The sequence below is a fragment of the Cryptomeria japonica genome, chromosome 7 (genome assembly GCF_030272615.1).
Source record: "Cryptomeria japonica chromosome 7, Sugi_1.0, whole genome shotgun sequence".
Lineage (NCBI taxonomy): Eukaryota > Viridiplantae > Streptophyta > Pinopsida > Cupressales > Cupressaceae > Cryptomeria > Cryptomeria japonica.
The window spans coordinates 708,226,021-708,370,199 of record NC_081411.1 but is presented as its reverse complement, the minus strand read 5'-3'; the positions used below and the strand labels follow the sequence as shown (position 1 = coordinate 708,370,199).

The following is a 144,179-nucleotide window of genomic DNA, read 5'->3' as shown; positions in this document are numbered from 1 at the left end:
GAGGACCAGGTTCTGATACCAATTCTACCAAAAAATAGGATTACCAAGGTAGAGGATCGGGGCAAGAAGAACATAGAATCAGAAGATCAATTGACCTAGTTCCTAATGTTTACCATCAAGGGCATGGTTTTTGACATTCTTTTCATGAAGCCTCAACTTCGGTGGGCACTTCTGGAAACAATAAAAAATATTTCAATTAATATTGAAGACATACCTAATGAGGTCATCAAACAAGCATGCGACGATATGGATAGCTCCTTGACCTTTAGCACATCCACCCTCTTTGACACATCCATTCTCTTAATTGATAGGTTCCCCTTTGATATCTTGAACTCATTGACCTTGATACATTCACCACTCCCTGGGGCACTTTTTGTTATCAAGTCATATCCTTTGGTCTCAAGAATGTAGGCGCCACATATCAACATGCCATTAAAATAATATTCCAGTATCTTATGCATAAAATACTGGAGGATTACATAGATGGAATTTTAGGCATTTGAATAAAAAACTAGAGTGGAATACCCAACTATTCTTGAACAAATCTTTGAACGTCTGGCTAAGTATAGGTTGTGCCTCAAACCCAAAAAGTGTATGTTTTGATTTACATCAGGTAAACTCCTAGGCTTCATAGTTTCCAGGAAATGCCTCCACCTAAAACATTAAAGAATCTCCATAGTCTCCAAGGAAAGCTACAATCTATTAGACGCTTCATTCTCAACTTGTAGATAAATGTCAGCCATTCACACATCTTCTTAGAAAAGGTAAAAGTTTTAAATGTGATACTCAATGTCAGTGAGAATTTGATAAGATAAAATAATATCTAGCTCATTCTCCAGTGTTAATGCTGCCAATTCCAGGATTACCATTCCTTTTGTATATTTCAGTTACTCCAGTTGTAGTGAGAACACTCCTTGCCCAACATGATTATCAAGGAAAAGAATGTGTCATTTACTATATCAGTCAAACCCTGGTGGGATATGAGCTCAATTAATCCCCTATAGAAAAGCATTTCTAGTTGTCTTTTGTTCACAAAAACTCCAACATTAAATCATAAGTAATAGAATTAAGCTCATTTGTAAGATTGATCCTTTGAAGTACCTATTATCAAAGATAACCCTTACTAGTTGTATGGATAAATGTGTCATGCTTCTCAGTGAATTTGATATTCAATATGTGGACAAAAAATCCATCAAAGGATAGGTAATTGCAAATCAACTGGTAGAAACACCTCTAATGGATACTCGTTCATTAATTATAAAATTTCTAGATGAATATGTTTGTACAATCATAATCATTCAAGTTATCTTTCTCATGTACCATTTATATTGCTAAAAGTGAAGTTCTCATCATTGGTCTCAAAACAACTATTCAATGGAATATTGTAGATATTCTTGTCTATGACGATTCACAATTGGTTGTCAAATAGGTGAATGATATTTACCAAACTAAGGATGACAAGATCTTTCCATACAAAAGAATGGCTGATGATCTTATGAAAAAATTTCAAAACATTACCTTTGATCAGATCCCCATGGCACAAAATAAGGTAGCTGATACGATGACCACTATTGGTTCACTACTTGCAATTGAGTTAGATAGTCTTAAATATAAATTCCTAGTTGAACAACTTCTCCAGCTAGCTTCTGAAACATTACATACAGATATGGAGTGCAACATTATCAGTCCCCAATCACCCTAGTACAATGATAATTATGCCTAACTTAAAGATTGTGTACCCTTCCACCCAACATATCCCAAAATGATCGCCAAAACCTCATTCGTCAATGTGCCTGATTTATAGTTATAGGAGATAATCTATATCATCATGGCTATCATGACATCCTCGCTAGATGTCTAGATTTGAATGAGGCTAATCTTGGGATGAAAGAAGTGCATGCTAGATCTTGTGGTGCTCATATGAGTGGATACATTCTTGCTAAAAATATATTGAGAGTGGGATACTACTGGCCCATAATGGAGCATGATTGTTGTGAATTTGTTAAGAGTGTGTGCCCTGTCAACAACACGAAAACCTAATCCATGTTCGAGCATAGGATCTACAATTGACTACAAACCCATGACCTTTTTCTACATAGGGCCTTGATCTTATTGGTAAGATTCATCCTCCTTCAGATGGACATAAGTTCATCATTGTAGCTACAAATTATTTTACCAAGTGGGTTGAAGCTATACTCCTCACTCTTACTACTGGTGTCTAAGTGTCCAAATTTATCCTTTATCACATCCTTTGCCTCTATGGAGTTCCCTCTGCACCAACATGACTGCTAATGGAACCCCTTCTAAGAGCCAACACATTCATGATATTTGTTCCATATTTCATATCCAACACGATTGGTCCACCCCATATTATCCACAAGGAAATGAATAGGATGAGGAAACCAATAAAACCTTGTTAAGTATCCTCCAAAAGGAAGTGAATGAAACCGATTGTGATTGGCATCTCCATCTCAATCCCACTCTTTGGGCATATTGCACTAGAATTCAAACTCCCAGTAGAGCCACTCCATACTCCCTTGTCTATGGTGCATAAGTAGTCTTATCATTTGAGGTGAAGTTACCATCCTTGCTCGTATCCTTGAGGGATTTTGTTTGTGATGAAGATTATAGGGTAGAGAGGCTAGATTTGCTAGATCTCCTTGATGAACAGTGTTAAAAAGCATATGATCACTTACATATATATCAAACCATGCTAAAAAATAAATATCAAAAGAAAGTGCATCCTCTCGAATTCGAGGTTGGTGATCTAGTGGTTTGAGAAAATTGATGGAATCAGTAGGATAGAGATAAGAAAGGAAAAATTTAAGTTAATTGGTTTGACCCATATGTAATCACAACAAAATATGGTTTAGGGGCTTATCATCTATCCACTCTAGAAGGGGAGCCTCTCAATGATCCCCTAAATATCTTGTATTTGAAGAAATTTTATACCTAATTTGTGGTAGTGTACCATTCTAAATTTCCTCTCAAAAAACCAAAAAATTTGAAAAATGTCAAAAAATTCAAAACAAATTGAAAAAATAAAAAATCCCAAAAAAATGGAAAAAGGAAAAACAATAAAAAAAGAAAATAGTAAAGAAAAATAAAATTATCCTATGGTGAAAATAACCTCTGGTGGTGCCTTAGGCATGTATATATGGTGAAACTCAGGAAACAGGCACAACATATAAGGAAAATTCCATTATCCTTTAGCTTCTCCTTTTTGCCTTATGCTAACGCGGTATATTTTGTTACTCACCTTCATGAATCACATCTATTCATATGGCCTTGCTTGTCCTTTTCTAAGCTTCCATGTGATTGTCTCTTAGTTATAGCTTTTTTGCACATAGGAGTCATGTTGGCTTTTGTACATAGTGTCAATCATGTCCTTTAAGTCTTCTAGTTAGTTATTTATAGGAGTGCCTTGTATATAGGGTTGTTCACTACATATATTCATGTTTGTCAGGTTCTCAATATCATATCCTATTCACTAGTTCCTCAACAATTATCATTAATAATATTTGTCACCATGATCATATTGGGTTTTCCTTTTATCGATGAGTTTCATTGAGCCCTCATCCAGTCACCATCCTGCGCAAGATGTATCCTTCCTCTAGTTAGACAATATCAAATCCCCATCTGCTAGTCCTCCTCTTGGCAAAAGATATTTGAGGCAATTTTTTTGGCTTTGATTCTTTTTTATTTTTGTTCATCAATTTGAGCACCTTTGTCTTGTTTCCTCTTGGTCTCCATGATCCTTTATATCATGCCCTTCTAGGAATAATAAAACTAAGGGTGTGATCTTGATGGTTTTTGTTTTTCTTGGTGTGTTTTTTTTTTATGTGTCTCTTGTTATACCCTCATGAGGTCCCAGTTATCTCATGTTACACTGGGACATATCTTTTCCTTGTGGTTTTTCTATCATCATTTCTTAGAAAGTTTTTTATAACTCCATGTGGTGCTATACCAACCTTTTTGTGTTTGTTTGTTGTGTCAGTACATGCATTGGTTATGAAATCACCTTGGTTCCTCATACCCTGGTGCAACATATACAATGTTAAATCAAAATAAGTTTTTATTGCATGCTAACCCATTTTCAAGGGTGCTCACACTCCATGATCATTTCATGCATATCATTCATCACATTTGCATTCACTGTTCTTTCCCATCTATTTTCTTCTTTTGGGGCATCTCTAACCCATCCTCCATCTGTCGTCAGTTCAACTCGGGGCATTTTCTCGCTCTGTATTCTTTGAGTCGCTGGTGTCTTATTGTCTTTTCATGATGCTATTTGCAGTGCCACTACATAGAGGGGCAAAATGTAGACATCTAAATTTGATTAATTTATTTAATTGAATTTAGCTATCCCTAATGCCTTTAATTAAATAATTATGCATTATTTCATTAATTGGTGCTCCCTCTTTCTATCTAATTAATTTTCTTAATTATGCTATAGTCTTCCTTTAATTAATTATTTACCAATCATAAATTATTTAATTAATTAAATCCAAAAGCAACATAGAACCATCATGCAGTATCCAAGCAAATGATCATGTGCCTAATACAAAGATAACCACCAAGATCAATGTCAAAGGTCCAACCAAAAAAATAGGAACATAGAAATGACAAAATGATCTAACCATCTCCTCCAAAGAGATAAGATGCTACATATGAACATATCAAATAACTATACCATGCGAAAAATTCTAGACTAGTATCTAGAGTGTATCATGCCATAATAGAAACCATCGCATCAAACAAGGATAACATGTCAAATGAAAGCATAAACCAAACATCAAACAAGGACTCCTTGAGCCCTCCAAGATGTCAAAATCCTCAAATATCATAAAGATCACCATCTCCTATCAGTGTGCCTGCAAATGTGAAAGACCTTTCTATAGCAACAGGATCTAAGGACTGGTCTAACATTTTCATACAAAGAAGATCATCAACCATCCAATGGTGAATACACATCACTACCATAAGCTTCTACTAAACCATGATACCAATCTCTCCATATCATCATGATAACCATATCTTAAATGAAGATCATCCAGGTCTACACACATACAACTAAAATGTCAATAAGATCAAGTAAACCAAGATCTTCAAGACAAGAAGATACAAAATTTCCAACAAACAAATAGGAATCAATCCTACATCACCATAAAAAGATCCCACTAAAAGTGTAACTAAGATATCCATGACATCATGATAAAACTATCCTCTACATGAGAATCAAACAAAGTGCTCACATAAAAAAACAACTCAATAATGCATATCATGAGTTCTCAAAAGCCAAAGTAACCATGATCCTCAAACAAGAAGATACACCACCATAACCAATCAAGAATCTAATCAAATTATCATCAATCATCAAAGAACCTACAAATCCAGTCATGTCATGGAAAAGTCCTTAAACACAAATATATCAATAATGTCAAATATAGGTATAAAATAACATTGCAAGGACATTATAATTCCCATAAAACACTCAAACCATTTACATGATATGTGATGACAAAAAAATGCAACTCATAGGGCTTCATGAATACAACTCCCGACAATGCCACATTCACTCCAATCTTGAAAATATACATAGAATCTTGAGGAGATACAGAAAACATATAAGGAATGCAATAACAATTCAATAGCCTATTAAAACTCCACAAGATCACAAAGAAAATAAAGGAAATAGAGATTCAAAAAGGGAAAATGGAGAATATGCATTCCCAGCAACACACACCATTTCCATATTTTTACCATACTCTTATACAATATCAATACTTATAAATTTTTCCTCCAAGGAAAGAATGAAATCTATAAAGATCAAGTCACTTCCAGCAACACTCTTCCAACAAACACAAAGTAGACAATCTTTCCAACTAAATTACAAAGAGAGAAAATTGAGTTCCAACCTGGAAATCACAACCAAGGCAAGAATCAAACTGATGAAGAGCAATCCAAAAATATAGCGACTCGAATCTAAAATCTTCAATCCAACTTCCAAAAATCCAATCCAAAATTCAATAAAAATTCAAAGCTTCAATCCAAAATCTTATTGAGATTCCAACTTTGGCAGCACACGGAAAAATCAACTAAATAGAAAATTAAAATCAAACTATAGAAATCCACTGGCCAATCAGAAAATTCAATAAAACTATATATTATACCTACCATGCGTAAATACACAGTAGCTAATATAAAACTATATTATTTACTTACCCTCATAGAAAAAAACCAATAAGAATAGAGGTAGGTAAACTTTATATTATAACCAATTATGAAAATAATAATAAAATAGTAATTTAAACATAAATGTGATAATAACAAATCAAATCCCAATAATAAATAAATAAGTAAAATATTAATAAATAGAAACATAATAAAATATAAAATCAAATCAACAACAAAATCATAAACAATAAATAATTAACAAATTAATTAAATAATAAATAAATAACTATTAAATAAATAAATAGATAATAAAGAATCAATTAAACAATAAATCATCAAAACCATTTTAGTTAAATAAATAGAACATACTAAAATAAAATAAAATAAACATTGGAAACAAATAAATAAATAATACCAACTAATAAATAAAAATAAATAATAAATCATCAAATAATATTAATACCTTAATCTAACCACTGAATAAACTATAAAATAAAATCAATTATTAATTTAATTTTAAAACAATCATACGCACAAGATCACGTGACAAGGGTCCCAACAACCACAATGTGTCACAAGACAACTCTAACATGACTCAACTGACAAGGTGACAACTTAAACCTAGAGTGTGCAAGGGAAGCACATGCCATCTCCAACAACTTGCTATTGGGATAAGACACACTTAAATTTGTGAGACCAGGTGGAGTTGATGTCCAGTACCTACAAACCTACAACCATCACGAAACATAATACAACACATATACAATATATGTATACATCTTAAATGATTAGGCAAGTGATAGAGAATCACAACGTCATATCATGCTTGCAATGAGTGGTATGACATCATCTCTAATCATGAAGACACTAGAAGACAATCACAAACATCGCAGTATCAACTCAATCATCCTAATCATGGAATAGGGTTAGCATAACCTCATAAGAAATATAATTGTATGCGGGAAAAGTGGGTCGATAGAACTCAATATGTGAAAATATTGCTAAATAACCAGTCCACACACACACACAGGACTTCTTGATGCAAGCTATGGAGTAACAAAATATTACTCAACTTCCCAAGGTGGGTCCCATGGTTCTCTATCTCACAATGTCCCTCAAACCAATGTTTTTGCTCTCAGATTACTGAGTAAAATGATTTAGGGATGGCAAATGCAAGAACGAGGGATTCTTTGATAGATTTTAGAATGAGATGGATTCTAAACTATGCATGATTTTAAAATGCAATAAACTAGATGATAAGATGACAAGGTTAGTATGAATACTATCCTAACATGATATATTAGTCTATGATTGAGCTAAAATGATAAAGAAAGTATTCTAAACATACATATTTAGACTAATTCCTGATTTAAAAGAGAGACTAAAATGATGAGCATATATGAAATGAAAGCTTAAATGTATTTGAGCATAAGTATGATACTACAAATTTGGAGGATTGATTTTCATATGGAGGAATGAGAGCTCTATTTATAGCAAGAATAGGGAAATGGATGGTCAAGATTGAATGGTTTAATCAAGGGTTGAGTTTTGAAAGTTGGGGATCCATGTTTGTAATTGGCACCAATGAAATGGTGACAAGTGTCAACATAGGGTTGGGTTGAGAGAAGGGGTTGGAGGCATTAAATGCCTGAGAAGACCTCATGGTTATCTAGAGGGTAAGGGTCAAGCTTAAGTTAGGATTACCCATTGGATTAAGAGTTAATCCAAGGATAAACCTTTGTGCAAATGATTAAGAGATAATCATGGTCAAAGCATTAAAGGCCTGATGAGACCCTTGGGTTGGATGAAGGTTGAGTCAAAACAAATGTTTTAACCATGTAAGTGGGTTTGAGTTAACCATTAATGGTTATTGGAGACTTTGGGGGATTAAGTGGTTGAAGGTTGAAAGCCTTAAATGGTTATCAAAGACTTTGAGGAATTAAGTGGTTGAAGGTTGAAAGCCTTTAATAGTTATCAAAGACTTTGAGGGTTTGAGAAGTGACCTCCTCTTTCTTAGGAATGTGACAAAGTTTAGAGGAGAGGTTAGGTTAATTAGAAGCGTTTAGAAGATTCTAGAAGGGATTAGAAAGGGGTTTGGGATTTTGCAAGTGGATGGAGGGATAATAGGATTTAATTGAAATAAAGTATTTTAATTCAATTTGGTTGCAATTTTTGGAGAAATTAAATAAATTAGATTTATTCAATTTAGGATAACTATTTAATTAAATTTGAATTTAATTAAAAGTGGATAGGGGGGTTTTAATTGAATAAAATGATTTATTCATTAAATGGGTATAGTGAATTTAATTTAAATAAATTGAGTAATTTACTTAATTAAATAGAAGAATGTGGGTAATTTAATTAAATTGGATTTAATTAAATAGAGAAATGAACATAAAATATTCATTTAGGAATATGGTCATTTTTATACGTCTACATTTTGCCCCTCTTTGAAGTGACATGTGTGCACATGTTATTTCAAAGAAAATGATGTGTTTTATCATGATTTATGATCAAATGCAATTTTTGTGCCGCTCTTTTGATTTGCCAGTCGTGCCCCGGATTTGATTTGATGTGTGATGCCCCAGATTTGATATTTGATGGTGATGCCCCCTCGGGAGATGAATCAATATTTTAATTTTTTTATTTATTTAATTTGATGAGTTGCGTATGATGTGTATGATTTCGTGCATGTGTAATGTGGGGAAATTGATTTATCTCCTGATAAGTTACAAATGTTATGGTATAGGGGAGACCGCGACCATATTACAGGTCCATTTGGCTAACCCTAATTTCATTTTCCTCCTATAAAAGGGGAAAAGGGCTTGAATTAGATTCATTTGTGCTTTGTTGACTTTGGAGAAAGAGAATTTGGTCTACAGAGAAAATGCCTATTCCGTACCATAGACACCGTTTCGAGCACGTTCGGAGGTACCGGAGACCTGCCGCGTATGGACCACTAGTAAGTCAACATTTTTGACCCTCTTTTGATTTTTTATTTGGTCATTTTTAGTCGTTTTTTGATTTTCAAAGTTCGGATTTAACGGTTTAGCGCGTCTTGGGCATAGATTAGTGCATACGAAGTTTAGAGTAGCACATCAAGTTGAATATTAGGGGTCGCATCCGAAATAGATAGGATAGCGCATTAAAGAAATAGGTTAGCGCATATAGGTAGAATAGCGCATGGAAACTGTCGAGTAGCACGTTAGGTCAACAAGTTAGCATGTAGGGTAGACCTAGCGCATAGGGGTCGCAGGGGTTTGCATAGGTAAGGGGGTTTAGCGCGTAGGGTTAACCTAGCGCATAGGGTCGAACGGGTAGCGCCTAGGAAGTGTGGATTAGCGTGTAGAGTCAGTCTAGCGCATAGGGTAGGTTAGGTGGCGCATGGGGGGAAAGTTTTAGCACGTAGGAAAAACAACCTAGTGCGTGGGGTAGTTTTAGCGCAGCGGGAGTCTGTTTTAGCACATCTAGAAAAATTTTGCGAGATGAGCCGATTTGTAAAATTTTTGCGTCGTGCTGTCATGATTTTATGGATTTGTCCAATATGAGTGTCTATATAACTTGTTTTGATTTGCGATATTCCAAGTTATGTATAGATATTAATGTGTTGTTTTGATCAAAATATGATTTATTTGCGTGTTCTGTTTCAAGTGCAATGTGTGAAGCCTGAGTTGTGTTACAAGCTGATATGGGTTGGAAACTTGAGTTGTTTTACAAGCTGATATGGGTGGGAAACTTGAGTTCTTTTACAAGTTTATGTGATTGTGGAGACTTGAGTTGTGTTACAAGTTTTGATATGGTTTTTGATAACTTGAGTTGTTTTACAAGTTGATATGAAATGATAGGATTTTGAACTTGATGTAAATGAGCAAATTGTTTCATGTTGTTGATGTGAGTTTAATTTTGATATCTTTGTTTTGATGTGGAAACTGATATTGGATTTGTTTTGTTTGTTTGACAGGAGCGATTGGGTGTGGTCCAGTCACGGGAGAGATTTCCAAGGTCGTGGACATTGATACCGCGGTTGTCGCAGGCTGATCTCGATATTATCGAGAGATGTGGGTTGACTTCCCTCTTAGATATGCCTCGGTTCACTGTGAACCGGGGGCTATTAACAGCACTTGCGGAGAGGTGGCACAGTGATACAAACACCTTCCATTTTGCGACTGGAGAGATGACAATCACACCAGAAGATTGTTATAAGATCCTGCGCATCCCTGTAGTAGGGGCACTACTAGCATATGAGCAGTCGGAGGAGGGTGGGATCGAGGCACTGCATCACATTTTTCAGGATGATACGGTCTGTGGCTATGAGATCCCATGGCAGGAGTTTCTAGACCTGGATTACGCACCACTGCCATCCGTACTAGCAGGGTTTATTTGTGGATTCCTTTGTCCTGATCCCAGGTCAAAGGGATTTTCTGTGGGATGGGGGCTGGTGTTGGAGGAGATGGTCACACAGGGTCAGAGATTTGCATGGGGGTCAGCTATGCTAGCCCATCTATACAGGGGTTTGCATGAGGTAGTATACCTTGGTTACGGCAGTTTGTCAGCTGGCGTGAATTTATTACAGGTATGGTGCTGGGAGCATATTCCAGTGGTGAGGCCACTAGCAGACAGGGATAGGCCCGTAGGATGTGCATATGCCTATGGATACAAGGGTTTAGTTGTCCAACATAAGTTGGGCAAACTAGAGCATTGGAGGAGAGTGTTGGATGACATAGATATGGTCACCTGGTAACCATATACAAGATGTGAGGCGTGGGCAGAGGATGGGTTGGAGATGCCCTTTGTATTTATGACTAGATATCTGATCAGGAGGACCCTGTTCATTATTGAGAGGTTTGTGGTGACCCAAGTTTTGAGGCAGTTTGGTCACCAGTAGGGTATATCACAAGGAGCTTGCCTGTATGCACGGCGGTGGCAGATTGGGGGCCAACCATTGATAGTGGAGTGGCGGTGGAAGAGTTTGTGGGGTTAGCAAGGCAGATATGGGATTATGCCCCTGAGATTCAGGATGCGGGCATGACGGATGAGTTTGCTCGATTGTTTGTTGTGCGGGCAATGGCCAGGATATCTGATCCTGAGGAGATGAGGCCAGCCTTTGATTCGGATCAGGAGGAGGGAGACAGGGGAGACAACAGAGATGATGGGGAGGATGGAGGAGGAGGACGAGGGAGGCGGGGAGATAGAGGGAGGAGAGGGGATAGAGGTGTGGATAGAGCGGTGAGACAGGCGAGGATAGATAGGGGGAGAGGTGGATTGGCTATCGGAGTTGGTGGAGAGGGGAGAGTGGGGGAGGTACTAGCTGTGATGGGGGGTGATGATGAGCCTAGGTGACCAGCTCAGAGGAGGAGGACAGATGTACTCCCACCTCTAGCACCGAGGACAGGCCGAGTGGGAGGGGTTCCTCCAGCACAGGTACCGCTACAGGTTCGGATTCCGGGTCACATTGAGGATGCTCAGATCCAGACCCTACAGGTGACTGTTCAGCAGCTGCAGGCACAGATTTTGACCTATCAGTGGCAGATTTCTCAATTGACCATTGAGTGGGACACTGAGATAGAGCGGAGGGGATGAGCGGAGGAGGTGGTGTCAAGCATGTTGAGAGCAATGGTGGGTGGTCCGATGAGAGACACCCTGAGAGAGCTGGCGTTGAGAGCCCAGGAGGCAGAGTATTATAGGCGGCACTATGAGGCTGTAGTACCCAGGGATCGCCGAGTATAGAGTTTTGTACAGTCGAGATCTAGTCGATCTCGAGATACTGGGTCATTATCTAAGAGCCGAGGTGTCACGGGGCCACCAAGACAGGACCCTCCTGGAGATCCAAGAGCAGGGACATCTGGAGCAAGACCATCTTTGTCAGGGGATAGTCATACTTGAGAGACATGGTCTCCGTTGTATGTTTGGATCATTGTTATTCTTTGTACTGAACACAGTGTTTTGACACATTTTGTACATTTGGATCATTTTTGAGATATATATATCTATGGCACCATTTTTGTTGATCATGTGGGGTGTTTATATGGATGCATTTATTTGGGTTATTTTGTTTATGTGATGCAATGCTTTAAATAGATGATATAATGTATGATGCAGGATGTATGTTTTTATGTGCTATGAGATGTATCTTGAAAATGAGATGTATGATTGGATATGCGGTGTGATGTATCTTAAAATGACATAGATGATTTGATTTGAAACTAAATGTAAAATGATATGCAATGATGTTAAAATGATATGCAAACATGTTAAATGATATGCAATGATGTTAAAATGATATGCAATGATTTTAAATGATATGCAATAATGTTAAAATGATATGCAATGATGTTAAAATGATATGAAAACATGTTTAAATGATATGCAACTAATGTTTTTGGAGCGTCCCTCATTCTGTATTTGCCATCTGATATAGCCATTAGTTTGCTTTCTTTGAAGATATCATCATTGAGCATTGATTTATTTAGGATATGTTGAAAATTTATACAAGCATAATGGTATAATTGAACCATAATGACCTGAGAAAAATTTACATGATATTTGATTTTGCAAGATAGCACAAGCATCAAGGTATAATTGAACCAGGACGACCTGAGTGCGCATTGCGTAAACAAACAAGATTAGATCATTTGTATGCGTGAAGTGGAATCAGGGCTTCAGTGATATTCGAGGTATCACATCTTGAGGCAAGTATTCACACAGTACAAGTGATCGCCTCCCAGACAGAAGACTAAGAAAATATTGGAAGTTCCCCTTAATCTCTAGCTTTGAAGCATTTCATGAGATAAGAAAGAAAATCCAAATTTGAAAAAGTTCAAAATGCAAAAATAGTCAAGATTTTTATGCAAGAATGCAACATTGAGTACTTCAGAAAATCATCCATCCTTGGTATTTTTGTGAATTGTTTTGTTTTGGTTTTTGTGATGAAGCGTAGTTTTGTTTGTTGGATGTCATGCGTCTGAGTTTTTGCAATAGTTGTGATGTCTTGAATATTTGCAAGTTTTTGAACAAGTGAATGCCCCTAGCTGAGTGCCTCTTGATATGATCATGTATAATGATTTCCAAGCCATGGTGGGATGTGGTAAGAGGATATATATAGATAAATCAGGATAGTGACTATGCTAAGTATGTCCTGAATGGATTTTTGCTAAGTGTTGGGCGATGGCCAATAGTGTTTATATGGATAAAATGGGATTGATATAGATGGAGGAGCCATTCTTTCACAAGAGCGCCTGTTTACCAGGTTTTCACCATTTGTTTTTATTGTACTTTATGTTTTTGCTTTTTCTGGATTTTTTGATTTTTTTGTTTATTTTAGCTTCTTCCGTACACTAGGCCACTTAAGTGTAGTACCTCTTTAGATGGATGTTGTTAGTTGGTTCATCGAGCACATCTCCTTCAGAATTTGTTAGCTGATAGGCACCTGATCCATAGACTAATATGATAACATAGGGACCCAACCAGTTAGGTTCAAATTTCCCTTTCTTTTCTCGATCTTGCTGATTTCTTGGATTTTCTTTGAGGACTAGGTCACCAACCTTGAAGTTGCGAGGAATGACCTTGTGATTGTAGCTCCTGCACATGCATTGTTGATATGCTTTGAGATGAGTATAAGCATGCTGATGTCTTTCATCTAATAGTTCAAGTTCTTGCAGTCGGTTAACTCGATACTCTTCATCTAGGATTAATCCTTTCAAAGAGACTCTAAGAGATGGGATTTCTACCTCCAGGGGTAAAATGGCTTCTGATCCATATACCAATGAGTATGGTGTTGCTCCTGTAGGTGTGCGAATGCTAGTTCTGTATGCCCAAAGTGTTGGATTGAGTTGTACGTGCCAATCTTTGCCTGCATCATTTACTGTTTTCTTTAGGATTTTCAGTATTGTCTTGTTAGATGCTTCCGCTTGACCATTTCCTTGTGGATAATATGGTGTAGAAAACCTATGTTGGATTTTGAGTCTTTCACATAGTTCTTGGAAATCTTGATTCTTGAAGGGCCATCCATTATTTGTGATGATTGAACTTGGAATACCATATTTGCAGATCAGATAATTTAGGATAAAAGAGGCAATTTGTTTCCCAGTCACTGTGGTCATGGGAACTGCTTCGATCCATTTGGTAAAGTATTCTGTTGCTGTTATAATGAACTTGTGTCCATTTGATGATGAAGGATGAATTTTGCCAACTAGGTCTAGTCCCCACTGACAAAAAGGCCAGGATGTTGTAAATGGCTACAGTTCCTATGCTGGTGCATGTATCAGATTGCCATGGATCTGGCATTTAGGACATTTCTTGGCGAAATGATATGAGTCTTTCTCCATTGTAGGCCAGTAGTATCCCATCTATAGAAGCTTTTTAGCAAGAGTAGTGCCACTTGAATGTGTGCCACAAATACCTTCATGAAGCTCATGTAAAGTAGAATCAGAATCATTACGATCAAGGCAACGAAGAAGAGTACCATCTAAACCTCGACGATACAAAGTATCAGCGGTAAGGGTGTAGCGGGCAGCTTGTCGGATAAAGTTACATTTTTGGTTACGGGATTGGTCAATTGGTAAGATATTATGCTTGAGGTAGTCATATAGTGGTCCATATAACGGAGAATCTAAACCAGTCAAGGCATAGATAACCTCGGATTCAGAATGGTCATAGGCGGGGGAGAACAGTTGCTCTACCAGGAACTCGTAATGACTCTGTTGTTCTAGAATTTGTAGTAATGAAGCGATTGTAGCCATTGCATCAGCTGCTTTGTTGTTTAATCTTGGTATTTGCTCGAAGGTGATGTGCACAAAATACTATTTGAAATCATCCACCATTCGCTTGTAGGGTAGTAACTTGTCATCCTTTGTCTGATAGTTGTTGTTGATTTGATGGATAACCAGTTGTGAGTCCCCATAGACCTTTAACTCTGTGATTTTCCATTCTACGGCCATTTTGATGCCTATAACCAATGCCTCATATTTAGCCACATTATTGGTGCAGGGAAACATAAGCCTATATGATTTTGTTATAGTGTGTCCTTCAGGAGTGATGAGCAAAATGCCAGCACCCGAACCATCTTGTGTATAGGATCCGTCAAAGTATAGGATCCATTGTTTAGTAGAAAGAGCAAGAACGTCCCTATCTGGAAATTCAATCTCCATGGTGTTTTTGTCGGGGAGTGGTGCTTCAGCCAACTGATCTGCAATTGCTTGTCCCTTGATGCTCATCTTTTTGTGTATTGGATGTCAAATTCACTGAGAATCATGACCCATCTAGCCAATCGGCCTGTAAGAGCTGCCTTACTGAGTAGATATTTGAGAGGATCAATTTTTACGACTAGCTTAATGGTGTGTGCTAGCATATAATGTCGAAACTTCTGAGATGCGAAGACCACTGTTAGGCAAGCCTTTTCAATGAATGTATAGTTGAGTTCATAGACATTCAATGTCCTACTGATATAATATATGGCGTGTTCCTTCCCTTGTTGATCTTCTTGTGCCAATAGTGCCCCCAGTGATATATCTGTTGTTGAGATATATAAGATAAGAGGCTTTCCTACGACTGGTGGGACCAGAACTGGTGGATTCATCAGGTACTGTTTGATTTGGTAAAAATATTCTGCACACTTGGTCTCCCATTTGAAGGGTACATTTTTGTGTAGTAAATGGTTAAATGGTAGACTTTTATCTGCTAGCTGAGCGATGAATCATCTGATTGATTGAAGTCGTCCTTGTAGAGATTTGAGTTGACTGATATTCTTTGGTGGTGGCATGTCCATAATGGCTTGTACCTTTGCTGGATCTACTTCAATACCTTTAGATGAGACTATGTAGCCTAGTAACTTGCCTGATGTAACCCCGAAAACACATTTCTTAGGGTTGAGTCTGACCTGGAATTTCTCCAATCGATCAAAAATCTTTGTTAGGATGCCAAGATGTTCAGCTCTAGTGAAGGATTTAGCGAGTAAATCATCCACATAGTCTTCCATAAATGTGTGCATCATGTCATGGAATATTGTCGTCATTGCTCTTTGATAAGTGGCCCCTAAATTCTTCAAGCCAAAAGGCACAACATTCCAACAGTATGTTCCCCAAGGACAGGTGAATGCTATTTTATCTTGATCTTCTGGGGCTATTTTGATTTGATTATAGCCTGAGAAACTGTCCATTAGTGAGAGCATTGCGTGGCCTGCTGTGAGATCTACAATTATGTCGATACTTGGTAGAGGAAAGTCATCTTTTGGACAAGCTTTGTTGACGTCCCTGAAGTCAGTGTAAATTTTGATACTACCATCTGGTTTTGATACTGGAACGATGTTGGAAATCCATTCTGCATAGTCAATGGGTTGGATGAATCCGACATCTAATACTTTCTTTAGTTCAATTTTGACCATGAGTGCCACCTGTGGATTCATCTTTTGTAGCTTTTGCTTGACTGGCTTAACTCCTGTAGAAATGGACAAGTGATGCATGATTAAGTGTGGATCCACTCCAGGCATATCAGCATATGACCAAGCAAAGTTAATTTGCTATTCTTTAAAAAAAATGATGAATGCCAATCTTTCTTCCTTTGTCAGGGATTCTGCAAGGTGTATGTTTCTGGCTGCTTTTGTGGTACCAATGTTGATTGATTGAGTGGGTTCAATCAAAATGGGTGATCGCTCATGAAAGTGTTCAGGAAGAGTGTCAAGTCTCCCATCGTTAGGTGCCTTAAAAAGGTTTTCACCCTCAGATGTGTCCTTTATTTTTACTTTTTTGTGATCTAGAGCTGCCATTGACTGTTTTTCAGCATCAAATCCTTTATATAGTTTATTTTTGCGACTAAGAGACTTGGCACTCCCTGATTGATAGACATCATTATTTTGTTCACTGGTAGATCCTGTTTCTGGATTTACGGTACATAGGAAAGAGTTTTCATCGTGATTGTTTTTGGTTTTAAAGAAGTCCAGGATTTCGTCAAGGTCTTTGATGGTATTATCCTCTACGTATACTTGCTCATAATGTTTCTGTTCACTTTCTGTGGCGTCATAGATATTCTGCGGTCCAAATTCAAGAGGTCTATCTTCTGCATTATGTTCTTCTTGAGAAAGGGATATAGAATCAGTATCGTCCAGGATATTTGTAGTAGCATTGGAGCAGGTACCCCATTCATATTCATTGGAATCTGTCTCATAGGCATCATCCCAGATTCTATCTGTGTTGTAAATAAGTATGTTGTATGGTGAAAACAAATCTTTGATGATGGATACCATTTTGATGGTTTTTGTTGATTCTGTATCAGATTCGTCTTCTACTCTCTGGATTCGTTCATAGACTATACTTCCTCGGGGAGGAATAACGGTATCTAGAGATGACATGATTTGTTCTTGAGACATTGGTGTTTGAATATGAGCTACTGCTGCAGATAGGGCCTTCTTATGGCTTAGAAGCTTTCCTTGATGCAACTTCTGATCTTGACATTCCCGTGCCTTGCGGATTGTTTCTGCTGATTCAAAGAGTACTTCCTACCAGGATTCTTCTTTGTACTTCTTCTTTACCTTCCATTGAGGTTTTGTAGTTGTGTGTGGTGGCTGTTTCAATAGGAATGTGAGTTTAGAACCCAATCCCGCTTTGTTTCTACTAGGTTGTGAAGGAAGATCTATAGGTTCAGTGACTCCTTCTTTGCGTTTCCCAATAGGTCCTTTACCACCATATCCCATTTGTTTCATGATTAAGTAGCCTCTTCCATATAGGTGTGTTGGTAGAACAATGTCCAGAGCTGCTGCTCTATGATCTTCTTCCTCATCTTTGTATAACCAGCTAAGAATGTCCTTGTCTTCTGATTCATGTGCTAGAGTACCTAATTGGATGAAGGTACCATCAAATTTAGTGATGGGCTGAGTGGCCAGATGTGTTGATGTAGTAGGCAAACCATGCGATCTAGGTGATGTTGGCAACTTGGCCAAACATAAAGGCTCCAAAGAGTATTCTCCCATGCCCTGGTCTTTGATTTGCATCTTCTACTTGAAGTCTCCCCATAAGGAGTTGGGCTTTGCTGTTTGTAGATCTGATGTCAAGGATTGCTGCTTTTCTCTATTATGAGGAACCAAACTGTCTTGGGCTGCCCCCATTGTGTTGCAATGTTGAAATGGATTATGATCAGCTGATATGGAGATTTATTGTCCATCATAAGGAAACTTGACACACTGGTGATACGTAGAAGTTACTGCTTGCATTTCATGTATCCAGGGTCGTCCTAACAAGATATTGTAGGTGAGATCAATATCTAAGACCTGACATATAGTATCCTTTTGTACTGGTCCTACTTGAATAGGTAATATCACTGTTCCTTTAGAGGATCTTTCCTCATCATCATATGCTTTTATGGTAATCTTCTTGCAAGGATCAATAGATTCTTCTGAGAAGCCAAATGCACGGATAAGCTTTAAAGTACATATATTAAGTCTGGCTCCTCCATCTATTAAGACTCTTTTAACTCGGTGTTTGAAAACAATGACTTCAATATGGAGAGGAGTATTATGCAGATGACTCAAGGAAGTATTGTCATGCTCTAAGAAGGTGAGGTTATGAAGTCCTGTCATATGGGCAACCATGGCTTGAAATCTATCGGTATCCAGATTTTGAGGTACATTTGTTTCCAATAGCGCTTGCTCCAATATGTCTTTGTGCTTTGGTAATAGTTTCAATAATTCCAGGATAGATATCTGAGCTGGAGTCTTGCGTAGTTGGCTAACTAGGTCATATTGGATTTTTGGTGTGGTAGCTGTGGGTGTAGTATGTCCCTTCAAGACATATTTCTGAGTTTGAGTTGTTACATTGACAGATTCATGATCATGCCGATCTCGAATGGTGATGACATTGACTTGATGATCTTCAGCTGATATGTGGTTGATTGTGTTGTTGTAGATGTGATTGATACGAGCTTTGCGTGTATCATCTGAAGTTGATGCTCCATCTTTGTTGTAATTTGGGAGAGGATTTTTGAAGGCTCTGTGATCACCATTTGTTTTGAGACCATCCACCGTTAAGTCACCTCGATCAATCATGTCCTGTACTATGTGTTTCAATCTCATGCACTCATTTGTTCTATGACTCTTGTTGCGATGGAAATCACAATAGTGTGAATCATTCCACCAAGGTGGTTTGATTGGAGGTTCATAGTTGCTGATTGGAGGCAAAGAAAGAATCTTGTTTGCCAAAAGTTCTCTGAATATGGATTCTAATGATTGTCCTAGTGGTGTGAAGATACGCTTTTGGAAATTGTTCGTGTTGTTACGTGAATTGTTGTTAGGTCCTGGATTCATGTTTTTGTTTTGAGTATCGTTGGTGTTGTTTGTGTTGAGTTGTCCTTGATCAGTGTTTGGTGTATATGTGTTAGCATTTTTAAGATTTTTTGTGTTTTGAGGATTTCCAGATAATGCAAGCACTGGTTGTTTAGATTTGGGATCATGTGTTTCATTGTTGCCTTCGTTTTTGTTTCGAGTCCAAAATTGAGATTTGTCAAGGTTGGTGTTGTTCTGATTATTGTAGTTTGATGAGTTTGTTCCTTCCTTGTAGAATTTGAGTGTTCCCTTTTTGACACATGCTTCTTCTACTTGAATGCCATTTTCAATCAATTTAGCGAAAGATGGTATGCATTGAAGTTTTAGTCTGTAACTCATTTCGCCATTCAAGTTATCGATGAAGATTTCTATTTTCTCCTTTTCGGGAATATCTCGAGGATATCGTGATACCATGCGTCGCCAGCGTTGAAGGAACACCATGAATGTTTCGTTGTTCTTTTGTTTGGTGTTGCAAACATCTAGCATGGTTATGGCATGTTGGATGTTGTAGGAATAGTGGGTTATGAATTTGTTAACCAATTCATCAAATGATCTGACAGGTGGCGAAATTTTGGATAACCATTCCGTGGTTTGTCCTCCCAAGCTTCTAGGGAATAACCTCATCAAATAGGTGTCATCATGAGGAAATTCAAGGCTTAGTGTGCAAAATTCCCGAACATGATCTCGGGGATCACTTTTCCCATCATATTTATCAAATTTGGGAACGTCTGAGTTTGGAGGAAAAGGCACCATATTCAATCTTCTGTCAAATGGGTAAGGATAGATTTTGTTTAAAGAGTACCGCACTATCGTCCCTTGTTGCATATCTTGTATTTACCTTTGCAACATTTGCATTTGTTGAGTAAGGGCTGCCAAAGGTATATTGTCTTGTCAAGGGAAAAGTTCTTGCCTTGTATTGGTTCTCAGCTGAAAAGGTGTAGTAAATGGTATATTTTGTTCTAGTGTTTCTAGCTCAGGTATATGCATCTCTAGTATGCGTTGTTCTGGAATGTGTTGCTCAGGTATATGTTGTTCAAAGTTATGGGTTTCTTCTTCTCTTTGTTGTTCTTGATATGCATATTGTCGAGATCCAGTTTTAAATATGTTTGGGTCTAAATCTTCAGGAAGTTTAACTCCTTTGTTTGTAAGCATGAGTAGATATTTTTCTTTGTCATTTTCCATGAGCTTTTCTACAAGTTTTTGGAAGGAAGGGTTTTCTTGACATTCCCGAAGAAGTGCTTCAATAATTTCAGGTTCTTCTATGGGTGGAACTTCAAAAGGATTTGATAATCTTCGATTCATACTAGACTCAACGTGTGCCTTGCTTTGTTTGTCTCTTTGAGAGTGAGTAAAAGGCATTTTAGTAGAAACTCTCAGTGATGAAAGGGACAAAAGCCTCGTTGATATGTTGATCGGGGGTTGGTGGTTCTGGTCGAGATGTGTTATATGTGATGCACTCATCGGTCAAGAATGTTGGATTGATCTTTCCTCCGCGGTTTATGATTTGATTAAAAGCAGACTTTTGACAGTATGCTCTTGTCTTCAAAGGTTCTTTGTCAAATTCGCTAGATTTGTTTTGGATATACCGTTTGACGTGATCTGATGAGATTTGAAGAGTTGACGATTGATGTATAAAAACTTATTTCTCTTGATGAATTTGGAAAAACTAGGTTGTTGTTTCTTCAACGTGATGTTCCGATAAAGGTTCTTTCTTCTCAGAATAAGGGGATTAGTCATGCATGAGTGATCAATGGTTTCCTTTGATTTGTTTGGATTTAGTTGATTCTTGTTTTTGAAAATTTCAAATCTTACTCTATCCAAGTGAAGGTTTAGATGTCCCTTCACGACAAAGCGTGTCAAATGATATGGATAAAAGCCTCCCGATCTGGAAACTTGATTTGACAATTTGAAAGTTTTAAACAAGTGTTTTGAGATAAAAATCCATAAGATGGTAAAGGATTTTGTTGATACTGATGATGAGATTTCCGGATTACGATAGGAGAGACATCCTCTATTGCGCGATTCGTTTAGGATTTTGACAACGTTCATTTTGACACAAATTTTGCTCAAGAAATAGGTTTAGTAGTTTGTTTTTGTCACTCTGTTTTGATGAAAAATGGTGTTGATGGAATAAGGCTTTAAAAAATGTTTTTGAAAATTTCAAAAAATTTCTCAGTTTTGCCCTCTGTTTTTCTGTTTTGGATCACGCGCTAGAACAGAGTCTATATGCGCTACCGAAATTTCTCTATGCGCTAAAATAATAACCACACGCGCTAGGCTACCCACAGACACGCGCTAAAGTTTTTGGACTATTAAAATTGTTTTTCTAGCTGTTGAAAAATCTATATGCTATCCTGGGTCTATGATGCACTAACTGTTGGACTTTATGTGCTAATGTTTAGTCTCCACATGCTCAGCTGTTGCTTCCACGTGCTAGACTATTTTTCTGATGTGCTAAAGGATTTTACACTGTTTTTGCCTTGAGATGAAACGCTACTGTTTTGAACCAACACGCTAACTGGTGGTTTGGTTGCGCTAACAAAAGTACTCCACGCGCTAAGATGTTGCTCTTATGCGCTAGACTGCCCTGAATTTTTTTCTTTGGGTTGGTTTTTGTGAATTTTGAATTTTTGTTGCAAATTTTTCAAGTTTTATGGATGATTTTCTTAAGTAATAAATGCAAACACGGCATAAAAAGTACAACCATTTTGCGTAATCTAACAAAAAGTGTATGTTCTGCGAGGATGTTTTCAAATTCCCAATGTTTTAACAGGTTTTGATACAAGTAACACACTTCAGAAAGACTCTTTAGTCAAGGGTCATAAATAACATCATAGCCCACTAGTCTCGATACTCCGTCAGCTCAAACAGTCGTGTCACCCCCTAGAGGGCACCCCTTTTTTTGCCTTTTACCAGAAATTAACTCAAAGTGAATTGCTTCATAGTTGAGTAGTTATCTTGGGAGATATATGGTGAGTAATCTTGGGGGCGGATTCTTCCCCACCCTTGCACTATGATGTTATAAATGTCTGGTTACTGACTCGGCTCAAAGCTTCTATTTCTAGGATTCGTAATTAGGCTTCCTTTTCGGCCGTCAGTGATAAACTACTTCAGGAGGCTTTCCAACCTTTAGAACAAAGGCTTTACGTATCTCAAGGATACTGGGGGAAGGCTAATCGCTGCGCGCAACCGTTGAAAAGGACTTTCGTCACTTTTCACATTTGATTATAGTGGGTTGGAATTCTTGGTGTCAAAGTCGTTCCTCACTTAGGTCGTTCCCTTCACACTGGCTATAAACGGCTTTAAGAGTTGATTCCAACTCCTCGGGAAGGCAGGCCTGCTAAAGGATGTAAATGCGTGCAGTACAGAAAGCTGTAAGAGTGGGTTGGATTTTTGATCACCCAATTAAGGGGAGAGCATATTCCTTCCACTTTCAAGACAAAGCAATCAAGTTGGTTCCTTTTATTCTTTCAATTTAGTGATTTGCTAAAAATCTATGTGGAGATGTTGCTCCACAAAAACATGGTTTTTATTTTATCCTTTCAAGGCAATGATTTTCTGATCTATGAAAAGGATTTGGTCAACAAAGTAAATTCGATGTTTTGTCAACAAAAGAAATCGATCAAAAGGGGAAGATCTTCCCTCTTTAGTTGTAAATGACTCTGGACATGTGTGATTCTTTTACTTTACAAAAATTTGAAGTGAATCCTTTTATGCACTAAAGGATGGTGAAGTTTGTTTTAAATCCCTTTGTTGCAAAAATAAAGATTGTTTTGTTGTGGTTCGTTTTACAGCCCAAAGTAAGGTGAGTTCAATTTTATTTAACTAGAATTTAAAAGACTTTAAATTTTAACTAACTTGAACAAGCAAGTAAAATTTAAACAATTTATAGTTCTAAAAAAAAAAAGACACTAAGCTCCTCCCTGTAATAAAATGTCAGAAATCCTGCAAAATACCACCACAGTAGTTAGAAAAACAGAGAATTTTGTGGACTTCAACAAGTCTAAAATTTTATTTTCGGTTACAATTTTTGTTTCTATCTTCGATGCGCTACATAATAGACTGTATGCGCTACGATATACCCTTGATGCGCTAAAACTAAGTATCAACGTGCTACACTGTTTGCTGAATGCGCTACTCTGTACGCCGAAGGCGCTGCTCTGGTTTTCTTTTGCGTTGAGACCCACAGGAAAGCTGGTGATTTGATGCACTAATGTATAAACTTCATGCACTGGATTATGGACTATACGCGCTAAATAGTGGGCCGGATGCGCTACGCTGTTTACTGAATGCGCTAAACAGTGAACTGAACACGCTGCTCTGGTTTTCTTCCGTGCTAAAACCTATAGGATTATATTAGAGGGAGTCATGTGTTGAGGAAAGGTCTTCACGCGCTAGAGTATATACCCCACACGCTAAATAGTGAGCGGGATGCACTAGACTGTTAACCAGATGCGCTAGGGAATGTTTCCCACACGCTGATTCCTATTTCCCGCGGACCTACAAAAGTGATTAGTTTCAAAAACTGATTTGATATTTGGGGTCAGGCCCCACGGTGGGCGCTAGAAATGTATGCAGGAAAAGTGGATCGATAGAACTCAATATGTGAAAATATTGCTAAATAACCAGTCCACACACACACACAAGACTTCTTGATGCAAGCTATGGAGTAACAAAGTATTACTCAGCTTCCCAAGGTGGGTCCCATGGTTCTCTATCTCACAATGTCCCTCAAACCAATGTTTTTGCTCTCAGATTACTGAGCAAAATGATTTAGGGATGGCAAATGCAAGAACGAGGGATGCTTTGATAGATTTTAGAATGAGATGGATTCTGAACTATGCATGATCTTAAAATACAATAAACTAGATGATAAGATGACAAGGTTAGTATGAATACTATCCTAACATGATATATTAGTCTATGATTGAGCTAAAATGATAAAGAAAGTATTCTAAACATGCATATTTAGACTAATTCCTGATTTAAAAGAGAGACTAAAATGATGAGCATATATGAAATGAAAGCTTAAATGTATTTGAGCATAAGTATGATACTACAAATTTGGAGGATTGATTTTCATATGGAGGAATGAGAGCTCTATTTATAGCAAGAATAGGGCAATGGATGGTCAAGATTGAATGGTTTAATCAAGGGTTGAGTTTTGAAAGTTGGGGATCCATGTTTGTAATTGGCACCAATGAAATGGTGACAAGTGTCAACATAGGGTTGGGTTGAGAGAAGGGGTTGGAGGCATTATATGCCTGAGAAGACCTCATGGTTATCTAGAGGGTAAGGGTCAAGCTTAAGTTAAGATTACCCACTGGATTAAGAGTTAATCCAAGGATAAACCTTTGTGCAAATGATTAAGAGATAATCATGGTCAAAGCATTAAAGGCCTGATGAGACCCTTGGGTTGGATGAAGGTTGAGTCAAAACAAATGTTTTAACCATGTAAGAGGGTTTGAGTTAACCATTAATGGTTATTTGAGACTTTGGGGGATTAAGTGGTTGAAGGTTGAAAGCCTTAAATGGTTATCAAAGACTTTGAGGAATTAAGTGGTTGAAGGTTGAAAGCCTTTAATGGTTATCAAAGACTTTGAGGGTTTGAGAAGTGACCTCCTCTTTCTTAGGAATGTGACAAAGTTTAGAGGAGGGGTTAGGTTAATTAGAAGCGTTTAGAAGATTCTAGAAGGGATTAGAAAGGGGTTTGGGATTTTGCAAGTGGATGGAGGGATAATAGGATTTAATTGAAATAAAGTATTTTAATTCAATTTGGTTGCAATTTTTGGAGAAATTAAATAAATTAGATTTATTCAATTTAGGATAACTATTTAATTAAATTTGAATTTAATTAAAAGTGGATAGGGGGGTTTTAATTGAATAAAATGATTTATTCATTAAATGGGTATAGTGAATTTAATTTAAATAAATTGAGTAATTTACTTAATTAAATAGAGGAATGTGGGTAATTTAATTAAATTGGATTTAATTAAATAGAGAAATGAACATAAAATATTCATTTAGGAATATGGTCATTTTTATACGTCTACAATAATCATTACATAAATAATGAGTGCATCTAGATCAGTACACATAAGTCTGATCGTCATATCAATATAGGATATAACTTTATCAATATAAATCATAATGAATCCACTAGTGTCAAAGAGACTATTAGAGCACAAATCTAAAAGTGAATTTCACATCCTCTCATAAAGGATGGGTCAAGGAGAGGCACTAAATACAAAGTTTTTGTTTAGAAAGAATTGATTCTTAAGGTTTGAAGCTATGAATCTCTTCCTTACATCCTATTCAAAAAAAAAATTAATAATTTAGTTTAAACTATTATAAGTGCACTGCACTTGCTCTCAAACTACTAGAAACATGAGGTGTTGCACATAACATTCCAATATTGTTAATCAAATATTGTACATCCTATCATTACAAGAAAATCATACAAATACTTTATTCATCAATTTATACTTCCTTTTCTTATTATTTTAATTTATTTCATCATCTTAGAAAAAAATATGTTAGTATTATATGTAATGGGTATATGTAAGAGGTATTAGAGGTGAATTGTTTAGTTCTTAAGAAAATGACGTATCGAATTGGTCCTAGCTTCCTATGGACATGTACCATCTTTTTATTATTGACAAAAAAGACAATTAAATGTTGATTTCTCTTGTGATATTATCTCTTTCCATTTGCATCTATCCTTGCTCTCTTTTTCTTTCCTTAACCTCTCTATCAATATAACTCTTTCTCTAAATCCTTTGTTATATAGCTCTTTATTTCAATTTATATCTCTCTTTCTTTGTTCAACCTCTCTATAAATCTTCCTCTTTATATTCCTCTAAGTTACTCTCTCTCTAAACCTTTATCGCTCACTCACTCTACCTCTCTCTATATATCATTTCTTATCTATATCTAAGTTATATTATTTCTTGGGACTCTCATTCTCCTTCTCTCCCTCTATATATCTCTACCTTCCAATATCTATATATCTTCTTACCTTTATCTTTCTCTTTCACTCTTCTCCCTCTATCTCTCCCTCTTTACATTTGTATCTCTCCTTCTCTATCCCTCTATCTCTATTCCATACATAACATGATATTTTTGTTAATGATGCCTTATTATGCACCCTTCATTTAGGGATTTTATTTTAGTTATGATGTATGCAACTAATAGATGAAAAATTTCCCTAAAAATCTACACCTATTTAGCATACTCATTGCACACCTAAAAGGAATTTCTAGAGGTCACGTTCAATTGGGTGTGGTTTGAATAAAGCTAGACATTTTTTTCCTCGATGTTGGCTCTTCTTGCAATGGTCAGAGAAAATAAATTGCTGATTGTGGAAAATATACTCATATATATGGGATGGCATAGAAATGATCTTCTTATTCTGCCCCTCCCTTGATGCCTTAGATTAAATTTGGGTTCAAAAATGATAACTTCTTTCGTTTCCTTAGATTGTTTGAAAATATTTTTCTTAGTTGTTCTTCCTGTGTTCATTGTTTATCTCACTCCTCATGGGATTTACTGTTTGCCTCTTGGTTATTTTGCTTCTTGCAATTTTTAGCTTCACCTTTTTGGCAATATTGTAAATGGGTTCAAGTCCTTCCAACTTTGCCTAATCAAAACTAAACTCATTGAAAATTTGAAAATGACATGAACTAGTGGATTTTGATATTTCGTGTGTGAATTATAAATGAATTTTTCAACAAATTTGAAAAATAATTTGTAATTTCTTTTAGGTACAAATTATTTTTTCTAGTTAACAATATTTAAAAAGTGATGTCTATCCATATTACATAATATTTTAAAATAATAGAATAAAGTTACAAATTCTTAATTATAAATTGCTAACACCAATACCTAGTGCATATATATACTTTTCATTTTTTTGTTTATCATACATTCTTTTATTTTTAATGTAAGATTAGTTATAATTTTTAAAACATAATTTTATTCTCTAATGTATCATCTTTTGTATATATCCAAATTAATTAATCTATTTTTGTTCAAATAAGAATGCCAATATCTTGTAAATAAAATATGTTTTAGAAAATACTTATTTTCTCTAGTCATATTCGTTTATGAGAGTCATTTTTTCTATTTTTTGATACCCCTTCTCTTTTCAAGTCTAGTCAAAAGAGGCAACATATAATGTTACTTAAACAATAGTGCTTTGACAATGATTTTATAAGAAACATTCAACAAGGTGAGAGGGTGCTAGATGTTGATGTCCTTCAATTAGAAATGGTAAATTGAAAGTCAAGGCACTCTAATAAGTGAATCACAAGTGATATAAGAAAAATGCATGAGAAAATAAACCCTATTTTTTAATAAAAAGAATCATTTAAACAATAATTTTCCAAATCAAGTTTCAAACCAATGAAAAAAATCACAATTTCAATGTTCCACAACAATTGATAATATCTCTATTTTCCAATGAAATTCCAAGCACTGAGAAGAGTTGATTTCTCTTCTATCCCCACTTTTCCATGCTCTATAGCTTTGGAATTCTCAAATACATTAAACATTGTGTCATCTCCCTTAATTCTTTTGCATATAACTATCTATCTATGCTACATTTTCATACCTCCAATTGTGAAGAATTGAAGACAATGTGTTCATACTAAATAGAATTGATTTTCCACGTAATCAAACATTATAATATTTTCATCACAAACAAAGAATAAAAATCCCAATGCAAGTAAAGGTGGATGCATATAGACAAATTTCAAGCTATGATGTGCAAAGGCATGGACATTCGTCATGTCTCTCCATATTCTTGTATTGGGATCATAACATTGTAAAAATCCCCCATGAATATGTCTCTCATCACACATAACTTGTTATCAAAAAACTTATTGTGGCACACATAGTCATCCCAAATCATCAGAGAAAGATACTGCCACTTGTCTTTATCTACACTATAAAATATTGTCATAAATAGAATCTAGCTATTCTTGTCCTTGCCTCCATCAATGTAGATCACTTCTTTAGCCGAGCCCACTGAACACCCAAAAAGATATCTATTCTCAAGAAGGTTAGCACCTTAGTTCCATCTCCCAAAACTAAAATCATATACAAAAAGGAGTTTCTCAGAAGACAAATAATTATAGTCAAAAAAGCCCGTGACAACCAATTTGTGAATGAAGGAAACATGGTGAGAAAAATAATTATGGCATAGAAACACAAGAAGAATGTAGAGCAAGGTTTCAAAAGATTTTTAGAGAGGATCATAGATAGTTATTGTGAAACCATCAACAACAAACATTGATAGTATAATCAATTCCTATCCTACACTAAATTTATTTCTATTGTAATAAAAGAGTGGTTTGTTATGGTGATTTTTCCAATTTTTACAAATAGATTTTAGCTTGTACTAGAAATTCCATGGTACCCTTAGCAACGATTATTTGCTAAATTCATTTGGAAAACCACAAATAATTTCCATTGCACTTTTTTTTTCGCAAATTTCTATTACTTTTACTCGGCCAAAATATTTAATGTAATTTCCTTGTTTAATAGAGACATTAATGCTTATTGAAAAACCTATATTTAAAGAAAATAGAAATTAAATTTAGAAATGAAATTAAATATTTTCAACATTATAATTTTAAAAAAGATTATACTAAGGGCTACATACTTACCAAATGAATATATTTTAAATGTCTTCATTTGATCCCCTAAAAGGTGAAGTGGAATTATTTTTTGTTATCATTTTGATAGGCGCAAAGGAGACTCCATCAAGGTTTAGAATTAAAATAGAGGTGGGAGGATGGGATTGATATAAGGGGGTTTGATATATAGATATTTGATAGAGCCCCTTTCAATTAAACCCCTTTAAATAGAGTCCCTTAATATTTAATTCATTATTTGTTTCAATGAGTATGCCATTTCATGAAAAAATAAGATATCATATAAGAGGGCCACACCATTATGGTAGCAACCTATAACTTAATTTCATACTACTACAACAAATAGAATACTAGTACCTTATAAACTATTAGGCTAGAATATGTAGTAACAAAGTAATAAACTAGTTGGTTACTTGGTATATACATTCAATTATCTAGAAATATAGCTTTCATTATCAAAACCTAGCATATTAAGGTTTATAACCTTTACATCAATAATCTAATGTTGTAACAAGTGATCCATTTTCAATGCTACAAGACTAAAGATTATCTAGCTACTTTTCTTGACAAGCCCTTATGTTGTCAGACTAATTTTATTTATTTTAGAGGTCTTTTAGGATTTTCATAAGTCACATGAATGTTTGATGACTTTTATTTATGGGGATGGTTGTGAATGTTCATTGTTATATGTGTAAGTGTTTTATTTAATGCCAATAAATATTATTAGTACTTTGTATTGTAAGTTATCTTATAAAAAACCTAATATTAAGGCATGATTTTAACTTATTTAGTACAATAGATAAATAAACTAAAACAATTAATTATAATAATCATAAGATTATAAAAATAATTAATATTTTTTATACAAATACACATTATATATATATGAAATGCTATAAATATATATATCAAACATTGTCATGAGTGAAATCAATTTTATTTCCTTCTCTAGTGGACGTAATTATTTAAGCCGTTAAATTAATCTGTTACAACTTAATAAAGCTAAATCGAGGGTTTAATGAAGTGAAATAGGACACTTTATGCTAGGATAGAGAGGAAAGTACTAAAATTTTGTATATGTCCTAATTTATGAAAACTTATTCCTTTCTAGAAAAATAAAAAAATAGAGGACACACCTTTTGAGAGATGGGAGAGTAGCACATTGGTCCTTAGTCACATTGGACATGTTATCCTCCCTTAGAAAGATCTCAAGAAATTCCATCATATACTAATAAAATGTTATCTAGTTTAAGTCAAATAAATGCTTAATAATTAAATAATTGTTTGACAATTAAATAAAATGATGTTTAATGATATTTTTAAATATTATATTATTCAATAATTTTTAGATATATTTAAATATGATATTAATATTTATATAGATGAAATATATATTAGGATAATCCTAAAAATATTAAACACTAAAATCTCACTTTTTATATCATATAATATTTTCAAATATTGATCCTATTTTACAACAAAAAGTTATATAAAGTGAAATAATTGAATCTTCTTTCTTGACCTTGATTTTATCTATAAAATTAGTGTGTTTTAGGTTACACTATTGACTACTACCTCAAACTTGTAGTACCTAGTGTGTAAGCTTACTAGCCATCTAACAACTTAGAGATATTTTCATGCTATCATATGAAGTCTTTCTATACCACACTTTTATTGTATATAGACACTAAGAATCATGTTTGTATATATATTAGTGATCATTGTGTTGCATGCATGCATCCTAGCACAAGCCCACAAAGTTTCCACTTCAACAAATTCAATTCATCAACCTTTTATCAATTTCAAAATGATTAATTTTTTTTGGTGCCATTTGACTCATCAATAATACACAACATGTTTCTAGATGATTTTTATATACTCATCCTATGTAGATGCAATATTCTAGTTTGACAAGTACCAACTCATCAACTTAGTTTCTTCAATCACATTCTACATTCCTCTCTTATATGTAGTCTTGTCTTTGTGTTGTTCACTTCTTTTGTATAATTCCACTAAATCTATTGTATATCTTGGATTTTTTCATCCACTCATTGTATGAATTGCAGATAATGTAGATCAGTCAAGTAATTCACACAAATATAACCTTAAAATCTTATTATGTAATCAAGCATAGATGCATACATTTCACACAAATAATAGTAAAACTTTTTTTTATTATTGCACTAGATAGTTTATCTTTAAAAATACTCGTTTTTCTTTTCTTTTGTTGAGAGACTATTAAAATTGTAACTGAGACCATATATTAATAACAAAAGCTATAGTGTAAATGACTTATAATATCCCAAAATTTGATGCATTGTTCATCTAACTTTTATCTGTTCTACATAGCATAATGAACGGAAAAAAAGTAAATATTGAGGTTTATCATTTATAACACTATATGCATTCAAAATTCAACAATCAATTAATGGTCAACTGATCTGAAATTTTTGTTACATAAATATCAATAACAATATTGTATTGATTGTAAATATAATTTAACTTGATATGATATTTTTAAGCTTTTTAATACAAAATAAAAGATTAATTAATTTTAATATCTAGAATGACGATCTTTGCTAAAACATTTGTAAATATGACATCAAACTTGATTGGTAGATACATACCTATGAGATGAGGGTCTTAGGGATCAAGACTACAATTAAAAGACAAATCAATGAATGCATATTTCTATTTTAGATATGACTAATTTAAAACTTTATTTTTTAAGAAAGAAATATGTTGAAATTTTCTCATATTTTTTTAAGTTAATAATCATTATGAATAGTAATGAAAATTAATGTTCAAATTGAATTAAAATAAATATTTTTTATTATTTATTTAAAGTAGTTTTCATATTTTTCTTGTTTTAAATAGTATAATCAATGAATGATTTTGTTTACTTATATAGAAAATATTAACACATGATAAATCGGAAAGAAATTTTTCAAAATAATATTTTAAATTTAATCTGTTTTATCTACTTTAAGAACCAAGGAGCACCTTGATCTTAAAATTTCTATCAAAAACATCATCTTCATAAATTGAACTTTTTCATAGTCTAAAGATTGAAGATTGAAGTTTACAAAATATTTTGTTTAATAGTATTTAGTTAATGAAAATGGTAAACTTTTAATGGATTTAAGAAATAGAAGTAAGGAGGAAATAAGTTTTGTAAAAATAAATTGATATAAATTTAAAAATCATCCTTATTACTATTATAGAAATAAGTAATATTATATTTAGAAAAATATATATTTTAATTAATTCATTTAACATGGATTTTCTACTAATTGCATTGGATAGTATCATAAGATTTGTGTTCAAAAATGAGCCATCTAACTATAGAGTTCAAACATGATATCAAAATGAAATTATTAAATAATTATTTTATGCATAATATCTACAAACAATTAAAAAAATATTAATAGCTATTGTGTATTTCTTTATAAACAAAATGATTCAATAAATACATAGTTGTCAATTAAAAATCTTACTAGTCATAAAGGAGAATAACAAAGGAGAAAACACAGGAGAAAATATATATCATGAGGATGGCACTTACAAAACAACATTTGAAAAATAAAATAATAATAAATAGGCATTGCATGTAAATTTAGGTGATGAGAAAGGAGAATTGTTAGTTACACTCATGATACCATTTCAACTTGTTGATATGTATAAACACAAAAAGTACAACTTTTGAATATATTTTTTAGTACAAATATTGAGATTGTTCTACAATAAGATGCAAGAAAGAGATTGTGATTGTATCATTTTAGTACAATAATCCACTCCAATAAAAATCAAATTTAAAACATGTTCAACATAAAATTTATATTGAGTAAAAAAATCAAATGATTATTATAAAATATAAAAAAATGATTATTGAAACCATATTTATAATTACATGAATATAATACAAATTTCTAGACAATCAATAACTTCACATATCAAAGATGGTTCTACAAACTAAAATAAAACAAGAGAAATACAAATACAACAATCAAGTGATTATTATAAAAAATAAAAAATAAATGATTATTAGAACCATCTTTAAATGATTACCGAAATCATATTTATAAAATTACATAGATGTAATACAAATTGACAATCATCAACTTTACATATCAAAGATGTCTCTAATAACTAAAACAAAACAATAGAAATGCAATATCATTTATTCATCCACTTTCATTTGTTTCTTTCTAATTTAAAGAAATCATCCACTTTCATTTGTTTCTTTCTAATTTAACTTATTTCTTTGAATGATAGTAAAATTGTATTTGTTTCCTACATATACTATTTTTTATGGATTCAATAATAATTTCACACCTAAATAAATGAGGAAATAGAGCATTTTATGCAAGGTCAAGGAGGAAAGCATGCGCCAATAGTGGCATGTTGTGATGGTTAAGTTTTCTTGGCATCAAGGTTCAAATCCCACCGATTCATAGCTCTGGATAAAAAGCGTTTACCCATTAAAAAAAAAAAGGAGGAAAGCACTAAAATTTCTAATATGTCCCAATTTATGATTACCATGTTCCTTCTATAAAAATCTATTTCTAGAGTTTATAGCTTGAACTAGATGTTAGACACTTCCTATAAGATCAAAGACTAATGTTTTCACCTCATCATATCTTATTTTCTCTCCTATCTTATTTTCTCTCCTTAAGAATGTATTCATGTTTAATTTTGAACACTTTTTTTTTTCTTTTTTCTTTAAAATCTACAAGCTCATACTTTTGTAAAACAATTCACATGCCTTTTCAATTTTGCATACATGTGTGTTGTCAATACTATCGAATCGATTACATTACAAGGAGCACAAACGATCCAACTTTTCATAGAATTCATTCAGCCTAGGGCAGAGATATTGATGAAAGGATTAAGTCCCGAACTAGTTCCTTTTCCAGTTGAAGAATGCCTAGTAAATAGAAATGAGCCAAGAGGAATCTTGCTCACTGCTAGGCGAAGACAAAGAGGGTGGTGAAAATGAAAATGAAATGGAGCAAGAGGAAGATGCACAGGATAGTAGAAATTCAGCAAGCAGAAGTATGAACGAAATTCCATATCCCTAAAAATATCAAGTATATAATTATCCAGTGAGGCTTGTTTTTTCCTTTTTTCTTTCCTTTATTAAATTCATTCCATTACAATTTACAATATTTGGATAGAAAATTGGTATTTTTCTATTCTTGCATGTCAATTTTAGAATTATGGAAATTGTAAAGTTATAAAATAAAGCATCTCAATTGAAGAAAAATCAGAGGCGAAAGATTTACCGTCTGTTTTTAATTAGATCGTCAGTGAAAAAGGGATGAGAAGATAACATTCCAATAGTCTCAAGCTCCATTAGAAATCTGTGTAACTGACATGAACATCTTCTTGCGTAACATGATTTATACTGCAATATACGAGCATTTATAAAGACACGTATGCTGTAGCCGTGTCTAGATTTGCAGAAATATGAAGACAAGCTGCAAAATAGGTATTGCCACTTATAATTTTGTTTTTGCCATATTTCCGCAACATATTGTTTCACTTCATTCAGTTGGCCAACTGAATTAGGCCCACGTAGAGTCATGCATTTTTGTGTAAAACAGTTTTATTTTAATGCATGAATCTTATTACTTATTTACATGTTAGTTTAGTTTTCATTATTATGTTAGATGGTTCAAATTACCTCAATATGATGTCGAATGCAAACAATGTTTCAGCTTATGTAATAAAAAGAATAAAATTGTCAGAAGCACCAAGCCTTATTGACACTGGAGCCATTATTCTTATAATGTGGGGGGCATGCATGTTGTTCACCTGTCTCCATACCACTAAACCATAGCTCTGAAGGACAATCTGTGTCCGATAAGTTATCAGCCAAGAGTTTTTCATTTTCTTTTTAAAAGCTGACCAGAGCAGATGGGTCTGACTCTGCATTTAGAAGAATAAAAGTGGATGCATGTAAGATAAGTTTTCAGCCAAACATATTTAAGAATGATTGACCATCACTTTTCAATGACAGAAAACTATTGCAGATGCAGAAGCATTTCCTCTTGCACTGCAGCCCTTGTTAATATTTGTTCGTTCTTGTTCACTCCATATTCTTAATTCTTGATCTCGACCACAATGGAGGGCTAAGATAATAGAGTGGTTTCAGCGCTCCATAGCCTGTTTTCAACTCTCAATGAAGCACAATGAATTATTCAAACGGGCTTGGATGTGAGCGGCACAAAATTTCTAATTTATTTGTGTAAACGTTGTTTGTAGATATTCAAACTAAATTAGTAATTGTGCTGAGGCTAGAGAAAGACCAACTGCAGTGTATTCTAGAAATGGAGAAGGCAGGGATGATGGAGACTGCATTAAGACTAAATTGGTGTAATGCCTGAGAAAAAGTTATAATTAAGAATATACTTAAAAGAGTTGTTTCATTATTAAAGAGAGACGCATTTGATTATTGAATTCAGTGATATCGTTATATATCAACGAGTTTAACAAGAGATGCAATGTGTCAAGTTCTTGCCAATAGTTAGAAAGGAAAGTAGAGATATGTAGATGGAAACGGAGATATAGAACGAGAGGGTGGAAATGGAGATACAAAACGAGAGGGTGATATGGAAAGAGAGAGGGGACAAAGGGATGAAATGAGATGTAAAAAATATTTTTGTATAAAGGGAAAGACATAATTGAAGAGAGAAATATGAAAGTGATATATAGAGGTAGAGAGAGGGTGGGATCTAGTGTTAGAGAGTGTTGGGGAGACAATAAGATAGATATAAAGGAATATAGATTGAAAAAAAAAAATGGAGGGATAAAGATAGTTTGTTTAGAAGAAATAAAATATTATCATAAAATTGATCATAAATATAATTAAACTAATTTAAATAATTTAAATTGTAAAAATTAAAATGGTAGTACACATAAAATAATTAAAAAAACTACATTAAAATTGTTAAAGTTAAAAGTTTAACTTTTATAAAACACTAGATAAATTGTCATAATAAAACACTACCATAAAATTAGTTAATAAATTACTTTATTAAAAAACACAACCTAACTTTGTCATGCGTCTACAACTTAATAAAATATAAAGCACCAATTTTCATATTATATCATTACATAATTTCATCTTCTTTTATTTTTTATTTTTACAAAAGAATAGTTAATAAATATTAGGGGTTACTCTTACTCCAATACACATTTACTATTAGTAAAAAAATAATAATTATTCTTAAAATAAAAATTCTTAAATTAAATAAAAGACGAAAATTATTTACTAGAAAGGGAAAATACCTAAATTAAAGAAAAGAAAAAAGAAAAGAAAACTAAAATTACAATACCAGTTTTTTTTTTCAATAAAAGTGGACAAGCCACTAAACTTTTTTCTTTTATTATTATATTTAATAATTTTTACAGCGGGTTCAAAGGGCATACAGGCAGGAAAGAAGCCACAAGAAAACCTCTGGTTATCACCTAAAATAAACCAATCTATTTTGCCCTTACAAGATAGCTATTAAATAGCCAATTGCTCATATAACCTACCCAAACCCAATCCTTTGAAATATACAATGAGGTCCCATAGGAAATTTCTGGATACAATAGAACATCATGAATATATCCATCAAAACATAAGGTCAACTAATTACAAAATGAAGAGCATGATGCCAACAAATATCTCCTCGTGAAAATCATGCCAAGACACCAAGAAGCCCACTTGCTTTTACCAATAAGGGAGCAAAAAATTCTTCAGCCTAGCTTGAGAAAAAAGAATGTTGTACCAAATTTGCCCATACCTGCATCAAAAAACATAGCACCTCTCCAAGATAGCATAGAAAAATTTCAGACATTAAAAAACCAAGTACTAGTGCCTTCAGGTGGGGGATCATTATTTACATCCGAAGGAGAAACAACCCTTAGAGGGAATTCGAGTCATGCAGGAGCAGAAAATAGAAAGCTCAAAGAAAGTAACGAGTGCAAGGCTTCTAAAATAGCCAAATCTTTATCCACAATCTGAGCAAGTACCCAAGTCACAAGAAACTCCATGCATGCCCGAGTATCATCCAAAGTGTCACATATCAGTCCCATTCTTAGATCAAACAATAATTGACCATACCATCCATTACCCAAAATCTCATGATGAGGAAGAAAATCACCATAATAGAAAGACCCCACATCAAAATGATAACTATCCAAAGCAAAAAAAAACAAATCCCCATTACACATTGTTGGAAACATGAACGTGGAGACCAGAAGATGAACCAATTCAGCATCAAGTAAAATATCATAGCAAATAGTAACAAATCGAGACATAATCTCAGAGTAAGAAATATTAAGATTGATTTCCAACTAGCGATTCCCCAAAAGCCTACAGATTCCTTTAGCCACCATAGGAGGAAACAGGTTGAAAACCGTACCAATCTTTTGAAGATTATCCTCATTTTCTTCTTTCGGAACCATAGATTCAAGCACCACTCTATTTTAATAGAAGATAAGAAATTCGATAGTTTCAAAAACAAACATACCCAGACAACCCATAATCTATGTGACACAAAATGTAGACTACCACATGATAAATAGATGAAGTGAAAGGCAAAAAACAATAAATAAATGACTATCAGCAAGTAACCATCACGACGATGGCAAGAAAGATAGAAAAAAACCAAATCAGAAATGCAAACTGCGACGATGTGATATTTCACAAAAGATAATAGCACCTCAAACCTGACAGCCATCAATGATATTTCAAATGGGAGATGACACATATGCCAAAAAAATGATTACAAACATCATAAAACAATGCCAATCCTGCCATGACCAAACTCACACAAACAATATTCAAGAGAGTACATAGACATCATCAAATAGCCAAAGTACGTTTAGCAGATAATCCCACACACATGCCAATATCCATTTTAATCCAAAAAACAAAAAGCACTTTAAATCGCACATACCGCCACCCTTGAGTGTATCAAGAATATCCACACCCTCACCCTATGAGTGACATCATATATCATAAATATAGAAAGCAAAAATACCATATCTACTTCAAATACCCACCATATAACGATAATCATCCATATAGTGAACATGAATACAAACCTGACAATTCAAGGAGGGTGAGAAAGGACATGTATTAACACTATTAGATACCAGATTGAAAAAGAACCATATAAATCATTAATTAGAGAGAACTCTATCCCAAACATTAGACGAAATTTCTTTGGGATCAACTATGTAAAAATGAGCTTTTCTATCAATAGCTAAATTAGCCAAAATATCCACCACTATGTTAATTTCTCTATAGCAATGACAAATTAAGAAGGAATCAAAAGAATCTAACTTTTGCAGAATATTATCAAGCAAATATTGCAACTTCCAGCAATTCAATTTCTTCTTCATAACACTCTGAATTATTACCATAGAGTCACCCTCAATCACTATGTTTTTAATCCTTAATGAAATTTCCATATCCCAACCAACGGATAAAGCTTGATACTCCGCAAAATTATTAGTACTAATACCAATATCATGACATTTCACAAGAATGAGTTGCACATTATGATTAAAAATAGCCATCCCAACCTCTGCCTTCCCAGGATTTCCCCAGGAAGCACCATCAAACTTGAGTTTGAAGTTTTCCCAAGGAGGAGTTTTCCACTTGGCCAACTGTAGACACTTAAAAATAATTATTTTAATTATTTTTAATTTCTCACATAATTAATTTATTAATTAATTATGCAAATTCTAATTCTCCTCAATATTAATTAGATATAATTAATATTGTCACTATAGTTGCAAATTCTAATTCTCTTCAATATTAGTTAATTATAATAAATATTGTCACTATAGTATGTGATTGGTTTATTTAATGGATCAACTCCTCTTTTTATTCTTCTAAAAATTAAATCTTCTCAAATTGTCCCCTTAGATAATTAATTTCAATTAATTAGTTAACCTACATGATTCCTACAAATCATCTTCCTAATCCATCATTAACCTAATAAATTCTTCTAGAAATTTGCTAAACTCACTTAACCTTATTCTTCTAATTTTTAATTCCCTGCAGTCATTCTCTCTCCTAGTCAAATCCTCCTACAAATCCTATCCCACCTAATCTTTCCTCTAATCCCCCTCCTAATGAGTTGCTAGTGGCTAATCATCATGATTAGCCACAAAGTCAACTCCTTGTCCCTTCCATCCAACCACTATCTTTAAATGCTCTTTTCCTAGGTGAATGCAAGATTTTCAAAATCTCACATTCCTCTAGGCATCTCCTCTCCCAAGGAATTTTTAATTCCTTCTTATTCCTCCAATCCCCATAATCATCCCTTTTTGGAGAACTTTAAATTCCTCCTCCCCATTCTTCAAGGAATGACCCATCCCTTGCTCTTCTCAAGGAACATTGGTAAGTCTTCCCAATGCACCTTGAGGAGTGTGGAGACAAGAAATGCTTCAAGGCATATCTCTTGGTCTCCACACCCTCTCTTGGGCCTTGTGTCAGCTCACAAGAAATCCTAGCCCTTCTTCTTGGATCCATCCTAGCCATCCATTCTTCCTCTCCTATTCCTATAAATTCAAGACTCCATCCCTTCATTCATCATCTCCAAGTTTAGTAATCATATGCTCCTAGTTTGAGCCTAGAAAAGCCATCATAGCATCCTTACCATGCCAAAATCATCTCTCATCCACACTTAATCATCTCATCTATATCATTCCTCAAAATCCATTTTAATCCATTTGTGCACAATATTTGGAGAACCATCCACATCAGGCAACCAAAGGAGCACATCAAGTGGAGCATCATCAAGGGGCGCCTTCACTTCATCAAGCTCAATCTGAGGGAGAGGTAAAAGGATTGTGAGGTATATGCATATTATTCATGTTTTTATGTGTATTTGAGTTATGTCTTTGATTTCATATGCTTCCATGTTTGGTTTGCATTTTTACTAACTAATCCATCTCATTCTCCTTTTGACCATCTTCACCAACAACCGCTGACCATAGGACTTGTTACTCTTGGAGACAAAGCCATGAGAAGGTAAGATCGAAAGGGATTTCCAACCCATGGTAACCCTATTATCCCAATGGGAAAAAGATGATTGGTTAGCCAGGTTCTTATAAATGTATGACAAAGCTACCTCCGAAATCGAGGCTTCAATTTTTTGTAAAATATCTGATAAAGAAAAACAAACCTTTTTGAAAATACTACTATTTCGTTCAAGCCAAATGTTCAAGCACAATAGAGGGAGAAATAAACCAAAGACATGCATAGAAAGATGATGAAAACATGAGAGGCCAAGAACAAAAGTGAGAAACAAGATCCTTAGAAATAACAAAAGATAAACCTAACTTTCCCAGTAGCCATTGCCAGCACTCATGAGAAAAATCACAATGAAGAAACAGGTGAGAAGATGACTCAAGATTCTTATTATAGAGAACACATGGAGAAACAATAGTAATACCTAATCTATCCAGCCTTATTACTATTAAAACTCTATCCTGGACAGGCGACCAAGTAAAAGCTTCATCTTTCGGTAAACAAGCCAAGTGCCAAAACAACTTATAAGGCCAATATGAACATGATTTAGCAGGTAAAAGAGAGTTATAACCATCTTTAACATAATACTTACCAGAATCATTCCTAGTCCAAATAAGTTCATCCACAGAGTCTGAGAGAGTAACCATCCTCTCACCCAAAATCTTATCAAATTATTCTTTCAAATGCAGATCCACATCAAGGAAATCAATTGACTTCCATTTAGCCAATTTTAGAGGACCATCCTGACCAATATACAAATAGTCCGCCACATACACACCCCAAAGAGAAGTAAGGATTTCAATCAAGGGAGACCAATCTCTAATACTAATTAAGGAACAAATTCAATTCCATGATTCATCCCAAAACCTAGCTTTCCTTCCATTATGCACAACCCATGAGAGACAAGGAATAATAACTGCTCTGCATTTACATAAAAAATTCCATATGACAGATCCAAAGGGAAGATTAGAAAATTCAAAAATACATTCTCAAGGAACAAAGTCCATTCCATGATTCATCCCAAAACCTAGCTTTCCTTCCATTATGCACAACCCATGAGAGATGGGGAATAATAATTTCTCTGCATTTACATAAAAAATTCCATATGACAAATCCAAAGGGTAGATTAGAATATTCAAAAATACATTCTCTAGGACCATTATTCAGATACTTAGCAAACATTATCTGAGCCCACAAGGAATTTGGCCTATCATAAAGTTTCCAAACCAATTTAGCCCCTAGAGCTAAATTTTGATTCACCAAATTATGAATGCCAGTACCACCTAATTCCTTAGGAAGGCATATCTTATCCCAGGCTACCAAAGGCAACCTCTTTTTTCCATCCTTATTGTTATTCCTGAGAAACGACCTAAGAGTATCTTGCAAATTCACAATAACGGATTTTGGAGATTATAAATTTGACATTTAAAGATAAATAGGTAGATCATTCAGAACAGATTTAATTAACATCAATTTAACAGCCAAAGACAACCATTTATGGTTCCAAGAAATAATTCTGTTTGAAATGACCGAAATAACCTTATCCCAAAAGCCACACTTATCTTTCTTAACGAAAAAAGGAATCCCAAGATACACACATGGCAACTTACTAATCTCAAAACCCTAGAAGGAATGCAATCTCTCCTGGACAAGTAGTGAAGTATTAAGGAAATTTTTTTTTGACTTATCTACATTAACTTTTTTGCCAGAAAACAAAGCATATTCCTGTATTATTTCTAAAATTATTCGAGCCTCGGGTAAAGAGGCATGACCAAATAATAGAGTATCATCAGCAAAGAGACAATGTGAAATATTGTGAGGATAGTTCTAAATCCTAATACCTCTCCAAAGACCCCCTGATCTAGTAGCCCTGATAGCCCAACTAAAAGATTCAACAAGCAAAATAAACAAAAAAGGAGAAAGCGGATCTCCTTGCCTCAACCCCCTGGAAGAAGAGGAAAAACCACAAGGGGAACCATTCAGAATCACTGAAAATCTCGCAGAAGATATACAAGAGCGAATCCACTTTACCCAAGCATTAGAGAAACCCAACCTCAACAATACCCTACACACAGCTTGCCATTCTACTCTGTCATAGGCCTTTATCATATCAAGCTTGAGAATCATGGTCGGAAATTTGTTGGAAGAAATAGAATGCAACACCTCGTGCGCCATGATAGCACCTTCTGTAGTTTCCCTCCCTAGAACAAAACCCCCTTGCTCCAAAGAAATAATCTTAGGCACAATCTTCGCTAATCTTATAGAGATTGCCTTGGTGAATATTTTATATAAGGTATTACACAGAGCAATAGGCTTGAAATCAACAAAAGACTTAATTTCCTCCTTTTTAGAAATAATTGAAATCAAAGTTGTATTCATTTCTTTCAAGATAGACCTATTCTGCCTAGTCTCCTCAAGAGCCAATAACACATCATTTCCCACAAAATCCCAACATTTTTGAAAGAACAAAGGTGTTATCTTTAATTTAAGATTAATAATCTATGGATGATGTCAATTTATTTTACCTACTTATTTTAATTTATCTTATCCGCACAATTTTCAAATGATTTTAATCATCATTAAATATTCATTTTATTCATAAATTAAATTATTTATTGTTAATTTAGTCTATTTCTTTTGTAAAAAAAAAAAATCCTTTTTTTAAAGCACAAAAGTAAAATCTACTTTGTTTTTATATCTTAGAATAGGTAGGGGTGTTGTTCTCGAAAACATTAACTCTAAAATTTTAGAAAAATCCGTCGTAGGAAAAAACGTGTCTTGCTCTTCTTTTCCAGGTACATTTGCCTATAAATAATATAAGAACTTTTAGATTTTAAATAATAGAAATTACTAGAATAAATCTTTAATGACTACAACATAGGTTAATTTAATATGATTTGACATTTCATTTAATCAGATTTGAAATATGTAATTTAAAAAATAAAAAATAAATTTTTTAATCCATTGTTTTCACTATAGATTAATCAAAAGAACGAAAAATGAGATTTAAATAATCATGTAAAATGAAAAATAAATATATACATTAGAAGTTTCATTTAAATTTTTTCATACTTTGACATGATTGGTCAAGCAAATAAGAAAATGGAATGCAATGGATGCATAAGTATTCTCCTTTGGTGGGAACTAATAATCTAAGTCATTCAACCATATCATATATATGCATCGTCTAGGCTAATAGTCCAACAACCATTTGATATAGTCAATGAATACTAAACTACTAAATTAGATAATGTATAGATGATATTTATTTTGTTTTTTTTAAATTTAATTATTTCAATAATCAAATGTCACAAATTTGATAATTGAACTTATACATATTTATGAGTTACCATTAAAAAATAATGTAAATATAAATTACATTACTTTCAAGTCATTTTCAATAATACATGAAGAAAATTTGATTTTTTTCTTTATTTGATTTTATAGGTTTCACTTTTAATAGTCAGATATGAATCTTATTTTACGGCATACATGCTTAGCAACTATTTAACAAATAACAACATTATCATTTATTTTGATTTGTCCATATTAATTATTTCCATGGCCCATTTGTCTAATTGTATATAAAAACTCAAAACCATATTCATGTGGTCCGTGTGCTACATGCATGATTTCTAGCATAGGCCAACAAAAGTTTCCACTATAATAAATTCAATGCATTCACCCTTTATTATGTCAAAAATATTGGTCGTGGCCAGCACCTCCTATGGATTCGTGACATGGCTTTCTCCCGCCTCCTATGGATCCTTAACTTTGGCCACTCTCTCGTTCACTGACAACTCGAGCTTTTGGTGTAATGGCAACGATGATTCCAACAATTGGTATCAGAGCGCCAGGTCACATGTTTGAATCCCAAGAGTTGCCTCTGGAATCCTTCATTGGTGTGGAGGAGGGGTGCCCATGGAATCCTCAGTAGGTACTAAGGGGGCGATTGTTGGTCGCGGTCAGCACCTACTGTGGATCCTTAACCCTGGTCGCTCTCCCATTCCCTGACAACTTGAGCTTTTGGTGTAATGGCAACGGTGATTCCAACAAAAAATTCTCCAATCCATTATGGTATCATTTTCCCAACCAATCATCACAACATGTGTTTGGCTAAGATTTATATACTCAACATGTGTGGAAGAAAGATCATAAGTTGAGAAATACAAGCTCATCATTCAGAACCACATTCATGTTCACAATGGTTTTGTATTCTTTTGATCCATTATCCAACACTAGGTAGGGTATAGCCTTTTCCTCATAATGCCTAGCAAGTCTCTTATGAAAAATTAATCAACTCAATTCCTCAATTTGTGAAGTAGTTGTAGTGTAGAGAAGGCTGGCAATTATCTTCTTACCATTAAATATGACTTAATCCTTGGCATGCATTTCCAAGAAACCAATAAGAGGCATGTTGATGTAGATCTCAAAAACCTTAAATATGTAAAATCTATGTTGCAACATAATTTCACCCGTATTTTTCTTTATTCATTCATGATCCAATATATTTTGAGGATGCAATTAAGTAAGAATATTCAATTATAGCAATGGATGAAGAGATGGATCCTATTAAAAACAATGACATATAGGACTTAATAAATTTCATTGAAGGAGAAGAATGCATAGGATTCAAATGGATTAATAAGACTACATTTAAGGAAAAAGATGAAATTGAAAAGTATATGATAAGTTTAATATATAAAGAGTTTACACAATAAAATGAAATTAATTTAAATGAAACATTTATACCCATAGAAAGGATTGATATAGTTAGAATGTTCTTAGCAATTATTGATCAAAGTAATCAGATGGCTTATTAAAGTAATATCAAATCAACATTCTCGAATGTTTTTCTTAAGAAGAGGTCTAGGTATAAGAACCACTAGGATATAAAGTAAGTTGATCTAAATACATGGTATGCAAGATATATATTCCCTTAATGAAATCAAACATCTAAGGGATGGTTCAACTAAATAGATTCACATATAATGAGTAATGGATTCAACAAAATTTGCAGTGAGCCTCTTATTAATATTTTTTTGTTGTACCTTTGTTTAAATAGCCAACATAAGGTCATTATTTTGTATAGAATTCTTTAGAGGTCTTAGCTTATGATATAGAAAGAAAAATCCATTTTCAAAATAGTCCTTAAGCACTAGAAAGCAAAGGATAAATGAACTTTTAATATCCACATACCAGTTCAGAGGGACAATGAGATTTTCTTAGGGTTGAATACCATGTTTCATGATAGTTGAAAGAGGTTTCTTCAATTTTTGCATTGGGATGACACATAGCTATAAAGAAGTGATACCTTGCATGAATCATGGAGGAGATATGACATGTTATTGGGACTTAAGAGGTTGAATAGTTCTAATTTTTCATACTCTCATCTATGTTGCAAGACTTACACATAGTCTTTACATATTCTACCAAGTATTCCTTGAAACATGATTTATATTATCAATCATTTGAACATTATTGAGGTATTCAATACTTTGTTAAAACTTTGGATTTGTAGAGTTTTATTCACAATTCGAGTTTAATGAAACAACTTACTAGAATTGGAGAATCTTTGGGAGAATAATAAGTTGTGTTCTATGTTTTCTAGTGTATGTATCAATAAATTCCATTAATATTATAGTTTAATATATAGGTGTGGTTGGGCTAGCATAGTGTGACTTCTTCATGTTGATTGTTAGAACAATGCCTTGATAATCGCTTAAAGATGTTAATTTATTTGTCATGAAACATAAAAAATAACTTAAACCTCACTTAATTTTGGAAACCCTAATAGGCGGTATGTTATCTTGAAGGGTTGTTTTTTTTAAATTTACAAATAAAGGTGAAAAAGTCCTTGTGTCTATCAATGAAAATGCATGATTGAGCTATAAGGTATTGCATCAAATAGAGTCATGTCTCCTTATCTTCATACTTATAGATATTAGATGTGTCAAAGAGTTTCACATAATAGCAATAAGGGGAACATATTCCAAACTATAGCATACACAATCCAATGAACATGTGAAGGAGGTAGATATAAAGAGAGGAATAGCTAATAGGATAAGATGTTATTCATGCAAGTGGTTTTTTATTATTGAATATTGTAAGATTCTTTCTACTCCATGTGTCTAGGGTTAAAGTTGACAAAGAATATGAAGGATGAAACTATTGACTCTAACTTCCACAATCAATTTGTTGCGAGTCTTGTGTGATTGGGTCACACTCAACTAGATATTTCTTTTATTCTAGGTATGGATTTCAAATATTCTATTTCTCCTAATTTTCCAAATTGTATGATAGTGAAGGAATATTAATCCATGTACAAGGGACTTTGACTATGGGTTTTTTTTATTCATCTTTTGGTTATTTAAACTTGTAAGATAAAATTTGATTTATATATAGGTAAGTTGCACAAATTATGAAAAATCACTTCACCACATAGGTAGTTCAAATAATTGATCTTTTCACAAAGCATCAAAGGGTAAAATAATTAATCTTTTCACTACACAGCTCCAAGGTTAAAGTTAAATTTTGAAAGTTCTTCTTAAATGTGTAATTCAATGTGGGTAGGAGGTGGATTTATAAGGAGTTTTAAATGTAATTTTATTTGTTCTTATGGTATCAAATTTAAGTTTCAAAATTATACCTATGTTGAGGTGGTGGTAGCATACCATGGGATTCAAATTGCCAAGCACAAAGGCCTAACTAAGATTATCACCCAAGGGCACTCTTTCAATGTCATATATATGTTACTGGATACAAAGACAAGTTGATGCAGAGCCCTTCACACACCTAGGGAATAGTCCAAAAGGTTTTTGTTAGACCCTTCAAAATATAGTAGGGATCCTACAAAAAGGACTCCAGACCTTAAAGGTTTGAACTACTCTCAACTCCTCAAGACTAGCACCTACTCAAGATGAGTAAATGGCTTCAACATCTCCAATACACCTCTCCATGACTCTTGCTCTTGGGGGCCTTGGATTTAGTCAATTCATGGCACCTAGGAACTATTCCAAACATATGATTTAGGCTTTGGCACCAATGCCCTATACTTCCTTTCAAAACCTACCCCCTTGGCTAGTAGCCCTCTTTGATGGGTATTTTTCCCTTAACTCCAAAATCTTAAACTCAACCTGGCAAATGATTTACCATTCCTGATACCCTTTATCAAGTTCCACTCATCCCCAAAAGGGATTGGCAGGATATGCAATCTAAGGGTCTGAACCCTTTAGAAGCCTAGAGGCCTAATTAGGGCTAATAGTCCTCAAATTACAAAGTAACTCCCATTTCTAGACTCTCAACCACCAAAATAACTTCATGATCATGTGGGGGATTAGAAATAGCCTCTAATTCTAGGTTTGCAAATCTAGAATCCACCACTATAAGATTTTAGGGTGACTGTCCTAATTTTGTCCAAGGTAATCACATGGAGATGCCTACCTAGGTTTGCTTCATGCTCTTCACAGCAAAGCCTCCCTTGCAGATACCCATGGAAATATTAAAATAAACTGGCCAATATTGCATTCCACCAAAGGAAAGACCTTCTAGATGGGTGAGGTGCAAGATATGGCCATTATTTGGTGAAACCCTAGCCAAACTCTGGTTTTCAGGGTTACAGTACGTAAATCAAAGGGTTCTCACTGCTCAAAAAGGATCAAGACCTCAAAATATCGCCAAAAAAAAGGTAACTAAATCCTCTACCTACTCCATGAACAAATTTGTTAGAATCAATCTGTACAATGACGTACAACAATAGCAAGATCAGAATTTCACGGAAAAACTCAGTTTTTTGTCTTATTATGCTTCCAAACTTCAATCCACAACCACTCTAACCTTCAGACTCATTTCCAAAAGCTATATGGGTCTTCTCCAAATGGTTTCCAACTGAATTTGAAGAGGTTGGATCCATTGAGAGGCTTACATCAACCAAAATTCAAAATGTTGCACTTTTGCTTCAAAAGTTGCATTTTCCAAATGTTGCACTTTTGTCAAAACTTGTAAACCAAGTTTCAGATCCACACAACTTGGATCAACCAAACACAACCTAAACACCCTAAAATCCTTCAAAACATCAAAAACAACATCATTCTACCCCTATTTACCAAATTGTCCCTGCACCATACTCCCCAGAAGAAGAGATCTCAAGCCCGCTTGTTGAAGAGGTGTCCCTGCACCATACTCCCCGGGAGAAGAGATCTCAAGCCCACTTGAGATCAGGGTTTGGAGGTCTATAGCATGGTTGGAGATTTGGTTTTCTATCATCCAAACTACTTCAGAGTCTGGTTTTCCCTTCCAACTCACCAAATACTCTTTGTACTCCTTGTTCCTTGTTCTCTTTGTCAATCTAGTGTCCAAAAACTTCCTCAATCTTGGTGGATCATGCTTTGGAATATTATCATTTGTTGCAACCTACATTGGTTCCTTGTCTTCATTACCATTGCCTTTGTAAGGTGTTAGATCACATACATTGAAAATCAGTGACAATCCAAGATCAGGAGGAAGTTGGATTTCATAAGTATTTTGCCCATACTTCTTCACAATCTGACATGGTCCAATCTTCCTCTGCATGAGATTTGTGTGTTTGCCTTTTGGGAGTCTCTCCTTCTTCAAATGCACTCATACTAAATCCCCAACACCAAACTGCACATCCCTCTTTTTCTTGTCAGCATGAGCCTTGTACTTCTCTATAGATTATTGGAGATGAGACTTCACGTGATCATATACCTCCTTGATGGTTGAGGCAAAAGCTTCACCACCTGCACTAATGGACTCTTCTTTAGGTAAATCCCTCAATTCTTGCACACCTCTTGGGTGGATTCCATACACAATTTTGAAAGGATATTTCCCAGTGCTCCTATTTATGGTGTCATTGTATGATAACTCTGCTTGTTATAGTATGTTGTCCCATTTTTCTCCATGTTTTCTTGTCAAGCATCTTAGTAGGTTCCCTAAGGACCTATTGACAACTTCAGTTTGTCCATCCGCTTGCAGATGGTAGGCTGATTAGAAAGCTAGGTTGGTTCCCATCTTCTTCCAAAGGGTCCTCCAAAAATGTCCTATGAACTTCACATCCCTGTCTAATACTATGTTTAGGGGCAACCATTGTATCCTGAATATCTCTTTGAAAAACAAGTCTGCAACATATGAGGAATCACAAGAGGTTTTGCATGGCAAGAAGTGAGCCATTTCTCTAAATCTGTCCACCACTACAAAAAAACTGTCATACCCCTTCCTCGTCGTAGGAAGACCCAACACAAAATCAATGCTTATGCTTTCCCATGGCCTAGAAGGAATGGGTAAAGGTTGGTACAAACCTGCATTGGTGGATTTCCCTTTGTATTTTTGATAGATCACATATGTTTCTTCAAACCTCCTAACATTTTCATGCAACTTAGGCCACTAGTAGTGTCTTTTCACAAGGTCAAGTGTCTTGTCAAGGCCAAAATGACCTTCCATTGCTCCACAATGCTTCTCCCTAATAATATTCAGCCTCATTGAAGACTTAGGTATGTAGAACTATCCACCCTTATATAGAAATCCTTCTTGGATCAAAAATTTAGAAAATTCAACATGATACCTCTCACCAAAAGACTCACATACCTTGTAGATCTCTCCAAAATCTTCATCAGCATCATATATGTTCTTCAAGGTGTCAATGCCAACACTTTCCATCTTAATTTGGTTGATGGTTAAGACCCTTTTACTTAAGGCATCTATAAATTTGTTCTTGACCCCCTTTTTGTGCTTGAGGTTGAAGATGAAGGCTTGTAGGGTATCTACCCACTTCATGTGCCTATGATTTAACTTCTCTTGACTATTTATAAAACCTAGAGCCTGATTGTAAGTGAAAACTATGAACTCCTTTGGCAGTAAGTAGTGCCTCCACTTCTTCAATGACTGAACTAAAGCATACATCTCCAGATCATAGGATAAATATCTCCTCTTGGCATCATTTATTTTTTCACTAAAAAAGGCAATTGGCCTTCCCTCCTAGCTGAGTTCTGCCCCAATAGCCATGTGTCTTGCATCACATTCCACCTAAAATGTCTTGTTGAAGTCTGGTAGGGCGAGGACTGGTTGTTCTACAACTTTCTTTTTCAAAGTCTCAAATGAGTCATTTTCCTCCTTGGTCCAACGGAACCTTCACTTTTGTCCTCCTTTTATGGTGTCAAGCATTGGTGCAAAAACATGACTGAATCCCCTTATAAACTTCCTATCAAAGGTTGCTAAGCCATGGAAACTTAGGACATTATTCATGGTTTTAGGTGTTGGCCAAGATAGAATAACACTTACCTTCTCCTAAAAAATTATACGAAGTGATTTTTGGAATGGAGCTGGGAGGAACAGGAAGCGGCAATGGGAGAACTCAAAATTCAAATTCTCTGAAAGGCGGGAACTCTGGTTCCAATGGTGGGAGTGCCCATAATGAAGTTGCTGGTCCTATGGGAGAGACGGACAAGCCTTCGGATATTCTGAAGGCTGTTGACATTTCGCAGATTCGTGGTACTCTGCCAAAGAAGGAAGTTGGTTCTGGGTTTTCAGGGGAGGGGTCCAGTGGGGGTTCTAGCCCATGTGAAGAGCCCTTAGAGAGCAGAAAAGAATCTAGAAAATGGTTATCCCTTTTTGGAACAAAACCATCTGGTAAATCCTCTTTACCTCCTATCAAGAATATTTCTGATCCAACTGGTGGAAAGTTCGCTATCTCTATCCCTGATCTGGTTTTGGATCATAATATAAACAACATGTTGAACTCCCTGGTAGACAAACTAATGGGTTCCTGTCCAAACATCAAAGTTGTTAGGGTTTACGTCAAATGGAAATGGGCTCTGATGGGTAACGTTGAAATATCGGCATTGCCTAAAGGCCTCCTTTCTTTTACTTTCTCATGTGAAGAGGATAAATTAAGGATACTATGTGGTAGTCCTTGGATGGTAGGAAGGACAGCCTTGGTCCTTCGAAAATGGCATCCGAATCTGAATATGAATGACTCTCTTTTGGCTCAAGTTCCAGTTTGGGTAAAGTTACCAGGCCTGCCTCTTGAATATTGGGCAGCAAGTATCTTTTTAGGAATAGCAAGTTCCTTTGGTGAACTCCTCTTGATAGACCCACTCACAACATCTAAAAGGAAACTCACTCATGCTAGGTTTTGTGTAGGGATAGCTCATGATGCAGATATGCCAGAATAGATAGATATAGTTTCAAAGTTGGGGACATGGAAACAACAAATAGAATATGAATCTATCCCCTTTGCCTGCTTTCATTGCAAGAAAGTAGGCCACTGGGCAAAATCTTGTCCTTTCAAGCCTAAAGTAGAGCTCAAGCAGACTAAACCCCTAGGTGAAAGTAAAAGGATTCCAAAAAAAAAGGTTTGGCAAGTTAAAAACTCAGAAAATAAGGAAGCGGATTTTGTTGACAACAACTGTTTTGAACCCTTGGGGGAAAATAAGGAAGTGGTCTCCCCAACTTTTGTTCTTCTTATACAGGAAGTATTGAGGAATGATTCAATAAAAGTTAACAACCCCGTGACAGAGTAGATCCGAATAGAGGAATTGAAAGAATATACTGTATCCTCAAAAGATACAGCCGAAGTGGTAATTGCTGACACTTTTGCTGCTAAAGAAATGCAAAATAAAGAGGAACAACCTGAGGAAGGGGAGATCACTGGCTCCCAAGAAGAAAAGACTGACTCTCTCCTCAGTAATTCTGAAGTGGTTCTTGAGAAAGATGCTGACTGGAAAATACAAAAATACAGAAACAAGAAAGGATCCACTCCCTCGGCTTCACAACTAAGGAAATCCAAGAGAATTTCTCAAGTTGATGTTGGGTACATTTCCTCTTCCCTAGGTTGACCTTCTAACCACAAAGTCAGAAAAAAGGAGGCCAGTAAGAACATTGCAAATGGGACTCAGAAAACTCTTAAGGAGTTAGGAATCGGTAAGTAACTATGAAGATTATCTCTTGGAATATTAGGGGACTTAATAATCCTCATAAACATGATATTATTAGGAATATGATAAGGGATAGTAAACTTGATGTTTTTCCGATTCAAGAGATCAAAATTAGTAGAGAAAAAGTTGAAACTCTAAAGTTTTTTAAAAATGGGAGTATCAGTGGTGGTAGCTCGGAAGGTGCTTCGGGAGGAATAGCTACTATGTGGAATCTCAATAGTGTCAAAGGACATGTTCTTATTCAAGAAAAAAAATTCTCTTGCATTAGATTTGAGAATTTAAAAGATGGAACAACCCAGTTTCTGGAAACTATCAGCAGATTCTAGATTCTGGAAACTATCAGCAGAATCCAGATTCTGGAAATTATCAGCAGAATTCAGATTCTGGAAACTATTAGCATTGGTGAAGGGAAGTCAATAGTAGATTATGTGGAGGATTTGACCAAAACTATTGTTAGAGCTGAAAATATGAGAGACTCCTTCAACCCCAGATTTGAGCAAATTGAGAAAGACTTGATTGAGAGGAAAGAAAATGCCAATGCTATGGATCAAACAATGGCGGAAACTGTCAACAAAGTCAACAAAATTGAGGAATGGCTTAAAATTATTGCAGAGATTCTGAAGGCCTCTCCTGGCAAAACCAAAACCCTCATCAGCAATTTAGAGGAGGAGAAGGATACCCTGGAAATTGACCCTAACACTGAAGGAACAGGAGATTTTCAAGGACCCAGAACAAGAACCAGTGGAAAAAAGAAGGAGAATAAGCCAAATAAGGACTTGGATGAACTTAAAGCAGCTCTGGCCAATTAAGAACAGCTGATTATTAAGGCGGAGGACCTCCTGAAGGCTTTATAATAGTGCAGTGTTTTCTCTGGTTTCTTCATTTTGTTGTTTCTATCCACTGCTGTCCTTTCTGTTTATTGGCTTTATTGCCAGTCATTGTGTTAGTTGTTATTTATTGGTCTTGATTCTGTTTGATGATCCTGTTTAATCTCCTTTGTTAAAGGTTTCGGGTCCTTAAAACCTGTTTTTCTATTAATCAGAACACTTACCTTCTCCTGGTCCATTTTCAACTCACCTTGTGAGATTACAAATCCCAAGTAAATAATCTCCTCTTGCATGAGCAAACACTTATCAAAGTTTATCATTAGGTGCTCTTCATGTAATCTTTTGAGGACCATATCTACATGGTCAAGGTTCTCTTCCCTTGTGTGGCTAAATATCAAAATATCATCTAGATACACTATTACAAACTTGCCTATGAACTCCACCAAGACCTCATTCATCAACCTCATGAAGGTACTAGGGGAATTGGACACCAAAAATGGCATGAATTTTCACTCATACAACCCCTCATTAATCTTAAAACTTGTTTTCTATTCATCCCCTGGCCTTATTGTAATCTGATGGTATCCAATTTTTAGATCAATTTTGGTGAAATATTATGTACCCCCTAGGCAATCAAGTAAATCCTCTATCCTAAGGATTGGGAACCTATACCTTATGGTTATCTTGTTGATGTCCCTTGAGTCTATGCAAAGCCTCCAAGTGCCTTCCTTCTTGGGTGCAAGGACAACAGGTATTGCACATGGGCTTATAATTTTTCCAATTAGCCATGATTCTAGCAACTCCTCAATTTATCTTGCTATCTTTGCATTCCGGTCTGGAGTAAGCTTGTATGTTTCTTTATTTGGTAGGGTAGATCTAGGGATCAGATCTATGCAATGACTTATGTCTCTTACTGATGGCAGGGACCTTGGCAATCCATCTGAAATTATGCCTTTGTACTTGTCAAGTAACTATTTGACTGCAGGGTCTATGTGCCTTTGTCCTTCTTTCCTCTCTGCAAACTGCTCCTTCTTTGTCACCTTGGAACTAGGAATGAGGGCATAGAAAACTTCATTTTTTTTTTCAATCTCCTTCATGAACTGCTTTCCTTCTACCAACAAAACTTTGGCGTCTTTCCCCTTTGGTTCCATCTCATTCTCCATTAGAGGTAAGAGTTCTATCACCTTACCATCTTTGGTGATTGAATAGGTGTTTCTAACCCCGTCATTATGAGACTTCAAATCAAACTTCCATGGTCTCCCAAATAGGAGATGACATGCATCCATCTTAGATACATCAAATAGTAACCTCTCCTTGTATGATCCAATCTGAAACTCTACCTAAGCCTTCTCTTCTACCATTTCTTGCTGACCTTGGGTGAGCCATGAGACCTTGTAGGGGTAAGAATGTGGCAACCTTCTCAACTTAAGCTTCTCTACTATTTCAAGTGACACAAAATTCTCAGTAGACCATGAGTCTATCAGGACCTTGCATACCTTTCCTCCTTCCCTGAAGGTAGTTTTGAAAAGAGAGTTTCTTTGTGGCGGCTCCTTATCAGGTACCTTCATGGTGGTCACTTCTCTCCTCATCATCAGAGCCTCTCCTCTTTTAGGGTATCCATAGCTATCAGGAGCATTTACACTTTGATAGGTGGTTGCACTTACCACACTTTGGCAATCATATTCCTGCACCAAGTTACTCCTCCTTTCTCCCATGGAGCTTGTAGCTTTCTCTGGACACCTATTGTCCATGTGCCCCTCTTGGTTGGAGTTGTAACATCTAGGAGGTTATTTGCCTTGGGATATTCCTCTAGAGGATGGTCTTATGCCCCTAAAGTTCCCTCTTTGATTGTAGCCTCCTCCTTGGTTGTAACCGCTCTCTCCTCTAGTGCCTTCTTGACTACACTCACCTTGGTATCCAAAACCACTTCCTTTGCATCTAAAAGGGATTCTTTCCCTTCATTGTTGTCTCCCTTTGCCTCTAATATTTTGTTCCTACCTCCTCTTTAGCTTCTCCTCCACCTTAAGTGCCAAATGCAAACATTTTTGGACTGTCTCCAGGGTGTGGAGATTCAAATCTTTTCGGATGGAAAATCTCAGTCCATTGAGATATCTCGCTAATTTTTCATCCTCACTCTCCTTTACCTTGGTCTTCACACACAACTTCATGAACTCCTCTATGTAGGAACTCACATCCATCTCCTCTTGTGCAATTGGACATTATAGTCCACTGGAACATAGGCTTCCTTCACCAAAGCCATCATCTTCTTCCAAGTAGCAACTATTCTCTTCCCCTCTTTCACCCTCTCATCTTGGATGAAAGTCCACCAAGTGAGCGCAGCCCCTTTCATTTTGGATTGGGCCATTTTCACCCTTTCATGCTCTGGTATGTCTTCACTCTCAAAGAAATAGTCCAAGGAGTCTATCCACTCCATCACTGTATCAGGTTCCATCTTACTTGTAAACACTAGCAGATCCAACTTCACATTAATGTTTATCCTTTCCATGGACTTGAGGACACTCATCAGGGGTCTCTGGTCTGAAGGAACCTCTAGTTCTTCCTTCCTAGGGATCTCCTCTTCATACCCTTCTTCAACTCCTCCAAACTCTCTCTCTCCCCTCTCCAATTTGCCCTTCAACTGGTCCATTTCATTTCTCAAGGCTTGATTCTCAGCCTTGACTTCTCTACTCTCTTCCATCTACTTCTTCACCAAGACAACCAACTCATCAATGGTCATCCTTGATGGGAGATCTTGGGATCCCTCTTCCTTTGACATCTTGTCTTCTTCTTCGGTCCAAAGGACACTCCTAAACTCTGATACGACTTGATGCAGAGCCCTTCTCACACCTAGGGACTGGTCCAAAAGGATTTTTTTAGACCCTTCAAAAGATAGTAGGGATCCTACAAAAAGGACTCCACACCTTAAAGGTTTGAACTACTCTCAACTCCTCAAGACTAGCACCTACTCAAGATGAGTAAATACTTCAATATCTCCAATACACCTCTCCATGACTCTTTCTCTTGGGGGCATTAGATTTATTCAATTCATGAAACCTAGGAACTATTCCAAATATTTTATTTAGCCTTTGGTACCAATTCTCTAAACTTCCTTTGGAAACCTACCCCCTTGGCTAGTAGCCCTCTTTGACGGGTATTTTTCCCTTAACTCCAAAATATTAAACTCAACTTGGAAAACTATTTACCATTTCAGATACCCTCTATGAAGTTACACTCATCACCAAAAGGGATTGGCAAGATCTACAATCTAAGGGCGTGAACCCTATAGAAGCCTAGAGGCCTAATTAGGGCTAATAGGCCTCAAATTACAAAGCAAATCCCATTTCTAGACTCTAAAACACCAAACCAACTTCACAAGCATGTGGGGGATCACAAATAACCTCTAATTATAGGGTTGCACATCTATAATCCACCAGTATAAGATTTTAGGGTGACTGTACAGTGACGTACAACAACATCAATATCAAAATTTCAGGGAAAAACTCAGTTTTATGTCTTATTATGCTTCCAAACTTAAATTCACAACCACTCTAACCTTGGTAATCATTTCCACAAGGTATCTATGCCTTCTCTAAATGGTTTCCAACTGAATTTGAAGAGGTTGGAGCCGTTGAGAGGCTTACATCAACCGAAATTCAAAATGTTGCACTTTTGTCTCAAAAGTTGCATTTTCCAAATGTTGCACTTTTGTCAAAAGTTGTCAACCAAAACAAGTTTGGGATCCACACAACTTGGATCAACCAAAGACCACCTACACACCCTAAAATCCTTCAAAACATCAAAACAACATCATTCTACCCCTATTTACCAAATTGTCCAAATTGGCTTATCAAGATGCCTAATTTGGGGCATTGGTTTACAAGGTGGGGTCCTTATTCAAAACATAAAAAAATGCATAAACTAGAGGGATCCAAAATGATCCTAATCCTCATCCTTTGATCCATGAATGGCTTTTTTAAGAGGTGCACCTACACCACAAGTCAACCTAGCCTCTCTTGGATTTGATTAGAAAGTCATGTCATAATTTGGTAACCATGTAGAGGAACACAATTAGTTGTGTGTACAAGGAAGAAAACTAGGTGACAAACTTGTTGGATAATATGGCCACACAAGTGCAAAACATAATAATTTAGGATGAGGAGATCTTTCTCCCCAATTATGTCAAGTTGAAATTGAAAAATGGGGCTAAATTTCATATCTTGTATGACCAAATTTAAGTTTACCTAAATTTTATTCAAGGTTCAGACATACAATCATACCCCTAATAATGGCAAATTTTGGAAAGGGGCATTTTCTATCCTTTTTCCTCAGTAATATTTGGTATTTCTATCTCATAACTATATTTCTTGACATTATTAGAATATTCTAACCGGTTGAACCTAAGGATTGTAAAGCTCTTAAGAGCACCAAGAGGTCTAGGACAATCTGGTTAAGGAAAAAAAAATTCTCATGTTGAAGTCATGAATAGTTATGACTAAGATCTTTAATCAAAGTTTGAAAGTATTTTAAGGAGGGAAATGTGCTTGTCTACAATATCTCATTTCACTTTTCTATTGAGACTATCACTACTTGTACTAGTCTCCATAATGAATGGGTTAGATTGACAGGAAAACAAAGGAGGATCACAAAGATGCAATGAAAAATATCTTGTTAGAGTTTGAGAAGATGACCCATCTATAAAATAGCTTCAATAGGAAATATCTCTCTCATGTACAGTCCAAAATGCCTAAGTTCCCAATGAGGTATCATACCTCATAGGATCACTATAAGTTATTCCAAGCCTTCTTGTTTGCAATTCTTAATCACTTATACCACAAGTTAATATTGAAATTTTCTTTCAATATATATTTGTCTTTGGAGGAGTCTTTCAAGAAGGTTTTGAATTTTAGAAAGACCTTTCCTCTTTCTCTTCCAAAATAATTTGTCCCTAACCCCTACTAATTTCATCCACCCTAGAGTTAATTACCGTTACCATGTCCATCTAGATGATGGTCCCACACCTAATTATGAAAAATATGATTCTTCCTTGACTTTAGTCTCGAATTCTTCTCCTTGTAAGTAATCAAACCGATTATAACTTGTTCTTCCCAAATGGGTAAGATCCAATTCTAGACCCCCATACCTCCTACACGAAGGTCAATTTTGATTCCCACAAGGGAAATCAAATATTGGTTGACCTTAGAACCTTGAATGCTAAAGCTATAAATGTCTCCTTTCTAGACCCTCTTGTGGATTCCCCCATCTCAACTTTCAAAGAGGATTCAAACTCTCTAAGCTCCTTTAGCTTTGACTCCTAGAGCTCTTCTACTCTTTTTGGTTTTTTCAGTTCCTTCCCTAAAAAAGTAATGCCCCCTCCTTTCACTCCCAAGGAGAAAGCTCCTATTGAAGACCTAGATTTTATTCCTTTCTTTTTCCTTTTGAACAAGCACAATTTTTTCTTTGCATTCAACTCCATGAAAAAGTGGAGGATGTCCACGAAGCCTACAACTTGCAAAAAGATATTTTGAAGTAGAAGATGGCCTAGGTGCATACAACTAAGTACAAATTATATATCATTGAAACCCTTGTTTTCAAAAAAGCTCAAGTTGGCCAAATGAGATGATTGAAGAAGATATTTGGGATGCAATGAGAATATAGTAACTACCTTTGATAATTCAGAAAGACTTGATAAATATGTTTAAAATGTTGATCTTGAGGTGGTTTAAGTGAAGTAAAGGAAGAAATTGTAATATGAGGTTGCCAAGATGAAATTTAATCATAGGAAGTTATTGAAGAACATTCAAGGATTGATTATGTACTGCAAAGAATTTGTAAAGAATATAGCCACCACCATAGAAGTTTTCCAACAAGAATTGGAAAAGAAAAATTTAAATGTAAGCTGCAAGAAGTTAGTCTTGAAACTCACCATAGCTTTCATCCCTTTGCCTTGAAGAGGAAATGTCACTACAAAGATGCTCTTCATTCTATTTCTCCCTTCACAACTGAGGCTAGCTCGAACATGTCTCTTAGGGAGCTAGGGTTTGAAGAAAAGGTGGAGCTTCTCAACAAAGAGCGATAGGGTGTGGCTATTAAATGACCTATAGCTATCTACTTGTCCCTAGTTGGTCTTCTTTGTTTTCTGCTCCCGGTTGTTTTTGTCTAGTGGGAATCATTTTTCTTTCTTAATCTCACTCCTTGAGAGATTTGATCCTTTTGCCTTGATGGCTACTTTGTAATGGATTCAAACCGTTTCTCTTACTTATCTAATCAAATCAAGAATTTTCTCAAAGATATTATGTGAAACTAAGTGTTTATTTAGATTTTTTTTAAATTAAAAAAAAATCATATGAATATTTGATACTAACCATTTAGAAAGGGATTTTGTAAGTGCAGATTATTATATGTATGAATGAATGTTTTTTTTCATATTAATAAATATGTTTAATGATTTTTGTGAGGACTAATCTTATATATCCCATAACATTAAGAAGGATGTCAATACATTTAATATAATAAATAAATTACGTAGAATAATTAATGGTAGTGTTTTAAGAATAGACCAGGTCTTGTAGGCAAGACCTCTTGTAATTTATTTGACAACTGCTTGGGTACAAAATGATATAAAGCCCTCTCCTTCCCCTGCTTTTGTTATAGGCAACTGGCTCAATATTTTGTATATCCGACACAACACCCAATCATCCAACCAGAATACAAATACATGGACACACTAGATATGCAGAACTTAATGGGTATAAGAACTAAAAAGAAAACTAGTTCCATTACATACTCCCATGATGATGCACTTACTCTCCTCCCCTTGGCAAACTTGCCTTTGCACAACACCATAGCTTTCATGCCTGTCCTGCTATGGAGATACTCAGAACCAATTAAAGGGTTTGTTTGAAACATACCCATTTCTTCGGACATCGTTTCCAACTAGTAGAAATGAATTGAATATAATCATTATGTTCTATCGAAATAGAGGAAGCGTATCAGTAGTAATTATAGTTAATTTTGGGTATATATTTTTTTAAAATGGTATATCGAATTTCGACGATTTTTGTTGTTGTTTCTGTATGTGGCTTAATCACTTACAGATATTGTTCTGGCTTTTGAATACTAATGACACACATTTTAAGATTCATTATATGTGCAAGGGTCAAAAAGTACACATTTTAAAGTGTCACCCAATACCTACTTAAAGATGCCCTAATAACCATGCACTTAAAATTGTCAATACTTATCCACAAATACCCTAGTAGTCATGCACTATGGGTATCAATAAACTTGCACAAATGAATCAATTATCATCCCAAAACGCTAACTATTGGAACTAAAGTGGGCAGCTATTGGTACATGTCAAATTTATTAATTGATTTTTAGTTATCATTTTTTGAGTTTCTTTAAAGTTAGTAATTTAAGAACTGTGTGAAGAAGAAATGAATGATTATTGGAACTATAATGACTACTAATACTCTTCCTCTAACTATTTTCACCGCCATACAACAATAAAATATCCTCTGAATTCAACCTTGGTTTAGAGGAAGATCTTATTATTTTACCTTTCTTGCCCACGAGAGGGAGAAGAAACAATTCAATTTCGAGAGTTATCTTTGTTAAGGCTGTTTTGCAGATATTCAAACTAAAATTAAGTAATTGTGCCGTGAGATGAGACAATATTACATAAATGGAAAAGGAAGGGATGACAGAGACTGCATTAAGAGAAAGTTCATAGGCCCCATTCATTTCACCCTAACAACCAGAACAGTAATCAAGATAAGAATAGCCAAAATTTCTTCTATTATTTAATCAGATGATGTGTAGAATACAATGAATATAAATTATAATATAATATTAAAATTGCTTCAGGTCTTCATTTATACATGGTAGATATGAATGTTCTTTTATATCTTGGTTTTCTTGAAATGTTCTATGTGCTGTAAGATTCCACTGTTGACAAGCCGCCTGTGACTTTTATTCTCTAGCGTCTAAGTTTCCCAGCCCTCTAACAAGTTGTTTATTTTGACCCAGTCATATGAAGTGTTTCTATGGACCATTTTTATCACTCTTTTTCATAGCAGGGATAGTCTATTAGTCGACGTAATAGAAAATTAAAATCAATTAACACATCATCTCATTGTTTTTTTCCTTTTAAATTTTTGAATATATTATAGATTTAATATTAAAAAATGAGAAATGGATTATTTTTCCCAAATCTTATTGATAATGCTGGATAAAAATATTATTTTAGTCTTTTATTAAATTTATTTTTATTTATTTTAGTCTTTTATTAAATTTATTTTTATTTAATTTCAGTTCATTAATTTCAATGACTAAAACATCTAAAATTATGATTTTCTACCATGTCATTTATGTTGAAAGTGACATTGAAAACTACCATTTATATATCTCATACCTAAGTAATCCAAAGAAGTCAATTGTTTGTTTCCTATGATTTAAAGATGTACCTCATTCTATATGCCAACAAAATTGCTTGCAACTCATCTAATACTTTATTGTAACAATTACATTTCTATTACTAGGTATCTTTGAGTGTCCAAGCATGTATACAAATGAGCTCTTTTGAAAGAACCAACCAAATAATTGATATATTTGAAATCACAAGAGAATTTAGAGATAAGATTTCTTGAATTGTATAATTTAAATGTGATCCATAAGTATGGCATATGAAAAATCAACTCAAATCAAAAGATGATGTGGTATTCATTAATATTCATATTATTAAAATTATTAATATATTATTGATGGAAAAATGAATAAAGTGGCCATCAATGTATGCCATCTATTTTTTCTCCATTTATGTATACTAAAAGTGTAATTATTTGTTTTGTCCTTTATTTAAGTTTTAGAAATAAGGTTATATTTGAATGAGTTCTCTCATTTAAGAAAGAGCTAGAGTTATTAATTCTTTTAGGAGTGCAATTTTTTAAGGGTACAAAAATTATCTTCTATTTGAAGAGAGTTCACAATTGTGTTAGGTTTGTCTTGTTCATTATTTGTTCTTCTCTAGGGGGGACACACTAAAAAATCAACATCATAGACCAAATAGTCTATAAATTGATTTAAATAAAATGGGTCTATTAGCACTCTATGTCATGCAAGTTAAAACAATTAACATTAATTCAAGTGTCGTGATCCAAGCTATGTCTCTTTTTTTATCAATTTTTCCTTTCTTTTTAACTACAAATACTCAAGGAAATAATAATATGTCATATATATTTAAAGCCCCTTTGTTTAAATTTAACCCCCACCTTTTTATTTGTTTATATCTCACTTAATAAGAGCTCTTAAATAATGGGGAAACTGTTTTTTCTCGAATCACTAACATTTGTTCCTTTTATCCCCAAGGTTTCTTTGTCTTCTCCACTATGAATGACATCTTGTTAATGTCACAACCCTCCTTTATCACTTTTGGATTTAAATCACAATTTTATTTTATCTTTGGATAAGCTATTTAAATGATTGAGTAAATGTTATAAACAGAATGAAAAATAATAACACACACACACACACATGGAAAATATACATTATTTTATTTATTTAATTTGCACATCCAATTATGGCACATGTTGTAGGAATAATAAGAAGCTTCTAGAGGATTCTCCACCACCTTGCATGTAACTCCTCCACTAAGTCTAATCAATTTGCATGAAGTCCAAAATTGGGAAAGAATCTCCTTTTTAATTAAATTTTCCAGATAGTGGAATGGAGAGAATTTTCTTATAAAATTATATGCAAGTTTCAAAGAGGGGAGTTGATTATGTTTTGAAGGAAATTTTCCAAGTTTTAGAAATAGATCTTGTTGGTAGTCTCATTTTCATTGCAGGAATTTTAAGTTGTTGTTTAGGATCTCTCTCAAGTTGCAAGGAAGGATCATAAGGGTAGCTAGTGGATCCAACATCAAGCTCAATAAACCAGGTTCTCTCCTCGCTGTTTATCTTTACATTTACTTATAAGGAATTCGTATTATCAATAGTTATAGATCTTCCTTTATGTAAAGAAACTCTTTTATTTGAGGATAAATAGTAATGATGATGCTTTCATATAGTGCATGTAAAATATAGTTATTTAAATTATTTTATTTCCCTCAAGAAAAATATGCACATGATCTTGCTTTTGTTTTTCTTCTAAAAATTTCAGCAAAAGAAAATCATATTCCTTTATTTGTTTAAAAATCTCTTTTTCTGAAATCAAAATTCTTCCCATGTGATTTGAATCTTTATTCCTCCCTCTGATCCTTTTCTCTGGTTCTTCGAATGGAAATCTAAATCTCATTCTTTAATCCCTCTGCGATTATCTTTAAAATCTCTGTGATTATCTTTAAAATTTCTCTATGATTATCTTTAAAATCTCGCTGTGATTATCTTTAAAATTTCTTTGTGATTATTTTTAAAATCTCTCTGTGATTATTTTAATCTCTCTATGAATATTAATTAAAATAAAATCTCTCTATGAAATGAGTTGAATAAAATCTTTGTGAAATGAGTTGAATAAAATCTCTGTGAAATGAGTTGAATAAAATCTCTGTGAAATGAGTTGAATAAAATTTCTATGAAATGAGTTGAATAAAATTTCCATGAAATGAGTTGAATAAAATCTCTCCATGAATATTGGTTGAAACTCTGTGAATATCAGTTGAAGAAAATCCTCCTGTGAATACTAGAAACAAATTCTGGAAATAAACAATTCCCCTGTGAAATCTGGAATAAACCTCCTGCTTGTAAATGCTGGACTAAACTCTCTCTCTCTCTCTGTGTAAATGTCAACCTCCTGTTTACTGTAGAATCAATCTAAAACAATTGTTTGGTCATCTATTTTATCCATGTTCTTGTTTTCATAAAAAAATTCTCTTTTGTTTTTATATATCATTAAGTAATTGGGAATATGAAACCATATATATATATATATATATATATATATAAAGTTTATAATAAAATGTATTAATGTTGCATTATAATTATATTAAGTTTATTTCAAATGTTAAAATATATTAATGTTGCATTATAAATATATTAAATTTATTTCAAGTTAAAATATGTAATTCACGGACTTCAAAAATTATTTGAATGATGCATGGAGGCATCAGGGGCGACGGTTACTGTAACCGTCGGAGGGGACAGTGGTACCCCCCACTACCCCTGTGGTCACTATCACGGCAGTGGCCATAGGGGAGTGGAGGGGCCCACGATGTCCCCTCAACCCTACGACACTGCGCATGCAGGACCGCAGGGGTGATGGGACCCCATGGTCCCCACCCCCCTCCCCCCCCCCCCCAATTGACTATTAAACATTAACCACTCGCCATGTTTTTTTTTTGTCATTATATTATTTAGTTTTTTTTTATAAATGTATAAAATACAATTTAGAAATAAATGTATAAATTGCAAATTTGAAATTGTTAATTTTCTTTTCCTTAGTATAAACTTTAAGTTATTAAATTAACTTAGAAAATTAATAAATATTGGGGATTATTGAGGAATGAATTCATGATTAAATTATGTATAATAAATACTTGTAAATTATATTATATCAAATGTTATAATTAGAATCATTCAATCTCTTAAGATCCATTAGGCACTTAATTGGCATTAAGCAAATAATTCACATTAATATGATTCGAATCAAATGCCTAAATTTAATCGCTATTTTTGGATTGTTTAATCATGCATGCAAATTACATTTATTAACATTTTCATGCAAGTTGCACTATTCTTATAACATGCAAATTTCTTATAGATTAATTACATTTATTGATGTTTTCATGCAAGTTGTACTATTCTTATAACATGCAAATTACTTATAGATTAATTACATTTATTGACATTTTTTTTTACACATGTAATTATTAATATGAAAGTTTCATGATGGTCATTGTTAAGCAAAGTTATATTTCAAGTTTTGAGTAATAAATAATGTTAGTCATGGTTTTTATTCCACGTAATTCATCAAGCAGTTATTTCAAGTAATTGAGCTTTGCAATGTCTAAATTCATAATTATTTTTCAAGCACGATGTTTATCATAAGTTAGAAAATTAAATAAAGGAAGTTGGAAAACCAAAACCTAGTAGCGTTCGGTATATACAGTGCCTCTAGGTCACGCTTACGGGTAATGTCGTCATGTTGAAATACTGCACTTAACGCCTAATAAAGCTACATTAACGATGTCTGTGGCATCATCCCTATAAATCATCGGGGAGTAATAAGGGACACTTGGAAGTTAAAATCCAAGGGGTGGGTAATCCCCCTTGGATCGATAATTTAATAAGATAATTCTAAATGATCTTTCATCTGCTGAGTTAAACTATAGTGAACCCCTATAGGGATGTTGAGTGAAATGCTTTTATGAAATTGTTTTAATCTCGAAGATTTTTGTCGATTGACAATTGGTCAAGGGTGACGCTCATGATAAGAATTAGGATCTAGTTGTTTTAGGCCACAAGCAATAGGCCATCTTGAGTCTTTGCTTAAGTGCTACCATCATGGGTAGCAACCGCAGAGAAACTATCTGGGACATTGACCCTAGAAAGGGTTGTGTACCCAGTAATCAGTTTACATCAAACCATAGAATAGAAAATAGAACTACATACTTTACGCCTTGATCCCATGTTGAAGCGGGTATGTAGGCAGTCTTGGGATAGAGTTGTCCCTCATACTCAAGCGTTCGTGTGTGGGGTCTAGGCTTGGTAAAAGAAAGAATAAGTAAGAATAATATTTTGAAAGATAAGATAATTAAATTGGAAAAAGTAATTCAATGCATACTCGGAAGGAATCCCATATGGATTCACTTGACTTCCCAAGGCTTTAAGCCAAATTTCGTGGTTGAATTCAAGCTTGTATTATGTTAATTAATTACTCCTAAGGACAGCGACCTTGGTGGACTTCTGTTAGAAGAGTGTAGTACTTAGCGAGTGGCTCAGGACCCAAATGGTCCCGATGAATCTAAGTCTCTGGCCAGAGCACCTCCTATCCCGATTTGATAGATGCCTACCCCGTATGGGTAGATGCCTATCCTAGATTGGACAGATGAAATCTTGTGTCCTGTATGGACCGATGCCTACCCCGTATGGGTAGATGCCTATCATATATTGGATAGATGAAATCTTATATCCCGTATGGACCGATGCCTAACCCATATGGTTAGATACTCATCCCAGATGGATGAATGCCTAATCCAAATGGATGGATGCCCAAAGTATGCAATTGAATCAAACACAATGATTAAATTAAACAAAAAAAAAAAGAATGGTCAATTTTGTTGGGTTAATTAAGGTGGGTTATTACATGTGGTATTAGAGAAAAGGTTCAACTCTAGTCCTTATGCTCACTTCAATTTACATAACTAAGGGAATGTTTTGCAATGATAGAAATTAAATTTTAAAAATCTTAAATCAAGAACTTACTAAGCATTTGCCGAGGGAAAGGGTATAATTTCCTGAGTTTGAACAAGGGTAGACCTAAATGTGGCACCCCTAGGATTATATGATATAATTATTGGAATGAGTTGGTTAACAGACCATCAAGCTAATTTAGATTGCTATAACAAGGTTGTGGAATGTTTGGATTATGGAGGAAAAAGGGTCAAAATCCAAGGAAAGTTTAATCCCATTAATATAGAAACCATATCAGCCATGAAATTAAAGAAGGAAAGAAGAAGAGGAGGGCTAATCTATATGGTTGAAATTGATGAAGGAAAAGAGGAAAATACACCAATCTTTGAAAATACTCCTTTCTTAAAAGAATTCAAGGATGTTTTTCCAGAAGAATTACCTGGCTTACCCCATAAGAGGAAGTTTGACTTTTCTATCGAAGTTCTACCAAGAGTGGAACCAGTATCAAGGGCACCTTACCGAATGAACACAACTGAATTGCAAGAGCTCAAAATGCAATTAGAGGAACTCTTAGCTAAAGGATTAATAAGGCCAAGTGTATCACCATGGGGAGCACCAGTTTTGTTTGTTAAGAAGAAGGATGGAACCTTAAGGCTATGCATCAACTATAGGATGTTGAACAAAGTCACCATAAATAATAAGCATCCCTTACCTCGCATAGAGGATCTTTTTGACCAAATGAAAGGAGCAGTAGTTTTCTCAAAAATAGACCTCTGGTAAGGGTACCATCAACTCAGAATTAAGGAGGAAGACATTCCGAAAATAGCTTTCAGGACTAGATATGGGCATTATGAATTCATAGTAGTTCCTTTTGGTGTAACCAATGCCCCAGCTGCATTTATGAACCTAATGAATAGTGTGCTCCATGACTACTTGGATAAATTTGTTTTGGTATTTCTAGATGACATATTGATTTACTCTAGGAATGAGGAGGAACATTTAGTGCACCTACATATTATTTTGCAAAGGTTGAGAGAACATAAGCTATATGGGAAATTGTCAAAATGTGCCTTCTTTGAGGAAAAGATTCACTATCTTGGGCATATAATATCAAAGGAAGGAATAGCAGTTGATCCAGATAAAATAAAGGCAATAGTAGAATGGTCGATCCCTAAAAACATTTCAGAGGTAAGAAACTTTATGGGGCTAGCAGGTTACTATAGGAGGTTTATGGAAGGATTCTATAAGATAGCAAACCCCATCACCTCATTACAAAGGAAGGGTAAAAGGTTTGTGTGGATAGAACAAAGTGATAAGGCATTCCAAATTTTGAAAGGGAAACTAACTTCAGCACCCATTCTAAAAGTACTAGATCTGAATGGACACTTCACAGATGTAACTGATGCTTCTATTGAAGGTTTAGGAGTACTTGTCCAAGATGAAGGGGTAGTAACTTACGAATCCAGAAAGCTAAAGACTCATGAAGTCAATTATGCACCCCACGACTTAGAGTTGGCAGCAATTGTGCATGCCCTACAGAAATGGAGACACTTCTTACTAGGGAAGCCCTTTGAGTTAAAGTCAAATAACCAAGGAATAAAGTATATTTTTACCCAACCCCACTTAAATGCCAGACAAAGAATGTGGTTAGAGTTTCTAAGTGAATATGATTTTGAAATTGATTGTATTAAGGGGAAGGAAAATAGGGTGGCAGATGCTTTGAGTAGAAGGAGACACTTGATGACTATAGCAACATTCAAAACTTCTTTCAAAAGGCAAGTGATGGATGAGAAAGGTCACGACCCATGGTATGAGCAAGTCAAATTGACATTAGAACACGGTCCAACTGATCCTAAGATTGGAGGCTATACATTAGACAAATATGGGTTGCTCAGATACAATAATAGAATCTATTTTCCTAATTTAGGAGACATAAGGGAAGTAGTCTTGTCAGAGGCTCACAATGCCCCTTATTCAGGGCACCCAGGAGTTAACAAACTTTATGCCGATCTAAAGAAGTTAGACTTTTGGCAAGGGATGAAGAATGACATTGTCAAGTATGTGGCTAAATGTTTGGAGTGTCAAAGAGTAAAGGCAGAACATAGACATCTAGCTGGATTGTTATAGTTACACAATGTACCTCAACACAAGTGGCAAGTTATTAGCATGGATTTTGTGCAAGGGTTGCCCATGTCACCTTTTAGGCATGATACAATAATGGTGGTAATTGACAAACTCACTAAGGTGACACACTTTATACTAGGGAACCTAATGAATGATGCACCTACCTTGGCTAGGCGCTTTGTTAAGGAAATATTTAGGTTGCATGGAGTACTAGAGAAAATCATATCAGATAGAGATGCTAGATTCACTTCAAGGTTTTTGGACAACTCTTCAAGTAGCTTTGGGAACTCAACTAATTTTTAGCACTGCATACCACCCTGAAACCGACGGTCAGATAGAAAGGACAAATTAGATTATGGAAGACCTACTTCACCTGTATTGCATGGACCAACAGAAGAAATGGGAAGAGTACCTACCTCTGGTAGAGTTTTCTTACAATAATACATATCAAACATCTTTGGGAATGGCACCTTTCGAAGCTTTGTGTGTCAAACACCTTTGAGTTGGGATAGTCTTGAAGATAGAGTAATTGTTGGACCAGATATGTTGAAAGAGATGGAGAGGAAAACTAAGGAAATTAGGCAAAGATTGAAGGAAGCCTCAGATAGGCAGAAAAGTTATGTAGATAAAAATAGGACACCAAGGGAGTTTGAGGTGGGAGAGAAAGTCTTCCTAAGGGTTAGGCCACACAAGACTTCCATAAGGTTTGGGAAAAAGACTAAGCTTGCACCTCGTTATGTTGGACCCTTTGAAATATTGGGAAGGATTAATCCAGTTGCATACCGGTTGGCCTTACCTCCCCAGTTGAGCCGAATCCATGATGTCTTCCATGTATCTCTTCTTAAAAAGTATGTACCTGATGAGAAACACATTTTGAATTGGGATGCCTTATAGGTCCAGGAAATGGGAGGATTAATGATAGAGCCATTTAAAATCTTGGAGAGGCACAAGTGCCAGTTGCGCAATAGAGAGGTTGATCAGTGCAAAGTACAATGGAACCAGTATGATGAAAAGAATGCCACGTGGGAGGATACTAAGGATATGCAACAGTTGTTTCCTTTTTTTGTTTTAATCATGAACTATAGACTCTTTTGGATGCATTCAATAAGTACATCGGGACAATGCACAAATTAAGGGGGGGAGGATGTCACAACCCTCCTTTATCACTTTTGGATTTAAATCACAATTTTATTTTATCTTTGGATAAGCTATTTAAATGATTGAGTAAATGTTATAAAAAGAATGAAAAATAATAACACACACACACACATGGAAAATATACATTATTTTTATTTATTTAATTTGCACATCCAATTATGGCACATGTTGTAGGAAGAATAAGAAGCTTCTAGAGGATTCTCCACCACCTTGCATGTAACTCCTCCACTAAGTCTAATCAATTTGCATGAAGTCCAAAATTGGGAAAGAATCTCCTTTTTAATTAAATTTTTTAGATAGTGGAATGGAGAGAATTTTCTTATAAAATTATATGCAAGTTTCAAAGAGGGGAGTTCATTATGTTTTGAAGGAAATTTTCCAAGTTTTAGAAATAGATCTTTTTGGTAGTCTCATTTTCGTTGCAGGAATTTTAAGTTGTTGTTTAGGATTTCTCTCAAGTTGCAAGGAAGGATGATAAGGGTAGCTAGTGGATCCAACTTCAAGCTTGATAAACCAGGTTCTCTCCTTGTTGTTTATCTTTACATTTACTTATAAGGAATTCATATTATCAATAGTTATAGATCTTCCTTTATGTAAAGAAACTCTTTTATTTGAGGATAAATAGTAATGATGATGCTTTCATATAGTGCATGTAAAATATAGTTATTTAAATTATTTTATTTCCCTCAAGAAGATATGCACATGATCTTGCTTTTATTTTTCTTCTAAAAATTTTAGCAAAAGAAAATCATATTCCTTTATTTGTTTAAAATCTCTTTTTCTGAAATCAAAATTCTTCCTGTGTGATATGAATCTTTATTCCTCCCTCTGATCCTTTTCTCTGGTTCTTCGAATGGAAATCTGAATCTCATTCTTTAATCCCTCTGTGATTATCTTTAAAATCTCTCTGTGATTATCTTTAAAATCTCGCTGTGATTATCTTTAAAATTTCTCTGTGATTATTTTTAAAATCTCTCTGTGATTATTTTTAATCTCTCTATAAATATTAATTAAAATGAAATCTCTATGTAAAATAAGTTGAATAAAATCTATGTGAAATGAGTTGAATAAAATCTCTGTGAAATGAGTTGAATAAAATCTCTGTGAAATGAGTTCAATAAAATTTATGTGAAATGAGTTCAATAAAATCTTTGTGAAATGAGTTGAATAAAATCTCTCTGTGAATATTGGTTGAAACTCGGTGAATATCACTTGAATAAAATCCTCCTGTGAATACTAGAAACAAATTCTGGAAATAAACAATTCCCCTGTGAAATCTGGAATAAACCTACTGCATCTGAATGCTGGAATAAGCTCTCTCTCTCTCTCTGTAAATGTCAACCTCCTGTTTATTGTAGAATCAATCTAAAACAATTGTTTGGTCATCTATTTTATCCATGTTCTTGTTTTCATAAATAAATTCTCTTTTGTTTTTATATATCATTAAGTAATTGGAAATATGAAACCATATATATATATATATATTAAGTGTATATTAAACTGTATTAATGTTGCATTATAATTATATTAAGTTTATTTCAAATGTTAAAATATATTAATGTTGCACTATAAATATATTAAATTTATTTCAAGTTAAAATATGTAATTCATGGACTTCAAAAATTATTTGAATGATGCACGGAGGCGTCAGGGGCGGCGGTTATTGTAACCACCAGAGGGGACAGTGGGAAACCCCACTACCCCTGTGGTCATTGTCATGGCAGTGGCCACAGCCGAGTGGAGGGGCCCACGGTGTCCCCTCAACCTTGCGGGACTATGCATACAGGACCGCAGGGGTGATGGGACCCTGTGGTCCCCACCCCCCCTATTGATTATTAATCATTAACCACTCGCCATGTTTTTTTTTTGTCGTTATATTAATTAGTTTTTTTTTGATAAATGTATAAAATACAATTTAGAAATAAATGTATAAATTGCAAATTTAAAATCATTAATTTTCTTTTCCTTAGTATAAACTTTAAGTTATTAAATTAACTTAGAAAATTAATAAATATTGGGGATTATTGAGGAATGAATTCACGATTAACTTATCTATAATAAATACTTGTAAATTATATTATATCAAATGTTATAATTAGAATCATTCAATCTCTTAAGATCCATTGGGCACTTAGTTGGCATTAAGCAAATAATTCACATTAATATGATTCGAATCAAATGCCTAAATTTAATCTCTATTTTTGGATTGTTTAATCATGCATGCAAATTACTTATAGATTAATTACATTTATTGACGTTTTCATGCAAGTTGCACTATTCTTATAACATGCAAATTTCTTATAGATTAATTACATTTATTGACGTTTTCATGCAAATTGTACTATTCTTATAACATGCAAATTACTTATAGATTAATTACATTTATTGATGTTTTTTTTTACACATGTAATTATTAATATGCAAGTTTCATGATGGTCATTGTTATGCAAAGTTATATTTCAAGTTTTGAGTAATAAATAATGTTAGTCATGGTTTTTATTCCATGTAATTCATCAAGTAGTTATTTCAAGTAATTGAGATTTGCAATGTCTAAATTCATAATTATTTTTCAAGCACGATGTTTATCATAAGTTAGAAAATTAAATAAAGGAAGTTGGAAAACCAAAACCTAGTAGCGTTCGGTATATACAGTGCCTCTAGGTCACGCTTACGAGTAATGCCGTCGTGTTGAACTACTACACTTAACGTCTAATAAAGCTACATCAACGATGTCTGTGGCATCGTCCCTATAAATCATTGGGGAGTAATAAGGGACACTTGGAAGTTAAAATCCAAGGGGTGGGTAATCCCCCTTGGATTGATAATTTAATAAGATAATTCTAAATGATCTTTCATCGGCTAAGTTAAACTATAGTAAACCCCTATAGGGATGTTAAGTGAAATGCTTTTATGAAATTTTTTTAATCTCGAAGATTGTTGTCGATTGACAATTGGTCAAGGGTGACACTCATGATAAGAATTAGGATCTAGTTGTTTTAGGCCACAAGCAATAGGCCATCTTGAGTCTTTGCTTAAGTGCTACCATCGTGGGTAGCAACCACAGAGAAACTGTCTGGGACATTGACCCTAGAAAGCGTTGCGTACCCACTAATCAGTTTACATCAAACCATAGAATAAAAAATAGAACTATGTACTTTACGCCTTGATCTCGTGTTGAAGCAGGTATGTAGGCAGTCTTGGGATAGAGTTGTCCCTTGTACTTAGGCATTCATGGGTGGGGTCTAGGCTTGGTAAATGAAAGAATAAGTAAGAATCCTATTTTTAAAGATAAGATAATTAAATTGGAAAAAGTAATTCAATGCATACTCGGAAGGAATCCCATATGGAGTCACTTTACTTCCCAAGGCTTTAAGCCAAATTTTGAGGTTGAATTCAAGCTTGTATTATGTTATTTAATTACTCCTAAGGACGGAAAGCTTGGTGGACTTCTGTTAGAAGAGTGTAGTACTTAGCGAGTGGCTCAGGACCTGAATGGTCCCGATGAGTCTAAGTCTCTGGCCAAAGCACCTCCTATCTCGATTGGATAGATGCCTACCCCGTATGGGTAGATGCCTATCTCATATTGGATAGATGAAATCTTATGTCCCGTATGGACCAATGCCTACCCCGTATGGATTGATGCCTATCCCGTATTGGATAGATGAAATCTTATGTCCCGTATGGACCGATGCCTAACCCGTATGGTTGGTTGCTCATCCCGGATGGATGAATGCCTAATCCAAATGGATGGATGCCCAAAGTATGCAATTGAATCAAACACAATGATTAAATTAAACAAAAAAAAAAGAATGGTCAATTTTGTTGGGTTAATTAAGGTGGGTTATTACAGTTAAGATCCATCTATTATCAACATTCATCTATCCTTTAGTAGCATCCTCTTTGGCAATTTTTTTTTCCTTTTATTACTAATAGCTATAATTTTATGTGACTTTTGTGCTTGGGGATCACCTTTCTTACTTTTGGAATTCCTTAATTATCGTCAAGTATTTTAATACTATGATTTTGAAAGCTCTTGTTCATAAGCACAAGAGATTTGGAAGCACTTGATCATTTTCAAGACATTAGTTGGCATATCTCTAATGGTTTTTGAGTCTAAAATATATCTCTATTGTGCCATCAACTAGAATTTCCATATCAAAAGATGATAGAGCCTATTGGTCATTGGTTCATCAAGTAAATAAACAATTTGATGATGAAATCCTATTTATGTTGTAGGGTTTTACAACTCAATTTTTTTCAATCTCACAGTAAAATAATATTACATCATTACCCAATTTACATGCCATCTCATCGTAGACCTGTATATTCTCTATCTCACATGCAACTAAAGATAAAAGCAATAATATGAGCACACCCACATGATATCTTAGCACATTCACAAATAATTTCAATGTTATTGTAATAGATCACTATGCTATTAGCCACTTGCATGTAGTTCACAATCATAGTAGGCTGAATTCTCTTTAAACCATTATAAAATAAGGACAAAGTATAAGAGGTCAATTCAACTACATGACACACTTGCATATCTCCATGAAAATTTATTTTTGAATACTTTATTATATTGTACCATAAGATGAAGATAGGGCATATGTACTAGATGTTGGTTCTTATATACCCTTATATCTTCCATAGTAGAGTTACATCCAATCAACTATTCAACATTTGAAGGTGTCTCCCATCATCATAATAATTTTGTGGCATTATTCAATGCTTCCATAATAGCTTGTTGGGACATGTGCTTTTTGGGATTCCTTTAGTGCATTTCCATGTTTCTCTTATATATTCAAATTGGAAGATTTTTATGTATCATGCCCCTTTATTGCCTTATGTCAGGTTGTTCTATCTCACAATAGATTATTGATTTGAGAAATAATAAATGGGGTAAATTAGTTTAATAATGTTACATTTATGTTGAATATAGTCATTAAATTCCTCTTGTTGAGGTAATGTTTTAAAATTTTAGGTCTAGGGAGTTTTGGCTCAATTTCCTAAGCTCTTATTGTGTTTTATTCAATTATTGTGGATGTTTTCACTTTCATGAAAAGTTCACCCTTGCTCCTATTTTCTCATTTCTCCACCTTTACTCTATTCTTATATAATTATAGATTACATATGCATTTTTTCACTTTATGCAAATTGTGCCCTCATGTCCATTTCTCACACTCTTAGTTTCCTATATACATTCTTACCATACACACACTTTTTAATTTCTTGTTCTAAAATTTTCCTCCTATCTTGTGAACCTTCAAACATTTTTTGAACACCTACATATGTAAAAAATTCCATTATAAACCTATTTTTAGAATGTGTACATTTTTATTCCATTTTTCTCTTGTAGACTTGTAAATTTTCATTTCACTCTTACATCTCAATCAAAGTGCATCACTAGTCTCACATTTTAGTAGTTCACCCATTCTAGATCTCTCATCATTTCATAAACTTCGCTCATCTCTCCAAGATCCAAATAATTACAATTTGTGATATCCAACCCAAATTTATTCCCCAGTATTTGAATTAATTTGAAAACTTTTCTCTCTCACACACATTTATTATCTTGATTACTAGTTTTGTGTTGAGACTATGACCCAAATAGTGAAATTCAACTACTCCACTATGGATCTTTAAATATGATCTATATATCAAATTGAATATACTAAAGGTCTACAACTACCCAAATCCCTCAAAATCACCACTAATCTCTCTATGCGCATTGATCCAACTATATTTTTTTGTGAAGATGATGAAAGAACATATAGACACCTTAATTTCATAAATTATATTATAGTACTACTTGGATGCCTATAAATTGGTACAATGTCTATTCCTCCATGTGTAGAAGGAGTTACACGGAGATCTTGATAAATAGTCATTCCCAAATGATCCTATTTTGACTCTCCATTCTTCAAAGAAGATACCCTATGATAGTGATTCTTTGGAAGTTTTTTGACATTTCATTCGAGGTTGCTTCACAAGTTCTTAATTCTTCTTTAGAGATAGTTTCTTCACCTTCACTATGATTGATTTCTTCTCTAGAGTCAATGATTGAGACTTTCATCATTCTTGACCAATAGGACTGTCATTGTGTTTCACATTTGGTTGGAAGAAATATTTAAATATATTTATCTTTTAATTTTGTTATACTTTGAATTTTGTTCTATATTAATTTATACATAGTTCCAAATTGTAAGCTTTTTGTTTGGTTGTGCATGTACCTAAATGTATTGTGGCATCATCATATTTCATGGATAGGGAGATACATGAGTAGTTTTCATATATTTCATCTTTATTCTTCATGCTTCCCTCTTTCATTGCATATCCAGAATGGGAAGCATCCTTGCATCTATATATGGTTTTATTTCTTCCTAAGGAGAGACAAGTGGTTTGTAAGAATTGGATCATTTTTTCCCTTTAAACACTTACCATTCTTGCAAGAACTTATTCCTTATGGAGGGGCTTCATAGTCTCTTGAGTTCCCTTTTATATGGGCCTATCAATTGGATTCTCATGATGGATGTAGTTCTTGGGGGGTATTGATGTTGAGACATTCATACACCACTTTATTCCTCACTTGTACAAGATTTTGATTTGCATTATCTCTTTTTTAGAGAGGAGTTTTGTCCCATGGGGTTTTCTCTTTTTCTCTATTTGTGAGGGATTAGTTGCATGATTAGTTTTGCATGGGTACATATCATGGCCTAGTTGTTGGGACCCATATATTGCATCATCATATCATATTGCATTTTTCATAATAATTATGCTACCTTAGTTGCACTTAAGGGGGGTTTTGGTGTGAATAAGGGCATTATCTAACTAATTCTTATTTATAATCTATTCAAACATGTTAAATTTACTTAGGACAACATAGTTGTCACATAAAATAATTATTTAATATTGCTCATATTAGTTTTTGATAAAGTATGAAATAAGTTTTGAACAGACATGAAAATCTATTTACAAAATTCTACTATCATCATAACAATAATAAAAAGGTAGTCATCTAGCAACAAAAAAATAAATAAAAAAGACAACTAACTAAGATTTTTTAATGTCTCAACAGCTTTAGCTTCTAGCTAGGTCATATTCATAGCAATTTTCTTGAAATGTTGGATTTCATGGGCAAGTTGCTCTACTTCCCTTTTGAGGCTGTCATAAGTTCTTTTGCATTCTCTTAAATCATCTTCCATCATCTATTTACCTTTATCCTCAACATCCACATTCACGGCCTAATTCTTGCTCTGGTACCTTTTTTAGGTCTGTCAACCATAGTGTTAATACTTTCTATACTACTCTTGACCACCTTATGGCTAAAGGACACCAAAGTGGTGAGATTATTATTAATATGCTTCATTTTGTTCTTCGAGCCCATGATTATGCCTTCATAATCCAATTTAATTTTCTCAACATATTTAATAACTTTTGTAAAGGGAGGAAACTAGTTTCTACCCTCATTTTCATCCTACTGGAGCTCCCTAATCTCCCGTATACTATAAATAGAACACAACTTAAGGTTGATATTCTTGATCTCGTGAAACAACCACTTATTTGTATGGAAGGAGTCCATAGTTGCATTCCTCACAATACCTAAAATATCATTGGGACTTCATGCTCCAAAATTAGAAGGGGGGAATCAATATTCAAATCCTAAGGAAAAGAGGTTCTACCCTCATGATTTGTATCAAGCACAAAATATCTTGAATCAATATGAATAGAAGGATCTTAAACCTCCTTCCTAGCCACAATCAATGATAACTATAAGAAACTCCCTTTCAAAAAATTGTATAAAATCTTGGCGAATATTTCATTTTTTAAAAAATAATAATAATTTCTATTGGCAAATCTTTCCTTTTTTAAAGAAAAATATTAATTTTATTGACAAATTTTTTTATATATTTTTTTTGGAGTAGAAAAATTGGTGAAACTTGGAAAGTAATAAGAGTGTGTATTAATTATTACTGTAAATCCTTTCAATTAAAAACATATTTTTTAATAGAAAAGTAAAGGCTTGAAGGTGGAAATCATTAAAGAATTTTAGGGGTATACTCTATTTTATTTAGTTTTTACTTGTATATGGTGAAAAATGATGATGAAAACCTATTGTAAAACCCTAAACATCTGACCCCAAACAATATAAGTCCTACAATGAAACATCCACCATACACAAATAGAGATACCTCAGATCATGCAAATTGACAAAATAAAGCAAAATTACCATTCATATGTCGAGTAGGATTTCAATCTCCATTGATCTTGTTTATTATATTTTCTCTCATATTTTATGTGTGCACAAGAGCTCAATAAAGAACGAATTGATAGCTTGATTGTATATAATCAATTAGATGCATTGATTAGGGTTCAAAAAGGAAGAGGGCATCCTCTTATATAGAGAACAATGTAGGAAATGGAGGGATAAGATTAAGAGGTGAAGAGGATAAATGGTCGACTGTCGTTAGAGAAAATAAGAAAATAATGAGAGGGTAGGTGGTGTAGGAATTAAGAGATAAATGACATGTGTCATGGGTAGAAAAAGGCTATTGAATTAATTAAATAAATAAAGATTTATTTAATTAATATAAGCAAAGGGATAATTAAATAAATAAAATATTTATTTAATTTAGGAGCAAGATAATTTAAAATAAATAAAAATATTTATTTATATTAGAAAAAGGCTAGAAGAGGCTAAATGAATTAATTAATAGAAGACTTAGGGTAAAATAATTAAATAAATAAAAATATTTATTTAATTAGACAAGACAATTTTAGGTGTCTACATTTTGCCCCTCTTTGAGACAATGTAGCTTGTCACATTGTCTCAAAGAAGATAAACTGATACAAAGTTGCCCCACGATGGGAAGGATATGCCCCCTCGAGAGATTGGATGGAAAGACTGAAAGGGGTTCTAGACAATCCCTCTATAAGAGAGAAAGACCAGGAAGGACTGACACAGGGAGAAAAGATCAACACGAGAGACTAGGGCTAAGCAGCTTATATGTACATGCCATAAAGAAAACATCCTCATTTGCATCCACACACTTCAGAGATCAAAGTGTATAGAGAATTTAGAGAGTAGTTAGAAGAGCAGGAAAGATGGCAGATAGCTACACAGGTTCGATCACGATCACCGGTTGCAAAGCACAGACAACATGGGTGAGCCGATAAGTACCTTGAACTCACTTTGTACGATTTTGCATTTGTTGTTAAATTTAATGCATTTTAGGCTAGTTGAACAAAAATGTAGTAGAAACATTTAGTGTAAAACCCTGTATGCGTTAAGTTTGAGTGTGTCTATGTCAAACAGGTTGAACAGTTCCACGTCTGTGATGAACAGGTGCATCTGGGTGGAAAAAGTGCGTTTAGGGTAGGTAAAACCATGTTTTTGTAGCAAAAATGTGTCTATGTCTGAGTAGGAAGGAATCAAAATCTCTGTGATGAACATACATTATCGATTGGATAAACTGTTGAGAGGATACACTCAAACAGGTGCCCTAGGAAGACATATTGAAGGATAGGCTAGAATTGACAATTATGTGATAAACATACGTTGCCAATTGGATAAAATGCTGAGAGGATTCACTCAAAAGGTGCCATAAAACAAGTAGGTTTTCTAAGATGAGTATAGGATAAGCCATCAAATTGATAAAATTCGTCGAATCCTCTAGCAAAACAAGAATCAAGTGCAATGTGATAAACATATGCACTAGGATAGAATGCAATGTCATATGATAAACATAAGCACTATGATAGAAGTAGAACTATGTGATGAACATGAGTAACATTAGGATTGACATGATTGATTTGATTGGATGCATAAGTATTTACCCCTGATTGAGTCTAGAGAGCGATTCCCTATGACTCAAAAATTGCGCACAAAGTTGACCTTTGAGGAGCATGCTGCTATTGAGGGTATTAGTTTGAGACACATCCTATATATGCCACAGATTAGGACAAACACTGGATTATTGACTGCTCTTGTGGAGAGATGGCACTTCGAGACGTGCATGTTTCATTAGCTGATTGGCGAGATGTCAGTCACATTAGAGGATGCATCCAGGATACTGCGGGTAAGAACATATGACCATATTACTATGACCAGGCCTATTCACTTCAGATTTAGAGGGCACGGGGAGTCATATGTATATGTATATAGAATAATTACTTCCCAACCACAGATTGGGAAAGTAGACTATTGGAGACGAGTGATCGATAATACAGATAGTGTGATATGGATACCTAATTTGGATTGTGAGGCCTGAGAGAAGGATGCGAGAGAGCTGCCATTTTGCTTTAGGAGCAAATTTCTAATTGGTGGACTCCCTATATTTTGGATAGACATCTTATTGACAGGGTATGAAGGCAGTTTGGAAGACAACAGAGGATTCCATGGGGTTCTAGTGAGTTCACATGGACGGTCAGAGAGTAGAGCCACTGGCGAGCCATTTTATCATATGATGCAAGAGTGTCACAATTTGAGTAGATGGTTCCTATGTCATGGGATATTTTTCTAGATGTGATTGATGCGGCTACGGATGATGAGTATGTGGGCTATTTTGTAGCTCATCCTTTCCCTACATTGATCGATCTAGAAGAGCCCATTCCTGCATCAGATGAGGATGATGATGATGAAGATGGTGGTGGAGGTCCATAGAGGAGGTGGATGAGAGGGGGAGCTAGGAGGATGATGAGAGGGAGAGATGGAGCCAGGGATGGAGGGAGGGTAGAGAGTGCTGAGGGAGGTGGAGATGTAGGGCAGGGAGGCAGGCCACTGAGATGAGATCGAGGTAGAGGGGGATAGGTATTAAAGGTGCTAGCCTAGATACAGGTACAGGGATAGGGATAGGTACCACCCCAGCTATAGGTATAATAGGATATATAGGAGGAGGGTGCACAAGGAGGGGATGAGGAGGAGGATGATCTAGTCATAGTGCAAGAGCTCACAACAGGATAGGCTAGTGAGATCAAGTATCTCAAGAGAGAAGTGACTCGATTGAGGTGACAACTAGGTGACATGTAGAGAGAGAGAGAAGGCCATGCATAGATATAAAGTTGGGGAGGAGACAATATGGGTTGCGATGGAGAAAACTACAAGTGATACCGTATCAGGTTTTTCTTTTTATCTCCAGAAAGGCGATAAGATAGCCTACTAGAGGAACCTCTAATATGCAGTAGTGCCACTAGAGTTGCGGGCGGGGAGCTATCAGAGAGCTCCATGCTCTATGACTACAGGGAGAGACAGGAGAGAAACATCTAGTGGCGGGGTCATGGGTCCACCGACACCACTAGGGGAAGGAGGGGGTAGACAAGGTGATCCAAGGGTTGGATCTTTGAGAGCTCGGATTCCTTTAAGGCATGTCAGCTCCGAGGGAGGGTCTTCATCATAGCTCTCTGGGATCCATTTTGCATCAGTATTTGTATGATGATATAGACAGCTACGAGCAATTTTGTAGCCATATGAGATATTGACATCATTGTATTTTGACACTAATATTATTTTTTGATATATATATGAGATGACTCAATCCTTGCGGCAGCTATATGCATGTGTTACTATGTGATGTTCTATATTATTTATGATGATTTTATGATGTTTATGATTATATATGATGATGCATGTTACATATTTTATTATGATGTGATGATGATTATGATACTTAATGCGATGGATATGATGAAATGTAATATATTTTTGTTCCTTTATGTTTATATGTATTCTATGCATGGTGCAAATGTATAATGCAAATGAATGTATAATGATGACTTATTTACATGATGGAATGCATGATATGCTATTTTTGTCTTTTTATATATTATATGAGAATGCAAATGCTATTTAGTGATACATGCAGGATGTGATTCTATCATGATATATATACATATGCATGATGTACTAACATGTAATAATGAAATGTAGATATTTTTGGTGTGTCATTATACTCAGTCATGTGATAGCGGGCCACACAAACATAGGAAGGATGGAAGGTAGAAGATATGGAAGTGAAAGAGCTCCTTGTCCTTTATCATCATTGAGATTTATTGTGGCAAATAGGTTATGACCATCTAGGTATAGGTTTGACCTTGAAAGTCATTGTACCTATTTGCATGGAGATTAGATAGTCACAAACAAGGAATGCCCTAGTTCATACTAGAATCACAATGTCCTCATATCCTTGTGCAATCCATAGCATTACTAAGAGACAATCCATAGACAACAAAATAGGTGAACATATCTCATCCTTGCCTTTCTAGTCAAAGACATCCCGGGGATAGAATCTCTAGTAAGAGGCATCCCAAAGAAGCTAAAAGACATGTAAAAATAAAATCAAAAGGAAACTAAGACTTGACACCAACACACAATCAAATCCTCAATTTATTTGTGTTTCTTTCCACATATGTTAACATGCTTGATTTGGTCACAATGTTGTTATCCTAATAAAGGATAGAGTATGTTCAAAACCATGTTGTTGGCAAAGTTTGTTGAAAGATTTGATTTTTTGAAAGCCCACTGTTGCTTGTGTCTCATCTGAAATTGACTGAATCCATGAAACTGATACTTTATTGTGAAGAAGAACAAAACTTTATTATGGATTGGTGATGCAAGTGATCTTTTCTTGTGAATTGTGTGTGAAAAGACAAAGGAGTGACAAAGATGACTCTCCTCAAAACATGTACTGCTCAGGGTACCACTTCCATCACTAGATTTAGGATTTTTCTCTAGTTGTAGATTGGACCTTATTTATTATGGAAAGAAAGGGTGAAAAGGGAGATTTATTATGAATGGCTAACTATTCATAGGTAAATCAATAACAAGCCATGATGGGAATGGGTAAATTTATTATGGAGTAGGCTACGAGTGTGTGCAAAGTGAAAGGATGAGATTGAATCTTGAAGGAGGGAGGAGCAATGTGTCTACACATGGCATCTGTAACCCGGTTTTCACCATGGTACTTGCTTAGGGCACCACCAAAGTGCTTTTCACCATTGGACGAATTTATTTCTCTTTACTTTTTTTTATTTTTGATTTTTTTTGTGTCACAAGGTGCCAATTTTCCAGATTTTCACCAAGTAAGGATTTTTTTTTTTTATTTTGTTTGTATTTTTGATTATTTTTTTTTTTTTGTATTTTTGAAAATGGGATATTTTGAAAAACTATGTGTAAAACCTGTGAAGGTGTATGTTGTTGATCGGATCCTCCAAAGGTTCTCCATCTGGTGTTGAGAGCTGATATGTACCTGATCCATAGACTATTGTGATGACGTAAGAACCAAGCCAATTTGGTTTGAACTTGCCCTTGTTCTCTCTGTCCTATTGATTTTTAGGATTTTCTCTAAGAACTAAGTCACCCACCTCAAATGTGTGAGGCTTGACCTTATTATTGTAACTACAACTCATTTTTTGTTGATATGCTTTGAGATTATTAAAAGCAATTTGTCTACGCTCATCTAATAATTATAGATCTTGTAAGCGAGAGACCCTGTAATTTTTATCATTGATTAGATTGAGCAAAGAAACTCTCAGGGATGCTAACTCGGCCTAAATAGGCAAAATAGATTCAACACCATAGATAAGTGAATAAGGTATAGCTCGTGTAGGTGTGTTAATACTTGTGCAGTACACCCAAAGTGTGGGGTTAAGTTGGATATGTCACTTACAGCTAGCATCATCGACTATCTTTTTAAGGATTTTGAGAATGGTTTTATTAGACGCCTCAACTTGACCATTACCTTGGGGGTAATATGGGGTGGAAAAGTGATGGTGGATATGAAAATGATCACAAATTTCATGAAAATATTGGTTCTTGAAAGGATTCTTAGTATCTATGACAATGGAAAGGGGAACATGTAGTGGCAAATGATATAATTATGGATAAAATTTGCAATCTCCTTTATGGTGACTTGGGTGAGAGGAACGACTTCAATCCATTTTTTAAAATATTATGTGGTTGTGATAATAAATTTATGGCCATTGGAAGAAGGAGGATGAATCTTTCCTATGAGGTCGAGTCCCCACTAACAAAAGGGCCATAGACTAGCAATTAGCTGAAGTTCTTGTGTTGGTGCATGGATAAGGTCTCCATGAATCTGACATTGCTTACACTTTTTGACAAACTGGTATGAGTATTTTTTCATAGTAGGCAAGTAGTATCCCATCCTCATCAATTTACTGGCTAAGGTTGGACCACTAGAGTGAGCACCACATATACCTTCATGAACCTCACATAACATAATTTAAGGTTCGTCACTCTCTAAGCATCTAAGAAGAGTACCATCTAGACCTTGAAGATAAAGGGTATCAACTAAGATGACATATTAGGAGGATTGACAAATGAAGGAACGACATTGATTATTGGAAAGGTCAGGTGGAAGGATATTTTCGTGGAGGTAAGTGAAAATGGTACCATACCAATGGGAGTCAGGACTAACAACACATATCGTCTCGATAGGAGTGATTTTATATGAAGGAACCAAAAGATCGTCCACCAAGAACTCATAGAGGGTCTAATTTTGAGGCATATCAATCAATGAAGCAAAGGTAGCCATAGCATCTACAACTCGATTGTTATCCCTTGGAAATTTCTCAAAGAATATTTGCATGAAATATTGATTGAAGTCATCCACCATTTTCTTGAAAGGCATTAACTTTTCATCTTTAGTTTGATAATCATCATTTGCTTGATGAATTACAAGTTGAGAGTCCCCCAAAACATGAAGTTCCTAGATCTTCCATTGAACCGCAATTCATAGTCATGTTGTTAATGCTTCGTATTCTTCTATGTTGTTGGTGCAAGGGAATGAAAATTAGTACGACTTAAGAATAGAGTCCCCTTGAGGTGTGATAAAGAGGATACCAGCTCCTACGCCATGCTATGTGTATGAACCATCAAAATATAATTTCCAAGGCTTTGTCTTCCTCACTATAAGAATGGATTCATCTAGGAATTTAGAGACAATAGGAGTGTCATCAATCATGGGTGCATATTTGAGTTGATCTACAATAGCTTATCCTTTAATTATTGTTCTATCCATGTATTTAATGTCGAAATCAATCAGAATCATAAACCATTTAGCTAATCTATCAGTGAGTGTTTCCTTATTAAGAAGATATGTTACTGGATCTAGATCCTAACAACAAGCTTTGCCTATGAGTTACCATATAATTTCATAATTTTTGCAAGGCAAAAACTACAGCAAGATATGCATACTCAATTAGTGTGTAGTTAATCTCATAGACACCCAATGTGTGACTAATATAGTATATTGCTCCTTCCTTGCCTTCATTGTCTCGTTGCACCAAGATTACCCCCAGTGTTGTTTGTGTAGCTGATATGTAAAGTAGTAGGGGTTTTCCTAGAATAGGTGGCATCAAAATTGGTGGATTCAAAAGATAAACTTTGAGAATTTTAAAAGCCTATTGACACTATCATCCCATATAAATTTGATATTCTTATGAAGGAGATACTGAAAAGAATGACATTTATCTGCTAGTTGTGCAATGAATCTGCATATTGATTGAATTCTTTCCTATAGAGACCAAAGTTGACTAATATTCTTTGGTGGTAGCATCTCTAATATAGCTCTGACTTTGGTTGTATCTGCTTCAATTCCTCTTTGTGAGACAATGTATCTAAGGAGCTTCCTGAGGTTACCCTGAAGACACATTTCTTAGGATTTAGCCTGACTTTGTATTTTTCCAAATGTTCAAAAACTACTGATAGGATATCTAGATGTATTTCTCTTGTTACTAACTTTTATAGGATATCATCAACATAATCTTCCATAGTGACATGCATGAGATCATGAAACATTGTCATCATTGCTCTTTGATATGTAGCACCCACATTATTTAGTCCAAAGGGCATAACATTCTAGTAGAAATTTCCCCAAGGACAAGTAAATGTTGTTTTATGTTGGTCTTCAGGTGCTATTTTGATTTGGTTATACCTGAAGAATTCATCCATCAATGATAACATTGCATGACCAGCTGTAAGATCCAATATCAAATCAATGTTTGGCAATTGGAAATCACCTTTAGGACAAGCTTTATTGATATCTCTGAAATTTGTACATATTCTAATGTTGCAATCTATTTTAATAACAAGTACTAAGTTATAGATCCATTTGAGATAGTCAATCAGTCTAACAAATCCCACATGAAATAATTTCTCGAGCTCTACCTTGACTAATAGTGCCACCTACGGATGCATATTTATCAATTTATGTTTTACAGGTTTAGCTCCTAGAGTAACTGTTAAATGATGCATTACTAGATCAAGGTCCAATCTAGGCATATCCACATATGACCATGCAAAATTCATTTATCACTCTATGAAGAAACTTATGAACTTTGGTCTTTCTTTTTCTATCAAAGATTGTGCTAAGAATATGTTGGTTGAACCTCTTCTATGCCAATGTTTGTCTCGATAGTCTCTTCGATGAGCATTGATGATTTCTCTTCATATGATGTCATAGGGAGAGTGTCAAACCTTCCATCCTCAGGTGCCTTAGAGAGGTTTTCACCCTCAGATAAGTCCTTTCTTTTTACTTTTTTAGACTTAGATAGTGCCACAAGGTGGTTTTCACCATAAGACCCATGATTTTTTTTTTTTTTAATATTTTTGTGACTAGAAGGTTTTGCATTCTCTCCAAGATATGTCATGTTATCAAGTTCTATGATGTATCCTTCTTTTTGGTCCCCAATAGGTAGATCATTTCTTATGCCAAGATAGTCAATAAAGGCCTCATCATTTTGAAAAGTGTCTAGTTGTGGAGGCTCTTGTTGGTCCCAATCAATGAGTTATGGATGAATGAGAGGAAGGCCATCAGTGTTCTAAAAATCAATGGGAGTAAGGATAAAGACACAAGAGTCTTTAGGTATTTCAATGCAATCATTGGGGTCATCACTAGAACTCTCCTCATTAGCCTCGATCGTAAATGAATCCAAATCAACATTACTAGAGGGACACTAAGCAACGGGAGTCTTCACTCTTTCCGGGTTTGACCTAGAACCTTGAGATGTTGAGGGTTCCAGATCCCAAAATGCTTTTATCCATGCTTTGCCACTGTCACTCTTCTCTTCTAATGTAGACTAATAAAGTTATTTGACCAACCCTAAACTTTTTGTTAAACTCTTCTTTTGTGGGTTGTTACCGCATCATTTATTCTTCATGCCGAGAATGGGTCATAATTTCCTATTTTTTTTTATGTTGGAGTCCTAGTTCATACCATATTACCTTGGTTCAAGTCTTTAAATGCGGCCTCAAGTCCTTTCTCTAGTCATTTTTGTTCAAGTTTGGACAATTCATTGTACTTCTTGAACGCGTTGAACCGTTCTGAACTGGGTTCAAGATGTTCATTTAGGTTCAATAGGTTCCAAAGTGTTCAGAAAAGGTTCTTCTTACTAACATTTTCTCTAAGTTTTTGCAGTAGCTCCTTAATAAGAATTTTCTTGTTCGGTGACATATCATTTGTGTTGAACTTGTTGAACTAAGTTCAAAGGGTTCAAATATGTTCAACGTGTTCAACATGGCAAAGTGGTTACTAGTTTGACGCAGCGTACATCTTGAACTTCTTGAACACTCAAGAAGTTGGTTCGAGATGTTCACACAGGTTCAATGCTGGTGAGTCCCGTGGTTTCTAATGTTTCAAGAAGTGCATTTATTGCTAAATACGGAGAGGCAGAAACATATTGTAAAGTGATGTCATTCTTTGGTTTTTTTGAAGTAGGTGAACGTTGCATGAACTGGTAGCTTCTTAAAGTATGCCGCCATGCATTCAATGCATGTGTGCAGGGGTCTAATCTATCAATTTGCCATGTTCGGAATGAAATTGTGAAATCATTGCATTTAATGTGTCTGTATTATTACCTTTCTTTATAAGGTATGAAAATCATTTGTGTTCTGCGTTTGCTCTTGCTGCTGGATTTCTGTTTATATTGTCCCTAGATAGGAGATTTTCTTGCCGCTAGCCATCGTCCGATTATATAGCTGTGAAGGTGAGTCTTTCTCATATTTTCTCCAGTGTTTTCCCTTGCATTTTCTCTCATATAGAGGTTTGGTTTCACTGCAATCAAGTTTGGGTTTCTTGTTTTGAAATCATGAAGTCCACCCTGCACTTGTTTGGAAACATCTTTAGCATGGCATCCACAGAAGCCATAGTTAGTGATATTGATCTGAAGGGTGAGAACCTTGAAGATTTGAAAGAAAGGGTGTTCAGGGGTGTTGATAAGTCTTTTTGTATAGAGATTTTGAGTAGTGGACTTTTAGAAACTACAGCCTTTCCTCCAGCAATTCCTTGTCCAGAGCTTGTTCGGGAGTGTCTTGCCAGATACGACCCTATATCAGAAACTATTAAAAGAGATAACGATGAAACCCTTCTCACCATTAACCACGAAGTGATTGATTCAATGTTCAAAATACCAGATTATCAGTTTTCTAATTTATCCCCTACTCAGTCAATTAGTGAGTTCAATACAGATAGAGCTGGACATAGGAATAATGTGGCGAAGTACTGGTTGAAAGTCCCTCAGAGAGGTGGTTCTAGACTGCCTAAAACTCCTAACAAGAACCACATGTTGCCACATATCCACGATGTAATGCTCTTGTTGCATCAAGCCAGAGGTTTTGCTGAAGCTTATAGCTTTGATGATTGGATATATATTGCTATGTACAATTAGTTCTGGAAGGAAAACAATACCTGGATTGGATGGAGTTAATTGCTGATTCAATGAAAGAGTAGTTGAGTCTAGCCAAGCAATTTCAACAAAACTTCTTCATGTCCTCGTATCTTTTGTATTGTCTGGCCTGTGTTAAGGAGTTAACCGACATACCCAAGTAGCCCACTGAAGAAGATGTTCCGGTGTAAAAGTTTTATCCAATGCTACAAAAGGACAATGCCCTTCAAGATTTTAGAAGGGTACATAGTGCATTCCTGGGTGATATGTGTCATGAACTGAAAGGTACAAAAGCCAAACAGATTTCAGATGATACGCAAGCTTTGATTAAGAAGTTCGGAAGCTTTTACATCCAGTTTCCACACTTTTTCTATATACGAGTGGGAGGCTTTGAAGAGGAACCCTTCAAGCTTCTACACTTCTATTTTGATTTTTTTGTCCTAGCAGAAGTATGCAGACAACTGACTTCCGTGGTCAAGAAGGCACAGTCTAAGGACAAGTGGGAAGGTCATTTTCCAATACATTTGGGAGTGTTATCCTGTAATTCAATGTCTGATGCACTAAGTATAGGAGCAGACCTTAGAAATTTTAATTTCTCTTTGTATGCTGAAAGAAAAGGGTTTGACAACAAAGGATTTTCTCGGAGCCTTGGTTTAATGCCTTATCTTCCCACGCCACAGTTAGAAGATTTCTGGGAAGACTGTTCAAATGAACTTGAAGTCTTCAAAAGAGAAAAGAGGAGACTGGTGCTGGAACATGTTATTTCTTTGCAAATAAAGATAGATATTAAAGGGCTTGAAGAAGATTATCTTGAACTGTTTGAACAAGGGTATTTAGCCCACGTAGAGACTGAAATGCCCCCAATTAATTGGGATGAAGAGGAAAATGATGACATTCAATCGAGAACCGAACGAGTTCTAGATAGAACAATGGCATGGGTGGCCAAGAAGAAAGCAATGAAGCTAGATGCCAAGCCTCTTTCTATGAGAAGTATGTCTTCACCAAAATGTCCTTCTAATAGTGCTCCAATTCGTGCAGGTAAGGAAATCAAGTCAGCTCAACCTAGACGCAGACCTAGCCCAACTCTGGATTTTAGTACCCCTTGGCGTACTAGATCACGTATTGTCACCCAGAAGAGGATGGACCAGGTCAAGGATATGGGAACCAAAGATGTCATGCTTGAAGCTCAGATCTTTGAAATTGAAGATTTCGATGGTGAAGTTGCTTGTGCTCTAGACTCCCAAATGGTGAATGTAGCAATGACGCCACCTCCAAAGATGATTGAAGGAACTTCTCATTCTGTTGCGACTCCTAAATGGTTAACAACCTTAGTTAACAAGAAAAGGATCTTTCTTCCTATGACCATTCCAATTTAGGAGATGGTTGCCAAGTACTCTGAGAAGAATCCAAAGCCAAAGAGGTTCAAGACCACCATGCACCTAAACAATGATGAGGAAACTGGTAAGTGGACGGCAGAAATTGCTTCTTACAAACTGAGGGATGAGAACAAAGAAGCCAGTTCTGATGATTTTGAAATAACAAAAATAGAATTGGGAAAGATGAGTAGGGATACAGATAACCATTTTTTCCAAGTGTCAGCGAAGAAGATGCTTACCCGGTCAGAGAAGGATGGATGAGAGAAAAGAGAACTTAAAAGACGTATAAGCTTTTTGGCTCAGTTCATTGAGAGCATCGGTTGCCTAGGAGCAATGCCAATATCCCATGCCACTGAGAATTTTGACCCAAGTTCTCTGGAAAATAGGAAGTTGATGGATCAAGTTCAACGGGCTAAGAGCATCGCTGAAGCGGTTGAAAAATGGATTGAACAAGTAATCAAAGATGGTGAAAAATACATTACCGACTCTCGAAAGTTGTGTGGTGAGGTACAGGGCCTGATTTCCGAAATCCAAAATCAGCTTGTACCATGGGAGAAAGAAGAGCACAAATGGCAAAATGTCCTGCCTCTGTTTACCAAAATCAAAGAGTACGGAACTACCAGATTTCTAACAGAACATTCAATTAAGCTAGTATCTGATGAATGCCAAATTTTCATGCTTAAGAAAACTATGATGTGGCGGGTGCTCACATTTCAGTCGGTAATTATGGATGTGAAAACCTCCATCTATGAACTCCAATATTTGCAGAGCAGTATTGTCAAAGATAATAAAGTGGTTAATCCCTATCATGACTGGGAACTAGGAATCTGCGGGGCAAGTACACAGGAAGTAGTCAAGTCATTCTGGTTGAACATGAAGAAGATCAGAGTTAGGAGTAGTTTCACGGTGGAGGATATAACCAAAGTGGCTAGGATAGAATCTATGGTATTCATTGGGAATGATCAGCTGCCGAAGCACTCAGAGAAAATGGTGCAACACATGTGGAATAAAGAGGTGGCAAACGTGAAGCTTAATGCAATGAAAGTCCCAAGCCAATCAATGATCCAATAACTCATGGCTGCTCATGATGCTTGTGAAGACGGAGAAGAGGGTGATGATGAGATATAACATAATGCATCTGCTTTGGGCTTGTTTTCTTTATTTTTAAAAACAAAACATTTTTCATAGTTATGCAAAAACTTTGGGACAACTGTCCGAAAATACTTTCTGTTGTTTTCGTAGTTGTTTTATCAGGGAGTGGTCGAGTTTTTAGGGAGACCCCCCCCCCCCCCGTTTAGACTATAAATTAAGTAGAATCGATGGTAGAAGGGGAAATTTTTAGTAGCTGATTTTTATAAAAAAAAAAACTAGAACGTGTGTTTGTTTTTGTATTTTCTTATTCCTAATCAAAGGAGGAATCAGATGGTGGAAATCTGTGGTGGAAAAAGATTAGAAAATGTATCATTATGTCTTTGATTACATAAAGATATATATATGAAATCTGGTGATATTGTTTTGGGGGAGAAGAAAGATCTGTGCATTTTGAATCTGAATAGATAACATGTCTTTGTATATGTTTGTCCGATCAAGAAACATTATTTGATTATTTCATTACAGCTTTTCATTATTCCTCTGATGTTCTTTCCTTTGAATGTGTTGTTTACTCTGGAAAAGATTCATGTTTGTGGGTGCATTCTTTTTCTCTGAATCAGTTCGTCTTTATTTGGAAGAAGTATATTGAACTTTGTTTCAGTTACTGTAATTACATACTTTGAAAATTAAGAAGATATTTTCCGTTATTTATGAGATATGAGGAAAGTTATAGCCTTTCATCCAAGAATGATATAGGCGGCCTTATATGCTTTCTAGTTAAAAGCTTTCATTTGGACATAAATATAAAAACAAAAACATACTTTATGAAAAATCTAGATAAGGAGTTGTACCTAAGCAAAAATTCAGAGGGGGGTGATTGAACAAATGTCGACCCAACTGTTCAGTGAACCATTTGTTCTTAAAAGAAGGTAACAGAGTCCTAAAATTAATCATTTAAATGCAAAGAGCAAAATCTGTTCACTAATAGATTTTTGGCGACTCTGCTGGGGAGCGAAACAAAGAGAAAACCAAATTTTTCAATAGACCAGTATGTCATAAATGTGAGCCCATAATAAGAAAAAGTGTTTGGAGTGCAGGAAGATTGTTGAGATTCAGTCTTGATTGAAGTAACCTGGTTTAGTCATCCTAGATTCTCGTCCATATACTAGAGCACAAAGGAAAGAAGGAGTAATTGATAACTGTTTTGAAGAATTGCAAAATCTGTCATTTGCCCCAAGTTTTACTCCTAGAAGGAAGGCCAAAAGTAGACCTTCATCTCCTGACAGAGTTACTCCTATATCTTCTTCTTCCCCTTGGCAAGCACTAACATTTACTGGAATTCAAGCTCCACCTCTTGTAACCATTCATCTAGTATTCATTATGGCTCAACCCTGGGGTGCGGCTGTTGGACCTCTTGCTCTCGCAGCCCATAATCTGCTACCAAAAGGAGCAAAGGATGTTTTACCCAAGTATAAAGGTGATGGAAGAGTTTCAGTTGAAGAGCATTTGAACTCTTTTAATGTAGCAACGGGAATCCTAGCAGTTCAATATGAGGATGTGGCTGTTAGGCTTTTTGCCCAAACCCTCACTGAAGGGGCAGCAGAATGATTTAGCCAGTTGCAAGCAGGATCCATAACTGATTGGCAAACGATGAAAACCACTTTTGAAAAAAGATTCCAAAGTGTTGATGATAAACACAGGCTACTGGCTCAACTCACACAGATGAAGAAGGAAATTCATGAGCCGATGAGGGATTATGTAGCAAGATATAATAAGATTATTCACAAAATTCCTCAAGCCAAGAGACCAACTACAGATAATCAGTGATGTTTCTTCGTAAATTCCATGCCACCTGATGTAGGATTTCACCTCAGAAGAAGTAGGCCGACCGACCTAGAAACTGCACAAAATGAGGCTATAGAGCTTGAACATGATCTGATAACAGCTAGCAAATGGAGGAAGGATGTACAAATTCCTCAAGGACAATCTCAGGCTTCTACGTCCTCTACCTATCAAGTTGTTCAACGGCTTGTCAATGATATGATTGCTCTAAAGAGGCAAATACCTAAGCCTGGAAACTCTTATCCACAACCTTATCAGGATATAAGCAGGAGAACCTCAAATCAATATAACTATGGACGATCGTTGCAACTTCCTACAGCTCCACAAAGATTACAGATAGAAGCACCTCCTAACAAAGGTGTCATATGTTCATTTCATCTTACCACTGATCATGATGGGGTTTCATGTCCCGATATGATAAGACACGTTTAGATGCAAAACACAAAGGATGAATTAGGAGAGTTCACTGAAGCAGAAAGAATTCAAGAGGCACCTGGCGACTCTGGAACATTCTACCTCAAATATGAGTCAGATTTGGAAAAGGGGAGTAACATTTTAGCAACTCTTGAAGGTTCTTCATGTGCGATCCTAACAAGGAATCAACGAACCTCTCAGCCTTCTTCCTTTATGAACCCTTCTGGAAACAATTTCAAAAGTAAAGATCTCCCAAGTAATAGTTTTTCAAAGGTTCTCGAGGTTAAGATTTTGCAAAGGAACCATGAAGATCATAAGAGTTCTTCCTCTTCTTCCTCCTTTGATATCATTGAATTATGTAAGGCCTCAATCGTTCAACTACCTACCACTGAGTACTTAAAGCTTAACCCAAAAGAGTTGGATAAACTGGTCAAATACGTTAAAGGGGATTCCTTTTCAAAGTCTCAAGTACACGAGTGTATGGAAAATAGTGATTTAGCTAATACCGAAGGGTCTTCATCTATCCCCTACTCATTAGCTAATCTAGCAGATCCCTATGCTTTTCATGACACGAGGTCTGGGCATGAGGTCGAGATTCCGAAACCTGAACCTTTCTATATTTCCCTTCTCCTAAATGGCAAAAAGTTAAGTAATTGCATAATTGACTCAGGGGCTTGAGACGATATAATGCCTTCTTCTGTGGCTAAATCTTTAGGTTTAACCCTTAGTAAAACATTTGGAAGATGCTTTTCAATGGATGGAAAATAGGTTCCTCTTATTGGTCAGGTAAAGGACGTCCAGGCAGCATGCCCAAACAAAAGAGTAAGATTAACTATACTGGTCATTGATATTCCGGTGAGTTACGGAATGCTTCTGAGTAGGATGTTTTGCAAGGATCTTGGAGGCAAAATCAAAATGGATTGGTCTGAAACCGTTATTCCCCTTGGAAGCCAGAAAATAAAGCTTGAACCTGAACCCAAGAATAAGTATACTGTATTTCCCTCAGATAACCCGAAAGCCGAGATTCTATTTCAGGAGTGTGAGTTTGGAAACTATCTTGTCCTTGCACCTGGTGAAAAGAAAATGAATAAGACAGCTAATGAACTTGGTGGACTATGGCAGATGGAGTTTGATGGAAGCTGCGCTAACTTTGGTTCTGGAGCAAGGGTGGTCTTGTTGTCACCAACTAGTAATATTTTCCCCTTTTCCTTCAAGTTGGATTTTAAAAACACTATTAATACTACTGAATATGAGGCACTATTATTGGGATTAAGTGAGGCTAAATGTAAAGGAATTAAGTTGCTTAAAGTCAAAGGTGATGCAGAGTTAATTGTTAGGCAGGTGAGGAATGTTTATACAGTTAAGAATGATAGGTTGAGGCATTACAGGAATAGAGTTTGGGATGAGATAGAATTATTTGATGCTTTCTCGATTGAAGCAATTCTGAGGGAACAAAAAAGTAGGGCAGATTCATTGGCTGTGTCTGCCTCGCTTTTATTACCACATCTAGATTTTAAAGATAATTCATATAGGATTGAAATGATCTATAGGCCCAGTGTTCCCGATAATGTAGATCATTGGCAGGTTTTTGATGCAGATGCACAAATCAAAGATTTCCTAGAATGTGCTCAATCATTTTCTCAGTCATATTTTGAAGGCTATGAAAGTGTTTGCAAAGAGTTCAGTCCAGACCCAGAGGTAGATCCTACAAATAGCTTTATTCAGCTCAAAGGTAACAAAATTCCTAGGGGGTTAGTGACTCTGGAGAGATTTTTCACCAGAGATGACGTATTCATAAGGTAATAAAGTTCCCAAGGATGATGGGAAAGGAAAATGTGAGAAAATAAACTTGGGAGATTAAGCTAATCCAAAAGAAGTGACAATCAGTCAGTGTTGTTCTGCAAAGGAAAAGAGAACACTTGGTACACTACTTAAGGAGTATATTGATGTTTTTGCTTGGTCTTATGATGATCTGAAGGAGTTTAGAAATGGAAATTTTCAACATCAGATTCCGCTGAAGCCAGGCGTCTCTCCTTTTAGACAAAAATTATGGAACTTTAATCCCATCATGGCGGATGCAATCTCTAAGGAAGTTGAGAAAATGCTTAAGGCCCGAATCATATATCCAATTCACCATTCCACCTGGGTAGCTAATATTGTACCCGTAAGAAAGAAAAATGGGGAAATTCGTATCTGTGTTGATTTTCAAAATTTGAATCAAGCAAGCCTGAAGGACAACTACGCCTTACCAAATATGGATCACATATTACAGACAGTGTCTGGGTCAGAGATAATGTCGATGTTGGACGGTTTTTCTGGTTATAACCAGATATCTATAGCAGAACATGAGCAACACAAGACAACATTCATCACTCCATGGGGAACATTCGCATACAACCGCATGCCTTTTGGTTTAATAAATGCCGGAGCCACTTTTCAAAGGGCTATGGATTCCTCTTTCAAGGATTTTCAAGACAAAATAATTGTAGTTTATCTGGATGACCTCACAGTGTTTTAAAAAAAAAGGACAGATCATTTCTGGGATTTGAGTGCAGTATTACAGCGTTGTCATGAACACGGGATTTCTCTGAATCCTAAGAAATTAGTTTTTTGTGTCACTGAGGGCAAATTGTTAGGACATATTGTCTCAAAAGAGGGAGTCAAGATTGATCCCGACAGGGTTAATGCAATTCAACGTCTCAGTTTACCCTCTAGTCGAACTGGAGTAAGATCATTCTTTGGTCAAGTGAATTTCCTAAGGAGATTTATTCCAGAATTTGTTGAGACTACAAAACACATTGTTGGTTTGCTAAGTGAGCAACATCCTTTCAAGTGGACTGAAGAAGCCAAAAATGCTTTTGAGAAAATTAAAGGATCAGTTGCAAATGCACCCACTCTTGTTAACCTAGATTTCATGAAAGATTTTGTTCTGTATTGTTATGCATTAGACCATACTATGTCTGGAATTCTATTGCAGTTGGATGAACATGGGGCTGAAATGCCTATAGCATTCATGAGTACTCTGCTCAAGAAGCATGAGCTCAAATATTCACCTATGGAGAAACATGCATATGCTGTTGTAAAAGCCATGAAACAATTTCGATATTATATCCTGCATTCTCATTCTGTGGTTTTTGTTCCAGATTCAGCTGTGAAAAGCATTTTGACTCAACAGAAGGTTGGACTAAATAAGTGAGCAACATGGGTGATGAGAATTCAAGAGTATGACTTAGATATTCGCCCTACGAAGACAATTAAAGGGTAGGGCTTATGCAAGTTGATAGCGGAAAATGAAGTAGAAACTGAAGCAGAGTTACCATTAACTCTTTTTGTTGGATTGTAGGATACTTGGTTCTCTGATGTGGCCTACTATTTAACTTATGGTAGTTGCCCAAATCATCTGTTTGCTAAAGAACAGAGGAATTTAAAATTAAAAGCTACAAAGTATGTAATTTGGCAATATGTTCTATACAAAAAGGGGTTAGATGGAACATACCTAAGGTGTGTAGATAAACCCCAACAACAAAATCTCCTGGAAGCTTATCATGGAGATGTCTGTGGTGGACATTTTTCATCATTTGTTACTGCATTCAAAATTCTAAGAAATTTTTTTTATTGGCCCGACATGTTTTGAAACGCCTATATTCACGTAAAAGAATGCGAAAAATGTCAATTGTTTTCTAGGAAGCCACATTTAGTAGCACTGCCTCTAAGGCCTATAGTGATGGATGAACCTTTCACACAGTGGGGCATTGATTTCATAGGCCCAATTAACCCTCATTCCAGTGCGGGTCACATGTATATTTTGACAACTACTGACTACTTTACAAAGTGGTTAGAAGCCATTCCCACCAAAAAGGCCAACTCAGAGATTGTGTGTAATTTTCTCATGGATTACATCCTAGTTCATTTTGGGGTACCCCAGAAAATTGTGACAGATAATGCATCATATTTCTCCTCTGAAGAGTTGACCATGTTTTTCTATGATCATCAAATTTCACTCTCACATTCTTCTGATTATTTTCCATAGGGCAATGGTTTGGCTGAATCTAGCAACAAGAATTTGATAGTCATCATGAAGAAGCTAGTTGATGAGAATGCTAGGAATTGGCATAAGAAGTTATATGAGGCTTTATGGGCGGATAGGACCACACCCAAGAGGGCTATTGGGATGGCACCTTTTGAACTTGTTTATGGTGTAGGAGTGAAACTTTCTTTGCCACTGGAGTTGTCAGCAACCAAGCTGCAAACAGTAGTGGAAGATTCCTTCTTTCAAAATGCTTTGGAGAAAAGAATCATGTATCTGACAAAGTTAGAAGAAGAGAGAGAATTGCTGGTGGATAGGATTTTAGAACATCAGAGCCTAGTAAAGAGGATTTTTGACATGCGAGCTTGACCAAGAGGTTTCCTGGTAGGAGATGAGGTGCTACTATGGGACAAAAGGAAAGAGTCCAAAGGTGCTCATGGTAAGTTTAATTCATTGTGGAAAGGTCCTTTCAAAATTTGTGAAGCAGTAGGACAAAATGCATTTAGACTCAGCTATGCTGATGGAACGATCATGCCTTATACCTACAATGGGCAAGATCTCAAGCTCTATAAATTGTAAGTCTAGTGTTTGAGTCACTTGTACATAGTAGTCTAGGTATTTTTGGTTGTGCTCTTAACCCTTTCCCCTTTGTTTTATGTTTTGCGAAACTAGAGTCTATGAGTTCTTTGCATTTTCCTTTGAAAAATACAATCCCCAGTCAGAGCCAATGTTACCGCATCATTTATTCTTCATGCCGAGAATGGGTCATAATTTCCTTTTTTTTTTTTTATGTTGGAGTCCTAGTTCATACCATATTACCTTGGTTCAAGTCTTTAAATGTAGCCTCAAGTCCTTTCTCTAGTCATTTTCGTTCAAGTTCGGACAATTCATTGTACTTCTTGAACATGTCAAACCATTCTGAACTAGGTTCAAGATGTTCATTTAGGTTCAATAGGTTTCGAAGTGTTCAGAAAAGGTTCTTCTTACTAACATTTTCTCTAAGTTTTTACAGCAACTCCTTAACAAAGTTTTTCTTCTTCGGTGACATATCATTTGTGTTGAACTTGTTGAACTAAGTTCAAAGGGCTCAAATATGTTCAACGTGTTCAACACGGCAAAGTGGTTAACAGTTTGACGCGGCATACATCTTGAGCTACTTGAACACTCAAGAAGTTGGTTCAAGATGTTCACACAAGTTCAATGCTGGTGGGTCCCACAGTTTCTAATGTTTTGAGAAGTGCATTTATTGCTAAATATGGAGAGGCAGAACCATATTGTAAAGTGATGTCATTCTTCGGTTTTTTCAAAGTAAGTGAACATTGTGTGAACTGGTAGTTTCTTAAAGTACGTCGCCATGCATTCAATGCATCCATGCGGGGGTCTAATCTATCAATTTGCCGCATTTCAAATGAAATTGTGAAATCATTTCATTTAATGTGTCTGCATTATTACCTTTCTTTATAAGGTATGAAAATCATTTGTGTTCTGCATTTGCTCTTGCTGCTAGATTTGTGTTTATATTGTCCCTGGATAGGAGTTTTTCTTGCCGCTAGCCATCATCCGATTATACAGCTATGAAGGTGAGTCTTTCTCATATTTCCTCCAGTGTTTTCCCTTGCATTTTCTCTCATATAGAGGTTTGGTTTCACTGCAATCAAGTTTGGGTTTCTTGTTTCGAAATCATGAAGTCCACCCTGCACTTGTTTGGAAACGTCTTTAGCATGGTGTCCATAGAAGCTATAGTTAGTGATACTAATCTGAAGGGTGAGAACCTTGAAGATTTGAAAGAAAGGGTGTTCGGGGGTGTTGAGAAGTCTTTTTGTATAGAGATTTTGAGTAGTGGACTGTTAGAAGCTACAGCCTCTCCTCCAGCAATTCCTTGTCTAGAGCTTGTTCAGGAGTGTATTGCTAGATATCACCCTGTATCAGAAACTATTAAAAGAGATAACGGTTAAACCCTTCTCGCCATTAACCGCGAAGTGATTGCTTTGGTGTTCAAAATACCAGATTATCAGTTTTCTAGTTTCTCCCCTACTCAGTCAATTAGTGAGTTCAATGCAGATAGAGCTGGACACAGGAATAATGTGGTGAAGTACTGGTTGAAAGTCCCTCAGAGAGGTGGTTCTAGACTGCCTAAAAATCCTAACAAGAACCACATGTTGCCACATATCCATAATGTAATGCTTTTGTTGCATCGAGCTAGAGGTTCTATCGAAGCTTATAGCTTTGATGATTGAATATATTGCTATGTACAATTAGTTCTGGAAGGAAAACTATACCTGGATTGGGCGGAGTTAATTGCTGATTCGATGAAAGAGCAGTTGAGTCTAGCCAAGCAATTTCAACAAAACTTCTTCATGTCCTCGTATCTTTTGTATTGTCTGGCCTGTGTTAAGGATTTAACCAGCATACCCAAGCAACCCACTGAAGAAGATGTTCTGGTGTATGAGTTTTATCCAATGCTACAAAAGGACAATGCCCTACAAGATTTCAGAAGGGTACATAATGCATTCCTAGGCGATATGTGTCATGAACTGAAAGGTACAAAAGCCAAACGGATTTCAGATGATGCGCAAGCTTTGATTAGGAAGTTCGGAAGCTTTAACATCCAGTTTCCACGCTTTTTCTATATACGAGTGGGAGGCTTTGAAGAGGAACCCTTCAAGCTTCCGCATTTCTATTTTGATTGTTTTGTCCTAGCAGAAGTATGCAGACAACTGACTTCTGTGGTCAAGAAGGCACAGCCTAAGGACAAGTGGGAAGGTCATTTTCCAATACATTTGGGAGTGTTATCCTGTAATTCAATGTTTGATGCACTAAGTATAGGAGCAGACCTTAGAAATTTTAATTTCTCTTTGTATGCTGAAAGAAAAGGGTTTGACAACAAAGTATTTTCTTGAAGCCTTGGTTTAATGCCTTATCTTCTCATGCCACAGTTAGAAGATTTCTGGGAAGACTACTCTAATGAACTTGAAGTCTTCAAAAGAGAAAATATGAGACTGGTGCTGGAACAAGTTATTTCTCTACAAATAAAGATATATATTAAAGGGCTTGAAGAAGATTATCTTGAACTATTTGAACCAGGGTATTTAGCCCACGCAGAGACTGAAATGCCCCCAATTAATTGGGATGAAGAGGAAAATGATGACATTCAATCGAGAACCGAATGAGATCTAGATAGAACAATGGCATGGGTGGCCAAGAAGAAAGCAATGAAGCCAGATGCCAAGCCTCTTTCTACGAGAAGTATGTCTTCACCAAAACATCCTTCTAACAGTGCTCCTGTTCGTGCAGGTAAGGAAATCAAGTCGGCGCGGCCTAGATGCAGACCTAGCCCAACTCTGGATTTCAGTACCCCTCGGCATACTCAATCACGTGGTGTTGCCCAGAAGAGGATGGACCAGGTCAAGGATATGGGAGCCAAAGATGCCATGCTTGAAGCTCAAATCTTTGAAATTGAATATTTGGATGGTGAAGTTGCTTGTGCTCTAGACTCCCAAACGGTGACTGTATCAATGACACCACCCCCAAGGATGATTGAAGGAACTTCTCATTCTGCTGCGACTCCTAAATGGTTAACAAACTTAGTTAACAAGAAAAGGAGCTCTCTTCCTATGACCATTCCAATTTAGGAGATGGTTGTGAAGTACTCTGAGAAGAATCCAAAGCCAAAGAGGTTCAAGACCACCACGCACCTAAACAATGACGAGGAAACTGGTAAGTGGATGACAGAAATTGCTTCATACAAATTGAGGGATGAGAACAAAGAAGCCGGCTCTGATGATTTTGAAATAACAAAAATAGAATTGGGAAAGATGAGCAGGGATACAGATAACCATTTTTTCCAAGTGTCAGTGAAGAAGATGCTTTCCCGGTCAGAGAAGGATGGATGGGAGAAAAGAGAACTTAAAAGACATATAAGTGTTTTGGCTTAGTTCATCGAGAGCATTGGTTGCCTAGGAGCAATGCCAATATCCCATGCCACTGAGAATTTTGACCCAACTTCTCCGAAAAATAGGAAGTTGATGGATCAAGTTCAACAAGCTAAGAGCATTGCTGAAGCGGTTGAAAAATGGATTGAACAAGTAATCAAAGATGGTGAAAAATACATTACCGACTCCCAGAAGTTGTGTGGTGAGGTACAGGGCTTGATTTCCGAAATCCAAAATCAGCTTGTACCATGGGAGAAAGAAGAGCACAAATGGCAAAATGTCCTGCCTCTATTTACCAAAATCGAAGAGTACGAAACTACCAGATTTCTAACAAAACATTCAATTAAGCTGGTATCCGATGAATGCCAACTTTTCATGCTTAAGAAAACTATCATGTGGTGGGTGCTCACCTTTCAATCAGTAATTACGGATGCGAAAACCTCTGTCTATGAACTCCAGGATTTGCAAAGTAGTATTGTCAAAGATAATAAAGTGGTTAATGTCGATCATGACTGGGAACTAGGAATCTGCAGGGCAAGTACACAGGAAGCAGTCAAGTCATTCCAGTTGAACATGGAGAAGATCAGAGTTAGGAGTAGTTTCACGGCGGAGGATATAACCAAAGTGGCTAGGATCAAATCTATGGTATTCATTGGGAATGATCAGCTTCCGAAGCACTCAGAGAAAATGGTGCAACACAGGTGGAATAAAGAGGTGGCAAAGGCGAAGCTTAATGCAATGAAAGTCCCAAGACAATCAATGATCCAAGAACTCATGGCATCTCATGACACTCATGAAGACGAAGAAGAGGGTGATGATGAGATATAACATAATGCGTCTGCTTTGGGCTTGTTTTCTTTATTTTTAAAAACAAAACATTTTTCATAGTTATGCAAAAACTTTGGGACAACTGTCCCAAAATACTTTCTGTTGTTTTTGTAACTGTTTTATCAAGGAGTGGTCGAGTTTTCAGGGAGACCCCCCCCCATTTAGTAGAATTGATGGTAGAAGGGGAGATTTTTATTAACTGATTTAAAAAAAAAAAAACTAGATGTGTGTTTGTTTTGGTATTTTCTTATTCCTAATCAAAGGAGGAATCAGATGGTGGAAATCTATGGTGGAAAAAGATTAGCAGATGTATCATTATGTCTTTGATTACATAAAGATATATATATGAAATCTGGTGATATTGTTTTTGGGGAGAAGAAAGCTCTGTGCATTTTGAATCCGAATAGATAACATGTCTTTGTATATGTTTATCTGATCAAGAAATAGTATTTGATTATTTCATTACAGCTTTTCATTATGCCTCTGATGTTATTTCCTTTGAATGTGTTGTTTACTCTGGAAAAGATTCATGTTTGTGGGTGCATTCTTTTTCTCTGAATCAATTCGTCTTTATTTGGAAGAAGTATATTGAACTTTGTTTCAGTTACTATAATTACATACTTTGAAAATTAAGAAGATATTTTCCATTATTTATGAGATATGAGGAAAGTTATAGCCTTTCATCCAAGAATTATATAGGCGGCCTTACACGCTTTCTGGTTAAAAGCTTTCATTTGGATGTAAATATAAAAACAAAAACATAGTTTATGAAAAATCTAGATAATGAGTTGTACCTAAGCAAAAATTCAGAGGCAGGTGATTGAACAAACGCTGACCCAACTATTCAGTGAACCATTTGTTCTTAAAAAAAGGTAACAGAGTCCTAAAATTAATCATTTAAATGCAAAGAGCAAAATCTATTCACTAACATGGGTTCACCTGGTTCTCTGAATGTTTTGGTGAGCTCATAATCATTAGATGAGTTAACTAAACCCCATTCCCATTCGTTAGAGTTTGTGGAGTATCATTTCTTTTCTTGTTGGTCATTAGAGTGTGATTTATAAAGATTCTATAGGATATTGAGTTCCTAATCTAAGGGGTATGAAGGCAAGTCCTTTGGAGCATTGATTTTTTAATGTCAACTCTAGTTGCAATGGTTCAAGAATTCCTTTATTTTGTAACCCAAGAGGGCTCTTCCCATCATATCCAAAGTTTTGCAAGAACTTTAATCCTTTTCCATATTTTTCATAAGGTATTTTGATGTGATCTTGTATAGATTCCTCTTCAGGTTCCTTATAAAGCATTTTTTAGAGATCATCTTCTTCCATCTCACCCCATCTATAGAATATAGTGGGATCCCATTTTATGGTGATAGTGGATACTTTCTTAGAGGGATGTGGTCATCCATAATCTTTAGGAGAATCCACTATTTTTCTTAAATACATAGTTTGATTCAAAGTATATTCTCCAATGCCTTTGTCCTTGTATTTCCCTTTAAGCTCACCTTGTTTTTATGTGGAAGGTTTTAATGATTCTCAATGGACACATACGCTGATGATGGAGTTTCTTCTATGTTGATTAGAATTATTATTTCTTATCTTGGTTGTAGGCTATTACAATACATGAATGGATTTGGATCACCTCTTATTGTTACTTCTACTCCATTATAAGGGAATTCGATACATTGATGGTACGTTGATGGTACCGCTCTCATATCTTGAATCCATGGATGTCCCAAAAGTATGTTATATGTGAGCTCTAAATCAAGGACTTGACAAACCACATCCCTTGTGACTGGCCCAATTCTTAAAGGTAAGGTGATTGTTCCCTTGGATGATCATTCTTCATCATCATATGCTTTTATGGTGATTTTGTTCTTTGAATTCACAATTTGTTCAAAATATCCCAATTGTTTAATGGTGTTCAATTTAAAAATATTCAAACCTGCTCCTCCATCTATCAAGACTCATTTGATAAATTTTTTTGTGGAGAAAAGCCTCAATGTAAAGGAGTGCATTGTGTGGTTGTCATATGGATACATCATCAGCTTCTGTGAATGTAAGGAAATGTGGAGTGGAAAGGTATCCCACCATGGCTTGAAACTGGTCCATGTTCAGATTAGTGGGTGCAAATATTTCTCTCAAGCTTTTTCCAAGAATGGCCTTATGTGAAGGGGATATGCGTAAGAGCTCAAGAATGGAAATGAGTACGGGTGTCTTCCCTAACTTATCTATAAGGTCATACTCATTCTTGGTAGATGATGAAGTTGTGGTCTTGGATGGAACACCTTGGAAGGTGACGTTACCCTGGTGGGTTGTGACATTACATTTAGAGGTTTCATTTTTGGAGGATGAGGAAGATGGTCCAGTACCTTTTAAAACAACTTTACTCCTTTGGGTAGAACCTTCATGAGTCTTGTCCTTTATGATAATGACAGAAAAATAATTATCCATTAAAATGTGATTAATAGTTGAGTCATAATCATAGGACATCTTAGCATAGTTGGCTTGATTATCTGTTTTGGATTTTCCTTTATCATGTTTAGGGAATGGCTCCTTAAACATGGAATGTTCTTAATTGGAGGTATGGACATCAATTTCTATGTCATTGTTGTCAATAAGATCTTGTATAACATCCTTCAATCTGTAAAAATTGCTAGTTGTATGTCTTTTGCTCTTGTGATACACACAATACTCATCATCATTCCACCATGCAGGTTTTGCTTTTGGTTCATAGGGTGGATTATCTGGTAGTGTTATGAGCTTGTTTACAACCAATTTCTTGAATTTTATCTCAAGTGGTTCTCCCAATAGAGTGTATTTCCTTTGAGGATTTGATGTCCTTTGAGTGTTCACTTGATTGCTTGTATTGGATGAACTTGCATTGGGGAAAGTCAGTTTTGGTTTTATGATATTTTCATCTACTATCCCATCATTGACTATGCTCTTATTCTTGTTCCAAAAGTGGGGTTTGTCTTTCCCATTTGATTCCTTTTTGTTTTCTTTGAATATCTTAATGATGCCTTGTTGATGTTTTGAGTGAACATTTCTACTATTTTTTTTTGTGGGATATCACAAGAACATCAACTAGCCAGACCTCTCCATCGACGTAAAACTAAAGAGAAAGATTTCACATTTTTCTATTTAGTGTTGCAAAAGGTAGTCACTAACACATTTATATTTGAATGTTGTATGAGAAGTGTTTTATGAAAGCTTCTACTAAATCACTCCATGATTTGATTCCAAGTGGAAGTTGGGAGGACCATTCCATATCTTGTCCACCTAAACTTTATGGGAACAATCTCAACAAGCATGTTTCTTCATCTACTACCTGAATGCAAGCTGTGAAAAAATCTCTTATCTGTGCCTTAGGATCCCCCTTTCCTCTATACTTGTCAATCTTTGGTGTCATGAAATGTGGAGGAAATGGAGGTATTGGAATGCTTCTATCAAATGGGTAAGGACATATGTCTTTCATTGTATATTGTTGCTTTGGTGTATTCATGTCCGCAGTTTTATTTTGCAAGTCCTTAATTTGTTGTTGCAAATTATTTTTGGGTGGTGTCTTTTCTCTTTGAGCTAGTCCCATGCCATAGCCACGAGGTGGTGGAGGAGGGATATAGTGCATGTATGGATGGTATTGATCATAAATGAGTTCATATGAAGGACAAACATAGTTATAACTTGGATATAGACCACTTGGCATGTTATTGTAATGAGGAGCACTAGGTCTAGGTCAACACATGTCATGACCATGAGGATGGGAGGTATCATAGGAATGGTCTTAAGTGTTGCCCCCAAATCTGACACAAGGTCTCCTCATCTCATGATTTTGAATGTTTTCTTAGGTGTAATTGTATGCATTGGTATGATCTTGGGTATCATCATGAGCATGTGTAGTGGTAGTTCTCCTCCGTGTGAAAGGACAATTGCAAGGTTGTTCATGAGAGTTCCTAATAAAATTGTCAAGAGCATAGGTATTGGGAACTTCTGGTTTTTGAATAATGATGAAGGTGACTTAGGCACAAAATTATCTCTTTTATTACCACCATTATGTCCTCTAGGATTTGCATTTATTTGATTTCCTTGATTGAGGTCCTCTTCTATAATTTGTGACACATCAAAATTATGAGGTAATTTTATTTTACTTTGTGCCATGAATTGAAAAAAGTATTGTCTATCTCTTCTCATAATTTATTCAACAAATATATTGAACCTTGGATCTATGATATTCTCTTAAATGTTTGTGGAAGTGATAGATGCATTTTCATTATCATTGTTGTTCTCATTGTCATTATCTGGTATATTACTGCAATTGTCAAATGGGTTATAAAATTCTTCTCCATCAAACTCATAGGTACTTATTTTGTGAGATCTTAGAGCTTCTTTGGCTTCTCTTATAGACCTTTCGGAATGTGTTTCAACCATGAACTTGACCTTGTCTAAAATGAAAGATGGAAGAAAATGTAAAGACTATGGAAGACCAAGAAAGGATATGAGATAGAAAGAATCTAGGATTGTCTTGCAATGTCCAAAAATGTAGGTTCAAGATATGTGTGATCTAAAGTAAGGTGTAGTGGCTTCTAAAGAGATGATAGATCTCTTGATGAGGTAATTTGACCTTGGCTAAAGAGGACCAAATGGGATGGGATAAGATGATAAATCTGATGTAGGAACCACTTAGTGATATGTTGTAACAAGTTTGTAAGATATGATGAGGACAACAAAGAAACCTTTTGAATCTAGTTTGGAGAATATGTATATATGAGGTATTACAAATGAAGATAAATGATAGACAAATATGTGACCAAGACAGGTTGACTAAAAATTATGAAGCCCTATAGGAAATGAGTTAGAAGATTTCTGAATCTGAAAACTTAAGTCCTTTTTCTCTTGACAAATCTTTTGTAGTTTCTTAGTTTTGAACACAGACGCAGTTTAAGTAAACCTAGATGTGATTTCTAATCAGAGATACATTTACAGTGAGCACAAATGCAATTTCTGATAACAGTGATAGGTTTGAGTTTTAAAACCACATACACAATTTTACCTTGAGTAGACGCGCTTTCCCAACAAAGACACAATTTATGATAACCTAGACACATTTTCTCAAAATGTTGACAGTTTTGTAATAAAATGTGATAGTATAATTCTCTGATACCCAGATGTGATTCTTCCCTACACAGACGCGTATTTCCAACATAGATGTGATTTAAGCTGACACAAATGCAAATTTGAAAATGTTTTGCAATTTTGTACAATTATGAAGTTGTTGAATGTGACCAAATCTCAATGTTTTGATTTTAGTGATAATAAAACATAGAAAACAATGAAGACATAATGTATGAAGGTGTTTGCCTGATTTGAAATAAAAACATGCAAGCACAAACCCTAAGGCTGGCCAGGACAATAGTTGTTTTATCTCACTGGTTTTCCAACTATGCTTATTCAAGGTAGATACTTAGATGCTTGACTGTTAGGATTCACAAAGATACCGAGAGGGGTGGGGTGAATCAATATCTAACTGGTTAATGGATTTTCTAAACTTATTAAATGAATTGCATGCCAAAAAAGTGTACTAGTAAACCATAAATAATGCAGTAAATAAGATCAGTAAACACAACATAGAAAGCACACCATAACACAATATTTTTAATGAGGAAACCTGGTGTGGGAAAAACCTCGGTGGGATTTGTGACCCACAATATTCGCTCACTGGCCAATAAGTGAATATTACTTACAAATATGGTGCTTGCACATGCGGGAAGGCTCACTACTCAAATACAAAAAGGGAAGTCTCACTGACTTACAAAAATGGATTATGTAAATCCAATATCATGTACTACTTCCATTCAGCATCTTCTATGCTAGGTTCAGTACCGGTTTAAGATCATACAGCTTCCATAAACCTTATTCCAAAATCTACCTTAATATTCACATCTGCCTATTACATTCCATATATGATTTTTAAAATGATTTACAAGATCTCATACTTATATGAGTCCTATTACAATTTGCCTTGTCAGATTTACAAAAATATTTTACAATTAAATACAAATATAGTAAACAATATCTTGTTGGTTGGGGTGCCAGTAAACATCTTTGCCGCTACCGCTACCGCTGCTTGTGCCTGTGTTGGTGTCTGTGTCTGTGCTGGTGTCACAGGATTGTAAGGTTGTCATCAATGACAATACCTTCAATCACCTACATTTTCTCATTGGAGTGTGCATTTTCCAATAGTCTCCCTCTTTGGCATTGATGGCAACACTCATGAGAAAAAGTTAAAATTGTATCCAAAAGGTGTTGACCAAAAGTCTTACCAAAACTGTCAAAAATTGTGTTACAAAAATTGTGTGCTCCAAAACTATGTGCTCCCCCTGAGCAGATGATCTCTTCTACCTTTCTCCTTTTTCTCATCCTCTACTACTCCCCCTTTGGCATCAATGACAAAGGTTTTCATTCAATGTCAATTGAGTGTAGTTCTTGTCTTGATCCCTGTAATCGGTGGGTTACAATCTGATAAAGATCTACTAAAGAAAAATTTAAGCTATTGTAGAATCTCTCACTGTCCTTTAGTGTTGATTCAGTGCTCTAGATTGTACTAGTGAGTATGTGCATTTTCTCTTCCGGTGTCTTAAGTCCTGGAACAAGAGCCTCAAAAATCTCTTTCCTCAAAGAGACGACGATATCTAGTTTAGGACCTAGTCTACATTTTAGTTCCTTTGCTTTAAACTTTAATCTCTCCTTATCTTTTTCAAGTTTTTCAATTTTCTCTTCATAGTCGGTAATTTCTTGTTCTACTACCGATATGGAATCTGATGAACCTATTAAATTGTCAGCATTATTATTGATTTCCTTTTGTGATTTGCTGATCTTAGTGTCTATGTCCTCTGTCAAAATGTTTGTCTTGCATGTATCTCTGTATAATTTCTTGAAGTCCAAAATTGTCTTGCCTAGTACTAGTAATAATGTATCTATATGCTCCTTATTCTTCTTTATTGTCTCTTCAAAGAATTTTTCTTTCTCTTTATTTATTTTCTCTCTGAAAGTTTCCTCATTGATCTGATCAATTGTTTGTAGATTTCCGTTTATTGCTTAGACAATGTGTCTAATTGGTTTAAAGAATCTTTGTTTTCTATGTTACACTTGGGTGCAATCATCTTCAAGATTGGTATGGTGCCATCAATTGCCTTATATGCAAGTGCATTGCAATCAATTATTTTCTTAATCAAATCAAGCAATACCTTTGTTATATTGATTGGCCAGAATTCTTCCAATGAAGAACCAGATGATTGACCAACTGTCTTAACAATTTGTAATCTACTGGTGTGAGGAGCCTCTTTACTTATGGTGACCTCTGGTAGGTCAGTTTGAGTTTACATTTCTACTAGCAAGGGTTTACATTTCTCAGTTGATGCTGGTGGCACAATCTTTGTCTAAACCTTTAGCTCATCCTTCTTCTCTTCTGATTTCTTAGTATGTACCTTAGTCTATTTCTCAGAGCTTTCCACTACCAGTTTTTCTGATTGTGACTATGTGTTTTCTACCAGTTTTTTAATGTTTACCTCTGAAATGTCTATAGCTGGTATCTCAATAGATTTTTCATTGCTATCAGTTGTCGGTTGCTCATTAGATACATCAGTATGTACACTAGTGGTATCTACCTTTCCTGTGTCTAGGGGCTTAGCTCACTGTTTAGTTTGTTGCTCAGCCCCAATTTCAATATTGCCGACTGTGTCCTCAACATTTGTTTCAACTGTAATGTCTTCTACCGGTGGCTCAGTTGCCACATCTCTCTTCTCACTTGTCTCCTTATCAACCACAATGTTGACTTCTTGTGTGTCAATATTCATTGTATACAACACCTCAAAATCAGGATTTGTGTCATCATGTGTTGTCTCCATACTCTTTATTGCTAGTGGTGTATCAACATTTACGACATTTGTAACCAGTGGAGTATCAAAAGGAGGTGGGGGTAAGTTATATGTCACCTTTATACTCGGAGGAACACCTACCTTACCTTTACCCTTATCTTTGTCCTTTTGGTAGACTTTAAAATTCTTTGGTCTCTTAAGCTCTTCTTGTTTCTCTTTCTCAACAAAGATAATATCCCACTTGTCTATAGTTTCTTCTGATATCTCATTAACTCTGCCAGCCATTGGTGCTACATGTTGGTGACCAGTTGAAAATACTACCCAGTTAGCCTCACTTATTAGTTCATCAGTTTCTTGTGTTGAATTCACTAGGTGAACTGCAAGTAGTTTCTCTACTTTCATATTTTTATCCAATTCAACAATTGTTGCTCTCCTTGCTTCTAGCCTTCTATACAACTCACTGGGTAAATCATCTACAACCTCAATCAAAAATTTCTTGTAGATATCCAAGTGTAGGATAACACTATTTTCTATGCTTTCCTTTTCATCATTGTTAAAAGTATCATACAACTTGCTAATGTTTGATAAGCTACCATTTTCAGTTATCTCATTCAAAAGGTTGTCAAGTGGAGGAACAACTTGTTTTTATTTCCTTTTCTTTGGTGTTAACTTCTTTGTTGGAGGCCTAACTGCCTGTTGTTTCTATCTTGTTCTCTTGGGTGCAGGAGAGGGTACTGGTGAGGGTCTTCTTTTTCTTTCTACCCTTTTGAATTCTGCCAGTATTTCACTATCAGAGGAGGTAGCAACCAATGAAAGATGTGTTTCTGGTTGTAATCCTTCCAATTTTCTCTCCTTAATACCAGTTTTATTCAATATGTCTTCCTTGATTGCTTTTTCCTACCTTGTTCCTTTTCTAACTATTTGTTCAGTTTTCTTTATTCTTTTCTATGACTGAATGTTGCTTTCAATTGTGTCCGCATTTCTGAATACTTTCTCTATTGGTTCTTTAGGGGCTTCTAGAAGGGCTTTTGCATAAGTTTTTATTATGTTCTCATCAGCCTCACATCCCATCTTTGTAACCCAGATTGTCCTTGAAACCATTGCTTCCATCTAGATTTCATCTTTCTTTATCACAATGCATATCTCCTTTTGATATTTGTCAACTATAGATTGAGATAGCCTTATCCTAGTTTTAATCCTAGCCTTTAATGCCTGAAAGTGTTCATTTATGTTATTTTCTCTGCCATCTCCCATATTGTTTAGCATGTCTAGAAGTTGTTTTCCTATCGGTATGTCAAAACCAAAATCCTTTCTACCAATATCGGGTACTTCCCTGGTAATATATAACATCAAACATACAAGTAGGTTGTCAAATTTGAATGTACCCTTCTTATCACCTTTGATCTTCCTCAGATTGTCTATCAATTCATCCTTCAACCATTCGCATATGTCAATCTCTGCATTGTTGTTTACCATGTCATAGGCACTTTTGATACATAAGCTAGAAACAACGTTTAATCTGTTGGCATGTGTAGCCTTGTATCCAAAAATCATGCTGATAAACCTTCAATTGATATCCTTTACATCGTTTACTCTCAAGGATCTCTTGTCAAAGGTTGCATCGGTTAGGGTCATTATAGTGTCATTTGAAATCTTTTTAGTCTTGTTAGGCCTGCTACTGGTGGAAGGTAATCTTGTCACTGCCCTAACTGCCTCTTTTGCTATCTTGTGAATGGAATGCAACCAAAAGAACTCCTCATGAACTCTGCTTAACACAATCCTTATAACATCCTTTGGAAAATCTGGGATACTAAGAATCTCCACAAAACCTAGGGTTTCAACTATCTTAAGTTCTGGTTTCACATTTCCATTAACATCACAAATTACTATTCTATACATGTTCATAATCTCTTCATCTCCTAGTTTTTTAATATGACAATGTATGTAAATTCTAGGATCCTCAGCATAAGCAACTCCTTTGGGTATTTTTGAAAAAGCTCCTAGGGTATCATCTTTCTTTGCAATTTCGGGAATAATTTTAAATACAGGTCTAGGGCGCTTAACAACTTCAATTACAATAGGGTTTGCAATGAATTTAGGTGTAGAGGAGGAAGCCATTGTTATAAATACCTTAATCTGCCTTTAGGTATGAGTGCTTGAATGATTTTCTTCACTTCTCATTGTGGATACATTCGCTCAAGATTTTTACGCTCTAAATAAATTTGAATTCTTGGTGAATGAAAAAGAGCCAAAGCACTTGCTTTATAATGTCATTTCCTTCAACTACCACATTTAATGCCTACCGATTAAGTCAAATTCAACACATCTGTCGGTAAAGAAGTAATTCAACTTCTCACCATCAACCAAGGGTAAATTAGCATATTTTTCAATTAGTTGCCATACCCCCAAAATGTTTCCTTTCAATTAGATGAAGAATCTCCTGGCGGTGGAGTGATACTTTGTTCTACCGGTGAAGGAATAGCTTCACTAACATTCTATTTTGACTTTCTAATCCATTGTTTTGAAAATCCTTGTTTTACCTCTTTAACTTTCTCTTTACCTTTCAAACTGGGTCCTTTGTTATTTGCCGGTGATGCCTTACTTCTACAAAATTTTGCAATATGTCCAATCTTGTTACAAGCTTAACAAGTCACGTTGTTTTTGTGAATAGCTTTTCCATATCCTATGTTGATACGTGTTCTGCATTGATTAGATAAGTATCCAAATCTTCCACAAACATAACATCTTACATTCATTCTGCAACTTTCTAAATTATGACCAACTTTGTTGCATTTAGAACATTGACCAGTGGGTGCATTGGTGTTCTGATAGTTTCTAGATCTACACTGATTTTCTCTATGTCCATACTTGTTACAGTTAAAGAATTTTACATTGAATTTGTAGGCATTAGGTTGTCTTACCGATTTACTGTGATCATGATTGTTTGCAGTACAAGAGCTTTCACCAACTTCAAAGCCAAGGCCATTTGTATCTCCATCAGGTTTCTAATTTTTCAACATGTCATCAAGTTCCTTTGAAATTTTCTTGAATTTTTCTTTGTGTTGATTTGCAGTAGCCAACTCATTTTCTAAGAAATCTTTTTGTCTCATGAGTTCAGTTTTATCATGCTCCAAGTGAATTATATCTATCTTCAACATATCATTTTCATGACTGAGTCTTAGATTTTCATTTCCAGCATCATTGATTCTCCTAAGCAATTCATCTTCATTCTTCTTTCGGTCTTTAATGTCTTTACAAAACCTAATAGTCACATCTTGCATTTCATTCCTCAACGCCATGTTTTCCTACTTCATCTTGCTTACAAGATCATTAAGAGTTTCTTTTTCATCATCATCACTTTGTATCTTCTCATGAAGTTCTCTTCTTTTGTTACTAGCAATAGTGAGATTTTCCTGAAGTCCTTGAATGATTTCCTGTGTAGCCTTCAGATCATCTTCAAGTTTCATATTTTTCAACTTTTCTGCATCATAATCTGCAAGAGCTATTTCCAATTGTTTTCTCAATTTTTCCATCTATACCAGTGTTAGAATCTTCCTCAAGTTGTTATGCTTTTGAAAATAGAGGACCAGGCTCTGATACCAATTGTTAGGATTCCCAAAGATACTGAGAGGGGGGGTGAATCAATATATAACTGGTGAATGGATTTTCTAAACTTATTAAATGAATTGCATGCCAAAATAGTGTACCGATAAACTGGAAATAATGCAATAAATAAGATCAATAAACACAACATAGAAAGCACACCATAACACAATATTTTTAATGAGGAAACCTCGGTGGAATTTGTGACCCACAATATTTGGTCACTAGCCAATAAGTGAATATTACTTACAAATGTGGTGCCTGCACATGCAGGAAGGCTCACTGCTCAAATACAAAAAGGGAAGTCTCACTGACTTACAAAAATGGATTATGTAAATCCAATATCATGTACTTCTTCGGTTCAACATCTACTATGCTAGGTTCAGTACCAGTTTAAGCTCATACAACTTCCATAAACCTTATTCCAAAATCTGCCTTAATATTCACATCTGCCTATTACATTCCATATATGCTTTTTTAAATGATTTACAAGATCTCATACTTATATGAGTCCTATTACAATTCTCCTTTTCATATTTACAAAAATATTTTACAATTAAATACAAAATATAGTAAAAAAAATCCTGTCGGCTGGGGTGTTGATAAACATCTTTGTCGATGCCACTGTTGGTCTTGTGCGTATGCTAGTATCTGTACCTATGTCAGTGCCATAGGATTGTAAGGTTGCCGTCAATGACAATACCTTCAATCACCTACAATTTCTAGTGGGAGTGTGCATTTGCCAACATTGACCCCACTGGATCCACTCCACAACACTCAATTCTCTAGGGAAGCCAAGCACTAGTCCCCAACAAATCTCCCCATAATGAATTTTGTCTCTACTAAGAATCGTAAGAAAGTGAGATGACATCAGAGGTCTAACCTCCTGTACCAACAACTACTCAGGAGGGAGGCCCTCCTACCTAAATAGAAGATGACAACAATTTCTCTTACACCCAAGGTCCAATGGAAGATGAGGGGAGAGGATACTTTTGTTATCAACTCTAGGGTTATAAACATAAAATATTCAAAGAGCACAAAACACTTTAAACAAGTTCTTTAACGCCAAATGAAAAAGAGATGTCACCCTAATTAGACTAAAAATCCAAAGACGCACACCTAGACTACCACTCCAACAAATCATTAGTAGTTTTGATAGATTACCCCCACCTACAAGAACACTAGTTAGGTAAATTTTAAAAATCCAAATCCAACTGTGAAAGGGGAGCCTTGAAAAATATGATATTTGTTTGTTCCCAAAACAATTGCACCACTTTGTTAGTTCAATGCAAGGGGTTAGGGAAAAACTAAAATTGAAAACCATAAAAATGATAAAGATGCCAAAAATTAAAAACAAAAACATGATTATACAGAACGCAGGCGTGACTTCTTAACATAGACGTGAAATTACAGATCTGTAATCTACAAAATAGATGAACAACAAAAACGCGAAAAAAATTGACAAAGACACTATTTCTAGGCAAAAATGCAGAAATATGAATCACAGATGTGATTTGCTGAAACCTACACCTGCAACCCAACAGAAAAAATAGAAACGTGAAAAATTTCCCACACAAACATGATTGATGATCGCGGATAAGGAAATATAATGCACAGACACTATTTCAAAATTTGAGACCTGTAAAACCGATAGAAAAACAAAAATGCAAAATAGAAAGCACAGATGTGGAATGAGAACGCAGATGCAAAAAAACCAGTTGTAGATGCAGAAATAATTCAGAATTGTTGTAAATAAAATGTTAGAAATAAAAGGGACAAGAGTCACACTGGATGTGCCAAAATGTATACGGTGAAAAATGATGATGAAAACCTATTGTAAAACCCAGAAGCTCCAACCAAAAACAATCTAAGTCCTACAATGAAATATCCACCATACACCAATAGAGATACCTAAGATCATGCAAATTCACAAAATAAAGCAATATTACCATTCACACATGTTAAGTAGGATTTCAATCCCTATTGTCTCCTATCTCCATTGATCTTGTTTATTATATTTTCTCTCAGATTTTATGTATGCACAAGAGCTCAATAAAGAACAGAGTGTGCTTGATAGCTTGATCGCAAGAGGGCTTGATTGCATATGATCGATTAGACACATTGATTAGGGTTCGAAAAGGAAAAGGGCATCCTCTTATATAGAGAACATTGTAGGAAATGGAGAGATAAGATTAAGAGGTGAAGAGGATAAATGGTCGGCTAGGATTAAAGTGGTAGGTAGAGAAAATAGGAAAATAATGAAAGGGTAGGTGGTGAAGGAATTAAGAGATAAATGGCGTGTCATGCGTAGAAAAGGCTATTGAATTAATTAAATAAATAAAGATTTATTTAATTAATAGAAGAGAGGCCTGATAATTAAATAAATAAATTTTTTATTTAATTTAAGAGCAAGATAATTTAAATAAATAAAAATATTTATTTAATTAGACAGGACAATTTTAGGTGTCTACACTATCATTCATTTAAAATACTCTAATATCCCTCTTTCTATTTTGTGAGACAAAATGTACCAATAGTTTTTAATACTCATGGGTCCAAAAATGGCTTCTAGAACATTGATTTTCATTGAGGTCAACAATTCAAAAGAAATTTCAAACCCCACGAGCATTAAAATTTGTAGGTACAATTTACCTCATGGAATACAATGAAGGTCATTAGATTATATTTTAAATTAATGGTGGTAACTAAAGATTGTTGATATAACCCTAAAGTAACTAATAATTTTGATATGTTATTGGTGAATTAATTTAGATTTCTACAATAAATTATTAAATATTGGCGAATCTGATCCAATCATGTATCGAATATTGTGGAAAATCTTTGTTTTAAAAAAAATAATAAAATAAATTCTCTGGTGATTTAAATAAACTAAAATAAAATTTTGTAAAAATGTGGCAATTTGGTTCACCTTAAAAGTTGAACTTATTAGCCAAATTTTGATTTCCAAATTTCAAAAAATAGCCAATTGGCGAATATTAGCCACTAAAATTTTCATTGGGCACAACAGGGAAAATCCTCTTCTCTTTCAAATTTTTCTTCCTAACCTTAAGGCCCTTCCCTTCCCTAACTAAAGAGACATTATTAGAATTAACATTTATTGTCCACTCATCCCCTTTTGAGTACAACCTTCCAAACCCTTCATCCTTAGAGCTCACAAACTCCTCGGGTGAAAAAGGAGGAATTTTACCAGATTATGAGGGCAAAGACTTACAATGCTCAAAGATAAGAAGCATTATCCCCTCATGAAGAATAGGTATTTTAGGGTTCTTTGTATGGTCCTTAGTACTAGAATCCAACAAGGACCAAAGGTAAAAAGGGAACAAAATTATGCTCTTATGCCTAAAATGGTGAAGAAGAACAAAATGATGACCATGCATTCTAGTGAAATGACTATCCAAAGATAACTTGTATTACATGAGTATCTTAAGGATCACTGCCTAGATAATTTTCATGAAGGTAATATCATATCTACCTTTTAAACTTTGCACCATATTTTTCTTCTCTTTCCCTTTCAAAAAATTCTTGTTAGCAACTTCAAAGAACTTCCTATCTTTGAAAAATTTAATACCATCCATAGCTAGGCTAGTCACTTCAGCTATGACCTCCTTTGTAATATCTTATTTCTAACCCACTAAAGGAATTTTGGGCCATTTTCCTAGCCCTTAGTAAACAAGACAATGACCATAGGGTTGAAATTGTGGAGATGCTCCAGAATAGGTGTGATAGACCCTTGTCAAGGATTCTCCAAATGGTCTCATTCTTCTTTATCTCATCACAATTTACATGGGTTCCAACCAATTTTTGTTGCATCCCATACCTGTAGATCTAATAAAACCCTCCCTAATCTAGGCACACCAATAAACAATCACAAGAGCCAAGAAGAAAATAACTTAGAAAGTGTGTAACATACTCTTTAGATTGTACTTATCTCTGCTAGTACCTTCCACCTCATCATCAATAGATACTCCTTTAACTCAGATTTAAAAAGCATTTACATCAAAATTAAGGATAGTAGTATGTGTGTGTAGCCTGTCATATGCTACTAGTTGGCCAACATCCTCTGGGACATGATCTCCCTTATTCCAAAAAATAATTTTGTCACTTTTAATAGCATAATTAGCAATTAAGTTAGCAACCCCATTCCCTTATCTATAGATGTGGGATATAACATTTTTTAAAAGACCGTATAATATCTATGGAGTCCTGAACCCAATAAGAAATGGACCATGAAGGCTTTTTCTCTCCCTTTTAAAATTGAATAATATTATTAGAGTAACCTTCAATCCACACATGAGTGCAGTTCAACTATCTAGCAAGACATAAACAATGGTAAGCATTAATATCTTTGACAAGGTGGTTAGTCCAACTTCCCAAGGGGAGTGCCATCGTCGATAAAACCTACCATCTTCATCTCAACACTCCCACACACCCAACTGGCCCAGTTGTGCCTTTAGACGCCCCATCAAAGTTGACCTTCACCTAGCCAAAGGGAGGTGACTATCTGACAACATTCTCTCTAGACATCTTGTGATGATTAATGGAACAAGAAATTTCAAATTGGATTTTCTAGTTATCAGCCATAATAGAATCATACTTAAAGTAATAATTTTTACCCATATGATAAAATTTGGCAATCCCAACATTAAAACTATCAATAATGGCTTTGTAAATCTTAAAAGACGCAACCTCAACAGGCAAAGCAGAATCCTTGAAGAATATTTTGTTTCTTTCCTTCAAGATACACCATGCTAAATTTAGTAGTAATAAGAACCACAAAAGGACCAAAGAAAAATTAGAAGTAGGGGAAACCCATTGGACTAGAAGGTTCTGAATATAAGAGGGTAAAACCCAATTCACCTACCACTTATAGAGAAAGAAGCTCCACGCCTCCACGCCTCCCCAATAAAAGAACAACCAAGGATGATATGGGTAGCCAATTTTTACTCCTTACAACACAAAAAGAACATGGTAGCCAAAGGGAAACCCCTTTTACACAATTTGTCCAATGTAAGGGCTTTGTTGTACATCAAAAAAAAAATTAATTTTTGGAATCAGTTTAGAGCTCCAAAAATTTTCCCAAAAAGTAGGAGACAAAACTATCAAGAGATGAGGCAGTCAAAGCAACAAAGAAATACCCTAAGGAGGAAGTAGCCCAAACTAACTTGTTAGGATCATGAATTAAAATTATCACAACATTGAAGGTGCACTGAAGAGGAGACAAATCCTTTTTAATCCCTTGAAGATCCCTCCAAACACCATTATATATGTAGTAAAAAACATACACCTCAAACCTATTAAGACAATACTCCACAAAAGAAAACTTTATGGTTTGAACCAAGGATTTAAGTTTGACAAGAAATAAGCCCCACCATTTCACCAAGGTTCTCTCCAAGGTAAAGTATTCTCCTTGGTTAACATGGTAGAGACATGAACCCGTGGGGTTTAAACATAGTTTGTAAGCACTACAAGCAAGAAGCCCCACCATTGCACCAAAGGGTGATCCCCTTAATGGTAGTTATCATAGATGTCATTCGAGATAGAGATGAGTCATATCTCATTATTTATTATTATCTCAATTGTAGTTGTAACTACTCCATTATCTCTTGCCTATATAAGCGAGCTCATTTGTACATTGTATCATATTAATTGATCATCTTTAATATCAATTCATCTCATATCATTTTGATCTCCATTGTTCATTCTTGCTTATGCTTGATTGTGGTTGGTTCATTTATTGGTTGATCCTTTGGAGTGTTGACAACTTCATTATGGATTTTTAATCTTTCTAATAGATATGGGATAATCTCAAGAAGAATGCATTGGTAAGATGCAAGATCCATGTATTACACAAACAAATATACTAGTAGGGGAGAAAAATCAATCAATAACAAATTTAAACTCAAATGCATTATAAAATTGAAACCAGTGTTGCATCTCAAATTAACATTAAAGAAGCTATGCAAATGATAAATTCAATCACACATTAATAAAGTGATAATAGTTGTTTGAATCTATTACCCAAATCTAGCCTCATAAATGTGTAAAGCGGAAAAATCGCGATCGAACCCTAGTTGCTCTCCCCTCTTCCAACTCCAAGGAGAGAGAAGGGAGGTTCGCTAGGATTCGATGGTTTTCACTTAGGGGGGAGACTTTACATTCAAAAGAGGGGTTGAAACCCACAAGATCCAATCCCATGCAATGCAAGATTGGATGCTAAATGAGTTTCAAGGGTTAAGACAGCAAGGCTACCCTCTTTTGTAAAGAATGTGCATAGGAGAATTAAGCTAGGAATGCATAGAAAGTGACAAAGATTCGCTTATAAACTGAGATAGGAATACAGTATGAAGCTGCGGACCTAGAATTAGCAGTAAAATGTCGATACGGCGCTGTCCTGCAAATTTGAGCAAAAGTTGTTGGGACGATGGCGCCCGGCGCCACGGTCCTCCGAAAAATCCGCGAAACGAAGGGGGATCTGTTCGTCTCTGCACAAGGATCCCAGATCTTCAATCTCAACCACGTACCTGCAACCTACACACAGAAAAGAGAAGACGATTGAGGGGTTAGGGATTAGGGGTTTGCCTTTAGGTCAAACCCCGGTTTTGGAATTAACCAAGAAATGAGCAAGAGCTGTAAATGTAAATGACTGTAAAACAAGTGCTAATACCTTGTTCTAAGGATGTTTGTATCCTTATGTGCGAAGGTTTAGATGTTGTATGTTGTATGTTGTAGTAGTATGTGATCTCCTCTTCAATGGTTGAATCCTTGTCTTGAATGCAACACTTAGCCTTGAATGGAGACTTGAAATGATCAATTGCTTGAAGGAATGCTTGAATGCTTGAATGCTTGAGTATAGTTTCCACGCTTTGTACACATCTCCTCTTCATGCCCAATGAGAGAGAAAAATGTAGTTTATATACTTGTCAATTAGGGCTGATAGATTGATTTTCCCGACCTTAGGCCGACCAGGAAAGTTTATTTTCCAAATTGCAAACAAAAAGACCCGAAGTCCAAAGGAGACCGGGCCCAAAATAGGACCCAGGGACCAGGGCGCTGGGCGCCATGGTCCTGGGGACCAGGGCGCTGGGCGCCCTGGTCCTAAGGGACCAGGGCGTTGGGCGCTCTGGTCCCACCTCCCGGGACATCAGGGTGCAAGGAGGTTCAGGCCAGGGTACTTGGAAAATGCAGTTTTTGGTATCGTTAGCAAGTTTTGGGGTCTCCATTCAGGTTGCGTGTTGCGTCGCCATTGTGAAGACCGAAATGCAGTCAAAATTGCAAGTGTCGCAATTTTAGGATGCTACATTTAGCCCCCACTTTAGCGGGAGTATGTATGCTCATACTTCTGATAAAGTACAAGGAAACAACATTGAAAAACTTTCACCACGTCAAGGAGGCAAGACACACCAAGCCCCCAGTGGACTAAGGATCTTACGACTTAGATTGACAAAGTAAAAGGGAAGATCGCGAGGGAGAACCATGACTATCAGTAGTAAGGTTCCCTCACTATGAGTCATGCAAGAAAGATATCAAGAATTTTCAAGGCAAAGCTAAATTTGCCAAGAAATTCTCAAGTATCTTGAGAAGATATGAACGGGATGTATGCCCCCCTACGTTAAAGCGATCGCACACGCCTCACCGGGGGTGATTGTTTTAACGTAGTGATACACATAAGAATGAGAAAGGAAAGGAGCACGTTATCACAACGATTTAGCCCCCAAGTGTGAGATAAGCCCAAGGATAATAGACACAAAACACAAAGCACGAGGTGACTTCGCTTTCCTTGGGGTCAGTATGCTGTATGATAAGTCATGTATATATCATATGTATGTATGCATAATTGTTCTTCATTCCCCAATCAAGGAAGGTCACCTAGAAGAAGGGAACACATGTGTCTTTTGAGTCAACATGAGAGAGATCGAGAGATCTCAATGCTTTGCATCGTCCTCAAGTAGAAAACACTAAGGACAACAAATAGAAGAATGAGAATAACATATAGAAGAAGTAACACAAGAGAGGAGGAGAGAATCTGCTATGCTAATGTAACTAGTCTAGCACGTCATCTACCCCCCGATCTTGCTGATCAATGTTTCGGGAAGGCAGGGAACACGCTAGAGGAAGAACTTTCAACACGCCAGATGGAGCTATCACAAGATCCAAACAAGGGCTATGTTCATGTTCCGAGCCACATTGTTCTTGTCTAGGAGCTAGGATAAGTGCTTTAGAAAATTCATTAGATAAATGATTATCAACATCAACAAGTTCATATTCACTATCAGAAGCAAGAGAAGTAATATTTTCATCATGAATAACATTTTCATCTATATCATCATCAAGATTTATAAAAATAGGATCTTTAACTCGCACAGGATCAAGACCATCATGCATCTTATGTTTAGGAGATTTAGGCTCAATGTCCGACTGAGGAGAAAATGGAATAATGCTTGTTGAAGGTGTTTTTGGAGATTTCAAAGTTTGAGCAGCAGCTGCTTGAGCCCTAAGACGACGCTTTCGTCAGCGTTCATGTGCAGAACGATTTCGTCTAGTCTTCGTAGGAAGTGAAGAAGATTGAGGATGAGGAATGTTCTCATCCCTATCACTTGGGTGTTTAGGTTCTGGTCTCTTAGGTTGAATAATAGGAGAAGAAGAAGGTCTCTTCTCTCTATAAAAGGAAGGAGGAGGAACTGCTCCATATAAAGGAGGAATTTTTGGTTTAGGAAGGAGACTAAGTCCATCATGACAAGGAGGTATAGGTCTACTTGTAGGAAGTTTATTAGACATAGACATAGTCACATCCATGGGGATGTGTTGGGAATCTTCTTGAGGAAAGACATTAGTTTTATCTTTCAAAGGAAGAACTTCCTTCTCAAGAATGATAGGAATGTCAAGTTTAGGTGTTCTAGGTTCACTTAAAGATAGGATCATATCTGTTTTCCACTTTTGATAAGATTTGAAAAGATGATCACTTCGCGGAGGAAGGGATTGGAATTGTTTAGGCCAAAAGAAATCAAGAGGAACACTAGAGGTTCTTTCAGCTGGTTTAAAGAGGCTATGATTGACAGTAACAACTTCACCATTATGGGGAAATTTCAAACACTTATGAATAGGAGAAGCAATAGCTTTCATGGAAGATAGCCAAGGATAGCCAAGCTTCACACGAAATTGTTCGGAAGATGGAATAATAGCAAAGTTCACATCAAGGGATTTGTTATGGACCTCAATAGGCAATGTAATAGAACCAATTGCAGGAGAAGAAAATGCATCAAATAGTTTCGAAATCACATCTGTTTTGTCATAAATCACTTGATTCAATTGCAAAGTAAAAAGAAATTCTTCAGTAATAACATTAACCATGCACGAAGGATCAATAAGCACTCCACGGCAAGGTGTATTCTTGACTTTTGCAACTATGTATAAAGGACCATTAGGTGCCCTAATGGTTTCACTGGAATCAAATGTGATGGAAGGTTCTTTAGGGTTTTCTTGCTGCTCTATAAAGTTAATCACATTTGGAGTCATAGACACAAGACCATCAGATGAAAGAGAGGAATCATTAGCCTCAATTGCATTAGAGGTATGAGAAGGTAATGGATCAGTGAAAATCTGAAGATTTTGATTAGGAGGAGCTACAGATGTATTGCCTTTATCATTCACTCCAGAAACAGAGATAGTATTATTATCAATCAAATCTTGAATTTTACCCTTTAAAGAAAAACATTTTTCAGTATCATGCCCAGGCTGACGATGAAATTGACAAAAGGCTTTGTTATCAAAATAAGGTGAAGTAATCTTTGCAGGATCAATTTGTCTTATAGGAGGAAGAGTAAGCACATTTTGTTCCAATAATTTATTCATAATACTATGCAATGATTCATTCAAAGGAGTATACTTTCTTTCTTTCTTGAAAAATTTAGAAATAGGAGGCACACCTGATGCTGCATTCACATTGTTGTTGATGATGTTTTCATTGAATTTGATGGAGTCTCTGTTCGGTTTAAACTTCCCAAATGGTTGTTGACTGCTATCACCCTTATCACTCGGAGCCATAGGATGTGATTGTTCCATTTGACTCACAGTCAGTTGATAATTGTGAAGAGTGGCACACAACTGTTGGAAAGAAGTAAACTCAGAAAACAGAAGTTTGTCTCGAATATCTTTTTGTAAATTAGAAATAAAGATTCTTTGAATATCATTGTCAGGCACTGGAAAAGAAATTTGAGCATACAAATGCTTATATCTACCAATGAAATCAATCACTTTTTCTTTAACACCTTGTTTACAATGCATTAAATCAATCAAAGTAACTTTAGGACTTATATTGTTTTGAAATTGTTGAATGAAAGCATTTGCAAGTTGTTCGAAAGAAGAAATAGAATAGGAAGGCAATGAGCAATACCATTGTAGGACTTTGTCTCTTAATGTTCTCATGAATAGTTTTGCAAGCAACCTTGGGTCATAAGCAAAATCAGTACATATTGTTTGAAAAGTCTTAACATGTGTTAGAGGATCACCTTTACCATTATAAAGTTCCAAATGTGGAATTTCAACATGTTTAGGGGGAATAGCTCGAACAATGTCAAGAGAAAGTGGGCTCGCAACATCAAATGTGGGCACACTAAACTTAGATTGATTCATAGAGGCAATTTGTTGTTGTAAAGAAGAGACAGTTTGTGCAAGATTGTTAATGGTCGCTTCAGTCGAAGAGTTCATATTAGATGTGTTAGATTGAGATGGAGGTGTTATGTTATTGAAAGAAGGTAAAGAGTAAGGTGGTGGGACCCTATGATAATTAGTCATAGGAGATGATTGGACAGGAGGAACACTACAAGGAGGAATGGAATGATTAAATGAATTGCCCCCTTGCGTCATGTTCATTTGTGAAGATGTAATAGGAACACTCATTGAAGGAATGAATGAAGAAGTCGGATTGAATGAAGGAAGAGGGTTAATTGAAAAGGAAGGATTGCCCCCATGACTAGTGATCACAGGAGGAATGTCTTGTGTAGAAGTAGCCATTATGTTTGATGTAAAGGTAGGTATGCTAGCAATAGAAGTCATCAAAGGAATAGAATGATTGACTTGTGTAGGAGGTTGTGTATAACCTAAAGTTTCGGCACAACTCTTCATAGGCATCACGTTCGAATTCACAATGTGTGAAATACCACGCAAAATATCAATTCCATTCTTATCACTTTGAAGCATACATTTTAGACCCTCAATTAAAGGAAGAGCTTGACTATCAGGGTACTCATGAGACATCCATTGGTGAAAATCGTCAAATTGGTTATCCAATTTCAAAATTTGTTCTTCAGAAACCTCATGGAGAGCTTCTTCATCATTAGGAGGATTAGAGGAATTACCCATGTCCTCGTTAAAAAGGCTATTCAAATTAGGTTCCATCTCCTCAGTAGTTAAACCTCGAAAAGACTTAATTCTACGGCTTCGTCTAACGGGAATAGTGTAAGTAGGGCTTATTGTTGTAAAACTCATGCACTAGAGAAGGAGAGAAAATTTTGATTTTAGAGGTAGCAATTTTCAGTAAAAATCAGCCAATCTTCTGGATTTAAGCTATTAAATGCAATCACGACAGTCTCCCGAAATTTCGAAAAAAATGTCCGGGACCGTGGCGCTCGGAGTGCAACACGGTCCTTGCAACTTTTTTCGAAATTTGTAGGGATGAAAGGTATGATGATTTTAAAGCCAATCTGAAAAAATTGAGTGATTTTACGATCTGTAGATAGGCCAAATTAAAGTTGCAATCTCAAAATTGAACCCTACCCAGATTGTCGAAAAATGCAAAATTTGAATTTTGAAAAAGAGAGGGAAACTGAAATTTTGAATTTTATGATTTTAGAGGGAATGTCAAGAGCAATGCAAATTTTGAATTTTAAAAATTGACTCAATTTCATGCAATATTCAATTTTGAAAGCGGAAATCAAAGTTGTTGTAATTAAGCACTTAATTTCAAAAGTCACAAAATGCAAGAATTTGAATAAAGCACTGAAATTTTTAATGAATGCAAACACACTTTTCAGATTTAGGACACTAAGAACACAATTTTGACACAAAATTTCAGTTTCAATGATTTTTGAGTGTTTAAAAGCCTTAATCCAAGCAATCACAAGACCAACTTTGACTGTAATTTTGAAGGTGTTAAAATTGATAAAATCAGCCAAAATTCTGGATTTTAGCAGAAAAATACAGTAAGATCTCGCTTCCGAAATTTCAGAAAAAATTTCGGGGACGATGGCGCTCGACGCCACGGTCCTCGCAACTTTTTTCCAAATTTTCAGGGATGAAAGATATTGTGATTTTATTGCGGAATCCAAAGTTACAGCTGATTTCGAGATGTTTTGATCAATGAAATTGTCGAACAAAGGTTGAATCAAGAGGGTTTCAAAAATTAAGGTTTTGACACTTAACCACTTAATTTTCAAAATTAAAGCATAGATATGAATTGATAATTTGTAATAGAAGGATAGATCTGAAACAAGCATTAACCATTAAATATTTCACAAGTTTAATTACTAAAAAGAAATTTTAGGGTTTTTATGCAATCACCTCTAAAATTTTGCAAAAGATCAAACATGGAAATGTAATCAAATTTTTCAGATCTAAGCATGAAAAATCAGAAAGGATGTTCACGTCGGGTTCACCAAAATGTAAAGAAGAAAAATCGCAATCGAACCCTAGTTGCTCTCCCCTCTTCCAACTCCAAGGAGAGAGAAGGGAGGTTCGCTAGGATTCGATGGTTTTCACTTAGGGGGGAGACTTTACATTCAAAAGAGGGGTTGAAACCCACAAGATCCAATCCCATGCAATGCAAGATTGGATGCTAAATGAGTTTCAAGGGTTAAGACAGCAAGGCTACCCTCTTTTGTAAAGAATGTGCATAGGAGAATTAAGCTAGGAATGCATAGAAAGTGACAAAGATTCGCTTATAAACTGAGATAGGAATACAGTATGAAGCTGCGGACCTAGAATTAGCAGTAAAATGTCGATACGGCGTTGTCCTGCAAATTTGAGCAAAAGTTGTTAGGACGATGGCGCCCGACGCCACGGTCCTCCGAAAAATCCGTGAAACGAAGGGGGATCTATTCGTCTCTGCACAAGGATTCCAGATCTTCAATCTCAGCCACATACCTGCAACCTACACACAGAAAAGCGAAGACGATTGGGGGGTTAGGGATTAGGGGTTTGCCTTTAGGTCAAACCCCGGTTTTGGAATTAACCAAGAAATGAGCAAGAGATGTAAATGTAAATGACTGTAAAACAAGTACTAATACCTTGTTCTAAGGATGTTTGTATCCTTATGTGCGAAGGTTTAGATGTTGTATGTTGTATGTTGTAGTAGTATGTGATCGCCTCTTCAATGGTTGAATCCTTGTCTTGAATGCAACACTTAACCTTGAATGGAGACTTGAAATGATCAATTGCTTGAAGGAATGCTTGAATGCTTGAATGCTTGAGTATAGTTTCCACGCTTTGTACACATCTCCTCTTCATGCCCAATGAGAGAGAAAAATGTAGTTTATATACTTGTCAATTAGGGCTGATAGACTGATTTTCATGACCTTAGGCCGACCAGGAAAGTTTATTTTCCAAATTGCAAACAAAAAGACCGAAGTCCAAAGGAGACCAGGCCCAAAATAGGACCCAGGGACCAGGGCGCTGGGCGCCATGGTCCTGGGGACCAGGGCGCTGGGCGCCATGGTCCTGGGGACCAGGGCGCTGGGCGCCATGGTCCTGGGGACCAGGGCGCTGGGCACCCTAGTCCTGAGGGACCAGGGCGCTGGGCGCTCTGGTCCCACCTCCCAGGACATCAAGGTGCAAGGAGGTTCAGGCCAGGGTACTTGAAAAATGCAGTTTTTGGTGTCGTGAGCAAGTTTCGGGGTCTCCATTCAGGTTGCGTGTTGCGTCGCCATCGTGAAGACCAAAATGCAGTCGAAATTGCAAGTGTCGCAATTTTAGGACGCTACAAAATGTAATAAGAACTTGCAGGATTTTGTATGTACAAATCCAATGGAATTACAACCTCAGATGGAGACACCAATCTCCCAATCCAAATATTTGAGAACTAACTCAAGTAATTAGGAAACAAATTCAATTACATAAAATAGATACAAAATATATGTTATTTAGACATTCACTAATCAGCCTTCACCATCAATCTGATCTGATTTGCATCAAAACACTCTCACAATGCATATACAATTTTCATCTTTCTTTTCATGATTTAACACATCTATGCTACTTTGAATGAGTAGATGATATGCACAACTTTTTTTCATTTTTGCTAAAAACTACACCTTGGATAACCTAGATCAAAAATTATATATATGCATTTTAATACATTACATTTGCATGCTTCCCTAGAACATAATTACAATATCTACAAATCATCCACAACAACTTCCCTAATTTAAACATTTAGTTGGGCTAGTCCAAAAGAAAACATATTACATCAGGAGTGGGGACATTTTATACATTACCAAACATGAATTTGACTAGTCCCAAACAAAATTCACACATTTTCCCCAGTTCACATACATTAGTAGCCTTAGGCACATCTATTTGAAACATTAGTATAGTTGGCCAACTATCATAGTGAGAACACCATCACTTCTAACTTTTTTTTCAATTGATCAAATCCACTTAAGCTATGAAATATTAAACTTTATATACAACTTTACATTACTTCCAAAATACAAGATATAACTACCAACTATAGTAGAATGCAAAGCTCAACTCCATGATAGTGAAACTATGTGCAAATACTATATCTTTTGCCAACAAACCTCAAAAACCTATAGGAGACACTTCTAATCTCTTATAATTATTCTAGAAATTCAAGAAAAATAGATGTCAAGAAAAGAAATAACATTAAGAGACCTATCTAGTATAATTAAATCTCTATGTCATCAATGACAGCACTATCAATTCCTTTGACATCAGTGAGAACACTACCTCCAACACCATCTGTGTATGGGAAGATCATGAAATTCATCTAATGAAATTTAATTAGTTTATTTCCTAATAATCATATGCATTCTTGTTTACTTATACTACACATGGTATGTTTTTAGTTTTCTAGTGGCTAGTATTATGACAGAAGTTGTCAAAACCTAGGTTTTACATCTATGTTATGTTGTTTTGAATTCAAAGAAAAACCTCCTACATTTTTTAGGGCTCTAAGAAGAAGAAAATTTCCCATATTTATCTACATTAATCTAAAAATATCATCTCCTTATTGATAAGTTGATATCTATGCTTGAGATTCCTTTTTCCCCTTGTCTTAAATTAAGTAATGATTATAGAGGAGAGGATATATTGTTTTTAGATACAACAAAATGGTCGATATAATAAAAATAATTTAAAATTATCTCATACTAAATGCTTATAAATTTAAAAAATCTATTGCTAAGAAGACATAAAAGTGTTTCTGCATTAGTCGTTGGTATTCTAGAGATTTCCTAGTTCTAAGAGGTATAAAATATCTTTCACAATATCAAGATATGTTTTTTTGTGAGTAGCATGTTAGTGATGATATAAATTATATAACAAGATAGTTCAACAAAAAATTACATAATTGTTTTTTATCCAAATGCAATTGGTTATGAATATTTTAGATTCAACCAATTTTTGAATCATATCTTGGGGGACATATCTTCTCTAGTGAGGACTACATTTAGTGCACACTATATAAGAGTGTGTTAAGTTGTGTTTTTGCAAATGTGATTTTTATGGTTGCATTGGTTGTCATTGATTTTAACATATGGTTTTGGTGTTGGTGGTCTGGAAGATGCATTCCTAGAATCTTTGGTGCTCCCGAAGATATGTTTCAGTTCATATTTTGTTTGTCTGTGTTGATGGTGATCTGAATTTCTCTATTTATAGGATACGGTGTTAATCGATTATATTCATGAATATCTTGGTTTCATTCTTATTTTTGTTGTATTTGGTAGTGCTATTTTGGGTCTGGATTAGGTCTTGAACTCGAGGATAAGTAATGGAATTTGTGCAGCATGTGAGTCATGATTTGGGTCCAAAATTTGTGATGGATTTAATGTGTTGATTTGATCGATGATTTGTGTTGTGATATGATCTACTTTTCATTCCTTCCCACCACCGGAATGTTTAGTGTTGACCTATTTCAAATCTTTGTCTTGGCTGACTTAGAAGATTATATTTTTTGGAGACAGCATAAATGTTTGGATGATCTAAATTAGTTAGTGTGGAAATTATTTGGCAATGATATATGGACGATGTGTGAGACTAAAAAGTAAAATCTGATTGTTGATGATGTGTGAAGTGTGTTATTGTTGAGGCACTTGAAGTAGTTTCAGCATTACAGATTGTGTGATAATGGTGGATTATCTTTTCCCTTTTCTTATTGCTTTGGTAGTGAACCTTTTTCTAGGCAATAAGCCCACCTACAATGGGCATTCTTGCAGTGAGACAACCTTTCTAAAAATCACCTTATCCAGTGTTATATATTGAGATCTAACATTCTCTGTGGTTTTTCCTTCTTGGGTTTTCCATGTCATATCTAGTATTCACTATGTGATGTGTGTTGTGTATGTGCTTTCATGTTATATCTACATTATTTAATTCTATTGTTCACTTCAGATGTGTAAACAAATTGAAGAAGTATTTTAAGGTGACAATTGATTTACTCCCCTCTCAGTTGCCTTGATATTCAATAATTGGTATTAGAGCTTTGATTCTTTGGAAAAGAGCTTAACCGCTTGAGATAGATCCTGATCTGATGGAATATAGGTTAACCATTCCTATGTTTGAAGGATCCAATTATAGCCTTTGGAAAGTGAATATGAGAGGTTACCTGATCTCCTTGGGATACAATACTTGGAAAGATGTGGAAAATAAGTGTGTGCATCTAGCAAATGGTCTTACCACCCCCAGATGAGATTCAAGCTTATAAAGAGAATGAAAAGGCAAGGTATGCTATCTTTAGTGCTTTATCAAAACTAAATTGACAAAGGTTATTTCATTGAGCATTTCTTATGAGGTTTGGGAAAATTTGAGATATCTATGAAGGAAATGACAGAGTCAAATTATCAAAGAAGATAATAGCTAAGTGTAGATATGAGAACTTGAAAATGGAAGAAGTAGAAGATATAAAAAGATATTTTTGGAAGGTTGACAGTGCAATAAATGAAATCAAAAAACTTGGCGTCACCTTGACAAAGGAAGATATAATTGAAAAAATTCTAATGTCTCTACCAAAAAATTATAGTGACAAAATCTCCACTATTGAAGAAACTTATGATCCAAAGAAGTTTACCAAAGAACAACTATATGGTACTTTGTCTACATTAGAGATAAGGAAGTTTGGAAAAGACAAAGCTAAATCTAAGATTGCTTTTAAAGGCCCTAAGGAATATCTAGAAGATGAAACTTTAGATGAGATGGAAGTGAACTTTGTAAGGAAACTAAAGAAAGGCATTGGTAAGTACAAAGGTATGTTACCTCTTAAATGCTTTAGATTTAGAAAGATTGGTCATATAGCTACTAGATGTTCGAAATAAGGATCAAGATAAAATTTTAGAGAAGGTAAAGGGAAGTTTAATAAGAGAGCCTACTATGTTAAAGATGATGTTGGTATTTCAAATGATGAATCAGATTATGAAGATGGTTATTGTTTATTTCTGGTAGCAAACTATGTACCTAAGATTGATATTCCTATGACTGTTTCTACTGCCTTAAATTGTAGGAGAGATAGAAATGAATGGTTTATTGATAGTGGATGTTCAAATCATATGATTGTTGATAAAAGGAACTTTTTGAAACTTGAAATTTATGATGGAGGTTCTCTTAGGTTTGAAGATGGTCAAACAACACAAATTGTTAGAATTGGTTCTATTTATTTTGATGGAAAACATAATATTAACAAAGTTTACTATGTGAAGGGTTTGCATCATAATCTCTTTAGTATTTGGAAAATGTTTGAAAATGATTACAACGTTGTTTTTCAGGATGATAGTTGTGAGATCTGGAAGGGATCCAAAATTGTTATTGTAGTAGGGAAAAGGAGTAGTGGAAACATGTATTTGTTAGAAGAAGCTACAAAACACTCTTTGTTATCTCAGATAAAAGATAGATGGCTTTATCACTGGAGTATGTGTCATATCAACTTTGACAATTTGGTAAAAGTCAGTTCATCAAGTGCAGTGAGAGATTTGTCGAGGCTGAGCAAATCGGATAACAATATTCACAAAGAATGTCAAGTTGGAAAGAAGATGAAAGGAACATACAAAGGAAAGGAGCAGTCATCCACCAAATTGTTTGACTTAGTGCACACAATGGTCCTACAAGAACAAGGAGCATACAAGGTGAGAAGTATTTCGTGTTGTTGATTACTAATTATTCTAGCATGTCATGAGTTGCATTTTTAAGAGAAAAGTTAGAAGCATTACAAAAATTCAAGATATTCAAGGCTAGAGTTGAAAATGAATCTAATAGAAAGATTAAGTGTTTGAGGTCTGACAGAGAAGGACAATTTAGTTTTGATGAGTTTAAAAAATTTATGAGAAACATGGTATTATAAGGCATTTGTCTACCTCTAGGACACCACAACAGAATGGTGTAGTAGAAAGGATGAACCAAACTATACAAGAGGCAACCAAAACAATGATCAAAGTAGTAGAACTCCTCGAAGTCTATTGGAGAGAAGCAATTCATATAGCAATCTACACTCTTAAAAAAATTCTATACCGGAAAAAACTTTGAAAGACATCATATGAGCTATGGCATGGTAGAACTCCGATAGTGAAATATTTTAAGGTATTTGGAAGAAAGTGCTATATCTGGAGAGATGAAGATAATCTTGGAAAATTTAACAGCATGGCATATGAAGGCATATTCCTAGGGTATTCAACAAGAAGCAAGGCATACCAGTGTTTCAACAAAATACTAAACAAGAATGCTGAAAGTGAAAATGTGAAGGTTGATGAAGATATTTCTAATTACTCGAATAAATTGGTAGGTTATGAGTCTGATGAATCGACTGATAGAAAAAGGGAAGAGAAAAACAAAGAAGAGGAGAAAGAAAAGAAAACTTGAGATGCTCCAGTATCTACATCTAAGACCCCAAGATATGCTTAGAAGAATCATTTGAATAGTGGATCAGATTATTGGAGATAAAAACAAATGAATCATCATAAGAAGAAAATCAACTCAAGAACAAGTTTTGTTATGTTTACTATTTGAAATTGGACTAAATATAGTAGAAGAAGCATGCAATGATCAGAAAAGGATAAAAACAATGAGAGAATAGTTGGATCAAATTGAGAAAAATGAGACATGGGAACTAGTTCATAGACTAGTAGATAAGAATGTCATTGGAACAAAATGGGCATTCTAGAATACGTTAGATGAAGACGGAAAGGTTGTGAGAATCAAAGAAAGGTTGGTTTGCAAAGGTTACACTAAGGTTGAAGGCATTGACTTTGAGGAGACATACACTCCTATTGCTCGAATGGAGGCTATCAAGATATTTTTGGCTTTTACAGCTTTTAAGGATTTCCAGTGTTATCATATGGATGTGAAATTAACATTTTTGAATGGAAAGATGAAAGAAGAAGTCTACATTGAACAGCTGGAAAATTTTAATTTGATAGATGACCTGAATATAGTTTCCAGATTGAAGAAGGTCCTATATAGATTGAAACAAGCTCCTAGAGCTTGGTATGGAAGGCTAGATAAGTATTTTATTGATCAAGGTTTTCAAAAGGGACTGGTTGATAGCAATTTATATTTAAAAATTGATTCAAATAAAACATTAATTATTGTAGTTTATGTTGATGACATTATATTTGGAGGAAATGAAGGCATGCGCAAAAATTTTGCTAATGAGATGTAGAAGGAATTTGAGTTGTCCATGATTAATGACTTAAATTTCTTTCTTAGTTTGCAAGTAAATCAAAATACCAAAGGAATTTTTATTTCTTAGTCTAAATACATTAAAGAATTGTTGAAAAAGTTTGGGTTAGAGAATTCTAAACTGATGTGTACACCTATGACCAAAGGATGCAAATTAACTAAAGAAGATAAATCCCATAAAGATGATGCAAGTTAGTATAGATCAATGATTGGAGGATTATTATATTTGACTACTACCAAATCAGATATCATGTATGTATTTTGTTTGGTGGCTAGATTTCAGCAAGAATCGAAAGAATCACATGTTGTGGTAGTAAAAAGAATATTTAGATGTCTAAAAGGAATAGAAGATTTTGGTTTATGGTATCCCAAAAATTCAGATTTTACTCTGGCAGCTTATACAAATGCAAATTGGGCTAGAAGTGTTGATGACAGGAAAAGTACAAGTGCTGGAGCAATCTTTCTTGGTCGAGCAAGAAGCATGATTTTATTTCTTTATCTATAGCCGAAGAAGAATATATTGCAACATCCTCATGTTGCACAAAAATTCTATGGATGAAGTAGACATTGAAGAATATTAGTGTAATGTTAAATGAACCCATCTCGATTATGTGTGATAACACTAGTGCAATAAACCTTTTTAAGAATCCAATACAACATTCTAGAACAAAGCATATATGTATTCGGTATCACTTCTTGAGGGAAAAAGTGTTGGATAATGAATTAAATCTTGAGTATGTACCTATAATAAAGTAGATTGCAAATATCTTCATGAAGGCATTCTATAAAGATACCTTTGAATATCTATGATGGAAGTTAGGGGTATTACCCCTTCCCAACTTGAACTGATGTACATTTGGATGTGCATTGGTCTAGTTAACTACTTGAATATTCTTATCTGGACTAGTTCTTGGGTGCTTCCTCTTAGGGGGAGTTATTCCCACCTTTTTTATTGTTCTCAAAGAGGGAGAGATGCAGTTGATGCAAAGAAATTGTGCAGAGATCTAGAAAAATGCTAATTTGACGATGCAGAGAGTTTTGTGTTTATTGATGATCGATGTTGCCATCAATGAAAAATGGGGACATTGTTGAAAATGTGATGTTGATGGTTGTGTTGGTTGTCATTGATGTCAACATATGGTTTTGGTGTTGGTGGTCTGGAAGATGCATTCTCAGAATCTTTGGTTCTCCAGAAGATGTGTTTCAGTTGATATTTTGTTTGTTCATGTTGATGGTGATCCCGATTTCTCTATTTACAGGGTATGGTGTTGATTAATTATATTCATGAGTATCTTGGTTTCATTCTTATTTTTGTTGTATTAGGTAGTGCTATTTTAGTCTGAAATTCAAGGATAAGTAACGACATTTATATAGCATGTGAGTCATGATTTGGGTTCGGAATTTGTGATGGATGTAACATGCTAATTTGATCAATGATGTGTGTTGTGGTATGGTCTACTTCTCATTCGTTCCCACCATTGGAATGTTAGAAGTGTTTACCTATTTCAAATCTTTGTCTTAGCTGACTTAGAAGATTATGTTTCCCAAAGATAGTATAAATATGTGGATAAACTGAATGAGTTAGTGTGGCAATTGTATGGTAATGATATATGGAAGATGTGTGTGACTGAAAAGCAAAATCTGATTGTTTATGATATGTGAAGTGTGTTACTGTTGAGGCACCAGAAGCAGTTTCAGCATTACAGATTGTATGATAGTGGTGGATTATCTTTTTTCTTTTCTTCTTCCTTCTCCAGTAAGCCTTTTTTTGGGAAATGAGCCCACCTACAGTGATCATTCTAGCAGTGAGACACTCTTTGTAAAAATCACCTTCAGTTGTGTTATATATTGAGAACTAACATTCTCCACAGTTTCTCCCTTCTTGGGTTTTCCACATCATTTTTTGTATTGATTTTGTGATATGTTTTGTGTATGTGCGTTCATATTATCTATGAATTATTTAATTTTGTTGGTTACTTCAAGTGTGTAAATGAATTGAAGATATAGTTTAAGGTGATAACTAATTCACACCCCCCCCCCCCTCCCCTCTCAGTTGCTCATATATTCAACATGTGTATCCTCAAGTGATCACATATTTTAAATTCTACTTTTGATAATAGAATCATGTGAGAACATTAAAGTTTTATTATAATACAACTTAGTGTTAAGTATATCATTAGTTTGAGGGGGCTTCATTTCACACGCTTCTATATTTTATGCTTGGAGAGTTTTTCTTGTTATAGAAATGTCTTACTTTTAAAGCTCCAACACTATAATTATTATTAAATTAGATTGTTTCAATTATGAAAATTTAGAAATGTGATATAGAATTAATTTTTAAAATAAAATATTTATATAGGAATCGACGATTGAAGATAAAGATAAAATTGTGAGAAAAAATAAAAAATAAAAATACAAGAAAAATTATTTAAAGAATGTATGAATATTAAAAATTATGAATGTAAATGACAATTGATTCATCTTAAAATGAAGGATATAGATACCATGAATGATCATGTTGCAAAGTTGAAAAAATTGAGAAATCAACATCCAACGATGAAGGGAGAAAGTGTACACATTACTAATTATATTAAATATTGAAATTCATCTACACAAACTTATCATTATTTCACATGCTCATTAAATGTAATTAGAGATTTTAACAATGTAAACTAGACAAAATATATGATAGTTTTCTAAGAAAAGATGAAATGGTTAAAAAGTGATTTCAACAATATTACATAAGAATTTAAAGCTAGAAGAAAATATAATAATTATGATAAATTTAAACCATACGAAACTCAAAAAAATTCAAAAATAAATAATCAAAGGTGGTGGAATCAAAAAACACACAACTCTTAGAAAGGGAAAATAAAATTAGGGAATTCCAAGGACAACTCTAGATGGGGAAATCCATCACATGTTATGATTATAGAGAATAAAATAAGAAAAGGAATCAATATCCTAAGAAATAACATATAGGAGGCAAGGAAAGTATTGTAAAAAAGACAAATAAACTTTTCTTAATAAGGAAGAGATCATAGTAAAAACACATTGACCACATCCTAACTATTGGAGGAAATTAAAATATCATATGGTATATTAATTTAAAACTAGCCAACATATGACCTATAGTAGCAACTTATTTGGTTCCTTAGAAGAAATGATAGGTCAAATGATATTTTGTATTGATGATTCATACAAAACTAAATGAATAAGTTCATCTCCAATGAAAGGAAATGATAGTATGAACTAGAAATAAAAGACATGTATCTTGTACTTAAGTTTAAAAAAATTATCTTCATTAGTGATGCGGAGCATCATCAAAAACCCTTCAAGAACCCCAAATCAACATGGAGTTTCAATCTCAACACAACATCTTCACTTGTATTAGAGGCATAATCTGATCATAATAATTATTATACAGTCCAAAAAAATATTAATATCAACCAACCAATACAATATCAAATCCATCATATCATTTTACAACCCTTTGAACATTAATCAAGACCAAAACAATGCATTATGCTGTCCCGGTTAATGACAGTTTGATATACCCGTACTCAGTTATTAATAACTTTAAAATCTGAGCATATTTGGAAGATCTCTTCGGTGAGACTGTAGAAAACTAGGTTTCTAAAACCATATCTAAAATTGAGAATAATCCAACGGTGCAATAAAACGTTATCATCTCTTCACCGAGACCAATTTTGACTGTCATAAATCTAGAAAATGTATGCTTGCTGCCTGCTAGGGCATCATATTCCACAAAAAATACTTAACCAAACTAAAACAATACCATACTAAAACAAAAGCCCTCTGAGTCTAATTTCATAATATTCAAGTCATTAATTTTTCCAATGGTGAAATCACAAGATAAGTACAAACCCTTTCCAGCAACTCCATTTAAGACAGTTTAAAACTAGTTTTCACCAAAATCTTCATAACTTCCACAAATAAAAACCAAAGGGAAAAGAAATATGATTCACATATCTTTCCAATAAGTCTATTTATATGTCTTAATAATATCATATGAGTTCATACCATACGCTACAATGTGACTGTTCTCAGGAAGTATCAAATCTGCAATTAACAACTTTCACCAAAACTTCCATATCTTCTTCATTTCTAAACATAATAACTCCAAAAAAACAGGAAAAGAAAGGTAATTAACATATATAACTATCCATTATACATATATAAAGGTTTCCAGGCCATACATGGTCATACAAGGCCTGGAACCAACACAAAAACTAGAAAGCCAACCAAAATAACAATAGTAGAATGCACCAAAATGTATCCAAAATGTTCTCCTTTCTTCTCTATTCTTCCAATAATGATTTGGTTCGAACAATAAAACATATTTATAGAATCTTTGGTAGTTATAAACCATCCAACTAACTTTATGACCCTTCATCTTCCATTTTACAACTTTATGTGCAATTTTTGCACTTTTACATTTGTGCAAATGTTGCACTTTTGCAATTTTCTTGCAACTTTGACACTTTTTCCTAATGACTCTCAAAATTGTAAAAACCTCATAAACATGTACAAATAATCTATTTAATACCTTTTACATACTTGATAGCCTTCTCATGGCCTTTTATACAATTTTGACCATCTTGACCTATAAGTGCCTATATGGACAACTAGGACATAATCAGGACTTGCTTACATTTTTAGGCTTCCAAATCTTACAAATCATTCCAAATGAATTCAAATACATTATAAATGACCTTCAAATATAAATTATATTTCAAATGATGAATTTGACCATATATTTTCCTTATGCCATGGGTGCTCCTGCACCAATAAGTCAAATAATTTTACTAATAGTGGGCTTCATCTTGGCTTTGCTCTAAGTATTCTCCCCAAGATCCCTACCCCTATTCCTCCTATAGAGATGGATATATTTATAGGTTTGGTAGGATTCCCTTAGCATTGGTAGTGTCTAGGGTTAAGGTGTTTTATTGAGGCTTTCAATTCTATAGTCACCACCTTTGCTAGACTAATTTTCACAGCTTATGTCTTGATGGGTATGGTGTTTTCAAATTTATTCCCTTCTATTCTCCTATGGAGGTGGGTTCAATAGAGGTATATTTGTGGGCTTCTTCCATGGTTGTACTAGATATTCTACTGAGTTTCTTGTTGATATTGATCCTATTGAGGTTGTGGTTAGTAGAAAAAAAAATTATTCTCCGTTGACCTTACATGGTGGTGTTATTGAGGTAGACTCCACTATTGGTTTCTCACTAGCTAATTATTTTGTAGGAAGTGCTTTAGAGGTGGACCTAGATGTTGTTTTAATAGAGGATTCTTCTCACAGATGGTGGGTTTTAGCTTAAAGCACTTTTCTAGCCATTGATCAACTTGGGAGGGGTTCTCCTATAAATTTATGGGCTCTTTTGTATCCCTTCCCCTATCTATGATGCCCTTTGTAAATGGTGATTCTACTAGTAAAAGTATTTGGGATTTCCTTCAAAACCAACTAATCATGTATGTTCTAGTTCATTATTTGGATAAATTTTACTCATTGTAGAATTTTCTAAGAATTGAAAGGTTTAAGGGTTCCCTTAAAAAAATGTTCTTATGCTTACTCTTTCCTTGGCTTTGTTTTTTATATCTCAAAGTGTCTTTGGTTTTTGGATTGTTTTCTTTCTTCTTGGCTATCTTTTCTCTAGTTCAAAGTGTCTACAGTTTAGGGTTTTGGGGTCCTTTTAAAATCCTATAATTTTTTTTCAAGATGACTTAGTTGTGTCTCTTGTGTTCCACTAGTTGATGCTCTAATTCTTGCTAGTGTCTAGTTTTTAGAGGTTTTGGGTATCCCACTACTTGTAAGATCCCTTTGATTTCTCAGATGGCTGATATGTAAAAGGGTTTGGGACCTATATCCTAATTTACCTAATCAAAACATGGTTCTAAGGTGGAGTTCTATTGAAGTATTTTTTTAATGAAAAAATATTAATTATTGAATTAAATTGTGGCTATATGAATTAAGAGAGATGGAATCTACGAAATTTTAGCATCTATAGATATTATGATTTTCATAATTACAATTTTTAAGTTCTTCAAGTGAGTTGAGGTATCAAATATTTGTTCACTCATTTATACTCTCAAAGGTGGATATGGTTGATAAATTTCCTTACAAATTAAGGTAAACACAAATGTTTTTTTATATAATACATGTTTAATAAACAACATAGAGACAAGTTTGAGTAGTCTATGTGGAGCGATGGTAAACCTCTTGAACCTATCCATAGTAAATTATGTGGGCCAATGTATACTCTATCATAGGGTGGTGATAGGAACATGCTAACATTTATATTGATAATTTTTCTACAGAAACTCTGAATACTTAAGAAAAATGATGAACCATTTGCAGAATTTCAAATGTTTAAGATATTTTTTGTTACAAAAAGTGCATACATGATTAAGAGGATAGTAATAGACAATGTTGGATAATATATCAAAATACAAACAATTTTCTAAGTATAGTGGATCAAGAGATAAATGATTGACATTTATACTCCTAAACTCAATGGTGTTGATAAAAGAAGAATATAATCTTAGTGTATAGACATGGTGTCTCTTGAAATACAAAAATCTCCCTTTGTTTCTTTAGGTTGGTATATTCAATACAGTGGGTAATATCTTGAATAGATCTCCTACAACTTGTTTGTTTAATATCGTTCAAGTGAAAGCATGGAATGCTAAGATGCTCAATGTTGGGTATTTTAAATTATTTTTGTGAATATAATTTTCTCACACAACTAATTTGATTAGATATAATAAATTTGATAAGAAATGTGTGTAAGTATAGTTTTATTAGTTATAATTATAAAATAAAATGATGCATATTGTATTATCATAATTTGCAGGATATGTTTACAAATAAGAATGTTCAGTTTAATGAAAGTTTTGAAGATATAATAAATCCATTTTCAAATGTTGTCCTACAAGCAAAAAAAAAGTGAAGATGAATCCTATTGTATCTTTTAAATTGATGAGTGTTCAAAGGAAAACTTCCTTAGAAGATTGAGAGTCTTTACAAATTTATCAAAGGACCCAACAAGTGAAACTTTCCCTAATAAACAAAATTATACAAATATTGATCATCAAGCCTTTGATGAGGCTAACGAGAACATGACTGAGAACAAGCCATACAAAATGAATATGATTCTCTGGTAAGGAATAAAATATAACATTTAGTGGACTAGCCACTTGGGAAATACTGTGGTAAAATATAAGTGGGTGTACACTTGATTAACTTAAAGATTAATGGAAAAATTAAAAACACAATGCAAAATTATTGTTCATAGGATCATCACATGAGGAGGTTAACTACATAGAAAAATTTCTCCAATATTAAAGATCGCTACAATTACCTAAATATTATAACCATTGCAACGCATTCCAAGTTACCTTCTAAGCAAACTAATGTTAGGAATGCATTTGTGAATGGAAAAATTGGTAGATATATTTTTGTGAATCAAGCACATGGATTTAACATTTTAGGACAACACTTACTTTTTAAGTTAAGAAACTATTTTTAGCCATTGAAGAAAGCTCCAATGGCTTGGTATGTTAATATTTAAGAGCATTTGAAGACTAAAGGATTCCATAATATTCCAATTGACTCAAGCTTGTGTGTGAATTAACTTAATTAGGGTTACATAATCATTGTTATGATATATGTTGATGATTTTATTATCAAACAAAATAGGATGAATAAAATCAGTGACATAAAGTTAAATTTGAACAAATTATTTGAGATGATTCATCTTTGTTTTTGTACCTCCTTATTGGCATCTAGGTATGGCAAGAAGAAGATGAAATTTATCTCTCAAATCAAGTATGCTAAAGACTTATTGAATAAGATTAAGATGGAAAATTATAAGAGTGTTTCCACTCTAGTTTAAAATTTAAGTTGAGAATTTATATGGAAGGTGAATATTTTGATCATACCTTCTAGAAGAAACTTAAATGGCTAAGATATATTATTTTGGTACTCCAACAACATCAAATAAAATCATCTTTACTCTATTGTGATATCAAAGTATCATTTGTTTATCCAAAAAATCAATGTTTGAAGCTAGAAAAGTTTATATTAAGCTCTATCATAGAGAATCTCATCTAGTAGTAGTTTATTTATCTTAAATACCATAGGAGAAAGGTTCAAAGGATTGAAACCTTCACCAAGCTATTATGTGACATTAGGTGGTTATTTGAGAGGTCTTTAAGATTGAGAGAAATAACATGGATATTGATGGTTTTCATTTTGAAAAGATAATTAAGAATATACAACACTATAGGTGTGAGTGATATCATATGTTCCTTGATATTAAAATAGAATGTCAGAAAAAATTGGTATAATGAATAGGTAAACTAGAATAATTAATATTAATTATTTTAACACACACACTGATATATATGACATGAATAATATCTATTTAGTTTACTTCTCTAATAGAAGTCACTATTGAAACTTTTAAATCAATTGAATTTTATTGGTAGTTTAGCATGATGGAATAGGGCACTTTATGTTAGGTCATAGAGGAAAGTTTTAAAATTTCTTAACACCATGATTTAGGAGAACCATTATTCCTTCCATGAAACCTAGAATTGGTGATAAATATATTGGGTACAAATTGGCTAGTGTGGCATTCATGCTCACATGCATAAATCTCAAATGGGGATGGCAGCTCTTGAGTGTGGTGACTACTAGGTACAAAATGACCTAAATTTCTCTTCTTCCTTTGCTTCTATTATAGGCAACCGATACTCACCCTTTTATATATCCAACAGATTACCTAATTATCCAAATAGAGCATAAACACATAAGACACACCAAATGGGTATGCGAGAATTAAAAGCTTTTCCATTATAGAATCGCAAAATTGTTTTGTCCATTACATAGTTAATTATTTAGATGTTTAAGATGATGGGTGTTTTTAAGTCACATTTTAACTAAATTCTGATTAACAAAAGTTGGATAACTATTGACTAGTTTTTTATAATAATAAGGTTTTAAATTGTTATTGGCAAATCATGTCTCTACACTTCATATTTTTGTTTTGAATTTAATCACATGTTTACTTCATAATCTATTATTTTCCGCTACCATTTATTAAACATGAGAATTCTTTATAAAATAAAATAAAATGATGTTATTTTTGAAAAATGTGCCATTGAGACTTTAGCTATATATCTAAACTATAAACTAGTATTTTTATATTTTAAATATAAACTATAATACTCATGCAGGAGCATATGGACTTGCAAGTGATCCTACATCACCAAAAATATATTCTCTTTTTTATGTCCATGTTTGGAGTTCTTGGTGTAGGTTGAAGCTTTAAGAGAATATTTTGGAGTGTTGAAAGATAAAATATTTTTTGTATCAATACTTAGCTTCCCTCTCAAAAATCAAAGGCAAACAAGGTGTTTAATGCTATTAGATTGCATAGTTTCAACATTTTAAAGGTTGAAGGGATTAATTGGCATATTATAAATTAGAAAATAATTAATTTCTCAATTTAGATGCCTATAGAATTTTTTTTAAAGGAAATAACCTTTTAAATTTCATTCTTGTCTTATTCTTCCAGTTCAGGTACCTAAATGGATGAAAAATGTAGTCTTCAATTTTCCAAAGAGCATGATTTGGTTCTTGTTTCAATACACTTTTCAAATGCATTTAAAACAGCAAGTGGTTGGATATAGTGCAACAAGCTTGGGTTTTATATTTGGAAGCATTTAATGTAGAATTTCAATCATAAACAAAGGAATTTCAAAAGACAATTTGAGGGAAATGAAATAGCAAATGGGTGCCTCTTTGGATGTCTCACAAGGGTTCTAATCTCTATAAAATGCAGCATTTGATAATGTTAAAAGATAACAATCAATAGCAGCAAGTTTGGAGAGAGAACTTGTAGGTTGCTCTAGAAAATTGAATGAAGAAAGGTATGAAAAATTTGTTTGCCAAGAAGAGAGAGAGAGAGAGAGAGGGAGAGAGGAAAAGAATGAATTTGCAAGTATGTTTGTGGTGTTTAAGGCAGCCATATGGTATGTACGATGAAGAAAAACATCAGACATCAATGAGGGTGAAGCCAAGGTTGGAGAGAGAACTTGTAGGTTGCTCTAGAAAATTGAATGAAGAAAGGTATGAAAAATTTGTTTGCCAAGAAGGAAGAGAGAGAGAGAGAGAGAGGAAAAGAATGAATTTGCAAGTTTGTGGTGTTTAAGGCAGCCATATGGTATGTACGATGAAGAAAAACATCAGACGTCAATAAGGGTGAAGCCAAGGAGTGAATGCATGAAGATTCGAAGTCTTATAGGCATGAGATGCCTAGAAACATTGCAAAATTTCTGAATTTTGTTTCTTGTTGTAATCTTCTATATACATAATTTCTCTTGAATTTTTTGTTATATGAAATACAAATGAGAGTTTCAATAAAGAAACGTTTAGATTTAATTTCTATATTATGAATTAGATGACATGTTAAAATTACAAGATTGGGTAATTTAATAAGATCCCAACCTTTTCTGTATCAAATACTTAACAATCAAAACACTTTCCATTCTAGAAGTCTCTAAATTTAACTATAGTACTCTTAACGTCATTCTCACTAATACATGTGAGAATATAAGCATCTTTGTTGATCTTTGACTTTATCTGAATGTTCCAAGTATTGTAGGTTTCACTCTTGGCAGGCTTCTTCTGACTCTTATTCTCTCGCGTGCAACCTTACGAGCCATTTGAAGTGTTTCTGTGCCCTGACTTTTTATTGTAGATAGAAACTGAGAGCCATGTCTGTGTGTGTCCTGATGATCCTTGTGCTGCATGTATTTCTTCCAGCACAAGCACAGACAAGTTTCCGCTTCAACAGATTCAATGCATCCACCCTTTATCAGGTCGAATATTCTTCAATCCGCTCCGGTGCCATCTGCCTCACAAATCAATCACAACGCGTGTCTGGCCGAGTTTTATATCCTCAGCCTGTGCGGATGA

At 35.0% G+C, this 144,179-nt stretch overlaps 1 protein-coding gene across 1 annotated transcript in view; it reads left to right on the top strand.

Annotated features, from left to right (window-relative positions):
* The first annotated feature begins 143,977 nt into the window (after positions 1 to 143,977).
* Positions 143,978 to 144,179, top strand: part of LOC131040240 (L-type lectin-domain containing receptor kinase SIT2-like) — a 1,977-nt gene continuing 1,775 nt past the window's right edge. Inside the window, exon 1 of the mRNA XM_057973130.1 lies at positions 143,978 to 144,179. This exon is cut by the window's right edge and continues 1,775 nt beyond it. Within this exon, the coding sequence (XP_057829113.1) occupies positions 143,978 to 144,179 (202 nt within the window).